Below are 144179 nucleotides of genomic sequence, written 5' to 3' on the forward strand. Positions count from 1 at the left end.
GTTATTGGACTTATTTCATTCATCGATCTATGCCTATAAAATAATATTAACCTGCGTTAACATCATTGCCCGGGATTTATTGGGTATCAAAATTCCAACATAGGCATATTAACATGAATCATTATGCAAAATCAACATATGAGCACGAGGAATCAAATACAAGCATACCTCAAATTTTACAATCCCCACCAGAAATAGTAGAAGAACTTCTGCGAAAAATTTGTTAATTCCACAACTCGAGACTAAATAGCATCCAGGAATATCCCAAAATCAAAAAGTGTCTTATTTGCATTCTCTATGGGACAAGCTTCATTCAAAAAAATTTTATATACAGTATGATCGCCCTCACAATACAATAAAGCATGTCTACAGGCAAATTGATTCCCACAAGCATTCTGCCAGCAGGTAGTTTCACATTCTATTGAAAAGAAGTACCAAAAGGCTCCAAGTACCTAAACGAGTGGCAAAAGCATAATGATAAAGAAATATTGACAATATGAACCATCTCTTCAAGCAGATTGACTCCCATAAGCTTTTTCCAGCAAGTAGTTTCACAACTTTTAGGAAAATAAGTTTAAAAAAAAAAAAGACACCAAATACCTATAAGAGGGGCAAAAAAATCAAGTGATCAAAGAGATCAATAAGAGGTACGTACTAAATGTACAACTGTTTCAATTTTACCATTGAGATTTTTAATTATAGAATTACTGATGCAGGGTGAATAAATCAATAATAAGAATAACAACAAAAGATGAGGGGAGGGAGAAACACAGAGACAGGGGGCAGAAGAAGAGGGGAAAGAACGAGAGCTGTAGCCAATTTTATTCAATCAATTCATTAACTGCCAATTGCAATGTAAAAATAGGTTTAACTACTGAAAATACTGAAAACCTAAAAAAACCTGAAAGATAGGGCCAAGCCCATTACACAAGTCCGTAAAATAAAATAATCCAAGTCCAACTAAGAAATAAAAATCCAACTAAAATAATGAAATGTCGTCCAACTAAAATAATGAATCTGGGATGTCCTCATCAATTACACTCCCAGTCAGCTATCTAGGAAGAACAGTGCAGCAAGAATGTCAATCACTATCTTGCCAGACAACAAGCTTCACACACCAACCCAATGTTTTCCCCTTCCTAAGATTCATTCGTAGATCCCATATTTTTCCACCCTCAAGATTCACCCTTAGACTCACACCCTGTCCCACCCCTAAGATTCTCCACATGATCCAATCTTGTCCCCTCTTGTCAGCCAAAATTAAAGCATCCACCCCCTGTTTGAAGCTAAATACACATAATTAATACAGCCATTACAAGCACATGTCATATTAGATAATATTTATACATGTGACAGAAGAACTAAAAGTTCGGGAGAGGGAAACGACCCTAAACTATCAAACTTAACCTTGTAAACCATTTCCCTCTGTGGTGATGTGGTAAACTTACATAATTCGCACAGGTTCACAACAAGTTTAGCTTATCCATGTACCACGTCCAAAACCTGAGGCGACCATCCATGCTTGGTCCATTCTCCATTTAGTGCTTGTTTGGCACCTACTTAAATTAAATTATAATTTAAGCTGATAAACATACTTTTTATCCACGCATCTCGAGGAAATCACAATCATTACCCATTTATTATCCAAACATTTTCGTTGGACACACAATCTAGAAGCACTTAAAGCACTACCAAATATACTTAGTAGCACCATACCCACCCTATTAAGGGCAGGCCTACATGTTGCTTGCTTGAAAAATCAATTGTGAAAAACAATCTTAATCCAAACAAAATAAAGGAATACAAAATCCCAAGGTCCCAAGTCAAATATGAAAATAGTATCTAGTCAAGCTTGAAGGTTGCCCAACATCAAAATGAAAATAGCATGGCATGTAATTCAGTAAAAAAGTGCATTTGAAACTTTATCACAAAACTTACATGACTTGCAAGCGTGTAAAGAAAAAGACTGAAGGCAACTCCAACCCATGCTATTTAGATGAGTATGCCAGAAGTCCTAGTGACTTCTTTATACAAAGGATAGACACAAAGAACCCTTGGTACATACTGGAAGAATACCACAAATTTTAACAAATTCTTCGTATCCAACGATCTCAAACCTTTCAATTTAGGAATGATAATCCAAATAACCACCTGGGAAAATTACAAAATTGATCAGTAAGGCAACATTCACAGTGTGAATTAATTTCAACTAATCAGATGTGCAGTACAAAATTTCTATAGTAATCTACAAGGTAAGCATCTTGCTCTTGGAAGAAACAGAACAGATGGAGTTACAGATGCAATAGCTTATAACCTTAATAAAAATTCTTACAGTAAAAAGATCCTCATCAGCTGAAGATCAATGACAAACACCATTTTCCTTGTTGAGGTATAAAATTTCGCTCATAAAAATATTCAATACTGAAGGTCCACGACCGGAAATATCCAATTATAAATCCACGTGTATGCAAGTGAGTTCTCACACTTAAAAAGGGTAAAAAACAAGTTTCATTCATTCCAACATCGCAAGACTTAAGTTCCATGCAGAATAAACTTTGTATAACCCTTCTTGCAATGGAAATTACGAATTCAGATACCACTATGCTGAAGGAAAAGCCTCTGTTACCTGTGGCAGCGAAAGCACTGCAAGAATATCAACTAGGAAGTAAGAGGACAGATATCTCTTTGCTATTTTCCAAGAATCTTTGACTAGAACACCTCTTCCAAATACTCGCGAAGAAAGGGCGATAAAACCAGTATGGAACTGAAAGATAATATGAATAAGGTAAATGATATCAGTGAAGGATCGCAAAACACATGCTATGTCCTCCAATTTCCGATCCAAATAAAGGCATTTATTATCATTTTCAATCACAGGAATGTAATAGAAGAAGGGATCCAAGGAGACAGCAATGACACGCGCCGGTACAAATATTTTATTCCACTTCTGAAGAAATGATCCTTGCAGATCAAGAATTTTCTTTCGAGATCCCACATCTTTGGCCCAAAACCTATTCAACGAGAATGATTTCAGTGCTTCTGTAAATCTTTTAGTTCTTTTAGAACCACTTTCGAACCCTCTGTGGAATTTGTCTACAACGAAGTACAACGTTGATATAAGTGTGGCTGGTTGTGCTCCATCTTAGGTAGGAGATTTTCCGCCTGAGCATTTTACCGATTTCCAATCTTGAAACCTGAAAATAAATTAAGAATCTGGACATAATAGTGCATCAGAAGTAAAGTGTTACGTCAAAGTGTTGCAGAGCAGCAGAACTAATAAGAACCAAATGCATAGAAAAATTTCAAAACCTGGTTGGAGGGCAATAATTTTCCATTAGATAGACAAGATACAGTAAATTTAGCAAAGGAGCTCATGCATAAAAATGCTTGTTCAAATCATTTTTTTTAAAAAAGAACCTCCTAGAATATCACAAAATTTCCACCAATTACCCAATAGTGATTGATCATTCTCCAAAATATTAAGAAACAATACCCGTGTCAAAGACAAGAGGGAAGGTCTGGGTTTCCAAAACGTTACAAGTGAGAAATTTCTTATGCATGAACCTTGTGAAACCCTTGCTGCCTCAAATTGACTCGATGAAATGCAAGTCGTAAGGGCCATGGAGAACTGACCTCACAAACTTCTCTTGCTGAAAATTCATCACTTCAGCTCACATGAGAAACAAGTGAAGAGATATCAACTACTGAACTATTGACAAAACAAGGAATTCATGAAAAATCTTCTTTTGATTGAGTTGGTCGAGATAAAGCCCAGGAGGGTAATCATTAAAACCGACTGATTATGTTGTCTCTATAACTGAATCATAACTTGTAAATGTAAATAAGCCACTTTTTCAGTCAGCAGTTAAACATGTAAGGGAAATTGTACTTATCAGATGCAAGTCAAGTAAGAAATTATGGCAAAAAGGGGATACCATAACAAAACTCTAAAAATAGACGGCATCTTAAACATAACTTCCGAAGGACCGGATTAAAACTGAGGCATATCCATTTCAACTCGTGTCTCTTATTTCAAGAACTGATGATATTAAATTACAACCAAACAAGACCAAAGTCTGAATTAAACAATTCTCAAAATGAGAATAAAATCTTAATGACAAAAATGAAGGAAATTACAATCAAGAAATGCCTTAAAATGATATTATTGTCAAGTTACAACCAAACAAAACCAGAAATTCCAAATTTCAAGTTGTTGAATGAAACTATAAATAGACTTCAACGAACACATTTCTCCATACCTTACAGAAAAAGTAACTAAAAAACAATTGAAAAGTTTTCCAAATTAATTAAAAATTGCAAATCCAACCATAAAACTACGATTCTTCAAAAATTCAAACTCCAGATCAACTTAAAATAAAATCACAACTCACCATTCTTTGAAAATGCGAGTAAGAAAAGTCGATTGCAGGTAAAAATAATAATAATAATAGTAATAATCCAAAACAAACAAGACTGTAAAAGTAAAGAACAAAAAAAAATGTTAAAACTTTCCAAAATAATTAAAACGATAAAAAATTTAACAATATAAAAAGTGTCGAGATCGATGGACCAATAATGCGGAATTGAGATTTAATGAATACAACTTGTTGTAATTGAAGTAATTAACAAGATCACGAAAAGCCACGAACAAGATTAAAGTAAAGAAATAAAAGAAATGGCAGAGGAATGATGTTATTTTATTCGATCAATGAAAGGAGAGAATTACAGCACTAATGGCTTTAAACAATACTGAAAGAGGAGCGCTGTATTTATAGTATAAAATCTAGCCCTAAAAGAGTCCCAAAAGAAGTAAGAAATCTAATGCAATTTAGACTCCTATTTGAGTCACACTTCTAACAATCTCCACTTTGACTCAAATTCCGGTGCAACGAACGAAGCTCCAAAATTTCTCCACCTTGAGAAATAATCCGTCTGCATCAGAATGAACTGACCAATCTCCTCAACACAATAACAAAACTCTCCACGATAACACGTTCCCCCGCCCGGCGTCCACAAGCGACACCCGAACCCAAATCCGGGTTCCCAAAATTTCTCTTGGAATTAACAATCACTGCACAGGGTCGAAGCACACCCTGTAGCAGAAATCACACCAAATGCACAATCAGAAGGTCCCTTGCCAATATTGTCACCTTCAATAATTTCTAAAGCATTACAGACATCTCCAAAACTGTACCTATGCTCCATGAGTCCATTGGCATTACAAGAACATAGTGTACCCGCTAAAATTGATGGCAAAGCGGAATCACCAACACTCCCTTGAGCAAAGTTCTTAATAAACCCAGAGCCAAATCCGAGAGGTACTGTACCAAATTGAATGTCCACCACGGTACTGAACTTGTCCAAATATCTCTGAACTGGTTCTGCACTCCCCTGCAAGATGTACAACTGGGATTTCCTCCGTCCCTCCAATACAACCCGAACACCTCTTCGAACCTTCAAGACTCCACCTCTACTTGAAAATTTGTACCCTTTTTCATCCAAAGTACTCAGTGATATGAGATTCTTTATCAAGTCTGGAACATGGCAAACCTGATCAAGTGTCCTCACTGTTCCATCCTGTAGCCTCAATCTGACCCGACCGATTCCTGCAACCTGACAAGATTGGTTATTTCTCACGACAACTCCACCTTGCTTCACCATCTCATATGTTTGAAATAAAGCCATATTCGGACACATATGATACGAACAAGCAGGATCCACTCCTCAAGTTTGGATTCCCCGTCAGATACAGCCAACATCACATCTCCATCATCACAAAAATTTTCAGCAATATTAGTCTCGTTCGAATTACTTGATTGCCCCACATGATTTGCATATAATTCACCTTTACCTTGCAACTTATCGCAATCTTTCTTGATGTGTCCTTTCCTCTTGCAGTAATAACAATACACATTACTGTACTTCACCTTTGATCTACCACTCCGTCGATCACCATGAGTAACAAGAGCATCCTGACTCCTAGATGCAGGATCTCCAACCAACAACTCCATCTTCTCTTTTGAGAACAGGGCGTCGTATACCTCCTCAATGGATAACGTGTCACGACTATACAGAATAGTATCACGAAATGAGGAAAAAGAATTGGGTAGCGAACACAACAAGACCAAGGCTAGATCCTCTTCATCATATTTTACTTCCAACGTCTCCAAATCTGCAACGATTTCCTTGAACACAGCAAGGTGGTCCTGCAGTGACCCTCCTTCCGCCATGCGATAAGAATACAACCTCTGCTTTAAAGTCAGTTTGCTCGTCAAACTCTTTGTCATGCACAACCGCTCCAACTTGAGCTACAAAACAGCTGCTGTCTTCTCCTTCAAAATATCTTGCAGAAAATTGTTGGATAAATGAAGTTGGATTTGCGCTAAAGCCTTCCGATCCTTCTGTTGTTTCTCCTCCATAGACAAGCTTGCTGGCATCCTATCAAAACCCAGCAAAGCATCATCAAGATCCATCTGCATCAACACAGCTCTTACCTTTACTTGTCACAACGAAAATCTTGTATTACAATCCAATAGCGGAATTTCATACTTCAACGAATTCATCTCTGAAAAATCTCAATCTAACCACGAAGAACTTACAAATTGCAACACCCAAAACTAAAAACTACCGAACGTGTAAATGGCAAAATAATTCAGAACCACAATTTTGCCCAAAACTGAAATTGGACACCACCACAAGGTCTGTCTCGTCGTCCAGAGAAAACTGCCTGAAGACACCATTGCTGAAAACCGCCGCACGTGCCGCCACTCTCCTCGCTGAAGTTCCACCGTCGGCGACTAGCCGGAAACGCGCCGACGACCTGTGACCCTTTCTGGACCGTCTCTGCCTGCTGAGTCCACTGGTGGTGTTCGTTTCTCCAAACTCTTTTTGGTTTAACTAGAAAACGCAAAAATAGATCCGGCAGAAAGTCAAAAAATTGAACAAATTTGTTTTCTGATTTTCTGGTAATTTTTAGACGATTTTCCGATCAGTTTCAAGCCAAAAATCCACCAATAACCCCGTTCTGATATCACTTGTTGAGACCGATTGACCAATAATGTAGGAATTGAGATTTAATGAATTCAACTTGTTGTAATTGAAGTAATTAACAAGATCACAAAAAGCCACGAACAAGATTAAAGTAAAGAAATCAAAGAACTGACAGAGGAACGATATTATTTTATTCAATCAATGAAAGGAGAGAATTACAGCAATAATGGCTTTAAACAATACTGAAAGAGGAGCCCTGTATTTATAGTATAAAATTTAGCCCTAAAAAAGTCCCAGAAAAGGTAAAAAAATCTAATGTAATTTAGACTCCTATTTAAGCCACACTTTCTAACAAAAAGACCATTAAAAAACTTTGGTTTCTTCCAAACCCCAAAAATATAAAAGATAAATCATAAATGCAATTATAACAGCATAACACAAATTCAAAGCAAACAAAATCGCAAAAAAACAAAGAACAATATAAACTCACTCCACAAATTCCAAACACTATCTGCATCTGTAGAACTACAAATGTAACGACAAACTATAGCAAAAAGGTTAAACTGAGAATCACATGATTCGCTATAAAGGTCTCTTTACAAAGTCAAAATGACTTTATACATCCGTGACGGAGAAATTTCGCGAAGATTTTTGGCTTTACAGAGCAATTTTTTCGAAGTTTTCTCTTTTTGCAATGAATATATGCCTACTTGTCACAAGCAAGTTTGTGTTTGGATATTTTGAACAGATAAATAATGAGTCCACTTACTACAGTTGGGTCCCGACTCCGGCCTTTGGACTTTGTCTCCGGTTTTTCGACACTCCGGAGCTTGCAATTCTCAACTAACAGCGCGCCACCTATACTTACTTTAAATTATGTAAAATTTTAATTTAGAAAAAATAAATAAATAAGTATATTTAATTATTAAAAACTAATAGTGCTTTATTTGTTAGAGCATTTTTTATAGTGCTTTAAATTAGATCTAAATTGTGATTTAGATTTTCAAATTGGTCAAAAATCTTTTCAATGAAAAGACGGAAACGAAATACAAATTGCATTTTTCGACGAAAAATATAAAAAAAATTGTAATTTACATCTTTTTTTTTTTCCATAAGCAAAATTCACCAACCTACTTGCACTCAATTTCTTTTTTAGATCCTCTCATTGAAGCAGAATTTGACTATAGAATGGGGATGCAAAAACGATTTTGGAGATGACATTTATACCCAATTTTACAATGTGCACTTACATTTTAAATTTAGATTGATATTATTATTTTATTTTTTACTTCCTCAAGCAAGTAGTACTAAAATCAAAAAGATTAAGGGTTCGTTTGATTTTCATTCTTTGATCGCAAAAATGAAAAATATAATCATTATTCATTACATCAAACCACTATATTTGACTTTTTATCTCTTCTGTAGGTTCCGTAACAACTATATTTTTTATTCATACTCCTTAAAAAAATGATAATCAAACGGGCTTTAAAAGATAATGTTAATTATTGCATTCTTTAACTATGTAACGTGTACCAAATGCACCAATAGTTAGGACATATTCAACTCTATTTAATTTTTTTTTTTTAAATGAGGGGGAGCTAAAAATATATAAAAAATAAAAATAAAAAGTTAATTTTATGCACCAACAGTTAGGACATATTCAACTCTATTTAATTTAGGGGAAAAAAATAGAGGGTGAGCTAAAAATACATAAAAAAATAAAAAATAAAAAAATAATTTTATTATTAAAAGAAGTTCATCATTACTTCTGCCAACTTATAATTTTAGGGGGCAAAAACATGAAACTCAAACAAAGACTTAGCCCCTGTTTGAGTCCACTTTTTAAAATTCATTTGTTCATGAACTTATTTGCGACAACACATTCTTTAAATTAAATATTTTGCACTTAAATTAAAAAAATTTCATACTTTCAAACTAAATATTCTCTAATAAAAAAGGTCATTTTTTTTATAAAATTTCTTCTCAAAAAAGGGCTCAGACATGAGCTTATTCTTAAGTATAGTTATCCATTCTCTTGTGCACTAGCCTATCAACATTTTATTATAAAATTTTCAATTTCACGACCCTTTAGGGAGAAGAAGGTCATGAAATAGTAGAAAAACGATAGTTCAGAAAATTTAATAAAAGTGGCAGTTGTTTCTTGTAACCACTATCAATTTAAAAACCATTTTTTTTTTTTTGTATAATCGAGATAGGATATTATTTTTTCAATTAACATAATTTGTATAGAAAGAACTTATCATAATAAATTAATAATGTAACTTGTTCTTTTTATATGCTATAGAGATTACAATATTCTTGATCTCTAATCCATGTATCAATCGTCAATTTGTGTCGGCAAAAAAAAATTCTACTTCTAATCCCTGATTTTACATTTTTTAATTAAATATTTTGTAAGTGTTTTAGACTAATTATAATGTATTTATGCCCTTGTTTAGTTCCCATTATTTAAAAAAAAATACTAAATAATCATTTTTAACCACGTATTCATACAATAAAATATTCTGCACATAAATTCAAAATTTTTCTCTATTTTTTAACCATATATTCTTTTAAAAATACTATTCAAAACTCTTCTTACTTTTAAATAATAGGCACTAAACAGGGGGCTAAATTCAATTATTTTTTCCTGGAAATTTAAGCTCCAAGTCTTGAAAAGAATCGGACTGGAATTGATGTAAACGTAGGGAGCGGGAGACTTTTGCCAGTAAAGTCAAGTGATTGAGACTGCAAAGCAAATAAGCCCTACTTGACTTACTATTGATGGAAGACTTTTCCCCCACTTGAACTGCCTTACACACTTCATATTTCTTTGCGAAACATGAATAAGAGGTGTTGATAATAAAAATTTAAAAGAAAAAAATTCCAAATAGCATATTAGTATTATAAAATAAAATACATTTTTGACATATAATTTCTTCCCTCGCATGTCGGGAAAAGACACGCGACAAAACATGTTCAATACAAGCATCAATATTTTGTAAATATCGAATCTTGACTTTCATTTTATTGCAATTTCAACTTCTACGTGATTAAAAAGACACAAAATTTAAAATTTTTCTTCAAATAAGCATTTATAAATTCAAAATGAACTCAGCTTCAAAAATATTTCAAGTGATTAATTTCTTACGGGAATATCAAATAATTTATAGTGTACATTTGCACCGCTATTTTCATATTGTTTTACAGAAATGAACATCTTTTAACTTTGGTCTCATTTATCTAGTTTCACTGATATCTTCATTCATATAGCCCCGGTTTTAGCCAAGTTGACAAAAAAATTATTTTTTTTCTTTAAAATCATTTTCAATCACACATTCTTTCAACAAAATAATTTTGCACATAAAAAAAAAAAAATTATTTTCTGAACACACATTTTTCAAAGATATCACTATTAAAAAAAAAATTCAAAAAATTGGCCTGAAACATAACCATATTATTGTATCAATGTACGAAAAATCATATTTACGTTATACATATTATGTTTAGACAATAACAGAGATTCATTCGATTCAAAAAATTTCCCTTCCTTTTCTTCTCACTAGTTAGCAAATAATCTTTAGTAATGGACCTTGTTACCCATCATAACTCATAGTAAAGACTTTTACCTATATAATATCTAGAATATCCCACTTAAGATTTACACAGTAAATAGCACTTAAATGAAATAGTGGAAGACTAGGTCTTCATGAATATGAAAAATATGGGTGGCAATGGGTTGAGTTGGTTTGAACATCCGATTTTTGTTCGATCTTATAGACGAGTTGAGCTGATGAGCCCGTCTGTAGCCATCTCGTTTTTGAAAAAATTAATAAAATAAGTCCAAAAACGAGTAGACTATATAAAAGAGTGAGATCGACTCATCTCATCTCAAATGAGCTCAAACCACCCATGGATGTAGTCAGATGGCTTGTTTGTATAAGTGTTATACCCTATATCCAATCAACCTTGGACAAAAATACCTTTAATATATAATTAATGTGATTTAATGACAGATTTATTATTTAATTAATAGACAATTAAATTAAATAATAAAATCCGTAAATTCAAATCTTCATAATTTGTTAATATCAAGGAGTTGTGATTGTAAGATACAAATTACATATGATTGAATCTTAAATTGTGCATGTTCGTAAGTAATAACGATATACGGATATCGTTATTACGGATAGACCATCACGTATGACATTTCTTACTTGTAAAATAAGTAGTTGATCTCAAAAGCTAAAATGTGGTGACACTTGAATGAACACGTGGATGTTTTGTTCTAAAACAAAACATTGGAGACTCACCTAGAGATTCCACATGGATAACTATCTGAGTATCAGTAGTTAATCTCTAACGTTCAATAGTGGGATTGGTCTTTTGACTTGAGATCATTAGAGTATCTTATATGAGGACAGTCATGCTTTAACGGTGTTGGATGTTGCTCTGCCAAGAGCCGCTAATACGACATCATTTGGTTATGTCAAGAATCGTATGAAGATTGTGAATGAGCCATAGAGGATTCGTCACTCTTAAATAGTAAAAGATTATGATCTGCATTTCATTCAATTAAGTCGATAACAAAATCCTTGGTCAAGATATACTCAGAAGTTGAAAATGAATTTTTGACTTCTATTGACTTAATAGTGGAGTGAAAGATATGATCGATAATCGAGATTAACACATTTCTATATTTCGTAATTGATCGGATCATATTGACGAATGGATTATAGTTTTACGGTAAACGAACGAATTTGATTTTATCATACCACTTGACATTTTTCATCACATATATTGCTCTGACGCATTGCTAGATGTCAATTTGAGACGACGAATTCGAATTAGTGATAAATTGAAATGGTGTTTTAATTTATCAATTTTGATTGGATTCAAATAATATTTCACATCGTTAGGTATCGTGATCGGGAACCTGACGGGTCGCACACAAAAGGAGAACTGGAAGATTGTGATTTATCAATTAATTAATTGGATTGCGTATGTATAGGCCCGAATTAATTAATTCACGAATCAGATTTAATTAAATGGGTTAATTAAATGTTGGACCTGATCAGGTCAAGTCCATTCGAGCTTATATAAATATGATTAGAGTTTTCAAAATTGTAGAGATTTTTCATTATTCTTACTAGCACAAGAAAAATCATAATACTAAAATCTTGTTCTCTATGTGGATCACCGTTGGAGGCTGGACAATTGGACAACTATAGGTAGCGAATCAAGATCGTTACAACAAAGAAAAAGCAAAGGGGTTTGCAGATCTAGAAAAATGTATGACTTTTATCAAAATTTAAATCTAAACACAAAGATGAATTCTGATGGGAATTAAAAATTGTTTTATTTTTCCGCTGCGCATGCTAAGTAGATTCCCAACAATTTGCCATCTGTAAAACATGCTTTCATGCTTTTAACCGAATTTAAGTTCTGAAACTTACTTGAAAATCTCAAAAATGAGGTTGAATTACTTGCCTATTGATTTCTTGACTCCAACACCGCCTTGTACCCATTTCTTAGTCAAAAACTCGATCACCAAGGAAGAAGTTTGTTGTTCACAATCCAAGAACCCAATTTAAGATGTTATCTTCCAAAAATCAAGCATTTTTCCTCATGTATTATTCTTCCACCTCTTAACCCGAATTTTTCTTATTTTTTTGCTTTTTTTCAAAATAATATGAATAATTGAAGTTTAAGGGAGTTATGGGTGGTGGAGAGATTAACTTTCAAATTCAATTTTCAACCCCTTCCTCCAAAATCCACTTCCATACAAACCGGATCGTGTCGTGTCAAACCCACATGAGCGACCCATTTTCTTCAAACATCTCCCACTCACACATGATGGGCTTGACCTGATTCTAATCAATTATATTAATCTCAGCATCTCCAAGTTCATACAGGTAAATGGATCGTGCGACCACTGAGTTAATTTAAGAGCACACAATACTATACACCTGTAAGGGATATATAGCAGCTCTGAAAGAGGAATTATATTTCTCGCTATACCCCAGACATATTTTGTAACACTAGTTCAAGTATTTCTGACCCCTCAATTTATTTTAGAACATACTCAACTTTCTTATTTATATTGTATTCACAATTGTGTCACAAAACTCAAATAATCAACACAATTGTCCAGCCGATGAATACAAGCTGAGGTGTTAGTTAAATAGTCTTCCTTTCCTACTTGAATCCCTTCATTTTAAATCAGCTGCTTTCCTAGACATGTCCCATTAAATCGAATCAACCATAGTTATTGACAACATGCTAAAATAGCAACACTGAAATAAAATTATGAGAAACAGTCAAAAGTTATAAGAGTATATATAAGTGAGGTCAAATGTGCCTCAGAGACTCACACAACGAAGAAGCAGGGATCAATTCTTTCATTTCTCATTGGTCATTAAAGCACACGTGGAACAAAACATGTGTTACGATATTTTCTCCCTTTCTTAGGGTGTATGTCAAATCTCACAAATCAAATACATCGTACAGATCATAGTTTAGATATTCCTCGATATCTAACCTGAGTTCTCCTCATATTTATTCCTCTATATAATCTCAAATCGAGAACTCGATCTGGCTGTAAAAATAGGTCTAATGGATAAAAAAAAATTCATACCAATTACTTGTTGTAATCTCATCTTGATATCACATCAAGGCGACTGGATCATGTACATAATATGATCACTATGTCTCATCTCAGCACACCTCAAAGTGTCTGAGGCGATTGTTCGCGTGAATGAACCAATCTCAACCTGTTTGACATACTTTATGTGTGCATATGCAATTGTAATCTAAAAATCACAATAAAAGATTACTCTTAACATGTGAACTCAAAACATTGTTCATCAATGGACATATATGAAAAAGTTTGCATAGTATACAATTCAAATTCTACGCAATCCCAGAGATTTAACATGTCATAAAAATATCTCTAGGGATGGGTTTTGTCAGTGGATCAGCTACCATTTGGTGCGTAGAAATATACTGCAAACTTACTTCCTTCTTGCCTATAATGTCTCTTACAAAATTATATTTTGTATCAATGTGTTTGGTTCTACTGTGATACTTGGGATCCTTAGTATATGCAATAGCAGCCTGACTATTGCAGTAGATCAATATAGGTCCTACATCACCACTAACGACTCTTAGATGCTGTAAGAATCTCCTTAACCAAACAGCTTCTTGTACTGCCGAAACACATGCTATGAATTCTGCTTCCATTGTGGACAAGAAAATACGTGTATGTTTCTTGCTACTCCAAGAGACAGCGCCATTATTAAGCAAGAATACATATCCCGAAGTTGATTTTTGATCATATAAGTCTCCACCCCAATCAGCATCTGTGTATCTTTTTAAGCACAAATCATTTCCTTGATAGCATAGTAAGTAATTAGCAGTACCTTTCGGTATCTCAATATCCTTTTAATAGCTTTCCAATGTTCTCTTCCAGGATTAGATTGATACCTGTTGACCAGACCTACGGCATAACAAACGTTGGGACGAGTACACATCATAGCATACATCAAGCTCCCAACCACACTGGAATATGGAACTCTAGATATTTCTTCTTTTTCCTCGAGAGTTTTAGGACACATGCGAAGGCTTAGAGTTTCACCTTTTAATACAGGAATGTGAATGGGATTGTAATTCTCCATTTTGAAACATTCAAGAATTTTCTTTATATATGGCTCTTGTGACAGAACAAGAAGCCTCTTTGAACGATCTCTATGGATTTTAATACCTAATATGTAATCGATTCACCTATGTCCTTCATTTCAAAATTTGAGGACAACAATTTCTTAATGATTTTAATATACTCCTTATCATTCCCAGCCAATAAGATATCATCTACGTAAAGAGATAAAATTTCAAATTTCTCGTTGAACCTTTTCAAATAAATACAGTTTTCTTCATCCATCATGACAAAGTTCTACGAGATAACCGCTCTGTCAAATCTCAAGTACCACTATCTAGAAGACTGCTTTAGGCCATAGATTGATCTATTCAATTTACAAACTTTATCCTCTTGACTTGTTTTAATGAAACCTAGTGGTTGTTGCATGTAGATTTCTTCATCCAATTCTCCATTGAGAAATGCAGTCATTACGTCCATTTGATGTAATTCTAAATCTAAACGTGCTACGATAACTAAGAGTAGGCGAATTGAAGTAAATCTCACTACTGGCGAAAAGGTCTATTCATAATCTATACCCTCCTGTCGAGTATAACCTTTTGCCACCAAGCGAGCCTTATATCTCTCTATAGTCCCATCAGCTCTTTGCTTTATGTTAAGAACCTGTTTGTTCCCAATGACTTTTCGACCAGATGGAAGATCAAACAAGTCCCAGACCTGATTTGATTTCATAGACTCCATCTCTTCTTCTATTGAATTCTTCCATTTTTCCTTTGCAAGACATGATAGAGCTTCTTGTACTGAACTTGGTACTTCACTATCTTCAGGAGATACTAGGAAAACTTGCCATTTAATCTCGAAATGATATTTAGGCATAATTTTTCTAGTACTCTTACGAAGTGAAAGCTCCAATGTGACCCTGTCACTTAGAGTTGGAGATAAATTACTCCCACTTGGATCGATAGGTGAAAGTGTTTCCTCTTGCACCTCAGTTGATCCATCAAGTACAACTCTATCATCTAATTCATATAAAGGTTCTCCCTTTTTAATTTCTCCCCTACTAGGAAAATCACTCTCAAGAAATGTTACATCGTGTGACTCTATCTCAGTTATAGTCCCATCTTGATTTTCACATATAAACACATATCCTTTAGACTGGTTTGAGTATCTTATAAAGATACACTTCTTACCTCGAGCACCCAATTTTCCAAAATTACTTGAGGAATCATGGATATAGGCAGCTGATCCCTAGGATCTAAGAGAATTTAAATCAGGGGATCTACCTGTCCAAAAATGATATGGTGTAGTAGGTATTGATTTAGAAGGAACTATATTCAGAATGTAGGTCTCAATTAACAAAGCGTCTCCCCAATAGGAAATAGGTAAGTTAGCCTACACCATCATGGACCTCACCATTTCTAGCAACGTTCTATTCCTCCTCTCAGCAATACCATTTTGTTGAGGTATATTGAGAATAGTTAATTGCCTAATGATTCCTTTATCATCACATAGGTTTTTGAACTCTTCGGATAGATATTAAACCCTCGATCAGTTCTCAAGGCTTTCATCTTTCTATCTATTTGATTTTCTACCACATTTAAATATCGTCTAAAGTATTTCAATGCCTTCGACGTATGAGAAATCAAATAGACATTACTATACCACGTAAAATCATCTATAAAAGTAATGAAATAAGAGGCTCCATGTCTTGCCCTCACATTCATCGGGCCACATATATCTGAATGGACTAATGGAAGTTCGACTCTTAAAGCTTTACCGAATGGTTTTCGTGTTGTTTTTCCGATTAGGCAATGTTCACAAGTAGGTAACGAAACCTTAGAGATTGAACCTAGCAAGCCTTATTTTTCAAACCTATTCATTCTCTCTTGTCCAATATATCCTAATCTAGGATGTCATACAGATATATCAACATTCAAATATTTAGAAGAATAAGATACATTCATAGAATAACAACAATCAACATAATAATTATAAGTGTTTAGATCACAATCCAACACTACAAAGCCACATTCTACATGTCCAAATCCATAAAATACATCACGATTGTTTATACGAACAGAATTACCACAAAAATTCAAACTGAAACCTAATCTTAAAAGAATAACAACGGAAATTAAGTTCCTTCGTATCCTCGGTGCAAACAGGACATCATAAAGGAGAATAGTACAACCACCATGCAAATGTAACTTGCATGTACCGATCCCTTTCACCTCCACTCTATCATCGTTGCCGACATATATTCACTTTGTACCAGCTGAAAATCGACGGAACTCCACAAACGCTTCTCAATCCCTGGTAACATGGTCTGTCGCTCCTGAGTCTACAATCCACATAAGATAAGATTCGGTTGGCATAACAGCGTTTGAAACATAAAAAGCTCTAAAAGAAGTATTTATAAGAGCTACCTTCTTTGGCTCAGGGCATTCCTGAGCACAGTGACCTAGCACCTAACAGTTGAAGTATTTCAGCTTGCTCTTATCTTTCTTCTTTCCAAACCATTTACCTTTTTTATTGCGCTTGTGTTTGTTCTTTTTAGGTCACTATCCAGTTTTTTTTCCCTTCTCTATCCCGCCTTTGAACCAGTTCTTCTTACTCTGAAAGCCTGAAGCTTTCCCAAAACTAGATTCAGCTATAAAAGCTTGTCCTAGAGATTTATCTGCACCAAGGCGCTCATCTTATAGTTCCATATGACAGGCAGCATCAGTAAATGTTTTGATACTATCATTATAAGTCAAATTGACTTTCAGATATTCCCAATTATCAGGAAGAAAGCGGATCAAAGCCTGAAATTGTTGCTCATCAGAGAGTATATGACCAGCTGATTTGAATTCTCTAATCATAGTAGACATGATCCTCACATGTTGTGTGATATTGTGATTAGGAAGTTTCTTGTAAGTGTCAAATTTAATAGTCAACTACGTCAGTCCAGTCACACTAGTACCACCGTATTTCTCTCTCAAATATGTCCAGATGTCATGAGCAGTCGGGAACTGTTCACACTCATGTATGAGATCATCCACCACAAAAATTACCAAAATTGCCACAGCAGAGGAATTTTTCTTTTTCCATATCTAGTAAGTTTCCCGATCCCTTCTTTGTTGAGCAGTTTTACCCACCCCTGGGTCTTCCATCACGTGGTTAATGCCCTCAAGGCAGTCTTTTTCCTCCAGCACGCCAAATGTTATTGTTATCGCCATTCAATTTGTCACCTTTATTTAGGTCAGCTATGATATTCTTAGTTGCCATGGTCTGTCAAAATATTAGAGACAATTATATAAATGTCCATTTATGCACACATCATTTTGCGCTCATGCAAATTAAGTTCTATGATAATTTCACATTAGACACGGAGTCGAAAGTTCACTAAGTTCTCAATTATCATCCATTATCCTAATTTTACATTATCACAAAATTAATTTCATAACGTAAAATCATAGGTTCTAAGTTAGAATAATTTAAACTCTTTTACCCTTAGAACTCCCACTAAAGTAAAAGATTAATCATGTACAAAATTAGTAAGACATTTTGAATAAATCTGACATATATAAAACATATACATTAATATCAAAATGTCAAATAGGTACATTCGATCATATTAAACATCTTCAAACAACTACTAAACATGAGAAATAAAATTTTACATTGTTCGATGATTTTGAACTAACCATACATATCTAAATTAATCACAAAATTCTCATTTTATGAATTTCATTTTCTCTTTAAGATCCTAACCAAATAACTGTAGCATAGAAGTGGTGAATTATCCAAAACTTCAATCGCAACAGCATGTCAATATTTAGAAAGAGTCCTCATTAGATAATACATACTTTCCACCTCACATATATGCTGTCCCAAATGTATCACTTCTCGACGCATCGCTTCGAGATATTTTATGTGTTGTATTAGGTCATGTCGCGGATCCATTTCATAGTTTCTATAAGCACGTAATTTTTCAACACGTTTCACAGCCCGTGCTCTACTAGCTGCTTCTCTAAGAATGCTAAAAACGTGAGTTGATCCAACCATATCTGATCAAGCTCAATAATTGAAAAAATAGTCACAATAGATCGCATAACCTAATCAAGATCCACCACTCATGAATCTATAGAAATGTGGTATATCAAATACTTTCGGAGTATTTTTCATTTTTAAAAAAATGAGAACTTAACAAAAATCACTTAATAACACTTAACAAAAATATTCTTGATTTTTTTTATTTAAATTTCAGGACTTAATCAAGTCCAAAAATATTGTATATATAAATATTTTTGATTATCTGAAAATTATTTTAATTGCATAAAAATATAAAGAATATTTGAGGGACCAATTTGTAATCTTTTAAATTGAATTTGGAATAATCAATTATATATATATAATCATTTTGGGATCAACACACAACTTTTCAAATTGGTACTGGAATAAACACCGTTAAAAAAAGTGTTGGGACTAAAAATTACATTTTGTAATATTTGAGGGACCAACGTGCAATTTTTCAAATTACATTTGGAATATTTAACATTCAAAAGTGTGGTGACCAACATGCAAAATTTCAAATTGCACTTGCAATATTTTAGGGACCAACATGCAATTTTTAAAAAAATGAAATTTGGAATTCCCACCCTCACTGCTACAGTTTCAGTTTTTTTTTTTTTTTTATCGGTTTACTGTTCATCATCTTACAAAATTGGCAATTTTCTATCAAAATTTTGGAAGGCCATAACTTCCTTAATTCAAAGTCAAATTTTATGTTCTTTATACCATTGGAAAGGTCTCGAGAAGATCTATCTAAGCATATAAATTAGGCAACGTGGAACTTAACGTACAAGAAATTATCACGCGATAAAGTTTCAATTTTCTCAACTAGGGTTTGATTTTACTCTCAAAATACAGAGCCAAATAGCACGAAATTTTCCAGAAATGATCTCCATAATATCATGAACATACAATATGAATTTCATGAATTTATGTGAAGTGTATCAAAATTTGTCATTAATGACATTCAATGTTTCAAAGAAAACAGGAATTCATGCATTTGATTCAATCTAAAACATTTACAGCATGTATTTAAGCAAGAAAACAACCTACTTAGGCTCTGATACCAATGTAAAACATGCTTTCATGCTTTTAACCGAATTTAAGTAGTGAAACTTACTTAAAAATCTCAAAAACGAGGTTGAATTACTTGCCTATTGATTTCTTGACTCCAACATCGCCTTTTACCCCGCTCCTTGGTCAAAAACTCGATCATCAAAAAAGAAGTTTATTGTTCACAATCCAAGAACCTAATTTGAGATGTTATCTTCAAAAAATCAAGCATTTTTCCTCATGTATCATTCTTCCACTCTCTTAACCCGAATTTTTCTTATTTTTTTCTTTTTCAGAATAATATGAATAATGGAAGTTGATGGGAGTTATGGGTGGTGGGGAGGTTAACTTTCAAATTCAATTTTCAACCCCTCCCTCCAAAATTCACTTCCACGCAAACTAGGTCGGGTCGGATCAATCCACATGGACGACTCGTTTTCTTCCAACATCCTGATATAAATGTGTTCATAAAGGCTAATTTTGATTTAGATTTTATTAATAATGTCAATCATCGTATTAGTGTTTAACACTAGCACACAGCTACATGCCTACATCTAATAACAACAATAATTATACATTGAGGTTTAGTAAGAATCTAACAATATAAGAAATATAGATCGTATTAACATTCACATTTCATAACTTCGAGGAAAAACTTCAAGCGATAATCCAAAAGATTCTCAGTCCTAATTCAACGTAAATGGACAAACTTAAACGCTGGATGTATAAAGAAATTTTTGATAATGAGAATAACAAAATGATAAATTCACCTATGTTAAGCAAGTAAAGAATGACAATAAAATTACTATTAGTGTACTTCTATATATTTATTATTTTTTAATAGTTTGAAAAGTTAAATTTTCTCACAAGCAGAGAATCAGCCATGGCTTTGACCGATCAATTAGCAATGTGAACATAAAAATATAACAGAAAGTGGAAATTATACCCACTCATAGTTTTTAACTTTCCAATTCAAAAATAAGATTTCAAAGAGCTTTTGTGGATGGCCTCATCTACCTCTCTCGCGCTTCATCTTGTATCGATCTGTAGTGCATTGTGGTAATGGTGGCAGTGCGTTCATGTTATGTTGTTAGGCTTTGTTGGTGGTGGTGGTGTTGGCGGTGATCACAAGTGATTTTTAAGATAGTTTTTCGAGGTGGTTTTGTGGTGGTGGTGGTCAAATGTGTGCATGACACTTACGATTTGGTGTCGAGTGTTTGGTGATGCCACGATCTGACAGCAATTGTGCCAGAGTTTGGTGTGTGGTAGTGGGTTTGTATTAATGTGGTGGTGGTTTTACATGATGTGGTGGTGATGTGGTTAGTAATCGAACAATGGTCTTGAGTGGATGGAATGGGATGGTGGATGTTTGTGACCAATAAATAATATGTTATCTAAAAAATATTATTGTGGCTCACAATTTATTAAGTTGTGATCGAAAAATTATTGTAACCATTTAATTTGATATTTTGTAACCGATAAATAAGTCGTGAATTATATAAGTTTTGATTTTGTAATTGATGATGACTTATAAAAATTTTGATTTGTGACCTCTTAAATTTTTGATCTGTGACATATAAGATTTTTTTTATTTGTGATTGAAAAAAAATAAATTGTAACCAACTAATTCAATAATTTGTTACCAAATTGTACATACTTGTGACCTTAATATATTTAATAAAATATTTTTAAATTAATTATTTTGTGAACATTATTTAATAAGATTTTTGAAATTTTAAATATTACTTCTTAGTTTTGAAATAGGTCATTATTAAACTTTTATATATGTATTTTTCTTAATAGGAATTTCCATTGGTTCCAAATAAAAGTCCGTGAGTATGGATCACTCAAATTCACATGGCACTTGCTTATTGGACAAATGCGCTTAGCGAGAATTGTCATTTGTACTTGTTTGGAATATTGTAGATCTTGGATTAAATTCAACGATTGAAAATCATCTCGTGGTTACTTTCTATTTTTGTCTTATCTCTCGCTTGAACATTGATTTTGAATTTTGAATTCACTTTATCTTGATCCTATAATAGAAAATGGCTTTTTTTGGTATCAAGTGGCTTTTTTGGGTATCATTTGGACTTGACAAAAAAAAGAATATTAGAGAGAGGACCAAGTGAGAGGGGCTTGTTTTTCCAATGAAAATTTTTGTTTATCTTCGATGAGTTTTTCTTAGTAAATTCATTGTCACTCCATTTGGATGACAATATTTTGATCATTTGTAACACAAATCTAAACTCAATATCAAATACTCCATTGATGGTGACGTTGAAGAACGTTTGGATCGATTTTATCACATTGAGAGATCTTATTCTTCATTGTGAATTGTAACAAATCATTATAATCTACATTTTATATCTACAAAATCTGGATAGCAATTGTAATTTCAATTCAAATTAGGTCATCACTTGTTTATTTCTTTCATAAAACATTTACATACATAGACAAACATATTTATGCATCATTCCTGGAGAGTAAATGAGTACAACTCAAGAATAAATTTACGTGTCGCTTCTAGGGCTGGGCAAATCTCCCGAACCGAACCGACTGAACTAAACCCGAACCAAACTGAACCGAACCCGACGGTTCTTGTCAAATTAAATACCCGAACGGGTATCTGAATTGAGAACTGACGGGTTCGATTCGATTTTCGATTCTAGACCAAGAATCGAAAAACCGAATAAGAACCGAATCTTTCTAATTTTTTTTTATATTGAGTAAATCAAATTATTTTAATTTTAATTTTTTCTAAACAAATTAACAATTTCTAGATTCAAATTTTTGGCCCAATAATTTGTTTCATTTTTAATTTTTTAATTTTTGGCCCAATTGCCCATTTTATTGTTTCATTTCTTAGCCCAACAAGATCCAATCCACTAAATAACCCTAAACACCTACACTAAAGTACATAACGTTGTCTCGACTCTTGCACTCACTCTCGTAGCCTCGCTAACATTCCAAAACCTATACAATCGTCGATCGACGCTGTAACATCCGATCGAAGCTATGAACTCCGTCGACCAAAATTTTGACCGTAGCGATCATTTGAACAAGGTAGCCTACTAGTTTCTGACATTCCAAAACCATTGAATGTACCATTGGTTGTATTTATATAATGTTGTTATAAATGTTAAAAAATTTAATTATAGTACAGAACCAAACGGAATCGAACCGAACCCGAACGGTTCCATAATTATATTTGGACTCGACGATTCGATTTACTAGATACCCAAAAATTTTGATTTGGTTCGGTTCTAAAGTACCCAAAAATTTTGATTTGGTTCGGTTCTCTTTAGAACCGAACCGAACCGACCCGCGCCCATCAAAGAGAACCGAACGGAACCGACCAGTGCCCACCCCTAGTCGCTTCAATCTTTGATTTGGCACCAAATACCAAAAAAAGAAAAAAAAAAAGTGGGGTTAACTATTTAAAGACTAGGGTTGCCCAATTTCCCCCAAGAGACCCCTGTTTTACCTCCAAAGTAAAACAATTTTTAACCACATATTCTCATTTTAACCATCATTCACACAATAAAATATTTGAAACATAAATTTAAAATTTTTTTTCCATATTTAACTACACATTCTTCAAAGATTTATCATTCCAAAATTCATTTTCTTCAAAATATTCATTAACATAGATGTCAAACATAGGCCTAAATAAGTTCAATATTGTCATATATGAGAAGACCTACTTAGCCCTGTTTGACAATCATTATTTAAAATTCTTTTTTCTACAAACTAATTTTCAATCATGTATTCATACAATAAAATATTTTGCATGCAAATTTAAATTTTTTTCTAACTTTTTAATTACACATTCTCCTAAAATTACTATTTTAAACATTATTTTTCAACATAATAATTGTCAAAGGGGGGCTTAATTTTCAAAAATTGTTTACAAAATGGGACTAACTATGTCTAGGGATGTCGATGGGCCGAGCTGAGCCGACTCGGCCCATGAAAGCACGAGCTCGACTCGGGCTGGCCACAAGCCGAGCTTGTGCTCGTTATGAAACAAGCTGAGCTGACCTCGGCTAGTCCAAAAAAGGGCGAGCTCGTGGGCCGAGTCGAGCCCAACTCGCGAGTAGACGTCGTTTTTCATTTTTTTTTTATTTGGAGAACAAATAGGTAATTTGAAAAATAAAAAAGTAATTCTTTTTTTAACTAAAAGAGATAGAAAAATAAATATGAAAACTTTATTTTTTCTATTTTTCTTTTTAAAATAGACAAAATATAAACCATCCTCCTTTATCCGGACTTGGGATCGATTAGTCAAATTTTCAGTAGTCGGAGTTAAAAATTGTACACGAACAATTTTTTGTAGCGTGTACAATTTTTTAAAGAAAATTAAAAGTAACGATAAGAAAAGAAAAGTTTCATCAATATAATTAAATCAAATATCACTTATTTGACGATATGCAATTTCGACATATTTATCTTGTAGTCGAAAATGAGCGTCCTGACAATCCTTAACGCACATTAACGTTTCTAAAATATCTTTTTTTCAGTCGGCTACTGACCTCGCTCAAAACTCTTTTATCTGCACTAAAAGCAGATTCCGAAGCAACAGTGCTAACCGGAGGTGTCAGCAGATCTTTTACAATCGCAGATATAACTTGCCAGCGTCGTTCATACATTCGCCAAAATTCAATTACTTCGTCTGAACTTTTTTTTAATTGTTTTATCTCTTGGCATATTCTAGTTGAAATAATCAATTAATTCAGCAAGCAATGCATTATGACTTGAGCCCGTAGATGTATGATGAGAATGAGATACAGATAGTGATGACATGGCAGTGACAGTGGTAGTAGATGAACACATTGCAGATGAATCAAATCTATACGAATTAATGCCTGAAAATAAATTAAATATTTCTGCATCTTCTTCTTCAATTTCAGTGGAAGGAGTAGGTGCAGATAGTACCCGACAAATATTGGTACTCATTCGATTCGCATATAATTCATACACTTCACATAATGTTTGCTCTAAATTTCTATATGTGATAGGTGTATCAAATGTTAAGGCATTTGAAATTTGATCAATTATATATTTAGTTCTCGATAAATTATATCGGGAGTCCATCACGCATGCTAAAGGAAATAACATAGGCAAATCTTCACAATATTTTCTAAATTTTAATTTCATAGCAATTATAATTTGACTAAAATTATGGTCAATTCTATATTTATGAAATGTTCTTGCAATTATATAAAAACGTTCAAATATCATACAGCTGATGGGATAGTAAACGCCCGATAAAATCTTAGTGGTTTCATAAAAAATATTAAAAAATTTTTAACTTTCAAGGCTAAATACTAATCACGTTCAGTCAACATACCCTCGTCATTACTTCTAACATGTCTATTGTTATAAAAGTCAGTTATTAAATATTCAAAACCTTCACATGATTTTAATAACAAGTAAGTAGAGTTCCACGTATGACCTACGTCGCTAACAAATGTTTTAGCATTTTGCACTCCTATTTCGGCACAATAATCCTCAAATGCTTGTTTTCTACTTGGAGAGATTGTGATATATATTAGTGCGTTCTTAATATTTTGAAGTTCATCCTTTATATATTTTAAACCATCTCGGACAATTAAATTCAAAATATGACATACACAACGAATATGAAACAAATACCCACCAAAATCAGGTTGTAGTACCCTATGCAATTTTTCAGCAACTACTTTATTAACACTAGCATTATCGAAAGTAAATGAACGAATTTTACCTTCGCAATAATATTCTCTAATAATACTAATAATAGCATTAAATATATTATTAGCGTTGTGAGGAAACTCAATAATTCTAAAAGCAATAATTTTTTTATGCATGCACCAAAGTGGGTCTATATAATGTGCAGTTGCAGCTATATATGCTCTTTTATTAATCTCTTCCTATATATCTGAAGTTAAAGATATAACACCCCAATATTTTTGCAAATCCATAATTAATTGTTGTTTTGTTGAAGTAAAATATTGTATTGTATCAGAATGAAGAGTGTTTCGATTTACCTCAACGTACCTTGGCTGCAGATATTCTTTCACATACAAGACGTAGTGTTGGTTGTCTATTAATGCCAAAGGCAACTCAACACCAGCAACAAACTTTACCATTCCGGTTCGAGCTTTCTCCTCCGAATACACCCATGTGGATAAGGTTGCAGTAGAACCACTTGCGTTTGGACTGCCAAATTGCAATTGTGTTTGACAGCCTGGAATAAGTCCGTGTTTGGCCGCCCATACTTTGTAATGACGGTTGAGATGGGTGGTACCAATTCTTCTTTGCCATGCCAATCTTTGTTGGTAGTATTTACATACTGCTCTGGATTCTTAGACTCCATTGACGATTTTTCCCGTTGAAATCAACTTAATGTGATCCCAACATTTTGCTTGTATTTTCCCCTTTCGGTTTCCTCTTACATCAGGAATGTTTAATTCAGTCTCTTCTTCCTGATCGTGTTCCTCTTCGAGAACGTCAACATCATCCAAATTAATTGGATAATTTGGATTGCCGCTTACATGATGATGAAAATCCAAATCTGAAATATTTTTAGGTAGGGGTACGTCATTTAGACCTTCAAATTGCTTCTGAAGTTGACTTTGTGGTGTCATAAGCGATTCGTTTCCTCCCACACCAAACAAGTTTTCAACAAATGAGCATGGATCCATTTGTTTAGTTATAATAAGTAATAACTAGTAGAAGAATAATTGTATAAATGTAGTGAGAAATGAAAATTGGATGAAATTTCAATAAATATAGTGAGAACTGAGAAATGAGAATTGGATATTGTATAAATTATTTAAAAAAATTGCAAGTTATCAACACAATAGAAGAAAATTGAGAGAAAGATAATTGAGAGTTGAGAGAATTGTAAAAAAAATTCGTGGCTAAATGCCACTATTTATAGAAGAAAAAAATAAATAAAAATAAACATAAGGACCAAAACGGTCACTGAAAAAATTCAGTGACCGTTAACGGTCAAAAAAGAGAAAAAATAAATAAATAAATGGGGGACTGAAACAGTCACTAACAAAAGTCAGTGACTGTTTCATAAAGTGACCGAAACGGTCAAATATCAAAAAATGTGATCGTTTCGGTCACATTTTCATACGAGCCCACGAGCCGCTCGTGGGGTCGCGGCTCATTTTTTGTGCGAGCCGAGCATGCTCGGGCTTGTGTTTTTATGAGCCCGAGCCGCCCATGAGATCCATTTTCGCAAGCTGCTCGGCCCATTTGCCACCCCTAACTATGTCAGTCTACTCAGAGCCCGTTTAAGCCTCATTTTCTTAAAATGCATTTTGGAATAGTATTTTTAATGAAGAATGTGTGAATAAAAAATAAAGAAAATTTTTAAATTTACGTGTATTATTATTTTATTAAAAAAATGCTTGGATGAAAATGAAAGGAAAAAACTGTGTTTTGAAAATATTGAGGACCAAATAAGGCTCATCTTCTCATTTCTTTATAAATTTTCAAATGAAAAATTCTAAACGAACAGGGTTGGTGATAAGCCCTGTTGACAGGGGCTGGGGTTGAGGATGAGCCAAGTGTCAATAGGGCCTGTAACTGGGCGCCATTTATTTAGAAGAGTTCTTTTCAAATTATCCAAATATGATAGACCATTAGCTTGTAGATGCTCACTATCCAAGAAAAGGCTTCGAATCGAAGAGAATAATTTCAAATATTATCGTACTCTAAAAATTATCATTTTAGAAGATGGAGACATTGAGATTGAGTTTATTCGAGTGTATCAACTTATTCATATAAAATATTAATTTATGATTTTTTTTCAAAGGCAACAGTAATTAAAATAACGATTTTTTAGTATTAATACAATATTATTTTAGAATATTTTAATATTTAAGTTTTATTTCTCCGGGAACAATCAATATCATATTATTTTATAATATTGAAATTCTTGACGGTATACTCTTTCGGGAGTGTAAACTCAATAGTTTTCCAAAATTTGTTTTCCAAGAACAAAAATAAAAACATTTTTCTAAAGATATTAATATTGTAAAATTTCTTTTTTTTTTTTTCAAAATAAATATGCAAGATTCTTCTAAAAATATTGTTCTATAATAATAGACAGTTCTTTGAGAATAATGATGCAATATTTTTCAAAAATAATGATATAACCAATGCTTTGAAAATCGACCCGAAAAAGGTGAAGGGTCAAAAGGTTCAACCGAAATCGAACCGGATGCAATAAATACATATAAAAATAATAAAATACTATGAAAACAATAATTTTTTAAAAAAAATTTCATATTAGTAATTTGTTAATTATATTTATTATTCTATAATTTGTTAACATTTTTGTTATGTCACTATCTCACATTGGAAGTTTATGAAACTATTGGAGAGAAGTTACATCTATAAAATGCAATATCATACATTGGAAGTTTGTGAAACCATTTGAGAGGGATACATCTATAAAAGGATCAGGTCATCTAATACTTCTCTATTATCCTTTGAATTGTTGTTTATGAGACCTATTCATGAACTTAAAATTTTTTAAACTTACTTAAAAAAAAAAAAAAGGAAGAAAGGAAAACCACGAAATAGCGATCGGTTCACATAGGCCAATTCGGTGGATTTTTAAGCGGTTTAGTCGTAAGTGGTTAATCGGACATGACTATCTCAATTTTGGGCCCGATTCACTATTTTATCGGTTGAACTAGCTTGGCCCGACCCATTTTGATAACATTGGATACAGCATTCTTCAACAAAATTGACATACAAATTTATTCTTCATAAAAAATAGTAGCTTAATATTCTTCTAAAGCACCCGTTTGAACCACATTATTGTAAAAATGAGAATGAAAATATTGTAGTTATGAGTCTCACACAAGAGATAAAAAGTCAAATATATAGCTTAATGTAATGGATAACGGTAACATTTTTCATTTTAATGAGAAAAAAAATAGGGCTCAAACAGCGCCAAAATATTAAAATTTATAATGCTAGAATCTTCGTGAATAAGTAATGTTGTATCAAAATATTTAGGACATGTTTTTGCCCATTTAATTTCAAAATGTGTATTATGGAATAGTGATTGATGTTGAAATATATGGATAAAAAATAATGAAAAGTTTTTTATTTATGTGTCATATTATTTTGCCCTCGTTTGATTCCCATTTTGGAGGAAATAATGCATTTTGACTAGTAGATTGATGGAGAATTTATGGTTAAAAATTAAGAAAAAATTTTGAATTTACATGGTAATATTTTTTATTGAAAAATATGTGGTTAAAAATGAACTTTGAAAAATGATTTTTTAGAAAAATAAGAATCAAACAAGAGCATAAAGAATGTGTAATTGAAAATGAGTTTTGCAAAAAAAATAATGTGGTAGAATGTTTGTCAAACAAAAGCCTAATAATAAAGTTAGCTTATTTAGGAGTAACAAGATATATTCTTTTATAATAACTAGTCGCATGCTCGTGCAATGCGCGAAATGGGTTTTTTCTTAAAGTAATATTAGTGTATCGCAAAATGGAAAATGCATAGACCTAATGGAATAGGAGATATCCATAATAAAATAATGTTAAACTTACACCATAAATTCTAAACAAGAATCAATACTTTATCATGAGAAGTGAAAAGATTTCCATAGATAAAAGTATCTCAAATTGATCCTATAGTTGTGTTTCCCACAAACAAAACAAGAAAGACATAAAGGGAGGAATTGACGCATATGGAACAACCAGGTGCCTTAAGGAACACCTGTGTGGGTTTTGCGTTCATATAAAACTAATTCAACTTGAACTCTAGCTCTTCAAAGAGCCTCGGCAAAACTCTTACTGGAAGCAAAATGTGTTGAAAGTACATTGTTATAGCCTATGAATCGCATATGAGCTCTTTTATAATTGTTCAAAGTAATCTTTTGAGTGAAAATATTACTTTCTTCTAAAAGACAGTGAATTTTGAGTACTTGATCTATTAAGTTGAGGGTGATGTATTCATTTTGCATAAATGGGACCATCAAGTGTCATGTGTGTGGCTGGAGAACATTTATTAACAAGAAGTTTATGGCACAAGCATAAGAACAATTACAAAGTTTGAGCATTTTACCAGCTGGATTTTACCTCCGGTGTGCCTTCGTTCACTTGATGCAATTTTCCAGCTGCATTTATGTACGCTAGAACTATCCTTTTGTTTGTTAAATTAAATGAGGGAAAGCGAACTTATGTGATTCCAGCACGTGCCTTGTAGAAAATAGTGGAATCAATGGAAAATTAATCACTACTTAGGAAGTTGAATGAAAGTATATACTATTTACCAACTTCCAAAATTAATGAAATAGTAAGACACCCTTGATGATGCTTAATAATGCAATGGGCTTTTGCCTTACACTCCCAAACCAGTGTCATCCCAAGCCAAGCATGCTACAACATAATCGAAAAACAATCAAACATTAATTTCATCTCAAGCTATCCAATGGAAACAAATCCAGCCGTTATAGCAAAACCAACAATACCAATCTATCCAATTAGCTTGGGGCCTATTAGATAGCGAACCAAAATCTATCATACATAGTGTACGCAACATGCCGTTGATCAGGTGACAGTTTTGATAATTCCTTATAAGCATAACCTCGAATGATCTTAATAAGAGTGACATACCACCTAATGCAAAGAAAATTATGCAAACATAAAGTGTAAACAGAACTAAAGGAAAAATTCAATACCTCCAAACCTTTCAGCTTCTTGATTGTAATCAAGCAGCTTCTACTCTATTTTCTTACTGTGAAATCAAACCCAAATGATGGAGATTCATGAGATATAAACTCTTCATTTAAGCTTGCTATTCTTCAACAGAATACCGAATATTGTTTTCCTTCTTCAATTCATCTATAGTAGAACCCTTGCTGCATGACCAACAAAATACTCTATGCCAAGTTCAAAGGGAAAAAAGCATCGACGATACTCAATGAACAAGAAGATCAATGTTCAGGTTCTTGCTTCAAATTTTTTGTTAGCTTAACCTTTTATTAGTGCATTTCTCATGTAAATATCTAAATCCTATAGCATTTGTATACTCCTTAAGAAAATGATGTATAGAATGGTTACAGTTAAAAACTTTGAAACCAAACTGTCAACGTTTAAAATTTTAATTGATCAACAATGAAAACAGTCCCTTGCTTTTGCCCTGTCAAGAACCAAAATTTCTTTCTTCGAAACATTTAATAAATTCATATTGTACTCAATGCCAGTGTCAAAATAAAAATGTGAGAAGCAACTTCACATTGTTCTACAATAGTGGAGAAAGACTAAAATTGATATAAATCTGAGATACTTAGAAATTATCGCACAATTGATTATTACCTTATTCAACTTCTCCTCAGCAAATTGAACTGTTCAATTCATGGATTGAGATGAGAAATATTCTTGGTGTCAACCAAAAAGAAAGCATTTGTTAGTTGAAAGGAAAATGAGGATCATAAATTAGTTTTAGCTCATTAGTATATTTCTGCAGCTGAAGTACATGATGTTATGGAAAAGAAAACCTTCATCTGCACGGGTTAACTTCTAATGTCACTATTTGGTTGTAAATAAAGATAGAATTTTCAAGTTTGAGCATGCTGTCAATCATGAATTACACTTCAAATAAATTGAGGTCTCAAATTCAATGGTGTCAAAAGCAATTTAAGATATATAAATATTATATACATTATTCGCAGCACCATTCTGAAATCAAATGAAATAAATATTAACCAATTCTTTTGCTATGTGATGATAATTTGTTACAAGTAGTAGACTTTGGAAAACTAAGAAATTGATATTATGGTAATTGTATATTTCAGTTAATGTGGCATATGTTGTTGTTTCTCTTCCAATTTATTTAAATATGCACCAATAAAGACACTGCAGCTAAATAATTCATGTCCCTATTGATTCAATCTAAGAAGCTCTTTCTGTATACAGAAATTATTGTCTTTTTAATTGAATTATCATTTATATAGTGAAACCCTTCGTAGTTGCTCTTTTCCCATTTTCTCTAATCTCGCGAAATAGCGTAGAGTACACCAATCACCATTAAAACTACAGCAATACATCAAATTCTAACTTGAAAACATATTTATTTAGTTCATTATAGATTTTCGTCTATAAGCATAAGATCATGAGCGTATTTGCGTAAATTAATTGGAAAATAAAATTATAAACTGCAAATGAAAACTACATAAAAAAAAAAAAAATTGATTAGTTATTTTTAAATTTTATAAATAATCATGAATTTCCTGCCTAGAAATCTAACAAGAGAATCAATTAATGTTACTGAAGAGAGCACACAACCAATTACTTGTATATACAAGCTAATTAAAGAAAAAAATACACAGAGACAATAAATCGAGAGCTTTACCTGATTAAAATAGCAATGGGTTTTATTTGTCTGCTGTTGAACCAAAAACAACACCCAAAAGAAGGTAACAGCTTCAACAACACAAACTCAACTGTAATTTGTAACAAAACAAAGAGAATATGACAATTTGTGGTAATTTGAATGATGCTACCGTTTTTTCTTTTTCTATTTTTCTGTGTCTTTGTTTATTCTTATACATATGGCTTCAATCTAAAAAACCATAATATCTCATACATTCAAAATTTTAAAATACTTTAATTCCCATGAGTATTACTACTATTGCACGTATTAATTAAATCAATAAAGACAGAAGCACCAGATTCTTGGTATAAAATATCAAATAAATTGATTATGTTACGGTACAACTGATGTTTAATGTACTTGCACACCCTCTAAATAATAAGACGAAAAATTCAAACAACATTCTTAGTTGCCAAAGTTGAATGAAGTTCATCACATCATCCAATATGAACATGCCATATGGTACAACATTAATTGGAAAACATATTGATGTACTTCACATGCTTACTTTGTTTCTAGGAAAATCAAGATTCGTTGATAGTGATTGAATGAGCACGCTTCTGTCCTGTAGTCAAAGAAATAACATTAATTTGTCTCATTCAAGGAATATGATAAACAAGGAAAAAAAAAAAGAGATCTTCACAATACTTTCCTTCCAATTTTAGAAGTTCTTGTTATATTAATAATAGATTATTGAGGAAAAAATAACTATGGAAATAGAAGGTAAATGGAACCAGACATAGTGAAGTCGTTTTAAGCTATTCACATCATAGAACAACTATCACTTGTCAAAGCAAGACAATCGATCACAAGAGGATAAAGAGTAATCTAGGTAATTTAGAATACTTATAACATCATAACATGCTTAAAGAATATCCGGCGTAATTTGATAATTAAGTCGATATAACTAATCAACAACAACAAGCTATTTCTCCAATGAGGGAAAAAGGTTCTTCTGAAGTCACAGTAACCACAAAATTCTTCAATTGAAATAAAGAAGTGAAAAACAAAAATTCTTCCTGAAGTTGTGAAATATGAAGAGGAAATACGAAGAAAAAACATAAGATAAATAAAAAATTGAAAAAAATTAAAGAACCTGTTGCTGAAAAGTGTGCCAAGTACAAAGCTGAAAATGCACAGAATCACAATCCATTTGAGTGAGACTTTGCCCCAGTTTTTGGTCTTCATTAAAATAAGCATATAACCACACACACAAAAAAATCCAAAAAAATAAAATAAAATAAGAAAACAAAGGAATTCAACCAGACACAAGTGTGCATAGAGAAATAAAACTCTAAAAATAGATACAATATTTATTTATCTATCAAGAACCAACAAAGAAGAATTCTACAAAGAGTTTATTACAGAGTCCCAAAAATCTTTAACCCAAAAAAAAAAAAAAAAACTGTAATATGCTCAAATAACCTAGAAGTTGTAGCACAAGGAAAAAGAAAAGAATAAATCAACTTACCACCCTCAAAACAAATCTCAAAATTTGTGTGTAAAACAGGTAGCCATCAATCCCAGTCAGAATACCAATGTTATCCCCTTCATCTTGGACCCGTCGATTCTACCTTCATCTTAACTCCAAACCACCTACATCTCATCTCTTTGCTGTTATTGTTTGGAAGTATCTTTGAAAGAAATGTTTATATGTAGAAAGCAGGGACAGGAAGCTTATTTGAGAAGCGTAATTGAGAAAACAGTAGGCCACTGAAATCTCACTCCTTCAGTCAACAATTGTGGCATGAGTAAAATATCTATATTACCCTTTTTTGTCCATACATGGAACAGTAAACTGACAGAGAAAATCATGAATGAATGGTAACTCTGAACCCTCTCTTTTTAGAGAGAGTAGATAATAAATTTTATGCTTTTTCATGGAGAACACAATACTTTTTTGAAATATTTTAGGCAGAGTTCGTGCTTATTCTTGAGCAATTTAATAATCTCATAATATAATTGACATAAAATTATGCTTATTCAGTGGCAACAATATATTATTATTTTAATAATTAAATTGTTTAAATTATTTGTTCTCTCAGGAGCAATAGTATATGTTTTTTTTTTATATATAATAAAATCGTGCCTTTTGGGATACTTAATATTTTACTAGAATATTAACATAACATAAAATCTTGATATGTATACATTTAGAGTTCTTTAAGAACAACAAAATATATTTCAAGAATATTAATAAGTATAACGTTGTGCTTAATCAAAAGCCCCAACATATTTATTATTTGTGATTTATTCAAAAAAATCAACGAAATTATATTTTTTGAGAATATTAAAACTTATAAAATTGTGCTCCTTAGAGCAATGACACCATTTAAATCAATTGAATATTCATGTGGAAACATTAATCACAATAAGGCTAAAAAGCTGACAGTTTGTAGTTAATTTCATCAACGATGACAATTACAAAAATGAATACAATTTCGTTTGATATAAATAGAATAAAAACGACTATTGATGTTCAAAAATTACATTCACGAGGATAAAAAATAGTGAGAAGGCCAAATGACGGATTTAAATATTAATAACATAGTTAACATGATAGATTTGATTCGACGTAAATAATTAGGAGAGGCGATAAAATGTCAACCTATGCTAAACTACCTTATGTCGGATTTAACTACAAATAGCTTTAATTATGTTAGATTTAACAACGAATAGATCTCGAAATTCAATTATATTTACTTTAGGAATACTCTAAATTAGAGGCAACCAAGTAGACTTTAAGGGATGTTTGACAAAAAATTTAGCAAATCGAGATAAAAAGTTAATAAAATGTGTGATTAAAAAGTTGTAAATTTTAATCAAGCAAACACTTGTTCATCAAACACAAATAAATGAAAATAAGGTAAACTTTTTGTTTACATTCGAAGTTTAGTACTTGCACAAAAGTCACAGGAGGTCATGAGTGCACAAATATATCTATCATAATATAAACCATATGATAATCCAAAAGCTCTATAAAATGTTATCAAAATGCTCGACAATCTTTTGGCGGAATTGTTCCCCCTGCTCATAAATTTGACAAACTCATTTGACAAATAATTGTAACATTTAATTTATGTCAATTCAATGCACAATATCTTATGAACCTCAAGTGATTATAATAAATTGTCACATGATTTTAGTGAAATAAATATTGAATGTTAGATTGACTTAAATTAAAGGTTACGGTCATATAAATATGTCAAATTTATGAATAGGAAGAATGGTCCGATCTTTCGAATATATAGATCATTTGAGTAATTACCCGCTAAAAACATGTCACAATCCTTTTAACTAGTTGATAATCAAAATGCACTATAAAGTAATGTTATCACATGCAACAATCCTTTAAACGCATTGCTATTTTCATTTATTATGTTACCATATTTTAACATGGTATTCTTTGCATCATCTTCTTTCTTACATTCACCCTTATCTCCTACATGCAACGTCCTTCTTTTTTGTCTGCTGTTGGCTCGTAAACCTTTAGGAGAGTTGCGAAATCTATCGAGCTTTTCTCAAGTAGCAAATGAGTGTACACAGAGAACCCATCAAGGAAAATGTGCATAACAAGAAAGAGACCGACAGTGAGAGGAAAAGGGAAATGACTCATTGGAAAGACCTAATACAGGGAAAGTGGTTGAGACAGGAAAATTAGGGCATGGGCAAAAAATGAAGATAATCGATGAGAAATAAGATTACAAGAAGGAAGCAACGGCAAAAGGAGGGTGGGGCATGGTGGGTTACGTGCCCCTCCAATTTTTTAGTTTTCTGATTTTAACTTTTATTTTTTTTAAAGTCACATAAACGATAAAAGAAGAGGTAAAATCAAATAAAATGCTCAAGGGACTCAAGAAATTGCACTAGGTGCATGAGCAAAGGAACAAGCAAGGTTATTGTTGTTTCTCTGGAGATCACATATGTGATGGTTGTTCAAAACCATGCGACCGCATGGCCTGGCAACTTCTAACTAACCATGCGACCGCAGGATTTACACCATGCGGTCGCATGGTATAAGTTCAGTGACTGTTGGAGTCGATTTGGGTGATTTTTTGGCAGCCTTTCACTTAATTTTGGTACCAATTCATGAAGCTATGTTGCATGATTATAAATAGGTGATTTTTTATCATCAAAATAGTATGAAAAACACTTATAAATTACATATTTATAAGATCAAACAAGAGAGAAGAGAGAAAAAATTAAACTAGCTTCTTCCATATTCCTTTTCCATTGTGTTCTTGAGTTCTTAGAGAATTAAACAAGTGCTTAGTGTTTGAATCTCTATAAAACTTGATCAATCATTTAAACCTTTTGCTGGATGACCCTTTAAGCACCATAATCTTTTCTAGTAGGAACAAAATTCGTTTGAGGATAAAGATCTCATATCGTGTTTGAGTCTTCCTACATTTGTCTTATATTCTTCATCTTCTAATTTTCTTTCACTCTACATTTGTAATTCGTTCTCTAACCCCTTGGTGGAGAAACTATTTCTATCAACATATGCAGTCTCTTGATCAATAGTCGATTGCTGTAATTTATAATTTTGAAGTTTTATTTTCTTAGACCAAAATTCAAAGTGATAGAGAAAAATGTGTTTGGATTATATTTATAATTTGTTTTCATTCTGTACGGTGTATATTCTGGAATTATTTTGATTTTATATATTGAATTGTGTCAAATTGATTTAAAATAGGGTTGAAATGATTTTTGAATTTAGTATATTGAATAGTTATGGAATGATTTTGTCCAATTTAGCTCACATTCATTGAATTGTATTTATTTGAATTGAGAATTAGCATTAAATATTAAAGGTATAATTTTCATTCCGATTACTTGGATTAATTGTTTGTATCAGTATCAATAAATTCACGTAAATTTGCATTTTCTTGTTTAAATTGATTGTTTGTATTAGTTATGAAATATTGTGTAAGTATGAAAATATATAGAAAACAGCTGTAATAAAATATCGAATGCTTTTTTTTTTTTGGCAGCTTTTTTGCAAGTTTGATTGTACATTCCAACACAAAATATTTGCTTTCGCCACTAGAAGGAAGTGAAAATGATTTGTTCAAAGTGCTAATTGTTATACTTTCGGTGCATGTGGATGACACGTGTAGGCCATGTGAATTTAAGAATGCCATGGACTGTAAGAATATGGTGTTATTACAATGTAAATGGAAGCCTAGCAAGGACACAACCTCTTTTGACTATAATTACATGCATTTAAAGTGTTTCAATTTTCAATGTAGTAAAATAATAAAATAATTTAGAGAAAAATTATTTAGCCCCCGTTTGTTTCTTATTTTTAAAAGAATAAGAATGAAAAATATAGTCGTTACGGGTCCTACACAAGAGATAAAAATTCAAATTCGGTGGCTTGATGTGATGGATAACGATCATATTTTTCATTTTAATGAGTAAAAAATGGGAACCAAACAGGGGCTTAAAATAAAAGATAGAGGAAAATAATAAATATTTTTTGGATTTGTAAAATTAAGTGTAAGTACAGAGAGCTTGTGAGAATACTTCAAAATTTTGACTCCCTAAATTTATAGATACTCTTCAAAGAGTAAAATTTATTCTTTAAAAATTGAGAATCTCTTGAAAACGTTCTTACATTGTTAATTTGAAGGGTCTCTTGAAAATACTCTAAAATATGTTAATTTAACAAAAAGAGACTTTCGACCGTTTGGCATAAATTTGAGAAGTCAAAATAAATTTTTGAGATTTAGAAGTTACTTTTCAACTTGTTTGGTTAATTTTATAAAAGTATTTATTTAGTTAAAAGAACTTTTAGGAGAATTTAACTCAACGTGATTTCACTAAATACTCTTTTGGAGAGAAATTCTTTTAAAAATTAGTTTTCAACACTGATTAAGGTAGCAAAAGTCATGCAGAATGGATCTTATTTTACTTATTTTATAGTATTTTTTAAGCACACTCAAACAAGCCCTTATTCAACTACCATGATCCGAGTAGCATTCTTAAGAGTATTTTCAAAAGACTCTCTATTTATAAAGAATATTTTATGCATAATAGATAATATCTTTAAATTTAAAGAGTAATTTTTTTTATACACTCCAATAAACTCTTTACTTTGATTTTTTATTTTGTTTTTTCTAATGAACATTTAATAATTTCTCCATATATTTTATTTAAATATAAATTTTTATATATCAATGACCAATCAATTCAAATATAATTTGAAAATATTAAATTATAGAGCATTATAATTTGTAATGTATTAAATACAATTAGAGTGTGTTTGATTGACATGTAAAATATCACCTAGAAAAGAAAATATTTTTCATTTTTTGTGGAAAATAAAAACCACATCTACCCAAAAAAAATATTTTCCTTAAAAACAAGGAAAATTAGGCATATTTTCAAAAGTTGGAAAATGTTTTCCATGGAAAAAAATAGCAATCAAACACTCCAAGTAAAAATTTGAATGGAAAACTGATAATTTTCATGGAAAATAAATGTAATCAAATACACCATATTGTAAATTAAGAATAGAGAGTAAGTTTGACTTTCTAAATTTGGAGAGCCAAGCTCTCTATTCTAAAATAGAGAGTTTCTTGGAGCCGTTTTTAAGTTATGACTCTAAAAAATAAGGAGTATATTGTGCTTAAGAGTTTTTGGCAATGCTCTAATGGTTTGTAATTAGTTTTGTAAAGGAGAAAAACGGAAGAAAAATCGAAAAGGAAAACTACTGTTGAAAGAGATTGCCACATAGCCACATTCATTTCGGTGACTAGACTTTCTACGGCCGGGCGCCTGTCTGTCTGACTCTATCTCTCTCTAACATTACGCCACTTCACAACAAAAATACATCTCCTTTCACTCCGCTCAACTCCTCATCTTAATCACCACACTTTCAGATTTCTCTCTAGGGTTCCAGATTCTAATAACTTCTTTCCTTTCTTTTACTTGATTCGAATATCGGATTCAGATCGCATTTTCTTTTTTCAACCTGAATATTTAATACTTATACGATTTTTTTCTTAATTTTTTTTTCTAATTATTGGATTATTTTGAAATAAAGTTACTCATATAATAATGGTGGCCGATCTGTGTTTCGAGATGTATCAAATGCTTTGAATGTAAGAGCCGATCAAAATTTTATTTCATTAATTGTTTTTATTTGATTTAATATGAGGTGTGTGAGAATGGAAAGAAATCAGATAAGTTCAATCGGCGTTATGCAAATGTTTGGTTGCTTTATTTTTTTTTTTTTTAATTTGTGATTAAATGACGGCAAAAAGATGAAGGTGCGAATCTAGCTCTTTGTGATTCCCATGTATAAGAAATTAATAAAGAGAAAAGTTTGAAATGATGTAAAATGGCTATTTCTTCAATGGATTAATAATCGTGGAAGACGTGAGTTTTTCTTACTATTATTATACTTCTTACCAAAAGCAAGGGCAAAAAGTTTTCAATTATGTAGGTGTAAAAGGAGGAGTTTGCCAGTGTATAGTTTTCTTAAATTGTGAATTAAAATATAGGAACTTTATCTGTAGGCCGTATTTGGTATGCTCAAACAGGAGAAAAATGAAGCTGATGATAATTGAAGATTAATGACATTTTTCACTTGGTCACGATGTTTGGTTATTCGTTGTAGTTCTTCTTAAATCGGCATTTAAGAATGATTGATCTTAGCTCATCATATGCATAGAGTGAGAGTTAACACGTTGATACTAATTTCTGCTTCATTTTTGTGAATTTCATTAGATTTTAAATTGAGATCAAGACAGCTGCTTTAGATGTTATGCAACAGATTTCTGAGGTTCGTGAGTCTTCAACCAGGGTATATCACTAGATACACTGAGTTAAGGCAGTTAAGCTATATCCAGAGAGGCTTGTATGCACCTCAGTGCTCAACTTATTTGTGGGATTGCAAGTCAAAAATAGCAAGAAAGATGATGGTGGATTCTGGTGCAACTGCTAAGGGAGGACCTGTTACTGATATTTTACCTGAGAAGGATGATGATGGAATATATGCTAGTGGAGGATGGAAGAGGTGATTAAATTTGCAGTAGTTTTGATCTGGTTATGTGTCTATGGTCGAAATTTGCAATTACATTATTAGTAGTGTTACTTACAAAAATCTTACATTATAGCATTCATTTTTATTTGTGGTGACTAAGGTTAGTTGACGTTATTTATGGATGGGATTGGTTGCAAGCTTTTGAGCGCCAGTCAATAGGTTTTCATTTTCAGTATGATCTATAAAAGAATCTGTTGGCATGAGTTCATTACACATGGATCATCTAATAATATATTTTTTCAGTTTCTTGATGAAATCTGGTTCTATTTCAATTTCTGTCCCTTAATTTCTTTCCTGGGAGGTCTGAGAGGATTTGTCTGAATAATTTTTATTAACAAACTGGAAAATACTTCTGGAATGCCCACATGGTGGTGGTTCGGAACAACATTAGTCATGAGCCTCTATGTATTATATTCTGGAAAAGGACGCATCGCTCGCTATTTATCTACACAGTATTGGGAGGAAGAGAACAAGGATGAAATACACTTGAGCAAACTGTACGTATGGACAAAATGAAGACGTAGAACCCACCTAAACAGTATAGAAAGATATGAAAAATAATAGTTATATACACATTTTCTGCTAAGGTTTTGAACGTGTTCCAAATAAATGCACTTGTAGCATTTATTATATCTTATTATTGCCTACAATCCTAGTATTGGTAAACTAGGGTTTGAGTTTGTGGTACTAGAGCTTGTGATGATGAAGCCCATTAAAGCTGCATGATCTGTGCCATATCTGGGTCTTGGGACAGTGCTGCTGATGTTCTTTACTAAACATTGAATTGCGAAAATGAACATCTTTTGGATATATAGTCACACAGGACTTGTCTGGGTATATTTTCTAAAATTAGATTTTATTTGAATTTCCAGGAAACTGGAACATTTAATTTCTCATATTTGTAATTATCATATCTTTTTTATGACTAGATGTTTCTTTTGAGTAATATCTTTTGTGAATTGCTGGAGGAAAGAGAAAGGGTTCAGACTATGTTATCAGGAAGTGAATATCATATCACATCCATCTTCTACCTCTCCTGCTGAATATGTATAACATACACAGTTTTAATACCATGTTAACTGGCTCATTATGTCATGCTATGCATAGTTGGAAGATATGGACATATTCTATGGTGTTTTTATTCTGCCGATTAGAAATATGTTTAATGTTATTGAAACTTTTCTCCCTTCTTTCCTGCTGATAGGAACATGTATATCATGTGCTTATATATCCTTGGAGGCACGCTTACTCTTGGATTCTTTCCTATTTGGCAGTGAAGATGGAAGATTGAGCTGTGGATATTCTAGTTTTAGAGGGAAGAGGGCTAGTATGGAGGATTTTTATGACATTAAGACTTCGAAGGTTGATGGACAAACAGTTTGTCTCTTTGGAATATTTGACGGTTAGATGTTCTCTAATTAGCTTTCACCTTGAAGCTTGAGTTGTGGATATTAAAAATGCATTACCTGCTAATGGTCAAATTCAAGTAATGACTGGCTGTCTAAAATATCTTCTTGTACAATTTACTGCATGCATGAAAGAAAGGTCATAGTTTTGACCTGGGTAAAACTTAAAGGTTCGAATAAATTACGTACTATTGCAAAGGAAAATCTGAGTACTTACTTATTTTCTAACATTGTAGACTCAAAAATCACGTCGAATAAATTTTCTGCTTCTAAATAGCTTGAAAATTTGATTTTCCTTCCCAATTGAATTGGACGTGAGTAATGATGTTTATATAAAGGTAGAAGTGGACACATGAAGTTGAACTTTATTAACCGTAGTCGATGAATACACTCTAGTCACATGGTTTACTTTATATGCATTTCAAATCTGAAACAATGACATGTCTCCATGCATTTTTTGCTAAGATTCACGCTCAATTTAATTCAAAAATACGTCATATATGCACTGACAATAGTCAATAATTCTTTGCTTGCATTACTCAAGATTTTTTTATAGAACACGACACTTTTCATGAACACACTTGCGTGGAAACACCACAACGAAATGATATTGCTGAGCGAAAATATCGCCTTATTTTAAACGTGGCTCGGTTCCTTAGTTTTCAAGCTTACCTTCCTTTTACCTTTTGGGGAGATTGCATTCTAACTACTACATAGCTCATCAATCTTACTTCGTCATCTTCTCTACAAAATATTTTCCCTTTTGAGCGCCTTCACCGAAATGCACCCACTATGATCCTTCACGTGTATTCGGTTGTCTTTGCTATGCTCATACCATTTTTTGCCACTGTGATTAGTTCAACCTCGAGCTCATCCTTGTGTTTTCTTAGGATATCCTTCCTTTCGTAGTGCATATCGGGTTTATAACTTAGAAAACAAGATCATCATGCCTAGGGACATCACTTTTCTCGAACGTTTTTTTCCGTTCTAACTATAACCCTAACCTCAAGCCTTGTCTTACCCCCTTCCCATCCTTGACCCTCCTATTCCATCATCAGGTCCCTCCCCTCCGAAACTCTTTCACACACCCTCTTCTACTAGTCCCCCCATACTATCCGCCGTCCTACTCTACTTGTTGACTATGTTTGTCGTACCTTAAGATCAACTTTATTCCTTACGCCTTCCAACGCCGCAGTCACATCTTTTAGTACGGCTCATCCCCTCTCTCATTTTGTTGCATATCATAATTTTTCCACTAATCACTTTGCTTTTCTATCTGCCTACTCACAATCCTTGACCTTACTCGTTACTCTGAAGTTGCCAAGCATTCCTATTGGTGTGATGCTAAGCAAGCTGAGATTCAGGTCCTTGAAACAAATCATACTTGGCTCCTTAGACTCCTTTCTCCTGATAAGAAACCCATTGGTTGTATGTGGGTCTTCAAAACTAAACTCATTGCAGATGGTTCCATTGTAAGGTACGAGGCTCGGTTAGTGGCTAAAGGTTATAATCCGGTTGAGGCCTTGATTATTATGACACTTTTGCTCCTGTAGCAAAACCTGTTATGGTTCATTGTGTATTGGCAATTGCAGCCCGTGTTGCTTGGACTCTCAAAAAATGGAGAAGTATCCGTGTCGCCACGACATGACATTGATATCGACGCAGGATATGGATTGGATCCTTCATTTTACACTCAAACACAACAGCAAAAGAGAGAAGATGGTAGCAGGTGTCTTGCTTCTCTGGCGGCAGAGAGAGAGAGTTGGGGAAGACGACGAGTTTTGGAGGGGTTAAACGGGCTCTTGAGAAGTCCAATAGATAGAGTTAATGAGAGTGTGTAAAATTGGGCTCTTGTGAGGTTCAGTGGATGTAGTTAATGAGTTAATTTTTGTATTTAATTTAATTCGAGTTTTTTATTTCTTATATTTTATCTTTGTGAACATTTTATGTTGTAATTAAAACGGTTTAATGATATATCTTTTCTAGGTATTAAATTTAAATTTATTTCTATAATTGTTTTTTAATAATAATAATAAGACATTGAAATTGATTTTTTCTTAATTTTTTGGAAAATAATTTATTTTAACTTTAAATTTAAATTGATTTCAAATTATGGCCCCGTTTGTTTCTCATTTTTGTAAAAATGAGAATGAAAAATATAGCCGTTATGAGCCCCACACAAGAGATAGAAATTCAAATTTGGTGCTTGATGTTATGGATAACGGTCATATTTTTCATTTTAATGAGGGAAGAATGGGAAACAAACGGGCGCTATAATCCAATTATTTAAATTGATTTTATCGAAGGAGTTGATGAACAAAATAAACTTCGATATCATTTTTTGACAACCAATATCAGTTAATTTGTTTACAAGTTAATTTAATATTGTGTTTATTTCATATTTGCTTTAATTAAAACATTTTTCTCTTTGTTATTTTTGCCACTGTTCTATCGTTTAAAAAAATTGTAAGAAGTATCTCCGTACCTGTGTCCAAAATTTGGATCCCTTATGGCCGTATTCTTGTATCTTAATTTTTATAATGAGGAGGATCTGACTCCTAGATATGTACTCGTATCCGATACTCGCACCAAAGTCCGAGCATCATGGATTGCAGCGGCCCCGTAATGGCATCTCCGTCAGCTTGATATCAACAATGCTTTCATGGAGATTTAGAGAAGGAGGTCTACATGATACTTATTCCTAGATATGGTCGAAAGAGGGAGACGTGTTTGTTGTCTGCTTAAATCTCTTTATGGTCCTAAACAAGCTTTCCATAATTGGTACTTCAAACTCTTTGTATTATTGTCGAATGATTTCACTTAATTTGTAGCTGATCACTCACTTTTTGCTCGGCCTATTGGCTCTTCTTTTACTGTTATCCTAGTCTATGTTGACAACATTTTGGTTGTAGGAAATGCTCTCTCTGCCATCACTATTCTCAAAACTTCCTTTGATTATAGGTTCAAAATCAAAGATTTAGGCACCATGAAGTACTTTCTTGGTCTTCAGATTGCCCGATCACCTCTTGGAATTTTTGTTAACCAAAGAAAATATACACTGAATATCCTTGCTGACTTGGCAATTTGGGTCACGACTAGTTACCTTTCCAATGGATCAGAATTTGAAATTTACTCTTGTTGATGACACTCTACTCTCTCATCTAGGTCCATAGCGACGATTAGTGGGTCGGCTCCTGTACCTTACTATTGTCCATAGCGATGATTAGTGGGTCAGCTCTTGTACCTTATTATTACTGTGGCCAAGCATCTCCTTCTTTGTTAATATGTTGAGCCAATTTATGCAAAACCCTTGGGATTCACGTCACCAAGCTGTCCTTCATGTTCTACGTTACCTAAAGGCTCTCTAAGGTATGGATTATTCTATTTTGCTCAGTGTAATCTCTAGCTTTCTGCATACTTAGATTCTGATTGGGCAAGTTGTCCTACTACTCATCGCTCCACGATTGGGTTTTTCATTACTATTTGCGCTAGTCCCATCTCATGGCGAGCGAAGAAATAGGCAGTTTTTTCTTATTCCTCTGTTGAAGCTCAATACCGTGCAATGGCTATGACCACATGCGAACTTATCTGGCTCAAATCTCTTCACGTGACCTTGTTGTTATCCATCCACAACGAATTTTATTCTACAGTGACAATGAGATTGCTCTCCATATTACACGTATCCCTATTTTTCATGAACGCACTAAACATATTGAAATTGATTACCATTTTGTGCGTTGGAAAAATTTTCCTGGGCTCATTTTATGCATGTCCCCTCCAAGTTCCGACTAGCAGACATTCTCACCAAGGCTCTTGGAAAGGATCTATTTCACAACTTCGCTTGCAGGTTGGGCATCATGAAGCTTCATGCTCCAACTTGAGGGGGGGAGTGTTAATTGTAATTAGGGATATTATTTCCTTTATCAAATATTTTGTATATATTCATACCTAGATTAGTTTCGTTTCCTCTTATAGCAAATCCTACATGTATTATAAATACCAATGTATAGTGAATCGTAAATCAATGAGAGTTACTTCATTCCAACAACAAAATGTAACAAACTTAGATTGTAGTTTTGGACACTTGTAACAATTTAGGACCTCGTACCTGGAAGTTGCCCGCGCGATGGACCAGGTAACATGAATATTACAAAACATTGTTCATCTTGTTTTATCTCATAAAACAGATATCACTGAAAAATAATCAAAATTAACTACTGAAGTGAAAGTTTTAATCTACATATGTTGGAGGATGAGATGGTCATTTTCAAGCTTAATGCTTCATCTAATGTCTTGCTTCCTCTATTAATATTGCCTGGCATGGACATTCGACTTAATTATGAATGGAAATTAAAGCATACCAAAAAATAAAATAAAAAATTCTGATAAGAACGATTTGTAATGACAGGTCATGGTGGTTCACGTGCAGCAGAGTATTTGAAGGAACATCTCTTTGAGAATCTCATGAAGCATCCAGAATTTATTACGAACACCAAATTGGCAATAAGTGAGTTGAAATGAATTTATTCTTATTTCTGTTTTTCAATTCTTACACACTAGTTCCTCTGGGACAGTCGTAGAATCATCTTCAGTCATCACGGCTCCCCATCCCCACTGGGGACTGCATTACAACTTCAATAAGGAGTAGTTTGGTTTTGCAGACAAGATAAAAAATTAAATCTGATTACTTTTGGGGCTACTTTGGGGATTGACTTCACGAGGGTGCCCTGATCCTGCCCCAGTTTCTCACAGAATAATTAACCCCTGTTTGTTGTCCGTTATTTCCAAAAAACAATGTTTTGAATAGTGATTTTTAGGAGAATGTGTGGTTGAAAAAAGGGAGAAGTTTTGGGTTAATGTGTAGAATATTTTATTGTGTGAATGTGTGGTCGAAAATGAGTATGTGGAAAAGAGAGTTTGAAAATAATAATTGTCAAACAAGGGCTTAATCTTTAATAGCGCAAACCAAGCTGCCTTGCTCTGGTGGGGACAGTATCGGGAGCTATATATTTACCTTGAGAAGGCTACAAAACGACCATCCTGCACTTGTAGTTGCCATACCTATTACGAACTTAGCCCTAGCTTATCTTTGCTTTCTATGCTGTGGAACAATTGTCCTGGCTTGCATGGTTTAAGCAATAAATGATCAACTGGCTTTCCATATTGGTCATACACAGGCTTTCGTTTTAATTAGTAATTAAACGCAATAACTTTTGTAAAACCACAGGTGAAACATATCAGCAGACTGACAGAGATTTTTTGGAGTCTGAAAAAGATACTTTCCGAGATGACGGTTCCACAGCTTCAACAGCAGTTCTTGTTGGTAATCACTTATATGTTGCTAACGTTGGAGATTCGCGGACTATAATATCAAAGGATGGCAAAGGTACTTTTCTCGTATTGTAATTTTGTTTTCCTTTTCCTTTTCTAGACAGTATAATTTCATATTGTATCTTGCCTTCCCAACCATTTACCACCCTGTAGATATTGTAAGAAAAGAAGCCTCCAACCATTCTTTGAGTGAAAATTATAATTCAAATTATTTTTAGCCACTATGGGATTGCAGGATTATGGGATCAACAGACTTTGTTTGGGAGACAATGTGTTTTATTATACTAATTTTAATTAGCAGATATGTACTGAAATCAATGATAACAATTCTTGTGTTGATGTCAGTTAGATCATAAAAATAAGATTTTTTGTCTGAAGATGTAATGACCGGTAAATTTTCCATCCAGATGCTAGACATCCCTGATCCTGTGGGAACTGCAATGGGTTTACAGAACATGGTCATTTTGTCTGTTCAATCAAGTTGTTTTCGTCCATATTCTATTTAAGCTGGCAAGGCTTGCGTTTGACATTGTTCACCTACGCTAACCTCTAGTAATTGGTCTTTCTGTTCCCGGCTACTATTGAAATATTTCAATAGTGTTAAAGGCTTTACATGATTTTTATTTTTTTTTTTTCAACGTAGTGTCTGTGTTCAGTTAAAATTATTTAAAACTGAGAACTTGATTCAGTACTTTCAGTATCAGTATTCTCTGATGAAGAACCCTAAACATTAATTAGGGGAATGTTTCTCTTAATTACATGTTTTCAAATCCAAGAACTAATGGATTGTATCTATCTGAGTCTGATTGGATAACAAACCAACTTCCTTTGTAAACATCGTCATCTTTTGAAAAATTTATACACTTAACTCATCATACAGATCTTGTATGTAATATCTTGCACTATATTCATTCTTTATCGGGTTGGTTCTTATATGTATGTTAATGTAGTAATTAATTGTGACAGTGTTCAATTGATAGTTATGACTATTTGAATTGCAAAAATTTGGAGGGCAGAAGCTTTTTTGATTTTAACATCTGAACTGCACTGCATTTTTTGTGCTTGGCAGCTATTCCACTTTCGGAGGATCACAAACCAAACAGAAGTGACGAGCGGAAGAGAATTGAAAATGCTGGAGGTGTTGTAATGTGGGCAGGTATGGCCCATCCTGTACATTAATTGTTGTGCTCATTAGATATCTTTGCAAATCTAGCAGCACTATTTCTGAGCTGACTTTACAGTAGATGCAAAGAGTTGGTATTATTGACGAAAAGGTGTTTGCTTATAAGTTAACTGTCAAATAAAATAAAAAAATGTATTTGCTCAAGCTTTCTTTGATTCACACATAATGCAGATGTGAATCTTTTTTTCTTGAGAAGAATAGGTTATTGGGTTGTTTGGAAAAAAGGTTAATAAAATTGTTTGAGAGGTTTAAGATATTGGACATTGACAGTGTTTGAGATATTGGGCACTGGTCATCCCAACTCTTCATTTTCCGAGTCAAGTAGATAATGAGCAAAGCGAAATAAAATCTTCATGAGGATGTTAATTTCTGTACTGCAAGAACTATTAACTCACATTTGGAAATTGTCTTGGATAATAATTGTGTGCTTCCAGGTAGCTGATTGACTTTCTACTTATTGCTTTTGTATCAGGCACTTGGAGGGTTGGAGGTGTCTTGGCCATGTCCCGTGCTTTTGGAAATCGCATGCTGAAGCAGTTTGTTGTGGCTGAACCAGAGATTCAGGTAGTCTTATTTATTACTATTTATGTATTTCCAGATGAATTTCCTCGGTTCTAGAGATGCCGAAGTCAAACTTCAAAGACTTGTATGGTGATGAAAATATTCAGTCAAGATTTCAATTTTTAGGGGTTTGTAAGCCTTTCTCCAAGGAAGGATTATTAATGAAGCTTGACCGGTAGATGCAAATTTTAAATGATATCAATTGATCAAATATCGCAGATGTAGTTTCCTTGATAACCAACTTTTCCCACCAATCCCCTCTTCTCCGAACCACCACCATGGGAAAGGGGGGAGGGGGGGAGGGGGTATGAATACAGTCAATTCTCTTGTAATTAATATGGTAGATTGAAAAGTTATACTTATCAATTATGAAATTTTTAATAGCCCTGATCATCAAAATCTTAATTTTCATATAATCTTGTCACACAAATTAATAATACTATTTCCTTCTTGGTGTATTTTGGTCCTTGTATACGATCATACATGTGATCTAATTTGTGTTTATCGTTGAGATACTTGTCTAGTCTTTGGTTTGCATATCTCTTCTGGTTCGCATAAAATCTTTTGTCCACTTTCTGTAGGCACATTGAAGTAATTTCTTATGACATAAAAATGAAGACCATGCATCTGGCCATGGTTTGTATATTTATTTAGACTAATAATATGAATCTCCTAAATAATTTCTGGCACTTTCTCTGCTTACGATAGTTGAAGACAAGGAGACCATTTCCCTATTATTGATGCTATATGCATGTTTTTGGAAAATTTTCATTGTATGGATTCCAAAATTTTAATTTGGACCTGGTTTATTAATTTAATTATTTGCTGTTATTATTTTTTGGGGGTATTAATTACAAGAGCATAGACTGTATTAGTATTTGTATTATTTTTTATTTTTAGGATGGCGGGAGCTCCTATTTTTATGTGAGGCTATGAGAAGTCTGTTATGTTGGTTGCACGTTCTCCTAGTAGATATTTATCAAATTATTTTACAGGATCAAGAGATTGATCAAGAGCTCGAACTGCTTGTGCTTGCAAGTGATGGACTTTGGGATGTTGTGCCCAATGAGGTAATCAGTATCATAAATGACCATTATTATTCCTTTCATCATATATCAGTCCTTTTTTTCTTGGTGCTGTTGGAACTGAACAATATAGTCAATGAGATTAATAATTTAAATTGTATAGTTACTTTATTCATTTCTGAAAAGGACAAAAACATATATTCTGGTATTAATAGTCATTGGTATAGTAGCTGATGCAAGTTTCCACATATTTATCAGGATGCTATCTCACTTGCACAAATAGAAGATGAACCCAAAGCAGCAGCACGGAAGTTGACAGAAACGGCTTTCACCCGTGGCAGTGCAGACAATATTACTTGTATTGTTGTAAGGTTTCATCATGAGACAACAGTACCTGAGGAAACCCATCAATCTTTTGAAGCAAACTATGAGGAAACCCAGCAAACTTCCAAATCAAACACGAAGGAAACCCTCCATACTTCGGAAAGTCAGCAAACTTTCAAAGCAAGCACAGGGGAAACCACAAAAATTCACGAGCCGAATCCTACCCTCCACACCTCCAAAGCAAACTCTGAGGAAACCCAGCAAACTTTCGAAGCAAACACTAAGGAAACCCAGCAAACCTCTGAAGAGAACTCTGGGGAAACCTCAAAAAATCAAGTGTCAAATCCCGATGAATCCCAACAAAGTTGATGAATGTGTTGCCATTGTATTTGCAGTTTATGTAGGTGCCATTATGCTGATGATCACATTGAAGGGATGATGTTTGTTCATTCATTTGATTGTTTCTTTGTAATTTGTCTTGTACGGTTAAATTTCAGTGCATCATACTGATAAAGACATCGTCTGGGTAAATTTTATGGGTGGTCTAATATAATGAGAAATGACTATCCTGCTCTTTTCAATTTCCCTTATTTTCATGGCTTGGCAGAAATTTTTCTTGCTTTACTATTCCACCTGCCAACGCCCTTCCTTTTCCCCTGTAACATAGGTGGCAAACGGGGTCGAGCCTTGTTTGCCTTGACAGCACAGCAGAATGGTGGTGTGAACGAAAACATCGGATTGCAATGATATGGAAATGTTTGGTATACAAAGTTGTTATTAAACTAGAAATTAAAGAAACAATCATAGTGAAACCAACCGCTTTTAAATTTACGATCAACAGTTGGTGTCATTGGCGATTGTTGTAATCTAAGCATTGTCAGGGTTAACAATCTATGCATAGTCAATGATCACTGATAATGTTTTTATCGATAATCTGATAGAGAGTGCATAATGATAGTAGATTGTATTGTTGTCAATAATTCTATTTGAATCATTGACAACTATTTCTATTAAAATCATTGACAATAAAATCATCTACGGACATCTATAGAATTTTTTATCGGTGGTCTTTGCTTCTTTTAATCATTTTCATAATTATTATGGAAAAAACTTCTAAGCACTAGAGCCACCTTTACTCCCATACAAGATTATAACAATGCTAAATGACCTTTGATCAAATTCCACGTAGGATAAGTATAGAATGGATTAATCACATTCATTTATGCAAATAAAATTGGCTTGGGGAAGATGGGCTCTTGGTCTGAATTACCAAAAGAAAGGGGACTTGACAAAAAGGAGTGTGTTATTCTCGTCCAAATGACAATCTTATCACATAGACTAAGTTAATAAATAGAATGTGTTATAAGCTCTTCGACTAACACTTTTTTTTCCATATCAATATTCACCCAATCTCTATCCAATTACATCTCTTATGTAAATCTAATTGTACAATGATTTAAGTAATAAAGCGTCTTAAAATAAAAACCTTTATGTCATCTTTGTTATTATACTGAGACATTCTCAAAATTATCTTTCAGGATAATGTATGACTAACCATTTTTATCAGCATATTATCTATCAAAAAAATTCTAGTGATGCAAATGACACAGTAATTTTAATACTTATGTTTCTGTTGAATTAGATGCACATTGCTTTCGAAAGATTGCTTGTTTCGATTCTCGGACAAGCATGGAGGACGATATTCATTGTTAGTCGAGTACTCATTGATGCTAAAAATGTTGACTGTTTGCTATTTTTTTAATATTTAACGTAAAAATCAAAGATTCAAAAATACTTTATCACGAATGGGGTGTGTGTGTGTGTGTGTATGCATAGGTGTATATATGTATAAGATACATGAAAAGTAACCATAGTTGAGTTCAAATGGTGAATCAACCATAGTTAGAACCCTAGTTAGGGTTAACCCCAAAAGTAGTTGTAAATAAAAGCAAGCCCATGCCCATCTGTCTTTTACAATTATAGAAAAATTTTGGGCATTTTCAGATTTTCTTCGGGGGGTTTTGACCAAATTTTTCTAGCTCTCCACAGAAATTCTCCCCATTTCAATTTGGTGGGAAAAAAGAAAAACCACAAATTCAACTCCAGGCCTTCAGATTTTTATTTTAATCGGTAATGATTTCTTTTATTCTTTACATTTTTTCTGAATTTTTAGGTTAATTAGGAATTTGGTACTGAATCTAGGGTTTCAATCTGGAGTGCTGAATATGAAGGTTCGGAAATGGAAGTTAATTTTTTTTTTTTTTTTTTTTTTTTTTTATGGGCTTCGGATCTATTGCAATCTCAAATTTTGAATTTTGAGTGTGATTTGGGATTTGTGAATTTTAAATATTTTTTGGTAATTTTTGCTAGCTGTTGTTTTTTGGGATTTACTTTACCATTAGAGCTGTTATATTGAGTTCATGACATCGTGCGTAGAGATTATCAGAATTTAAATCAGACAATGTGTTTCTCCAACTCAATTACCGTTGAGTCGATTTGCTGCGTTCTCTGCAATTTGCTTAAGTGCCATTGGACTGAATTGTCTTTATATTTCCTTCTCGTTGATATCGAATTGAGAAGGAACTTGCAATTCGAACTTGGATTAGAGTTTTATGCTTGTCTGAAAGAACATGTGCGTGATGACCCCAATAGCCAATCTTTTCTCATTTTTTATGTACTGCTCCAACCTCCGTGGTAGACATATATAACTTAATCCAGTTCTTGTAAATGATGGTGCATTAACATACACCTGTGCATTTTACTTGTAACCTTCACTTTATCAAAATTTGGCTTAACTTTTGTCAAATTGTCATACTCACTTCAGTTTATCTTTTCCTTTGAATCGGGTATTTGATATTTTGATGGATCTTTATTGTTGAGAGGTCCTTAGGGTTTAAGTTCAGGTATTTGTTCTTATGTTCTTGCTGGTTTTTGGGTGTGTGTACAGTTAACATGCCATATTAAGACTGTACCAAAAACGGGTGAACAGTTGGGAACCAAGTCATTTTAAAAATATGGAGTGCAATAGAGATGAGGCCCTCCGTGCAAAGACAATTGCTGTGGGCAAGTTAGAGAAGAAGGATTTTGCTGGCTCTAAAAAAATTGCCTTGAAAGCCCAAACATTGTATCCAGGACTTGAGGGTATCTCACAAATGTTGACAACACTTGATGTGTATATTGCTGCAGAGAATAAAATAAGTGGGGAAGTAGACTGGTATGGAGTGCTCGGTGTCAACCCTTCAGCTGATGATGAAACAATAAGGAAACAATACAGGAAGTTGGCTCTCACTCTTCACCCAGATAAAAATAAATCTGTTGGTGCTGATGGTGCTTTTAAACTTCTTTCAGAGGCCTGGAGCTTGTTATCTGATAAGGCTAAGAGGTTGGCATATAACCAAAGGAGGGGTTCTAGAGGATACCACCAGAAAGTTCAAATGCACGCTGGTGGACCATCAGCAGCATCCAGGGCAAACGGATTTCATAATATTGGAAGTAGGTCAACATCTATTACAAAGACCCAAAACAATAGTTCAAGGGTATCACCTACATCAGTTCCTACTCCGTCGTATCAAAGAACTGATACTTTCTGGACTATTTGTCACAGATGCAAGATGCATTACGAGTATCTTAAGATATATCTCAATCACACTCTTCTGTGTCCCAATTGTCACGAGGCCTTCATGGCTTCAGAGACAGCTCCACCATTCAACTTTTCTAAATCATCAAATCCTGCTTCTCGCCAGCGGAATCAGAATTTGAATAATCATGCAACTGCTAGAAATCATGTTGACACGGGAAGCAATGCTGCAGCTGGTCAAAAATCAGGACCTGGACAAGCAGGTCCTAATGTGTATGGGCATAGAAGCTACCAGCAGGCTCCTCATTTTGGCCATACAGATCCTTCTATATCGACAAAAGCAGCAAATTCTGTTCAGCAGGCACAGGCATTTCCTGAACCACCTGCTAGGTGGGAAGGAGAAACAAAAAAGCGAAAAATAGATGACTATTTTGGTGCAAAAACTACATATAACGTGGCCATGGCAAATGGAGGTTTTGCTAGTGCAGGTGCATCAGGATCAAGGATCTATGGTTTCTCTGGCACTAATAGTAAACCCAACAGCACCAGAGACCTGACCCCACTAGAAATGCGAAATGTGCTAATGGAGAAGTCTCGAAAAGAGATTCTGAAGAAGTTGAACGAATGGAGATTGGTGACGGCAACAAAGGCTACAGATAAAGTGAAAGAGAAGGCAAAAGAGGGCAAGAGAAACAAACACCGAAGCACCAGTGGGCATGATCAGAATGGCAATGGTGGGCTGTCTATTCGCATGGTAGCAGATCGAGCTAACAAGTGTCTTGTTAGCCATTCTGCTGACACTGCAGGTAAAGAGGATAATGTGGCAGCACCCATGAATGTTCCAGATCCCGATTTTCATGATTTTGATCAGGACAGAGCTGAAAGTTCATTTGGAGATAATGAGGTTTGGGCTGGTTATGATGATGATGATGGTATGCCGCGTTTCTATGCTCTGATTAGTAAGGTAATCTCAAGGAACCCATTTAAGGTCAAGATCAGCTGGCTTAACTCAAAAACCAGTAGCGAATTTGGATCTCTGGATTGGGTAGGTTCAGGTTTCTACAAAACGTGTGGTGAATTTAGAGTTGGCAGATATGAAATCTGCAAATCTATCAATTCTTTCTCCCAAAAGGTTAATTGGTCAAAAGGCCCACGGGGGACTATTCTAATATTGCCTACAAAGGGTGATGTTTGGGCACTCTACAGGAATTGGTCGCCTGATTGGAATGAGCAGACCCCGGATGAAGCCATACACAAATATGACATGGTGATGGTACTTGATGACTACAGTGAGGAACAGGGTGTATCTGTCGCTCCTCTTGTTAAGGTAGTTGGTTTCAAGACAGTATTTCGTCCAAATTTGGACCCCCAAAAGGTCAAGAGAATACCAAAAGAAGAGATGTTCCGATTTTCTCATAGGGTCCCGAACCACGTGCTTAGGGGTGATGAAGCTGAAAATGCTCCAAAAGGTTGCATAGAGCTGGACCCTGCAGCTACCCCATTGGAACTTCTTCTGGTGATTATGGAAACTAATGAGGTGCCAACGATGTCCCATGGTGAGAGTTCTAAGGAAGAGAAATTGCAGAGCTCTCCAGATACTAGGTTAGACGACATTGCTAATGTGACCACAGAGGCTCAGGAAGTAGACAGAAAACAGTCTGGAGACCGAGAAACTGGGGGAAATGGGCTTTGAAGGGTAGCCAGGGAAGCAGCGCTTTTTTGTACGATGCTGGTATTTTTTTAACAAATGTTCAGAGTGCTGGATAGACACCCAGTATATAGACCTTTTCAATTGCACAAGCCCCGAGTATAATTGAAGGAGAATAGCGTTTTGTTGTGGAATCGGAATTGGGTGCATACTTTTGTTCTTCGTTTTGAACTCGATAAATGTGGAGACTCTGAACACTTAAAAGGTAGATCAAGTCTAACCCCAGTTTTGACAGTTAAATTGAGTAAAATTATGAAGATGAAGAACTTCATTCTTCTTTACTGTCTAGGTAAAAGTGAATGCTTTCTGCCTATTGAACATCATGTATAAGACAGGAAGTGTATTCTTTGTCGTGTTACTTGATTCTAATGTTAAAAACATGGAATTCATTTTTGTCTTGAAAGACTAAAAACATTTGTAAGTCGAAAAGGTTCATTTATATTTTGCTGCGTCTTGGAATTGACATGCGCAAGTATTTATTTTTCTTTTGTTGTGATATACATATTTCTACCCTCGGAGATGCAAGTGGTGATCCGATGCACGGTTTTTTGTTTTGTTTCTTTGTTAAAATTAGCATAATTTTTCTTAGATGCAATGCGCCTCTTACATCAAAGCTAGATGGTGAGCTTATACAATGTGCACGGTGAGCCTTCTGGAATTATGAAAAGAGTCAACGAGACTAGGTATCTTATTCAGTATCCACTTGGATGGGACCACGTTGAACCATCTCAACTGAAAGTTTAAACTATTAGAATGAGACTTCATTTTTCTAAATTTATAGTTTGACACATCACAAGATCTGTGATGAGCAGCAAATTTTTATATACAACAAACTTATTGCTCGACCATACGGCAAAAATCACATATGATCAAGCTGGTGCATCTACAGGTGAAGACAATATTTTAACGGTGGTGCTAGTGGTACATAGGGGTGGACCTCCCGAATAAAATTTTTTTTATTCGGGTGAATTTCACACCCCATGTGAGAGAGGTGTACACGCTTTGGTACACTTCATTATGTACCACTAGATTAATTCATATTTTAAACACATAAACAGGATCTCCCACTTTAATGCTCTTCCTCTTCCCTTGAGTTAGGAATCAGTTCAGTACAAACCATGTTTTTTCCCAAAATATACCTGCAAAATTAAGTGCTTAAGTTTACACAATTAAGTAGATTTATATAAAAGTCGTCAAAAATGCCAGCTTTCTAGAGCTAAACTGATCTTCCCCTGCTGTTTCTTGTTTGGACGCAGAAGTGCGGAACTCTATCAGAACGGAAGTTCATAAGAGTCTCGGTAGGCTCAGAGCCTGCCACCGCGGTTTCTTGATTTATTATGGGTACCTAAGAATTATGAAAAATTTCAAGAACACGAAGAACGTTCCGGCATTTCAAAGAAAAAGATCAAGTTTTTGAATGCAGGAACTTAGAAACTCAATTTTCCAGTGCAGGAATTCATGGTTTATAGATTCCTTAGTAACAGAAAATCAGAATTTTGGCAAAATAATTTTAATCAGTCTGAAGCATTTGTATAAATACAGTTACTCTAAATGAAATTTTAATATGCAACGAACATATTCTCGAAGAATGATGACATGTTGATGATTTCGATATTTGACTAGTTCACCGCCTACTATATAATGAACAACTAAATTGACGGCTACTCAATACATCTAGAGCATGCTTAGTATCTAGTATTCGACAAGATTGAAAAGTAAAAAAAAAACATACACGAGTAAATGAATACCAGAATATCATGGAATTGTGAATCCTCCAAAAGAAAAACAGCATTGGCGCGCAACCTCTGAAAATGTTGCGAGGATATAAATGTTTGGAAAATTATTGGTGTACATTATGGACATTATAATGGTGTCTAAATGTTTACCTTAAAACGAGAGCATAGTTAGTTAAATTATTGATCTTGATCTCTGTTCATAAATCCTCGGAAAAGGGTTCGCATCTATTAACCTAACATTCGGGTCTTACCAGTAATCATGTCAACATATAATGGAAGAAATTCTGAAGTCTGCTTTGCAATAATATTATGAGACGATTTTCAGGGAGTTTAATTTCTTCTCTTTTCTATTTCTTCGTTTCATAAGAGTTCTTATTTGGTTCCCAATCGTCGAAAAATGCCTCATATGGCAGTTCAACTCGATTTACAGATTTTTTGTGCATATACGAGTGAAACGGGTCGAAGTCGATCACGTTTTAGTCGTCGGATCCGTGCATGCACAAAAATACAAGGGTCACTTTGAATCTAATAGTTTCTAAATTTTTTGAAAGCGATGAACAACGAAATTTGTTTGGACAACCCTTGTCTCGACTTAAATTTACCTCTATAAGTAGAGAATCTCAAATTTTTAGTAATAAAAGATCCAACTAGTAGTACTAATAATAACATTCATTTTGATGTACGAACAATTGGATTGGTCAAAATTAATAACCACTCGAATTAAAATTGACCACTTTTCAGGACAAATGAACTTCAAATTGGGTAAAATGGACCTTATTTAATTGACTCCAATTTTAAAGATGAATACTGCTATTTAGGTCAAATGAATTTCAAGATAGATCAAATAGAACTTGATGGAGTTTAATTGACTCTGATATAAAAGATGAATATATTAAATTAAAAATATATAAAAAGAGAAATCGATAATATGTATGTTATGCTATTATAATAATGTTAAGTTAGGCTCCTTTTTATTTTCTTTCTCGCCTCTGTTGGAAAATTTTCCAAGAGTATGCACCTCGATCAGCTAGAATTAAGAGAGAAGAAAATCATATATAACTTCTCGAGTGCAATGGCAATTTTATTCATGAACAATAATGAAGAACATCGCCTTCAAGTACTGGGTGAGCATCGCTCGACATAATTATTGCTTTTTTTTATTATTAAAAAATCGATAACCTTCCTCACTTATGAAAAGTAATTAAAAAGTGTTTTTTTTTTTTAAATTATAAGTTTTTTGAATCCTAACATTAAGTAACAAAATCATGTTAACTTTTCCAGCACAGTTCCTTTATAGTACAAGAGTGATTAATAAAATTTCAATTTTACCACTTCTCACTTGAGCTAGACTTGATTTCATTTACCAATAATTTTGACCATGCCAAGTAACAACTTTATCATAAAATAAAAGTGGGAAAATTTTTCCACCAGCTATATATATCGCATAAAGGCATTTCGTTCTATAGCTTGTATTTGTGTCATTTATTTCGGATTGGCGTGAAGAGAGATTCTTTGCATGGCATTAACATGGCTTGGTTCATTTATCAAGAGTCATGTCATCCAAAACATATCAAAATATTGACTAGCAAATGTGTTATCCAACGTTCACTACCAAACATGACAGTTTACAATCAAATACTATACCTAATAATCCAAAAGTTTATTGGAAAAGCCTCAGTAAAAGCGTCTGATACTATCCAATCTTCTCTACCAAATACGACAGTAACGTAGTTGAAGACCATAATTATGCTCTATTTGCCACTCTTTTTAGCACGCTTTCCTTGGCCCTTCTTTGGTGGCCCCCTGCCACGACGTTTCAACATTTCCAGCTTGTTTAAGCGCCTGTCCACAATCTACTAAATGAGGTTCGAAGAATAATTCAGACATGAAAACTCAACTTCAACCTAGTCAAAAGAGAGAGGAAAATTAAACAGAATCAAAACTTCAGTTTCACAGTCACTCTACACCCACCAATCCCCTCTTCTCCGAACCACCACCATGGGAAAGGGGGGAGGGGGGGAGGGGGTATGAATACAGTCAATTCTCTTGTAATTAATATGGTAGATTGAAAAGTTATACTTATCAATTATGAAATTTTTAATAGCCCTGATCATCAAAATCTTAATTTTCATATAATCTTGTCACACAAATTAATAATACTATTTCCTTCTTGGTGTATTTTGGTCCTTGTATACGATCATACATGTGATCTAATTTGTGTTTATCGTTGAGACACTTGTCTAGTCTTTGGTTTGCATATCTCTTCTGGTTCGCATAAAATCTTTTGTCCACTTTCTGTAGGCACATTGAAGTAATTTCTTATGACATAAAAATGAAGACCATGCATCTGGCCATGGTTTGTATATTTATTTAGACTAATAATATGAATCTCCTAAATAATTTCTGGCACTTTCTCTGCTTACGATAGTTGAAGACAAGGAGACCATTTCCCTATTATTGATGCTATATGCATGTTTTTGGAAAATTTTCATTGTATGGATTCCAAAATTTTAATTTGGACCTGGTTTATTAATTTAATTATTTGCTGTTATTATTTTTTGGGGGTATTAATTACAAGAGCATAGACTGTATTAGTATTTGTATTATTTTTTATTTTTAGGATGGCGGGAGCTCCTATTTTTATGTGAGGCTATGAGAAGTCTGTTATGTTGGTTGCACGTTCTCCTAGTAGATATTTATCAAATTATTTTACAGGATCAAGAGATTGATCAAGAGCTCGAACTGCTTGTGCTTGCAAGTGATGGACTTTGGGATGTTGTGCCCAATGAGGTAATCAGTATCATAAATGACCATTATTATTCCTTTCATCATATATCAGTCCTTTTTTTCTTGGTGCTGTTGGAACTGAACAATATAGTCAATGAGATTAATAATTTAAATTGTATAGTTACTTTATTCATTTCTGAAAAGGACAAAAACATATATTCTGGTATTAATAGTCATTGGTATAGTAGCTGATGCAAGTTTCCACATATTTATCAGGATGCTATCTCACTTGCACAAATAGAAGATGAACCCAAAGCAGCAGCACGGAAGTTGACAGAAACGGCTTTCACCCGTGGCAGTGCAGACAATATTACTTGTATTGTTGTAAGGTTTCATCATGAGACAACAGTACCTGAGGAAACCCATCAATCTTTTGAAGCAAACTATGAGGAAACCCAGCAAACTTCCAAATCAAACACGAAGGAAACCCTCCATACTTCGGAAAGTCAGCAAACTTTCAAAGCAAGCACAGGGGAAACCACAAAAATTCACGAGCCGAATCCTACCCTCCACACCTCCAAAGCAAACTCTGAGGAAACCCAGCAAACTTTCGAAGCAAACACTAAGGAAACCCAGCAAACCTCTGAAGAGAACTCTGGGGAAACCTCAAAAAATCAAGTGTCAAATCCCGATGAATCCCAACAAAGTTGATGAATGTGTTGCCATTGTATTTGCAGTTTATGTAGGTGCCATTATGCTGATGATCACATTGAAGGGATGATGTTTGTTCATTCATTTGATTGTTTCTTTGTAATTTGTCTTGTACGGTTAAATTTCAGTGCATCATACTGATAAAGACATCGTCTGGGTAAATTTTATGGGTGGTCTAATATAATGAGAAATGACTATCCTGCTCTTTTCAATTTCCCTTATTTTCATGGCTTGGCAGAAATTTTTCTTGCTTTACTATTCCACCTGCCAACGCCCTTCCTTTTCCCCTGTAACATAGGTGGCAAACGGGGTCGAGCCTTGTTTGCCTTGACAGCACAGCAGAATGGTGGTGTGAACGAAAACATCGGATTGCAATGATATGGAAATGTTTGGTATACAAAGTTGTTATTAAACTAGAAATTAAAGAAACAATCATAGTGAAACCAACCGCTTTTAAATTTACGATCAACAGTTGGTGTCATTGGCGATTGTTGTAATCTAAGCATTGTCAGGGTTAACAATCTATGCATAGTCAATGATCACTAATAATGTTTTTATCGATAATCTGATAGAGAGTGCATAATGATAGTAGATTGTATTGTTGTCAATAATTCTATTTGAATCATTGACAACTATTTCTATTAAAATCATTGACAATAAAATCATCTACGGACATCTATAGAATTTTTTATCGGTGGTCTTTGCTTCTTTTAATCATTTTCATAATTATTATGGAAAAAACTTCTAAGCACTAGAGCCACCTTTACTCCCATACAAGATTATAACAATGCTAAATGACCTTTGATCAAATTCCACGTAGGATAAGTATAGAATGGATTAATCACATTCATTTATGCAAATAAAATTGGCTTGGGGAAGATGGGCTCTTGGTCTGAATTACCAAAAGAAAGGGGACTTGACAAAAAGGAGTGTGTTATTCTCGTCCAAATGACAATCTTATCACATAGACTAAGTTAATAAATAGAATGTGTTATAAGCTCTTCGACTAACACTTTTTTTTCCATATCAATATTCACCCAATCTCTATCCAATTACATCTCTTATGTAAATCTAATTGTACAATGATTTAAGTAATAAAGCGTCTTAAAATAAAAACCTTTATGTCATCTTTGTTATTATACTGAGACATTCTCAAAATTATCTTTCAGGATAATGTATGACTAACCATTTTTATCAGCATATTATCTATCAAAAAAATTCTAGTGATGCAAATGACACAGTAATTTTAATACTTATGTTTCTGTTGAATTAGATGCACATTGCTTTCGAAAGATTGCTTGTTTCGATTCTCGGACAAGCATGGAGGACGATATTCATTGTTAGTCGAGTACTCATTGATGCTAAAAATGTTGACTGTTTGCTATTTTTTTAATATTTAACGTAAAAATCAAAGATTCAAAAATACTTTATCACGAATGGGGTGTGTGTGTGTGTGTGTATGCATAGGTGTATATATGTATAAGATACATGAAAAGTAACCATAGTTGAGTTCAAATGGTGAATCAACCATAGTTAGAACCCTAGTTAGGGTTAACCCCAAAAGTAGTTGTAAATAAAAGCAAGCCCATGCCCATCTGTCTTTTACAATTATAGAAAAATTTTGGGCATTTTCAGATTTTCTTCGGGGGGTTTTGACCAAATTTTTCTAGCTCTCCACAGAAATTCTCCCCATTTCAATTTGGTGGGAAAAAAGAAAAACCACAAATTCAACTCCAGGCCTTCAGATTTTTATTTTAATCGGTAATGATTTCTTTTATTCTTTACATTTTTTCTGAATTTTTAGGTTAATTAGGAATTTGGTACTGAATCTAGGGTTTCAATCTGGAGTGCTGAAGTGAAAGAAGGAATTTGAAAAAGGAATTTTTTTTTTTTTTTTTTTTTTTTTTTTTTTTTTTTTTTTTATGGGCTTCGGATCTATTGCAATCTCAAATTTTGAATTTTGAGTGTGATTTGGGATTTGTGAATTTTAAATATTTTTTGGTAATTTTTGCTAGCTGTTGTTTTTTGGGATTTACTTTACCATTAGAGCTGTTATATTGAGTTCATGACATCGTGCGTAGAGATTATCAGAATTTAAATCAGACAATGTGTTTCTCCAACTCAATTACCGTTGAGTCGATTTGCTGCGTTCTCTGCAATTTGCTTAAGTGCCATTGGACTGAATTGTCTTTATATTTCCTTCTCGTTGATATCGAATTGAGAAGGAACTTGCAATTCGAACTTGGATTAGAGTTTTATGCTTGTCTGAAAGAACATGTGCGTGATGACCCCAATAGCCAATCTTTTCTCATTTTTTATGTACTGCTCCAACCTCCGTGGTAGACATATATAACTTAATCCAGTTCTTGTAAATGATGGTGCATTAACATACACCTGTGCATTTTACTTGTAACCTTCACTTTATCAAAATTTGGCTTAACTTTTGTCAAATTGTCATACTCACTTCAGTTTATCTTTTCCTTTGAATCGGGTATTTGATATTTTGATGGATCTTTATTGTTGAGAGGTCCTTAGGGTTTAAGTTCAGGTATTTGTTCTTATGTTCTTGCTGGTTTTTGGGTGTGTGTACAGTTAACATGCCATATTAAGACTGTACCAAAAACGGGTGAACAGTTGGGAACCAAGTCATTTTAAAAATATGGAGTGCAATAGAGATGAGGCCCTCCGTGCAAAGACAATTGCTGTGGGCAAGTTAGAGAAGAAGGATTTTGCTGGCTCTAAAAAAATTGCCTTGAAAGCCCAAACATTGTATCCAGGACTTGAGGGTATCTCACAAATGTTGACAACACTTGATGTGTATATTGCTGCAGAGAATAAAATAAGTGGGGAAGTAGACTGGTATGGAGTGCTCGGTGTCAACCCTTCAGCTGATGATGAAACAATAAGGAAACAATACAGGAAGTTGGCTCTCACTCTTCACCCAGATAAAAATAAATCTGTTGGTGCTGATGGTGCTTTTAAACTTCTTTCAGAGGCCTGGAGCTTGTTATCTGATAAGGCTAAGAGGTTGGCATATAACCAAAGGAGGGGTTCTAGAGGATACCACCAGAAAGTTCAAATGCACGCTGGTGGACCATCAGCAGCATCCAGGGCAAACGGATTTCATAATATTGGAAGTAGGTCAACATCTATTACAAAGACCCAAAACAATAGTTCAAGGGTATCACCTACATCAGTTCCTACTCCGTCGTATCAAAGAACTGATACTTTCTGGACTATTTGTCACAGATGCAAGATGCATTACGAGTATCTTAAGATATATCTCAATCACACTCTTCTGTGTCCCAATTGTCACGAGGCCTTCATGGCTTCAGAGACAGCTCCACCATTCAACTTTTCTAAATCATCAAATCCTGCTTCTCGCCAGCGGAATCAGAATTTGAATAATCATGCAACTGCTAGAAATCATGTTGACACGGGAAGCAATGCTGCAGCTGGTCAAAAATCAGGACCTGGACAAGCAGGTCCTAATGTGTATGGGCATAGAAGCTACCAGCAGGCTCCTCATTTTGGCCATACAGATCCTTCTATATCGACAAAAGCAGCAAATTCTGTTCAGCAGGCACAGGCATTTCCTGAACCACCTGCTAGGTGGGAAGGAGAAACAAAAAAGCGAAAAATAGATGACTATTTTGGTGCAAAAACTACATATAACGTGGCCATGGCAAATGGAGGTTTTGCTAGTGCAGGTGCATCAGGATCAAGGATCTATGGTTTCTCTGGCACTAATAGTAAACCCAACAGCACCAGAGACCTGACCCCACTAGAAATGCGAAATGTGCTAATGGAGAAGTCTCGAAAAGAGATTCTGAAGAAGTTGAACGAATGGAGATTGGTGACGGCAACAAAGGCTACAGATAAAGTGAAAGAGAAGGCAAAAGAGGGCAAGAGAAACAAACACCGAAGCACCAGTGGGCATGATCAGAATGGCAATGGTGGGCTGTCTATTCGCATGGTAGCAGATCGAGCTAACAAGTGTCTTGTTAGCCATTCTGCTGACACTGCAGGTAAAGAGGATAATGTGGCAGCACCCATGAATGTTCCAGATCCCGATTTTCATGATTTTGATCAGGACAGAGCTGAAAGTTCATTTGGAGATAATGAGGTTTGGGCTGGTTATGATGATGATGATGGTATGCCGCGTTTCTATGCTCTGATTAGTAAGGTAATCTCAAGGAACCCATTTAAGGTCAAGATCAGCTGGCTTAACTCAAAAACCAGTAGCGAATTTGGATCTCTGGATTGGGTAGGTTCAGGTTTCTACAAAACGTGTGGTGAATTTAGAGTTGGCAGATATGAAATCTGCAAATCTATCAATTCTTTCTCCCAAAAGGTTAATTGGTCAAAAGGCCCACGGGGGACTATTCTAATATTGCCTACAAAGGGTGATGTTTGGGCACTCTACAGGAATTGGTCGCCTGATTGGAATGAGCAGACCCCGGATGAAGCCATACACAAATATGACATGGTGATGGTACTTGATGACTACAGTGAGGAACAGGGTGTATCTGTCGCTCCTCTTGTTAAGGTAGTTGGTTTCAAGACAGTATTTCGTCCAAATTTGGACCCCCAAAAGGTCAAGAGAATACCAAAAGAAGAGATGTTCCGATTTTCTCATAGGGTCCCGAACCACGTGCTTAGGGGTGATGAAGCTGAAAATGCTCCAAAAGGTTGCATAGAGCTGGACCCTGCAGCTACCCCATTGGAACTTCTTCTGGTGATTATGGAAACTAATGAGGTGCCAACGATGTCCCATGGTGAGAGTTCTAAGGAAGAGAAATTGCAGAGCTCTCCAGATACTAGGTTAGACGACATTGCTAATGTGACCACAGAGGCTCAGGAAGTAGACAGAAAACAGTCTGGAGACCGAGAAACTGGGGGAAATGGGCTTTGAAGGGTAGCCAGGGAAGCAGCGCTTTTTTGTACGATGCTGGTATTTTTTTAACAAATGTTCAGAGTGCTGGATAGACACCCAGTATATAGACCTTTTCAATTGCACAAGCCCCGAGTATAATTGAAGGAGAATAGCGTTTTGTTGTGGAATCGGAATTGGGTGCATACTTTTGTTCTTCGTTTTGAACTCGATAAATGTGGAGACTCTGAACACTTAAAAGGTAGATCAAGTCTAACCCCAGTTTTGACAGTTAAATTGAGTAAAATTATGAAGATGAAGAACTTCATTCTTCTTTACTGTCTAGGTAAAAGTGAATGCTTTCTGCCTATTGAACATCATGTATAAGACAGGAAGTGTATTCTTTGTCGTGTTACTTGATTCTAATGTTAAAAACATGGAATTCATTTTTGTCTTGAAAGACTAAAAACATTTGTAAGTCGAAAAGGTTCATTTATATTTTGCTGCGTCTTGGAATTGACATGCGCAAGTATTTATTTTTCTTTTGTTGTGATATACATATTTCTACCCTCGGAGATGCAAGTGGTGATCCGATGCACGGTTTTTTGTTTTGTTTCTTTGTTAAAATTAGCATAATTTTTCTTAGATGCAATGCGCCTCTTACATCAAAGCTAGATGGTGAGCTTATACAATGTGCACGGTGAGCCTTCTGGAATTATGAAAAGAGTCAACGAGACTAGGTATCTTATTCAGTATCCACTTGGATGGGACCACGTTGAACCATCTCAACTGAAAGTTTAAACTATTAGAATGAGACTTCATTTTTCTAAATTTATAGTTTGACACATCACAAGATCTGTGATGAGCAGCAAATTTTTATATACAACAAACTTATTGCTCGACCATACGGCAAAAATCACATATGATCAAGCTGGTGCATCTACAGGTGAAGACAATATTTTAACGGTGGTGCTAGTGGTACATAGGGGTGGACCTCCCGAATAAAATTTTTTTTATTCGGGTGAATTTCACACCCCATGTGAGAGAGGTGTACACGCTTTGGTACACTTCATTATGTACCACTAGATTAATTCATATTTTAAACACATAAACAGGATCTCCCACTTTAATGCTCTTCCTCTTCCCTTGAGTTAGGAATCAGTTCAGTACAAACCATGTTTTTTCCCAAAATATACCTGCAAAATTAAGTGCTTAAGTTTACACAATTAAGTAGATTTATATAAAAGTCGTCAAAAATGCCAGCTTTCTAGAGCTAAACTGATCTTCCCCTGCTGTTTCTTGTTTGGACGCAGAAGTGCGGAACTCTATCAGAACGGAAGTTCATAAGAGTCTCGGTAGGCTCAGAGCCTGCCACCGCGGTTTCTTGATTTATTATGGGTACCTAAGAATTATGAAAAATTTCAAGAACACGAAGAACGTTCCGGCATTTCAAAGAAAAAGATCAAGTTTTTGAATGCAGGAACTTAGAAACTCAATTTTCCAGTGCAGGAATTCATGGTTTATAGATTCCTTAGTAACAGAAAATCAGAATTTTGGCAAAATAATTTTAATCAGTCTGAAGCATTTGTATAAATACAGTTACTCTAAATGAAATTTTAATATGCAACGAACATATTCTCGAAGAATGATGACATGTTGATGATTTCGATATTTGACTAGTTCACCGCCTACTATATAATGAACAACTAAATTGACGGCTACTCAATACATCTAGAGCATGCTTAGTATCTAGTATTCGACAAGATTGAAAAGTAAAAAAAAAACATACACGAGTAAATGAATACCAGAATATCATGGAATTGTGAATCCTCCAAAAGAAAAACAGCATTGGCGCGCAACCTCTGAAAATGTTGCGAGGATATAAATGTTTGGAAAATTATTGGTGTACATTATGGACATTATAATGGTGTCTAAATGTTTACCTTAAAACGAGAGCATAGTTAGTTAAATTATTGATCTTGATCTCTGTTCATAAATCCTCGGAAAAGGGTTCGCATCTATTAACCTAACATTCGGGTCTTACCAGTAATCATGTCAACATATAATGGAAGAAATTCTGAAGTCTGCTTTGCAATAATATTATGAGACGATTTTCAGGGAGTTTAATTTCTTCTCTTTTCTATTTCTTCGTTTCATAAGAGTTCTTATTTGGTTCCCAATCGTCGAAAAATGCCTCATATGGCAGTTCAACTCGATTTACAGATTTTTTGTGCATATACGAGTGAAACGGGTCGAAGTCGATCACGTTTTAGTCGTCGGATCCGTGCATGCACAAAAATACAAGGGTCACTTTGAATCTAATAGTTTCTAAATTTTTTGAAAGCGATGAACAACGAAATTTGTTTGGACAACCCTTGTCTCGACTTAAATTTACCTCTATAAGTAGAGAATCTCAAATTTTTAGTAATAAAAGATCCAACTAGTAGTACTAATAATAACATTCATTTTGATGTACGAACAATTGGATTGGTCAAAATTAATAACCACTCGAATTAAAATTGACCACTTTTCAGGACAAATGAACTTCAAATTGGGTAAAATGGACCTTATTTAATTGACTCCAATTTTAAAGATGAATACTGCTATTTAGGTCAAATGAATTTCAAGATAGATCAAATAGAACTTGATGGAGTTTAATTGACTCTGATATAAAAGATGAATATATTAAATTAAAAATATATAAAAAGAGAAATCGATAATATGTATGTTATGCTATTATAATAATGTTAAGTTAGGCTCCTTTTTATTTTCTTTCTCGCCTCTGTTGGAAAATTTTCCAAGAGTATGCACCTCGATCAGCTAGAATTAAGAGAGAAGAAAATCATATATAACTTCTCGAGTGCAATGGCAATTTTATTCATGAACAATAATGAAGAACATCGCCTTCAAGTACTGGGTGAGCATCGCTCGACATAATTATTGCTTTTTTTTATTATTAAAAAATCGATAACCTTCCTCACTTATGAAAAGTAATTAAAAAGTGTTTTTTTTTTTTAAATTATAAGTTTTTTGAATCCTAACATTAAGTAACAAAATCATGTTAACTTTTCCAGCACAGTTCCTTTATAGTACAAGAGTGATTAATAAAATTTCAATTTTACCACTTCTCACTTGAGCTAGACTTGATTTCATTTACCAATAATTTTGACCATGCCAAGTAACAACTTTATCATAAAATAAAAGTGGGAAAATTTTTCCACCAGCTATATATATCGCATAAAGGCATTTCGTTCTATAGCTTGTATTTGTGTCATTTATTTCGGATTGGCGTGAAGAGAGATTCTTTGCATGGCATTAACATGGCTTGGTTCATTTATCAAGAGTCATGTCATCCAAAACATATCAAAATATTGACTAGCAAATGTGTTATCCAACGTTCACTACCAAACATGACAGTTTACAATCAAATACTATACCTAAAAATCCAAAAGTTCATTAGAAAAGCCTCAGATACTATCCAATCTTCTCTATCAAATATGAAAGTAATGTAGTTGAAGACCATAATTATGCTCTATTTGCCACTCTTTTTAGCACGCTTTCCTTGGCCCTTCTTTGGTGGCCCCCTGCCACGACGTTTCAACATTTCCAGCTTGTTTAAGCGCCTGTCCACAATCTACTAAATGAGGTTCGAAGAATAATTCAGACATGAAAACTCAACTTCAACCTAGTCAAAAGAGAGAGGAAAATTAAACAGAATCAAAACTTCAGTTTCACAGTCACTCTACATCATTAGCCTACGTCTTCCCTTTAAATATCTTGGAAATAGTCCATCTATTGAACTACACATGCAACTAATTGTAACAATATCCTTCCAAATCCAGGCACAGTGATTTTGACCTGATTTTCCTTTTCCACCTTTTGTCTCAGGGATATAAGAAAGATGAAATTTTCGGCAGGTGAGGGTTGATACGATTCTCGAACTTTTATGAAACTTTGAATTGGTTTCTTTTTCTTTTTATTGCATAACCAATATCTAATCTGCCTCCAAAAGTTTCTTCTAAACGATAGTCCATAAATGTCTTCAAACATCTTGGAGGTTTATAAAATATATAGGACAATGCTACATGCACATAATTTTTTCATCTAATCCTTTACCTACTCCTCACAATAAGGGTGGGAACCACATTTGGGAATTTTTATATACACGAATGGCCCGCGTGCCTTGTGAGAGGGGGGACAACTTTCGGTACCCCCAATTCGATATAAATAGAATTATTCAAATATATATTTCATGGAAGGTACACCAACCAATCTTTCTAAAATACTGTCTAGTTTACAGATAATCATTACAATATTGAACATCCACAAAAAATTCTGTAAGATTCGTTCTACTCTCTACCTTCCTATCCTAGATTGAAAATACCCAAAGGTAACAGCTAGTACATCAGAGCAGCATCTAATGCTTCAAAACACAATTAAAATTCATATAATACTTTAAAACCTTAACGTCCTTTACCATGAAAACAAACACATTAAGGAGCATGCACAAAAAATAGCCATACAGAGTGAGGTGATTTATTACTCTTGTTCTTGACGGGCCATGACGAGGGGGTCATCTTTCTTAATGTCATCAGGGTACCAAGAGGCCACCTTCTCACCAATAAGCTTCTTGCGCAGAATCTTGTGCGGAGATCTCTGCCCAGTTGGGTTGAGCACATGACCGAATATCCGAACCCTTGCCAATTCCATACTCTTTATGGCTGCATCAGCCAGTACATTCTTCATGCTCCTTAGGTTGCCGCTCATCTCTATGACCTTACTTCCTACCTCAATTTGTGAAAGAAACTGAGTTAATAATGGAACAGAACGTACATTAATAATTTGGATGGGGATAACTATCAAACAGTTGAAGTGCATTATGAGAAACTAGACTCTTAAATAAACTAATCGAAAGCACAAGGAGAACATGATTAAGGTTAAATTGTTAAAATAGAGAAAACAGGTACATAAATCCTGTTACAGAAAGAGAACAAAATAGACGCAGAAATGAAGACTTTATCAAAGAAAAACTACTTGTTTTTATTCATAACGTGACTGCCTTTATATAGGCATTACAACCAACAAACTTGATAGAAAAATAGCAACAACCAACCAATATCTATTGTTACTTGGGCATAAAGAACAGGCAAATGATAACCAAACAGAGTAAATTCCTAAATAATAGGACAACTCATTTATTATGCTAATAAAATAAAACTTCAACACCCTCCCGTAAACCGATGTCTGCAGAGATCAGTTTAGTTTAGGAACACCAATTTGTAATGTCCTCCATTAAGTAGCTCCAGCTTCTTTTGAAGAGCAGACTCCAAGCATTAATCTAAACTTTTCAAATACAGCTTTCTTGAGAGGTTTTGTTAGTATATTGGCCACTGGATTTTCATTTTTACAAAACACCAAATCAATCACACTATCATTGCTGAGATTGCGCAAAAAATAGTATCTGACATCAATGTGTTTGCTCCTTCCATGAAGAACTGGATTCTTTGATATCTTAATTGCTGAAACATTATCACAATAGATTGTTGTTGCTTCTTGCTACTGATGTTGAAGTGTTTCAAGCAATCTTCTCAACCAAACAGCTTGACAAGAGGATAAAGCTGCTGCAACATATTCTGCTTCTCTAGATGATAAAGTCACTATTTGTTGCTTCTTTGATGACCAAGTTACAACTCCAGAACTCATCATGAAAACAAAGCGTGATGTTCTCTTTCTGTCTTCAAGGTCTCCAGCATAGTCACTATCAGAAAAACCAAACAAATTCTCCTTTGTTCCTGCCTTATACATAATGCCAAAATCTACTGTGCTTTGAGATAACAAAAAATCCTCTTAGCAGCCAAAAATGATTCTCACTTGGATTCTCAATGTACCGACTGATTAAACTAACACCATGCATGATGTCAGGTCTTGTTGAGGTTATATGCATCAAACTACCCACTATCTGCTTGTAAAGAGTAGCAATTTATCATTTTTAATCCATCATCTCTCATCAATTTTATGCCACACTCTGTTGGAATATAAGCTGGGTTGCAATCCTGCATTCTAAACCTATTTAAAACTTCAACAACATATTTTTTTTGTGAAATAAATGTACCAGCGGATGACTACACTATTTCTATCCCAAGGAAGTAGTGCATCAAACCCAAATCCGTCATTTCAAATTCAGTCATCATACTTTTCTTAAAAAGCTCAATCATATATTCATCATTGCCGGTATAAATCGGATCATCCACATATAGACAAACAACAAGTAATTTACCATTACTTCCTAGCTTTGTAAAAAGTGTGTGCTCATGAGGACATTTGCAAAAGCCTTCTCTAGCAAAGTAAGCATCAATACGACTATACCAAGCTCTTGGTACTTCTTTTAGTCCATATAATGCTTTCTTCAATTTGTATACCTTTTTCTCACTGCCTTGTTTCACATATCCAAGAGGTTGGTCAATGTACACTTCTTCTTGCAATTCACCATGTGAGAATGCTGACTTCACATCTAGTTGATAGACCTTCCATAAATTTTTGGCAGCCATGGATAGAACTACTCGAATGGTGTCTAACCTTGCAATTGGAGCGAACACTTCTTTGTAATCAACGCCAAATTCTTGTTTGTATCCTTTTGAGACAAGCCGAGCTTTGTACTTGTCGATTTCACCATTCTTTTTAAGTTTTGTTTTATAAATCCATTTCATGCCAATGGACTTTTGTCCTCTTGGAAGTTCTGACAGCTCCCAAGTGTTGTTCTTTTTAATTGATTTGATTTCCTCATTAATGGCTTTTTGCCATTTTGGTTCTTTGACGGCATCTTGGAATGTGAGAGGATCACAATCAGAAAACAAAACAAAGTGACTAAGTGATTCTTTAGATTGACTAATGTCAGCTACCTCATATCAACCATCCATGCTAGTCTTTTTCAAGCCCGAAGAGAACGTGAAACTACTGCTGCATTGATAAGTTCATCAGCTTCTGCTACTACTGGTGAAGTTTCAACATTTGCACGAGCTTCATTTTGTGGATTTTTGGAGTCAGAAACTGCAGTAATCTGATTATGTAGAAGTCGTTGCCTTTTTTCTTCATTTTCTCCGTCAAAATCTACTTGTATTCGTTGTTTGTCATAGTTTTCGTCCCATTTCCAGAACCTTTCTTCATCAAAAATAATATCACGACTAATTACAATTTTCTTGGTTATTGGATTGTACAATTTGTATGCTTTTGACTTCTCACTAATGCCAAGAAAAATGCATTTCTCTCCTTTGTCATCAAGCTTTCTCCTTTTTTTGATCTAGAATGTGGGCATATGCTATACAACCAAAGATTCTAAAGTGGTCAAGACTTGGTTTGCGTCCATTCCAAGCTTCTTCAGGCATCACATTTTGAACAGTAAGAGTGGGACTTCAATTCAAAATGTGAATGCTCCATATGACTGCCTCAGACCAGAATCTTCTTAGGATACGTCTTTTTGCCAGAATAGTTCGCACCATATTTAAGATTGTACGATTCTTTCTTTCTGAAACACCATTCTGCTATGGTGAATAAGCTACTGTAAGTTGCTTTTGTATTCCTTGGGTCTCACAAAAATTCACAAACTCTTGTGAATTGTATTCCCCGCCACGATCACTGCGAAGAATTTTAATAGGTTTGCCTGATTCTTTTTCGACCAGTAACTTAAAGCTTTTAAAAGCTGAAAAAGCTTCTGACTTCTCCTATAAAAAAGAAACCCAAGTTTTTCGATTATAATCATCAATAAACGTTATAAAATAACGCTTATTACCATTTGATGTTGGATTGATGGGCCAGCATATATCAGAGTGAATTAGCTCTAGCACCTTCTTTGCACGCCATGATTTTCCTTGCGGAAAATGATCTCGATGTTGTTTGCCAACAACACAATCTTCACATATATTATTAGGATGGGTAATCCAAGGAATTCCCGTTACCATATTCTTGTGAGATAGTCTTTAAACCATTGAAATTCAGATGGCTATAGCGATAATACCAAAGCCACGTTGGATCATTTGATGCTACTGAAAGACAAGTCTATATGATCTGAATTTGTAGTGGAAATAGCCTATTTTGAGACATCTTAACCTGAGCAATTAAGCCCCTTTTTGGATCATAGATTTCACAAACGCCTTCCTTGATTGTAGCCGTGTATCCTTTTTATTGTAGCTGCCCCACACTTAACAGATTGTTTCTCAAATTAGGAATATAAAAAACATTTGAAATAGTTTCAATATTATCATTTTTTGTCTTGATTTGAATATCATCCTTTCCCATAATAGTGACTTGTGAATGATCACCAAAGCTTACAGTTGTACGAAAATCTTCATTTAAATGAGAAAAGAAAGACTTGTTACCACACATATGATTGCCACATCCAGTGTCAACATACCATATGTCGAGTTCCAACTTGTTGTCATTGACCTAAATAGCTATCAATAAGGTTTCTTCTTCTTTCTTTTCTACAAAATTTGATTTCTCCCATTTTTCTGTCATGAGGCAATTTGGTATAACATTCAAAACGGTAGTGGCCAAAGTTGTGATATCTGTAACACTCGATTCTGGATTTATCAACTTGCTGATTATGTTTCTCCCTTTGGCTTGAAAATTTGATTCATCTCGATGCCTCCAGCTACCATTTCCTCGACTTCCTCCTCTACCTTGACCTCGACCTCTTCCCCTTGAACTTGAGGACCCAACATAAGTGGAGGCTTTTAAAGCTTGCTCTTCTGTAGTGGTGCTTTAAGTAATCTTTTGTTCATGAACTACCAAAGAACTTTGAAATTCATCGAGTGACAGAGAATCTGTATCTTTAGATTCTTCAATTGAACAAACAACATAATTATACCTTGGAGCCAAAGAGCGTAGAATCTTCTCAACAATGACTACATCTTCCATCTTTTTACCATGGAAATGCATTTTGTTTGCTATCTCGATAGTTTTAGAACAGTAAGTAGTCACAGACTCATTATCTTTCATCTGTAGAGTTTCAAAATCTCTTCTTAAAGCTTGAAGCTGGGCACGCTTCACTCTCGACGAACCTTGATACTTCTTCTTCATTGAATCCCAAATTTGCTTGGAAGTTTCTTTGCTAAGAATTGTTTCCAAGATTGGACGATCAATTGCCTGAAACAAGCAGTTTTTTGCCTTCAAATCTTTCAACTTCAGTCCTTCCAACTCTGCCTTCTGTGCTTCTGGGACAACCATCCCAACTGCTTGTTCTGGTATCCCCGAATCAACCACCTACTAGTACTCCTTGGATCTTAAAATTTTTTCCATCAACATGCTCCAGTGGTCATAATACCATCAAAACGTGGAATTACAGGTTGCACGAAACTTTCAGAGGCCATAATCTTCCAGTTGTTGCTGTGAATACAACGCACTGATTTGTTATTTTGGAAATAAGGCTGCTACCCCCTTTTTTTGGAACCTTAGACTCTCTACCTTATTGGTTTAAGACTTTTAACATCAATTTCTCTCTTCTTGTGGCTCTGATACCACTGTTAAAATAGAGAAAATAGGTACATAAATCCTATTATAAAAAGAGAACGAAATGGATGCAGAAATGAAGACTTTATCAAAGAAAAACTACTTGTTTTTATTCATAATGTGACTGCCTTTATATAGGCATTACAACCAACAAACTTGACAGAAAAAATAGCAACAACTAACCAATATCTAGTATTACTTGGGCCTAAAGAACAGGTATATGATAACCAAATAGAGTAAATTCCTAAATAATATGACAACTCATTTGTTATGCTAATAAAATAAAACTTCAACATAAATCATTCAAAACAATCAAATCGAGCGTGAAATCAACAGAAAAATCCCAATAAATTCAAAACATCTTTTTACCCAAATAAATCTACATTACCTTCCTTCCAAGTTTGTTGATGAAGAATATACTTATCCTTGTAGAAATCACTGCAACACAAGACTAAATTGTGCCAAGAGGGTAATGAACCCAGCTACTTTTTCCCTCTACTTCACACTAAATTGTTCCCAAAATTTAGTGCAAGAGCAAGGAAAACCGCAAAGCCAATTACTGGGTCTTTGTTATAGCTGGATATGTAGTTATGGATTACACAACGAAGATTATGGGCTTCTACCGGGCTTTAGTTATACCAAATCGTGTACTTTAGCTTCTCGTTTCTCAAATCAAGTTTTATTCTAAGGATCATAACTAAGTTAATCTATTATTAATATTTGAGTGTATATCTAACTTCTAATAAAAAAGGTGGGAGATTCCACTATTCATGCAATAGTAAATGAATCCAATTTTACTATGCATAATGTTATTTTTTATTTTTTATTTTGTTTATGTCAAACAAATGTTCTTCCACACATCATCCCACTAGTATTAAAAAATAATTATATCAAACAAATGTTCTTCCACACATCATATTACTAGCATTTAAAAAATAATAATAAATTTAGTAAATATAAACTGTCATAAGTATTAAAAAAAAAACTCACCTCACAGTGCGCAGAGATGGCAAACCATGTGCAGAGTAAAAAAGAAAGAAAAAACTCTCCGCATAGTGCAGAGAGATGACAAACCATGTACGAAAAGTTGACAACTCTCCGTACAGTGTGAAGTAAAAAAAATCTCTCCATACAGCGCGGAGAAATGGCAAACACCATGGCAAAACCCTCCGCGCAGTGCGGAGAGATGTCATTCTGTGCGAACTCTCCGCACTGTGCGGAGAGTTGGCAAACTCTTCATACAATGCGAAGTGACTGTCACGTGCGTTGCACGAATTTTGTATTTATTGTGTTTTTATTAGTGTATGAATTTTAACTTTTTGGAAAGTTTTTGGAGCAATATCTAGAAATATTTCCATAATATAAGAAAATAATTGTAAATTATTTTTACAATTGCATAACAGTATTGTGTCATCTAGAAAAAATATACTTATATATTTCATACTTGAATGAGAAATATATGAGATTATACAAATTATTTTGCTTGTATTCTTTGATAGTGTTGATATGATTGAGTTGAATGTGAAAATTATATTTCTAAATTTTGTGTAATTCAATATTGAAAAATTGAAGATTGAGCACTATATTCATATATATTTATATTTTGTGCTTCATATATATTTAATATTTATTTTATACTTATGTTGAAAAAATAAAAATATGGAAATTTTTTTTTGAAATTCGGTTTGGTAAGTGAATGTGCGGTGTTCTGCATTCTCAATATTTGTAAGTATAAAAATCGGTATATAAAAATGCAATAAGCTGCAAATACGGTAAACAACATATACGGTAAGTTGCAAATGCGGTAAGTTGTTTGCAAATACGATGGACTGTAAATACGGTAAGTTGTAAATACGGTAGGCAACATAGATGCTAAGGTACAAATACGGTAAGTTGTTTGCAAATACGGTAGGCTACAAATACGGTAAGTTGCAAATATGGTAGGCAGCATATACGGTAAACTGTATATACGGTAAGCTATCTGCAAATACAGTGTAATACCTCGAACTTCACATTCTACATTTGGTCAATATGATTCATGCATTCCATGCTAATTACATTGTCATTTGTATCAATTTCCTGATTGCCTTCTCTTAAAACGATGCATTTGATCGTCAAGACTTTAAAATCTTTACATGGTGATAACCTTCGACTCTTCGATCTAGGTGGTGAATTTTATATTGAGCTATGATAGAAAGTTAGATTAACTAAATGTTGGAGATTGGCTTGGTAAGTAATGTAATATTTGAAAGGCCGAAAAATTGTATCAACGAAAGTTCAAGCTTTCCATTCAGCTAATCGAGGTCACCTTAAACCCTAGATAGGTAATTCACATATTTGGGACATGAGGGATGAAGTGACATTATCACAACGTAATAATATATGTCTCATATGACATTATAAATATTGAGGTGCGAATTGTTGAAATCGGTTGAGAATCGGGTAAGAAATTAAATGAACAGTTGAGGAATTGGATCTATAAAATACTTTGGGATCTTAATGCAAGTGAAATAGATTGTAAGCACATCAAAATAAACCAATGACACTTGATTTATACCTGCAAGGATAGATGTAAAATCAGAATTTAATCAAAGGAGACAACACCTACTTAACATGTGATGATTTGCCACTTTAACCTCTAATTCCTTCAACCTTAAGCCTCCAACATGTCCTATAAGTCCTTAGAATTTTACACAAGATATTTATAACTCTTCTAAGTCACATATGGCTCCATGTGGTGCAAGGGAGAAGTCAAAGTTGGCTGCAAGAATCCACCTCCTACTTGGACAGCTCATGCTAGGGGACTTTTTTCTTTAATATATAATTGCTTCAACATTAAGGCATAAATTTCGTGTCTAATCCCCAAGGACTTAATATAGGATAAATATATATCTTAAATATCATAAATGGACACAAAAATAATGGTAGAAAAGTCAAGTATTGCAGCCAAGATGACAGCTCCTGCTTAGTGACTCACCTTGATTGCTTGAGGTGGCTGCAGCTCATGATATTCTTAATCCTTAAGTAATATGCATGACTTTAACCATTTAAAGACCACTCATTTACCTCCTAGATAATATGTTAACTCCCTTAACTCGTCCCTAAGTGATTCCAAGAGAAAAGAGGGTGAAACAGTCAAAGGGAAATAGAAATAAGAAGCTGGAATTTCTGAACAGCTTTGTTACTCCACAGTTTTGAGGTTTGTTTCTATTATTTCTTAAGGGGTTTATGATTTCTTGAACATCTGAACTCGTTTGTGATTAAGTTGGAGTGTTGTTAATGATGTTATGATGCCTAAATAGGGGTAATTAATTGCAAGAATTTGAAAGAAAGTAATCTGGACAGAAATGAGGAATTGCTGGATTGAGTGATTTATACCTTGATTTTGGGATGATACTTAGTGTTTAACTTATATATATCAATATGAACGTTTTTATATGTAAGTAGGGAGTGTAGAAATGATTTTAATGGCCCAGAATTCTGTTGGTATCATAATAATAAAATGGAAACCGAAAACAGTCAAAGAGAAAAACTGCCTGATTTTGTGTAGTGGAAAATGGACTGTTTTTGAAGCTCCAAACACTTCATTTGTCACAATGTTATGATCTGATTATCTTCACATATATGTTATAGGTGTGTGGTAAAAGTTTGGGAGCCGTTAAATGTAGGTAAGGACATGAAAAAGAATTTGAAAAATGAGTGGACGGTGATGGAAACCTAGAAAACAGATTTTGTCCATTTGGGTATTTAATGTGATTTCAAACATTTAGATGTCCCCTAATGAACTCTTGGGCCTAAAAAATATATCCTAAGGAATATTAGGTTTTCGAAAACAATTGGATGACGTTGACGTTCATAATTGGACTCGAGAAATAGCGAGACTTATGGGATTAGTTTGTAATGCCATCGGTAACTTGAAATAATGATTTTGTCTAAATTGTTTTGGCGTGAATGAACGTATTTTGGGATTGTGTGTGTTAAGATTAGTAAATGGAGGATTGTATTTAATATTAGATGATAATATAGGCGACTTTTCGAAGTTGAGCGAAAAAGGGAATTGATACACACTCCATAGGAGCTTACACACATAAAGGCGAAAGGTAAGTGAAAATCCATTTGCAACTACGATGCAAGAACCTAGTATATGTGACATAGTAATGTTGAAATATCTACATAACTTTGATAAGAGGCTTATAGCACATCATATGATGGTTACGATCTTTGAGTATGAGGTTGCGTAACCTATTGACACCGATTTTTATTAAATACGTCATTTATGAGTATTTTCATATGCATGCACGACATGTAACATGGTTGAAAATCCTGCATGCAAAATATGATTTCAAAGTGAGTTACATTATAAATGTTTTATCGACCACTACTAGGGCACCGAGGCATGCGAGGCATGCTTATGTGATATGTTTGGCATTGCGGGTGTTACTTCCTGGGTGATTGCAAAGGTAAATAGGGGATGGGCCTTTGGTGATCACGGGAGGGCGGACCACTCGACTGTGCCCTTGTGATATCATGATTATTGGCGCTGCCGGGTGGGAGACTTCTTGGGTGATCATAGGGGTAGTCAAGGGATGGGCCTCTAGTGGTCACGAGAGGATGGTCCACTTGTCGGTGTCGATTTCATACTGGCCATTTGATTATTGATATTGATATTATGCAGAGCTCTATCCGGTGCATAGTAGGTGGGTCAAGAGCCCAATGAAATGAAAGATTTCAAGTGAAATGATTTCTAATCGACTTTGACGAATATTGAAATATGATACTTTTTATCGTGATATTTAAAGTAAATGGCATGGTGTCATATGTCGTTAATACTCATGTTCAGGACATGTATGATTTTGCTTACTAAGCATTGGCTTATGTAGTTCTTACATTGTAGGTGAACATGGAACTACATAGAGAGCATGGCTAGTTGTGGAGCTCCTACAGGATTCCAGAGTTCGATGTACATGGATGACGACCTGTAGGGTTATTTTGTAGGCTGCCATCTGTAGGGTTATATTTTGGAATCCTATATAGTGTACTTTTGAAATGGCCTGTAGACATGTTTATAAGCTCAGAATATATATATGTTGGATTAAGGCGATATGATTTTGGGTTTCGATATGTTATATGATCGTGTCACAGGTGATTAGAAGTTAACAAACTCGAAAAAAAAAATATGTAAAATTCTATATCTAGGTTGTGTATAGATATCAATGTTAATTTGGGGGCGTGACATAAGGTAAGCTGCATATATGGATTTATAATTTGTTATAAATGTATAAATTTATTTAATATTGAATTTCTTAAGTATTTAATGTTGTAATTAAATATTGTTTCCTTTTTTATAATTGTATTTCTAAGAATTTAAAAAAAAAAAAAAAAACTTGGTTATAAAATTGCTAATTTTTAAATGTATTTTTTTGTTGAAGATAAAAATAATTTTTTATATTATTAGTAAAAAAAATTATTGTAATTTTATTAGCGTAATAAGAAGATTTATTATGCATTTTTATTTTTTGCATTTTATGAAGAATTTTGTTTTTGGTTATTGACAAATATTCTTCCACACACGCATCATGCCAACAGCATTAAAAAAATAATAATCGTTTTAGTATATATAAACTTCATGAGATAAAAAAAATAAAAAAATAAAAAAATCTCCGCACATGAGTTAAAAAAAAAAGACTCCGTAAAGTGCAGAGAGTGGCAAACTATTTCTCCGCACGGTGTGAAGAGAAAAATAAAAACTCTCGGGACTTTATCTGCAAGTTTCAAGATGTCTTTTCTCAAACAACTTTTGAGCAATGCATTGAACACTTTAATTCCTAGCTTACAACCTGTAAGTATAATTTCAATGAAAATTGTATCCGCTCCTAATGTCCAAGAGCTGTTATCAAGCAAGTGTAAAATATTGAATTTTTTTGGTACCCTAGAGCCTCTATTTGTGAAAGCAATGTCATGGTACTATTAATATCTCCTTCTTTGCACAACTCGCATATTGTTTCATTGTATGAATCACGAGAAAGCTCATTTCTAATACCATAATTATGATTTGCAAGCACAAAAATTGAGTTGTGACTAGAATTTAAGAAGACATAATTGATTTTGAGCCATGTTTTTTGACTCTGTTTCATTGTATATACGAAAAATTTACAATCTTGAATTTTGACTTATAATTAAGGAATTTGAAAATAACTCTCTGCACTGTGCGGAGAGTTTTTTTCTCTGTACTGTGCGGAGAGTTTTTTTTTACTCTACACATAATTCAACTCTTTTCGCACTGTGCAGAGAGCATTTTTTTTCTCTCCGTACTTTTTTTTACTCCGCACATGGTTCGACTCTCTACGCACTGTGTAGAGAGTTTTTTCTCTCTCCACACTGTGCGGAGAGTTTTGTCATGGTGCGGACCAACTTTCCGCACAGTGTGGAGAGGGATTTTTTTGCTATCCTTACTGTGCGGAGAGTTGGTTTGTCATCTCTTCACACTGTGCGGAGAGTTTTTTTTTTTTACTCCGCACATAGTTCAACTCTCTCCACACTGTGCGGATAATTTTTTTCTCTCCATACCTTTTTTTTGTTTTTTATTTTTACTCCGCACTTGGTTCAACTCTCTCCGCATTGTACGGGGAGTTTTTTTTTTTAATTTTACAATATTGAATTTCACAAAATTTAGAAACATAATATTCACATTCAATTCAATCATATCAACACTATCAAAGAATACAAGCAAAATAGTTTGTATATTTCTTATTCAAGCATGAAATAAACAAGCATATTTTTTCTAGATAACATACTGTTATGCAATTGTAAAAATAATTTACAATTATTTTCTTATATCATGGAAATATTTTTAGATATTGCTTCAAAAACTTTCCAAAAAAACTAAAATTCATATACTAATAAAATACAAAATTCGTGCAACGCACGTGATAGCGACTAGTTTCTATTAAACTCATCTCGCAGAGAGAGTGATTATCCTTACTGTTTAGAATTTCTTCCCATTTTACTTTTTCCGGTCACATTATTCATTTTTTGGACCTACACTAACAACTAATTTAATTTGAATTTATATTCACATCACAATATCACAGCTTTTTCAAACTTAGTCGATGAGAAAAAAGTGTATATTTTATTTTGTCTCTTTAGTCACATAGCATTGATTACATTGAGCCGTTGTCGAGGATGAAATACACACCAAATCGATTCATTTATGAAATGTACACAACAGAACGGATTACACAACAAATGTCGCAAAGTCTAGAATGACATTTCATTAATCAAATGAAAAGTTGTATTAGAGGTCACAATATACGTCAAATCGTTACTCGTAGTAATCTAACTTGTTCATGATAAGAGAAGAGCGAGAAACAATGTCATTTGACTATAATCCCATTTTATTTTTGTACACGGACGGTCGCATAGATGAGTATGAAGAGCGAATAATTACTTTGTTGAAATTTAAGAGAACAGTTTTCTTATGTAGGCCTGGACACTCAGATACAGAATGACCAGCTTGGAAAAGTGGGTCACAACCTGAGCCGGTCTGAACAGGCCGACCCGGCTTAATACCAATAAGGACGATCAAAGAAGTTCTATCCATATCTTTCCAATGTTCATCAAGATGTCACTTTTTTAATTCTGAAAAGAATGCACGCTCATATTTGAAAACGCTTCAATCTAATCAAAAGAAAAAAGACATGAAACCAAAACAAAGTTCCAGTATCATTAGCCTTCGAGTTTCCTTCAAAGTTCTTGGAAATAGGGTCCCATCTACCAATATGCAACTAATTGTAAAGATTTCCTTCCAAACGCAACACAGTAAATTCAACGTATGTTTCCAGAGATATAGGGACGAAACTTCGAGAAAACCATCTCCATCATAAAAAATTTGTATAAAAAGAAATCATTTACTAGTACGTGAAAGACATGAGGAACAGGAAACTTAGAACAAACTGTCACGAGCTCGTAGTTTTTAAACACCGCATCTCAGAAAAATCCACGCACGTCAAAATCGCGCACAGAAGTCAAAGAAGATTTCACGCTGGCTCATAAAAGTTGATAAATATTAAGATTAATATACAGTACTATTCTTGTTTAGGCATGTGTCCAGTACCAGAATCTTTCCATTAAAACTCCAGACAAAAATACGAAGAAAAGGATAAGTAGTTATATATCCTGATGAAGCAATTAATAATGCGTTGTCCAGTCGGAGGATATCATATCATAATCAAAACTACATATTCATTCTTCTACACATGGATCAAGGCAGAGAACTCTCTGGCAGTTTTGCCTGTCTGCAGTTTGGGCTATTGACGATGATAGGGAGGCATTGGGGCAGAGTGCGGTAGACCACCCTGGCTATGAGACGGTGGCATCATCCCAGGAGGCATACTTCCAGCATGGTTGTAAGGGTAGTTGTGCATATGCATTGGCATCGATTGATGAACTGCTGTACCAGGCGGATTCCAGCCTGCAGAAGGCTGAGGCACAGGGTGACCATCAGGGGATGGAGCATACTGGGCTCCGTTGTATGGATGAGAACCTGGACCTCCGACTGAATATGGTTGCTGCCCTAATAAGGAGGGTTGAGAGTTCAATACAGGAGTATTGGGGACTGTATAATCTCTGCTTCTATCATTATTTACCTGAAATCAACACAATAAGCTCTGCATTTTAGATGTTAGCCATAACATTTATGTAAAATATATGTTAGTTAATACTTTTATGACATGAATGGTAAGGTAGATTAAATAACATTGGACAATACTTATTAAATAAATAAATAAAAAGGGCAGACTAATCATATAAATTAAAAATATATATAAACGAGTTGTGGATAAGTGGATAGTACTTGTGAATTCTACAAAATGAAACGTGTGGATAAAAAGTGATTTGACCAATTATAAATAGTATAAAAACATAGACTAAAATTGTATTATCGAATACGACCTAATACTACATACCAAACATGCACTTATTGGAACAAGACCACGGTTATCTTTACAAGATGATCAAGGAAAAGAACGTAATTCGCCCAATAAATTACTGAAGTTCCATGAAAGAAACTAGAAAATACATACTGCCCCCAGGATAAAACTAACTGTTGACAAAATCTGCAGTCGGGGGGTGCAGGATGCCATTGGTCAGACAACAGAGGTGCAAAGCTATGATTTTGCCCCGTAGGCTGCATTCTCATACTTGACTATAGTTTGAAAACTTAAATAGTTTACTTTAAAGCACGCTTAACTAATCTTAAAAGTACATTTATGAGTAAATAAGTTCTATCCATAATTGTTTTTTATTAGTCAAAGTTAGAAATAAACAAGTGCGCATTTGGTTTGCCGTTTTGAAACTATTTTCAGTTTTCAATTTTCTAAAACACTCAAAACGTGTTTGGTATATTATTTTCAAAAATGCGTTTTTGAAAACAATAAAAATTTTACAACACCAAACTCAAAATGACTTTTTGACGTTTTCTTTAAATAAGTTTAATAAAATCTCACAAAACCTACCAAAATACAAATACCTCTCTCTCTCTCTCTCTCTCTCTCTCTCTCTCTCTCCCCCCCCCCCCAAAATGTTTTAAAAATATTTCTAAAATTTTTAAACTAAACACATTTTCTAGTTTTTTTGTTTTGAAAAAACAGTTTTTCAAAATGACAAACCAAATGTGTTTTCTACAATCTTAGAATAATTCCAAGAAATATAAAATAGAAAATGAATTCAAAACTGAAAAAGTAACCCAAACCAAACGCACCCTAAGAATTTCAAGATTGAGGTTGAAAAGCAGCGCGAGAAAAATATAAAGATTGTTAGATATGACAGGGATAGAGAACATTAAAGTAGGCATGGATCTAGTGGACAATGTATGGGGACTTTTGCCATGTATTTACAAGAATGTGGAATAGTTGCTCAAAATACTATGCCTGGCAAACCAGATCAAAATAGAGTGGCCAAAAGGCGTAACGAAAAAAAAAGGGAGAAAGAAAAAAAAAAAAAAAAAAAGATGTGAGAGAAGAAATAGGATTTAAAAGAAACAGATGGTGATGTCCCTATTAAAATTGCAAAGTTCTACAGCACGTTACAAATTTAACAAAAAAGAGTTATCGCCTGTTTGTTATCTTAAAGTTTCACCAAAGACTTCCAACCAAAAATGCAAGCAGCCATGTGATTAGAAGATACCGAAGAAGCCCTTCAAAATTCCAAATAATTGCCAAAATGTGCCAGATGGGCCCATGCGCACAGGTGCAGGATATATATGGAGGTTTGACCAAAAACTTTTTCCCACTCATGCTTAATAGGGAACATCATGAATGCAAGTCTTCAATGAGATGTTGAAATGGACGCCAGTGAAAACTTTCATGGATTGAAGTCAGAATTTCAGGACATCTATCTAGTGCTTCTGAAAATATATTTACAAGTACATATTACCTTTATACTGAGATCAGTGTGCCGAGAATATGAAATATGAAGCTTGCAAAATCCTCCGTCATATATGCAGTGTCCTTCCAAAGATTCCTTTGCAACAACAGCCGTCTGAACATCTGCAAGCTGATTATATTAGTGCCACATTTGACTCAAAACTTTGCAGATGACTTTACACCCGATTCTAAATTTTTGCAAGTAGCTCACGCACGTAACATAATAATATTTAAACTAAACAGATGCAATTACACAATGGATTATTGCTATCAAATAATGATAAACTACTATATACTTGACTTAACAAGGGCCACAACAGACTTGACTTAACAAGGGCCACCTCCCAGTAAGTTTTAACTAACAGCTTGGACTTATTTGGTAGTTGTGTGTTGTATTAAAGAAAATATAATCATGTAAGAGATAGTCACCAAACAGAGCATCAATTAGGCTAATCAAGTATCTACTTTCTCGTCAAAATTAGAATTTTAAATAGGGTGTTAAAAAAGACTACTATCGAGCCTTTTGGGATATCAATCAAACATTGATTCTAAATTGAGAGTAAGAATAAGCTGCCACATTCATCTTACCAGGATACTGTATCAAAGCCTGAAGACCCCCATTCTTGTCAAACATGGCAATCTTCAGGACAGGCCCAAAAGCTGAAAAGACCTGTAGAGATAAACCCGTTTATCTGAGGAAGGAATCAATAACTAAAAGCCATAGTCAACAGAAAAATTCTAGAAGCTTTCTCAAGTGGGAATGTGATTACCGTCTGTAAAACATCCAATGTGACTGCATACTGCATGTTTTCAACAGAAGCAAGAAGAACATTACTCTCTGGCTCTACCTTCTTTCCATCTGCGCCTAACGTGAACTGCATTGGGGACAAGTGATTGCCATCAAATCATAATAACCAGAGAAACTCAATTTTTCAAAGATATCTAAGTGGTGGCTGGCTAGCAGCTTCCAGAAAGTGATTATATAATATACAAGTTTCCAAGTGATGATGTTATATTAGCATTCAAGATGTCATCGTTTGGTCAAGATATGCTTGTATTAGAGAGCAGAAAACATCACATGCAAGAATCACGATCTTAATATCTTAAACATGTAATTTAGGAGTCCAGATTTCTCAAACTTCACTGTGATGGCCAACCACCTGTGAGCAATTTAGCAAAATTTATACATCGGTTTCTCTATGGTTTACCTGACCACTTGCATCTATGGCTGAAGGAGCAACAGGAAGCAAAGGATTGGTATAGTCCCTAGATAAACAGAAACAATCAACATGAATCATGAATGATATAATACATTTAAACCTTACAAAAGGAAACAAAATCACCTATATACGATATATCATGAACAGTCGGAAACCAGTGAGAAAAAACAATAAAAATAATTGAAAACCAATATGTGCCTGTCTATATTCAGATCTATGTAACATAGTTAAGATTAGAAATCATTACCTGCTACGATGACTCTGGAATTTCACAGTAAGATCTGTGTGTGCAGAATATGTGATCTTCAGGGTACATGGTCCAAGCTCTGGAATCAGATACCTAGTGCATCCAGGATAAGAAAATCAACACCATCAACACAAAGGAACCTAAAAGTTTGAAAATGGCTCACAAATGTTAAGTGAAAAGGAAATGTAAACTAATCTCAAGTTTGAGGAACATGGACGGCAGGATTTATAAACTAAGTTCAGCCCAAAGACATTCTGCATTACTAAAATGCCCCGTTTCTGTCCTGTACAAATGAGAAATATAGCAGAAGACACGGTTTCCACTCAAGGCCATTGAGCACATAAACTGAGTATGGTTAGCCAGATAAATCCTATGCACACAATGACAGCTTATTAGCCGTTCTCTTTCATCTAAAGATCATCCCTCATATCCCTATTTCTTCTGCTATTTTATATTTCATAACACACATCCCAATTAAAATCAAAATTCTGTTGGCATCATTCATCTAGGTCACGACCCTAATGCTAGGATGATATAGATTACAGTCAACCTCAAACAGACTGAGTATGAAAGGAAAAGGTGACTTGTAATAACTGAAGAAAGGAGAGGTAAGATGGGGTAAGGAGCATGCATGTACCCCTTCAGCAGATTCTTAAAAACTCCTGAAAGATGTCCGGCCCCAATGTATGTGCACCACATCTAGAAACATATGATCCATAACAGTTTGGTATTCATCCCAAGCCGAAATATAAAACCCACATCACCTGGGAATGCTTCTTCCATCAAGGGCATCCTTTGCAGCAGAAGCTGTCTCTGAATCAGAAAACTGCACCAAAGCCTGCAAAACAGAGGAAACAGTAGGAAGATCAAATTTGATAGGATTTAGAGTCCTTAACGCAGCAAGAAACCAAACAAAAAAAATCATAAAGGTTTTCCTAGAATACAAACCTGAAATCCAGCAGTCTTTTCAAACGTAGTAATCTTATGGACGAATCCAAATGCAGAAAACACCTGCATAACAAAGTAATTTAATAACTTCATGTAATAAAACAAGAATAACTCAGCCTATATATTTTCATAGCCAGTCCCAAGCACGGATTAATGAAGGGGATTGCAGTATGTTGAAAAACAATATAAAACTACACCAGCACTTATGATTTAAGACATGATTTATTATAAGGAATATCCACATATGTGGGTACAAGAAGAAACAGAAGATATATCCATCACCCCACTTTTGAAGTAATTCCATACTACAATATAACATGATTAAATTGCAATTCTCCATTTTTTACAACCGACGGGTCAAATGTGTTGAATTCCATTGAAGACGTGGAATCAGACATCATTGACAAACAATGTCATCTAACAGTTGGCATCCATAATCAGAAAAATGGACATAAAGCATAGCTTGATAACATGCAACGGGTAAAATCTATACTTCTTCCCTCCTTTGTTTGAAAATTTTTCTATTTCTAAATATCTAATGAATAAGACATTATCCCAAAATAGAATATCTTTCATGCTACTTGCCCAAATTCCTTTTCTTAGATACAGATTGAATTCTTAAAATATTCCAAAAAGAGTTAATGTTGAGCACTTCAAAATTCCATATTAAGCACATATGACGGAAATGAGTCTAATTACGCTTAAATCCATACAAAGAGTATCACTGTTAAGAAAAAAGAAAAGAAAAAGGAAAAGAATGACGTCTGTGACATGACAGAATCTGAAAAGATAGTGTCCTATTTTTTCTCTTCAGTGAAGAGGTTACTTTCGGTGACGCAAGGAGTTGATTGATTTGTTTAATATTCAATGCAACCGAAGCATCCAGACCAGTCAATCTGAAGTACGAATTGAAGAAGTCTGAAAGTTAACTTCTGAGCTATGACAATTAAACTCTGGTGAACAAATAACACAAGATGAAGAGAGAAAAGTATAAAAATCAAGAAAGTTAACATAAGATTCGTCTCTTAAAACTTTAGTTAGCATAACTTGGTCTCAATGCCTAAGAAACTATAAATTTCTGGAAAAAAATTTCCCCTAAACATCTCAATGAACGTAAAGTAAACTAATATTGTCCTTTACCATAAATTAGATTGTATTAAAAACAAGACACGATTTTCCAAAAAGGAGGAATATTCCAGTTCAAAATTATACAGGAGAGGTAATGTGGCCTAAATATGCAATCAAAATGACATCTGGATGACAGTTTGTTAACATCTTTTTATTCATAAAAACTAAAAACATTGCAATATAAACATTAAATTACAAGTATGAACATGATTGGAAAAGTCATGAATACATTATACATCAAATACCAAGTGGTTAAGTGAATAATAAGAAATTTACTACGCCGATCTTGAGTAGCAATCGTATTTCTTTGCTAAGTATTCAATTCATTCAACTTGTCTATATGCCTTCAAAATGTTAAAAAATGTTTCATTAAAATTTTCAAGTTTATCCCTACTAAAAATATGTTCTCCAGACAATGTTCTAACTGGTTAAGAAAGCACAGTTCCCCCAGAGCCAAGTAAAATATTATACGTATAGGAAGGGAACAAAAACAATCATAGCCAAAGCAATGCTTCTATGACTATGCAACGCAAAATCCACAAAATCAGTGCCAATATAAAGGACAAAGGTACCAAAAAGAGAAATTATTTGAGGTAGAAACATGAGGAAGAAGGGAAGAAAGAGCCAGTTTTAAGCAAAGGAGAAGGGAGACAAACACACGTGTGCTCTTTCTCCCAATGCAATAAGCTGCCATCGAAGATATATCCTTGACATGTGCCTGCTGATTAATTCACATTCTTGTCAAACAAAAGCCTAACAAAATATGACATACTCAATCTAGCGACTAAAAACCATAGAGAACATCTTGTTGAGAATTGCTCCTCCTAACAATCAGTTTACGAGGAAGTTTCCTAATTACTTACCAAGTGTAGGACATCAATGCTGACTAGGCGTGCATCATTACCCTCAATAGTTATCAATAGTACGTTTCCGGCAACATCTGCAGTAGTTTTGTTGTTCACTATTTCTTGCCTGTTGGAATATTGTAGGTAGACAGTTTTCCCTCGTACCTGAGCTGGCTCCGAGGATGAAGCATAATATGATATCATTGCAATAGCTTGATTTAATTCCGCCTATCGAACATAAAGAGAATCAAAAAAAATAAAAAAAAATAGAGGAAGTGGTCAAAGATTATGCGCTCGTTTGAACCCCATTTTTTTGCCAAAATGCATTTTAGAATAGTGTTTTGTTGAAGAATGTGTGGTCAAAAAGTAAGGAAAAGTTTTCGAATTACATTTAAAATTATTTTATAGGAGAATGTGTGGTTGAAAATGAGTTTCGAAATATGAATTTTTGAAAAAATCGGGGCCAAACATAGTCTATATCATAAAAAAAACAACAGAAAGGAGAAAAGATTATGTATCTTACAAATTCAATAAAAGCTTGATTTTGATTTGCTCCGACATTACACTTTGTGTTAACAACTTTACCAAATGGTTTCCCTAGTTCAATGAGCTCCTCTTCTGTACATTCCCATGGTAAGTTCCTCAAGTGGAGAACCTTTGAGGGGGGTTGCGTGTAGCGGAACTGTGGCTGGCTTGACACAGATGCCATTATGCACTATAATCCAAAATGCAAAAATAAATAAATAAATAAATAAATAAATAATTATCATTCATAAAATCCATGATATATAATCATTTAAATCATTCCTTGAAATCAAATTTGATGTTAAAAGTATGCAACCACAAAGATACATGCGAATTCAAGAAAATGGGAGGAAAATCATAAAAAGACAAGGATATGCTTCATGGTCCAATCAGGTAATAATCTAATCGGATCGACCAACTAGTTTGCTTCTTAGCAAGTAATGTCCAAACTCTAATATGCAACAAAATATACAGAAAAAGAATCTTTTTAGAATACATGAATTTGGATCTTCTCCCTTTAACTAACATACAACATAGCATCACAATAAATATCCTCACGAAATGTCACACGCCAGGCCCATGCTATGTCCACAACGTCCTTAGAGTTATAGGCTTCAATGGTAACGTTGGGCTTATTTGTCCACTTGGCCAACAATATAACCACAACTAAATCCACAACTGTATCTCACAAGCTAGTAACTTCAACTCTCACGATTGAGACACAATTAATAATGGGGATCATCATGCTGTTTCAGCCAGTACGGAATTAGAATTTGAAAACAACAAAAAAATCGAATTGACTCTGTAAAAAAAGCGGATCTAAGAAAACAACCTAGAAGAAAGGTTGAATATATTTGTTACTCATTTCAAACTCAAACAAACAGTTAAATAAAAACGACTGGCTCAATTTTCTGTTAAGGCATTTTTCAAGAGTTCATTAACCCATAGTAGAGTAATGGTTAGTGAGTTGAGAAGAAAGTGAGCCCGTCATCATACAAAACAGAAGTTGCGAAGCTGAAGTTCAATTAGCTGACCATGTCTCGCACTCAGGCCTTGTCAGAGAATGACAATGGCTGAATGTGCATCCCTTATTCACTTGGTACTTGCTTCAGTACCTTCGCATGTGAATATATTTTTTCAAAATCCAATTTTCAGGCTCCAGATCTATGCCATCAACAAAGCGGTAAAATAATCCCTGATATACTAGCATACTTTCTGACATGACTTTCACAGCACATAGCAAGAAATAATAATCAACATATTATCAAAATTAACAGAACTGGTTGCGCAAGGAAAACTTGGAACAGACAAAGTTTGTCATGAATCATTCAGAGCTCTAGAAAAAGAAAATGGGTACTAAATTCAGGGGCCCAATTTAACGATAAGAACTATATTATCATAGAAAAGCAGTGAATTAAAGGAAACAAAATGTAAATCACATATATTACACCAAGATTGCTTCTTTCCAGGTAGACAAAAATTAAATAGTTTTTACAATGGCATCTACCAGCAACCAAAACTGAATCCAATCTGTTCACCCACAATTCCAAATTTTGCTGTTAAATCAAATAGACACATAAGTTAGCCAAACTGTATATCACTTATATTTAACCGAGTTTCATACTTTCTAGATAAATAGAAATTAAGTCAATTTTACGATAGCATTTACCAGAAGAAAAAACTAAATCAAATCTGTTTTCAAATTGATCTATAAAACCTAAATACACACATAAACAAGATGTAAATCATGAATATTCAGCGAAGTTTATTATTTTGTAGATATATAGAAGTTAAGTTGTTTTCATAATGGCATCTACCAGCAGCAAAAGAAGAACCGAATCAAATCTGTTCACTCAGATTTCAAACCCAAATATTAAATCAAACAAAATCACTAATATAAAACCGAATTGGCATTTTTAGATAGATAGAAATTAATCAATACCAGAAGCAAAAAACTAAACCCAATCTGTTCACCAAAAATTTCAGATTTAGCCTTTAAACCCAATAAAATCACTAATATTAAGTGAGATTTCTATCTTCTAGGTAGATAAAATTTAAATAACTTTCACAATAACATCTATCAGTAGCAAAAACTGAATATAATCCGTTCACCGACGATTTCGAATTCAGCCATCGAACCAAATACACACGCTTTCGCGTATCTATCGATATACATCAGAAAATCGAATTGAAATTAGAACTAGAAGGTAATTCAGAGATTGAGAGGGGGTACCTGAGCGAAGAAGGGAGTTAGGGTTCGAAGAGGACGAACAGCTAAGAGACTCGAAGAGGATTTTTTTAAAATTTATTTTCTTTTTATTTCTCTTTTATGACTATTGGTTGACGGATGTGGCTAGGTTAGAGCCCGGTTACAAAACAGAAAATCACAAGCGCAAGGGCTTGGCTCAAACTTTGTCCTTTCATTTCATTTTTTCCTTTTTTATTACTGAAATTTTGTTATAGGTGAGAAAATAAATAGTCCCTTTGGATCCCATTATCCCAAAATATTTATTATTTTCTCTTATTTTCAATTATATAATCTTATATAAAATAATGTTACACTTAAATCGAAATTTTTTCCTTCTTTATTAACCACACATTCTCAAAAAAACTATTTCATAATTTATAATTTCAAATAATGGGGTTTAAAAAAAATATATGCCTCTGTTTGATTCTAATTTTTTTTTTAAATTAATTTTAATCACACATTATTTTATAAAAAAATTTTATATGTGAACTTCAAAAAGATTTTTTATTTTTTAACCACACATTCTCTCAAAAATCACAATTCAAAAATACATTTTTCCCTAAAAATAGTGTCAAACAAGGGTTAAATGATAAAATAAATATGACATAAAATCATAATCTCAAGAATAATGTTTTGTAATACAAGCAGTCTTTAATGCAAGTTTACATGAAAATAGGCACTATGTCATTAAATGATAAATTATCACTGTGGCCCCTGTTTGACAACCACTAAAAAGAATTTTTGGAAAAAAAATAAGTTTTGAAATAGTGATTTTTTGAAAAATGTATGTTTAAAAACTAAAAAGAAAAATAGTTTACGTGTAAAATATTTTATTGAGAAAATGTGTTGTTGAAAATGAATTTGAGAAAAAAATATTTTATTTTAATAATTGTCAAATAGGGGCATAATGTCACGTAATCTGATACTGTATATCAGCGGTGTTGCATAGCATTAATCTCGATTCACTAAGATGTGATATTTTACGTGATTTTCATATTTTTGCCTGCATTAAGCCCCTGTTTGTTTCTCATTCTTTTTCCATTAAAATGAAAAAAGTAACCGTTATCCATCACATCAAATTATCAAATTTGAATTTTTATCTCTTGTATAGAGCCCATAACGACTATATTTTTCATTCTCATTTTTACAAAAAAGGAAACCAACACCCCCTAAGTATTGACTCCATTAATAATTTCTATCTACAATTTGAGTCTTCACAATGCGATACAGTGTTATTTTCTTTAAACATATTTTGTTTGTGTTATTCTTGATTATTGCGTGTGATAGAGTATCATGTGAATTACTTAGCAACATTTATAATGAAATCCATAATTGCTTTAATTGACTGGATTTTTGTACTTATGAGCCTATTCAATAATATGAACAAATCAGCATATAATACATGATCTTGTGATGATGTCTTTTAAAGCACAATTCGTTATTTCATTTGTTGTTGATACTTGAAAGGTTATAGTTGGTGGTGAAGAATGGTGTGGGTAACATATGAGAATGGGAGTGATAGCGGAGTTTTTTTTATGGCTTTCCCAATTGTTTCTGCTAGCGAACATTGAAGAAAAATTATGCGAAAATCTCCTTGATTAATCAAGAAACGGAAGGTAAGATGTGTGTTGGGCAGGGCGATGGTTGTGTTCCTTTTTCGTATTTCCTTTATGTTTTCTTCTTCTTCTTCTTCTTTTTTAAGTTATTTTGCCAAAAATGAATTTTAACGATCAAATTGACGATTTGCGTTGGAAAAGGACCCATGTCACATACATTTAAAAATTTGGAACTCCAAGTGCTAGAAATCAAATGTTCGGGAGTTATCATCACAATCTTCAAAGGTTCAATACCCTTGTGCAATTTATCCTTTATCTTTATTTTTTCTTTTCTTATTATTTATTTCTTCTATTAAACTGGGTAAACTAGTTATTTTATTCAACATTAGATCTATAAATGATCAAATTGATGGTTATATCACAAAAGATCTATGCGCACACACTTGTAACCTTTCGAACTCCGAATACTATAAATCAAAGATTGGAGACTTATACTCACGACCTTCAAATGTTCAAGGTCTCAAGTACAAGCCTACACGATGACTAATGGGCTATTTATGGTAAAATAAACTAAATGTTTGAATATGAGATTTGATAATTAATCTTCTCATCTTATTTGATGCCAGATGAATCTCTAATAAATATAAATAACATTTCTCTAAATAAATTTGAATAATGTCATTTGTACATAGAAATATGGCCACCCCTTTTGACAGATCTCAATTGGTAGATTTTGATTGGTAAAAAAAACTTTCAAAAATTGTTTTATTTTTAAATGAACCAACTTTATGTCATGTGTTTTTCTGTCAAGTAACGTGTAAAATTTTTTTTTGTACAAGTGGCATGATTTAATAAATTTAACAATCCAATGGAGGGGTAATGCAAAGTGAAAGTTGTGTTGGATAAATTAGTAGCTCGCTGGCGCGCTACCACTCGAGCCGTCTACAAGTGGGCTAATGACTATTCTTGTACATCTTCAATTCTTCGTCTTCATATTAACAGTTCTTGAGCAATTTATGTTTGAATGAACCTCTGGGCACCCAGTCTCCGAATACTATAAATCAAAGATTGGAGACTTATACTCACGACCTTCAAATGTTCAAGGTCTCAAGTACAAGCCTACACGATGACTAATGGGCTATTTATGGTAAAATAAACTAAATGTTTGAATATGAGATTTGATAATTAATCTTCTCATCTTATTTGATGCCAGATGAATCTCTAATAAATATAAATAACATTTCTCTAAATAAATTTGAATAATGTCATTTGTACATAGAAATATGGCCACCCCTTTGACAGATCTCAATTGGTAGATTTTGATTGGTAGAAAAAACTTTCAAAAATTGTTTTATTTTTAAACGAACCAACTTCATGTCATGTGTTTTTCTGTCAAGTAAAGTGTAAAATTTTTTCGTACAAGTGGCACGATTTAATAAATTTAACAATCCAATGGAGGGGTAATGCAAAGTGAAAGTTGTGTTGGATAAATTAGTAGCTCGCTGGCGCGCTACCACTCGAGCCGTCTACAAGTGGGCTAATGACTATTCTTGTACATCTTCAATTCTTCGTCTTCATATTAACAGTTCTTGAGCAATTTATGTTTGAATGAACCTCTGGGCACCCAGTGGAAAAATGTCCAAGCCAGCGTTTTCTTGGCCATGGAAGCACCAACGCTGGAAAAAGAATCCAATACCTGATTCAACTTTGTACAAGAATTCCTCCGCTTCCAATCCGAACATTATTTCTGCAAACCAAACCATAACTCACTATTGCCAAACTGGTCAACTCGAAGAAGCTCGAAACATGTTCAACACAATGCTTCAGCGAACTGTCGTTTCTTGGAATGCCATGGTCACTGGATATTCTAAATGGAATAGATATCCCGAAGCAATGAACTTGATTTCATTGATGCATCACTCTAATGTTAGGCTGAATGAAACCACAATTTCATCGTCGTTAAGTGTTTGTGCACGCTCGTGGTCATTGACAAATGGGAAAGAGATTCATGGGCTGGTTTTGAAATCTGGACACGAGGAATTTTTGCTGGTGGGGGGTGCTTTGTTGTACTTGTATGCTAGTTGTTATGAAATCACGGAAGCAAAGCGGGTTTTTGATGAGTTGTGTGAGAAGAATGAGTTGGTGTGGAGTTTGATGCTCGTTGGTTTTGTTCAGTGCAGTTTTCTGAGTGAAGCTTTGAAGGTTTTTGAAGAAATGCCAAGGCGTGGTGTGGTTGAATGGACTACATTGATTTCAGGGTATGCAAAGAGCGAAGATGGGTGTCAAAAGGCTTTGGAGTTGTTTAAGATGATGAGAAAGAGTGGTGAGGCGGTTCCTAATGAGTTTACTTTGGATTCCGTAGTGAGGGCTTGTGGTAGATTGATGGACTTGTGGGAAGGAAAAGTAGTTCATGGACTCTTGATAAAATTGGGATTTGAGTTCGAATGTTCGATAACTGGTGCATTGATTGGCTTTTATATTGGGTGTGAAGTTGTTGATGATGCCAAGCGGGTTTATGATGGAAAATTGAATCCATGTTTGAGCAACACTAATCTATTGGTTGGGGGTCTTATTGAGATAGGTAGGATGGAAGAAGCTGAATTAATTTTTAGCAGAATGGTTGAAAGGAATCCCGAAACATATAATCTGATGATCAAAGCGTATGCAATGTGTGGTCGAATTGAGGATTCAAAAAAGTTGTTTACGGAAATGCCAGTGAGGATCTTAGCCACTATAAATACTATGATCTCAGTGTATGCCAGGAATGGTGAGATTGACAAAGCTTTGGAGCTTTTCGAAGAGACAAAGGGAGAAAGGAACCCTGTCACTTGGAATTCCATGATATCAGGATACATTCAAAATGATAGACATGAAAATGCGTTAAAACTATATTTGACTATGCGCAGACAATCCATAAGCCAAACTAGGTCAACATTTTCTGCTCTATTTCATGCCTGTGCGTTCCTAGGGTCTCTTCAACAAGGACAACTACTTCATGCACATCTTGCAAAAACTCCATTTGAAACCAATGTGTACGTTGGCACGGCTCTTACAGACATGTATTCAAAATGTGGAAGCATTGAAGATGCTCGGGCATCATTTAGCTGCGTTTCTTCTCCCAACGTGGCAGCGTGGACTGCACTGATTAATGGGCATGCACATCACGGGCTTGGATCTGATGCAGTCTCACTCTTTAATCTTATGTTAGAACGAGGGATAGATCCAAATGCAGCTACCTTTGTCTCTGTCTTATCTGCCTGTACTCGCGCAGGTTTAGTAGACGAGGGAATGAGCTTCTTCCGGTTGATGAAAGAGCAATATGGTATAATCCCAACCTTGGAGCACTTTACTTGTGTAGTGGATCTCCTTGGTCGATCAGGCAATCTGCTGGAAGCTGAGAAGCTCATCGAAGAGATGCCAATTGAACCAGATAAAATTCTCCTTATTGCATTTCTCAATGCTTGTTGGTTCTGGATGGACATGGAAGTAGGTGAGCGAGTGGCTGAGAAGATATTCAGTTTGGATCCTAAACCAACGTCTGCCTGTGTCATCATGTCGAACATGTATTCAGGGTCCGGGAAATGGAGGGAGAAGATAAAGGTACGCGATGAATTGAGAGATTTAGAAGTTAAGAAGGTTCCTGGATGTAGCTGGATTCAGCTAAATCACCGAGTGCACGTGTTTTCTGCAGATGATAGAACCCATCCATGTTGTAATACAATATATGCGACTATGGAGCGCCTAATGACTAATGTAAATTATAGTGTTCAACTTGATTTTATTTCTTCATAACTAACAGAATGCAGCACATAAAGTGTGTGCAACTCTATTGTACTGAGAATCTTTTCACAAGCTCTGTGAGTAGCATAAAAATTTGTAGCATTTTGTGTTCTGCAACTCAGATTGTATAAAATTAACTGTTGAGCATCATATTGTTTTTTCATTTGTTTAAAAATCATATAATATGTACATTTATGTTCATTTTGGCTCCCTTTTTTTTTTTTTTTTTTTTTTTTTGTCATTGTCATTTCTTACTTTTTTTTTAATCATGTAGTTGTGCAATGTATGGTAGACCTTCTAAACAGCTACGTGACAAACTTGAAAACATGAAGCCACAACAGCAAATATTCGTCTAATACCGACCATGCACCAAATATTCTATCTAGTCTCGTCTAATATTGTGTACTGACCATGCACGAGGTGTATCAACGTAAGATCAATCCCCGTTATGTCATCGAGGTATAAACTATGTTTTCTAAATCAACCAATTTCCAAAAAATAAAATAAAATAAATAAATAAATAATGCAAAATGGAACTACTAGCCATATATACCAGCAGATTGGAGTTTTCAGGTTCTGTAGTAATGGATTATACATGTTGATTGATTTTTAAGGATGTTATGGGTAACTATGATACAAAATGGCTGTTATAGAACAATTAATATCCTGCAATGCGAAGACAGCTAATCCAAATGGGGAGTAAGATATGCATTAACATGACAAGCCATAACATTTGAATATGTACCAGCGAAGATAGTCCACTCGTGCTGAATGCCTGAGCTTCATGGGAGTCTTCATGCTTTCTTGAAATATTTAAATTACCGGCTATTTCTCCCATTCTGCCTGATCACCAAACTCTCCTTCAGATTCAGAGATCAAGCCGCAAAGGATTTCGAAAGAAGGATATTAAGACATTTAATTAACAATCCACGTGACACTAACGAAGAGATTTTAGATACTTAAAAGGATGAGAGTTGTATGAATTCTACATTATATCTCCAAGGTACCAATAGAATTCAAGTAGTCTTCAGGTCAGAAATGATATGTTTGGTAAGGTGAACTCAATAGAATTTGACAATAAAAAAGCTTATAAATAAGTGAATAAGTAGAAATTTTATGGGTAAGACTCAGAAATAAGTAAAGTTACTGAATTGGCTTAGTTAAAGATTTATTACAAAATAAGTTAAATTTGTTACTTTAAAGCAAGAAAAAGTAACCTTACCAATACATGTTTGGAAACAAAAATTACTAAAAGAAAACTTTTACTTACTTCTAAACTCCGAAACATGATCTTGGTTAATTGAAAATTATAGAGAACATGATAACTAAAATTCATAACAATTAACAAGAAGATTTGAGTTGTGCACAATTTCAAGAGTCATATTTTGCTAGAGTAAGATTGTTATTTCCGGTGCAGAATCTATGAGACAAAAAATTTACCACATCATCTAGTGCAAGCCTGAGAAGAGCAGGTTGCCTCCTTTTATCTCCTTGTACGCCATCAACATCAGTAATTCCATTTATGAACTCCTCTTGGGTTAACAGGTGCTGTGAATGGAGGGAAATGATGGGCTTGGATACTCTCATCACTTCGTGACATCTTTTGGTGGAAATTCTGACTGTTTCTATAATTTCTTTATCTGTTGGCATTTTCTGAAGTTCAAACAACTCCAGCTTGGCCCAATTGATTTCTGTTCTGACCTATATCAGAAAAATATTCAGTCTAACATTGCTTTGTTGGTCAAAAGAATTTTGAAATGACTCAATAAACCAATTTACTTAACCATACACCAGTATTTGCTAAGGATCTTATTATTTAGATCTCACAGTGTTGAATTGTATCGAGGATACATGTAGCCAACCCAAGTTTAATGGGAGTCAAGTTTAGTCTGTTTTCGTTGATCACTTGATTGTCGAAGTTAATAAGTTACTAACTTCGATCTCTCTGTTTAACGACGTGCATGTGTACAAGTACGAGTCTCTCTGACCATCTCTCTCTCTCTCTCTCTCTCTCTCTCTCTCTGTACTTCTGTGTGTAAGCGAGTGTTTGTATATAAATCATTCACATGTCTACGATCTAGAACAAGGAAGAACCAACGAGCAATTTGTTTTCATTCTATACCATCAGAACTATAACAAGTAAGAGAAAAATAGGAATTGAGTGTGAGCAGAAAATTTTGAAGTTGAATCAACAAATAACTATAATGCATATGAGGTAAACTCACCGACACAAGACCAAAGTACACTTTAGTGAAGCTTGAGAGTGTCATGCAATGGCATGTCTGATCCAAAATAGGCCATACGTTGAGAGCCAGAACTTCCTTTTTGGTTCAAAACAATCAATAGCTATTATAAGACCCTTAATTCTGGCTTGACAGAGGTCTTGGAATTTTGGTCAGTCTGCAAATTCTTGAAAATATTTGTTCATTACAAACAGAAGAAGACAGAGATTGTGCTGCAACCAATTAGAAATGTGACACAATCAGCTGCTGTAAATTGTAATCCTAACCAGTGAGCAAGGGGCTGAATTCAGATTTAGATGTAGAAATAGAGCCATATAGCCAGCCATAAGCAATATGTGATAACATACACAACTATAGCCCGTCGAACAAACTAAGACAAACTGAACACTCGTGTATTTTCCAAACTTCCATCATAAAAAGTCGTCTGAGTTCTAGAGTCGCTATGATTATCATATGACTTGCATCTTAAATATATCCATAAAATAATTGAGGGTGAAAGAGAGATCCACACTGGATTTTCCTATGACTAAATTTCCGATTGGTTAGATTGATTTCAAAATAATAAACAGAAAGAGAAATTCATATACATCAAGTTGAAACTCCTCTTGTATCCTACACCCACGCAAAAAAATAAATAAATAAATAAATAATAATAATGAGAAGGATGGTTTCACATGAAGAGGAGCTGATAATGGAGAACATCAATTACCTCGATCAACTTGTCCTCTGCTAATTCTGTCGGTTCTCTTTGCAAATCATTTCGTAAGTTCTCCTTAACTTGAAGGATTGCCTAAATACAAGTTAACAGAAAACAAACTAGCCACCGCCCTATCAAACATTTGATTCAAAATTTATCCATTTTGGTACTTTATGTCATTGGTTTGTTATCTTTCAATTCATTCGGACAGGATGCAAAATAATGGTATACTCACCTTCATAGGCTGCATCAGCTTAAACAGCCAAGCATGCTTGGAAGAAACAAGAACCGGTAGAATCTTCATTTTTCTTCCAATTGAGGCTAACCAAGTCGGTGGAAGCTGAATATTCTCTAACAAGCTGATTAATATTTTCATCTTCGTCATTTTTGCATTTTTTCCCTTTCCGGGATTGTGCAATCACTTCACCTTCCGCATTCGTACTCATATCAATCCTCGTCACAAGGCTAAATATTTTTGTCTTCTTCCTCAGACACCTAACCACAGTATTGGCATTTCCATTCCCTCCTTTAGTCCTTCATCCTCAGCTTCTCCCCTTTTCCTCCTCTATTTTCTTCTCTTTACCATCTGATCTTTAACTTCCTTATGAGATGGACTACGTTTGAATATGTGTTCTAGTTTGGCAGCGGCTTCACTGTAATCTAAATTTAAAGTACTTGAAAAATTTTCATCAGTCAAAAGACTCAAAACAGCATGAACTCGTTCTGAAAGCTTTTTTACAGTTCTTAACCTCTTTTCATTTTAGCTGTCTCTATAGGTAAAGAAAAGAAACAGATTCTCGAGGTGCAACCAAGGCAGTATTTTTTGTTTTTTCTGTTCTGATTCTTTTGAGCGATAATATTACCAGCCTTCTCAGTGGAGATAAATGCGTCAAAAATTTTGCACTCAATCCCAATGGACTCCTTGCAGCAGACGTAGAAACAGTCACTACTCCCATGCTAAGCTGTGTGATTCAAAAGTCGAGTTACAAATAAACGAAGTTAACAACACTCCAATCCTAAAACTATATATATATATATAGTATAGTATAATAGACACTCGGAAAGAACCGCCAACAAAACATCATTTGAAACAGTGATGCATATATAGATCACTGAAGGATTAGCAGATAAAGAATCGATACTAAACAACAAAATAAGCCTCGATGCCAATAAATTTGGAATCGATTACATGAATTATTTTTTGCCAGTTACAATAGTTTTTAAGACCAAATGCACGCCTGCAGGCGGCAGTCACCAATTATTAGCACAATAAGAGACAATCCCACATGAATACCACATTCAATAATCCCAAAAAGTTTATCTTCAGTCGACTAAATTTACGAATTATAATCTTTATTCACCAGTTTATTTCTATACAGCCAATCCCCATCACCCACGCCACGCCACCCCACCCCACCCCACCGCACCCCACTCCACGCACCCAACACAAACTCATACTCTCTCACCCTCCATTGATATATCTATCTCACGTCATTTGAGTAAGATAAACTTCTAAGAGGTTAACATTTCCATTTCGGAAATCAAAACCTCTAATGGAAACATTTAGCAAACTTTTCACCACTTATTCAAACATTTCAAATACAGATTGCTATTTGCATGCTTAAACTAATAATTAGGTTAATTACGAGTTTCAGTTACAGAAAAAAGAAAAAAAGGATTTCCATGCATTACATTTCGAGACAATTAAATAAAATAAAATAAAATCATTGCTAAAAATCGTACCTTTACTGGTGAAAATAAGATTCAATCCGAGTTAAATGATTAAAAATCAGAGTTTTCCTCCAGTGATTAAAAAATCTGATGGCAAGATACTTACAATAATCTCAAATCTCAACTGAACAGACTGAGGTTTCTTGAAATTTTCATATACCCCAATAATTTCGGTGTCCACCGGCTTTTCCCCCACGTAAATTAACGGCTAGGATCGGTGGTCAAGATGATCAAAGCAAATAAATTGCCCACGAGGATTTACAAATTTTGTAATGACGTGGCCAGTGCCACAACAGAGAATTGTAGGAATGAAGTTTATTACGTGGCAAGTTGAGACTGGAAAATGAGATATTTTCAAGAGAACAATGCAATTATGCTATAAGTACAAAAAAAATTTGACAGATAACACACAGTAAAAATTAATTAGAAGATGGAAAAAGAAAATTATCTAATCATTCGTGATCACGTCAATATCGATAGGAATTCTATCAAGAATTCCCTATGCTCGTAGCTTTTTTGATGCTATGTATTGACAATTTTCATGGAAATGTACAAAATTTTCACTTGGCAATTTACATTGGATATAGGGCAAAAAATAATAATAATAATAAATAAATAAATAAATAAAATCATAAAATTTCTGATATTTTAGTACCTGTAAAATTTTCAGTGTATTATTCAATGATAAAATCCTTCTTAAGGGCGTTCATGGATATGGCTCTTGACATGTGGATGATTGTCTCAAATTCTGTGGGACCCTTTCTCGAATTTGTTCTTTTTGATGGCCAATAATTGGCAAAAACAAACTTTTGAATATTGAATTTTTGGATGATGTGTAGTTAGGATATAGGTAAAAATTATGAATTTAAGTACAAAATATTTTATTGTATGAATGTATAATTGAAAGAGAGTATGTAGAATAAAAAGTTTTTGAAATAATGATTGGTTTGTGAATTATTTACGTTTGCCTCATTCCAACAAATTGAAACTTGTTCGACTTGTTTGGGCTAAAAACTTCAAAAAAAATGTTGTAATGACTAACTAAAACTTTGTACAAGAAATTAGCAATACTTTTAAGAATCAATTTGGGTTTTGGATGAGAAAAGAAAAAAACAAAGGTAAAGAGTTAAATTGAGGTCGAATCAGCTGATTTTAAAGGTAAATTTTTCGATTTTGGAAGTGAATCTTCCAGTTTATTAGTTATTCACGCTTTTGACGACATTTTCTTTTTTATTTTGACATGTGGAAAGAAACTCTAGAATTTTAAATTTATTCAAGGAAAATGAGATATATACATTACAAACTTGAAGAAAAGAAGAAAAGGAATTAATAAAAATATTAGTATATACAAAATGTTGAATGAACAATCTATAAATATGAAATTAAAAATGTACACTGTAGTTAATATAAATTTGTTTTGGACATTCTCATTTCCTGCTTCTCACATAATTCCTACAAAATTTTGCATATTACTATGATGCAGTTACTCACCAGATTTTCTTGTATCAACGTCTTTCGTGTGTTGCTAGGTATACTCGGACACCGATCACGGTATATTTTTCTAGACGACTATTGTCTCAAATGGTATCAAGCTACTTGGTACTTGTACATTGCAGGGGAGTTCTATGGTTTAGTGTTTTTTCTTATTTTTTCTATTGTTTAACTTGTTTGGGTTTAAACTTTAAATTAAACCACCTAAAACTTGATGCATTTATTGAATAAAACATAATTATGACTTACTAAAATCTTTAAAAACTAATTAGAAACGTAAAAACATAGTTAAGATATAAATCAACACCACGTAATTCATTTTTCGCAATTACTAAAAATTAGTTTATCCTGATTACAAATTGACAATTAACGAGTGCCATAACAAATACGTTTGATCTATTCCATTACAGTAACGGCAACAATGACGATTTAAAGGAATATACCACTAGGCACAAATTCTATAACTCCCATAAGAAAACCGTTTAGAAAAACTAAAAGCAAATTACATAGAAAAGCTTTTTCAAATTATATAGAGATCATTTGAGAAAATATGAAATCGTAGAGGAAATTTTGAGTTGTTTATGAATCAAATGGTGTAATAAACATATTTCACAAACTATATATAAGACAATTTGCAATTAACTGAACTATGCTATCTTGTTTTGACCTGTGTTCTCGTGAAAAGTTTATGCTTTAATTTCACGAGATTAAAATGTAAGGAAAAGGAAAGTTTATCGGACTACAATGTAATTTTCTTATAATATTTCATTCGATCTAAGTCCATTAGTTAGGCTTGTGCAGGCGGAACTCATTTCTATTGAGTTCGTGCTGGATTTGACCAAAGACGACTCTCTTTCAATACTTGCTGATTCAAACTCGACACAAAAATGTTTGTGTCCCCACAAATATTCTCAAGGTTCCAATGATCGATTTTTTTGTGAATATCAACTAATGATAGTGTATCTCTACGAAAAGTAGACTGAATTATGCAAGTATAATTTATATATTTTGGATTTTAATAAATGTACATTGAGATTAGCCCCCTCACAAGAGAGGGCCCCCCTATTCTTTTAGGAGGCGTGGACTCCTCTCTTGTAAGAGGGCTGTAAAGCCGGGTTTTGTGAGGGAGCCCATTATTTTTTTTAGTGGGCTTGGGCCCTCTCTTGTAATTGTGCACCGGGGTGTATTTTACACTCCTATCAACACAAGCGTTAAATGCGTGTGGGGTCCCATTATTCTTGTCTACCTTTGTATACATTGAAATTCATATGTTCAGATGAATGAAGGGGACCTGTTTTTGATGTAATATGACTCCATGCCTTTTACAATTCACACCCCATTATACACGGCAATCAATTAGACTTGAATTAGTCATAAATTAGTGGACATGGAGTCAACATTTACATATTGCAAGCTGTGTATCTACTTTTAAACATTGATCTAACTATTCGCTCGAAAAAGATAGAAGATCAAGCGTCGAAATGTAAAATTAAGGTCGAACCATTAATAATATAAATTAAAATAATGAGATTGAACCAACTTATTCACCTCAACTCTAGTTAGTTATAGATATTGAAGTGCCTCCTTTTTTAATTGAAATGATCTGTCAGATCCGATTTTGACAACATTACTTACAAATTTTCTACACTATATTTCATCATTTTCTTATTACCTTAAAGAACCTTGACTTTCGTTGGAAACTTCTATTTCTAAATAATAATAATAATAATAATAAAGAAGAAGAAGAGAAAATTGCAGTATTAGTCTTAGAACTTAGTCTGCTTCAATAACACGCTAATCTTTAATCTTTAAAAGGAAACAAGTTGGTCCTCACTATATTCACATGTTCAGTTTTTAATGATAAAAATAGTATAAAATCTATGTCAAATGATTCTTGCATGTCAAACTTTATGAACTTAATCTTGCCTTTTAACATGGAATAGTGTCAAAATCATCGAAATGAGATATGCTATTACGAGAGTCGTGTAATAATTTTTCCAATGAACAACAATTCTCCACCTTATTATGTTTCAAGGAGTGGTCGATACCTCTGGATTTACATTCATGCTAGGAAAATAGAATCGAAGCATTTACATTCATGCTAGGAAAATAGAATCGAAGCGCTTCCTCTCAAAATTTCTGAAAATGTTTTGTGGGCGGAAGAGCATTGTTGGAGCTTTTCCAGAACTCAATTTTTTCCAATTTTGCAATATTTGCTATCAACTTACTATCTTTTACACACCGAAGACCCATATACTAATAAAAAATAGATTGAAGATCAACATTAATTTTGGTTTCTTAACGAAAGAAACCTTTATTCTAGACAATAATTGTTACTATTTCACGATGAACAAGTTTTTGCCAATAACCAGACCCGTAAAAATACCAATTGTCACTGTAATCATGAGTAAAAATAATCAGAGATCGACAAACTTCAATAATAATATCAAGGACTAATACGATGTGTGCATAGATTGATTCAAGAGTAGTGAAAAGACATTAATGTAACATATCCAAACTGAAATTAGAGTAATGTAACAAAACTTGACGTGTTCAAAATTTTTGTTGAGCTTAAACGTAAATTTTGTTTAATCATTAAGTTACTCAATTTTAGAAGTACAAGAGTTACTAATTTTTAGCAACGAGTTAAGAGTCACCTTTTCAAAAAATGACATCACACATCAGATGTGCTCTCAATTGCTGTTTCCAGCTCGAATCTAAGAGCCTGTTTGTCTCCCCTATGGAAGAAATTATAAAGTTTTGAATGGTATTTTTTAAAGCATGGTATTTTTTAAAGCATGTATGGTTAAATTTTAAAGAAATTTTATTGGTTTGTGTGCAAGATATTATATTGTGTGAATCTGTGATGAAGAATATTATTGTAACAAATAATTTAGCCCCCATTTGGTACAAATTAAAATTTAGATTTTGCTCCCTGGGGCATAACCCAGTGGTGCAAAGGACAGGAGTGGGATAGTCTCAGTCTTATTGGCAGTTGCAGTGTGAGGGTTCGATTCCTGAGATATAAAAGTGGACTCTTTGTGGGGATTAGTGTACGGGCAAGCTCCTGTTCCTTGACCTGTTGGACACATCCCGCGATTTACCTCCCTCGCGATACTTTAAGGACTGGGCAGTGGGAGCCCTTAAGGTTGGGGTTCAATCTTTTTTTAAAATCTAGATTTTAATATAAGTCGAAGTCAACAATTTATTTCAACCACATATTATGAGCCCACAACTTTTCAATCACATATTTCATCAACTTCTATCAAAATCTACTAAAAATCTGATTTTAATTCTCATCAAGCAGAGACTTAATTTGTTAAAAGATGACAAACAGCTAGTTATAAGCAACGCGGAAGAACTCTCTGAAGAGTCTTGGTCTTCTCACGTGGGATTCATCACCGACTTTCTGTGTATGTATACATGTATGCAGTATTTGGCTAAGCCAATAATTAGTAAATTTACAAGTTTTAAAATAAATATTTTTTTCAAGGTTACAAGTAAATTATTTATTTAAAAATAAGATAACAATTACTTCTAAATTAAGTAACGGTTTCTTTTACTAAGTTTAGTTATACCTTAAGATATATACATCCCTCTTCATTAGAAGTGTCCAAGTGGGTGTATAAAGTCCAGATTATAATTGTTCTATCACGTTCGAGATTGGGCTAAATAAAAATTCCTGTTATAAAAGTTTGACAAAACCAAAGTTGGACACGACGATCGTTAGTTGTTCTTTGGCGGGGTGTTTACAATAGTTAGTTGTCCTTTGACCTCTTTCTACAATTACTCGGTCAAACTTTGATTATTCCTCCTCTTTTCTCGTCTGTCCTCCATTTCTCTGACCAGAAGAAAAGTATAAAAACCCTGTCCTAAACCACTAAATATTCATTTTCTTTTATCTGATTTTTCACTTAAACTTGCATGGTTCTAAAAAAATGTCAATAGTTTCATTTTTTTAATATTTTACAATCTCCTAGGTTGCTAGCATAATCCCATGTTTGCATCCCTGTGTTAGTCTTGTCCATTCCTTTTTGCGGCTTGCAAATGGAGAATTCAGCAGATTTGGAGTTGAAGAGTCTGATGAATGAGCTAACACAAGGAAGAGAACTGGCTGAGCAGCTACGGATTAGTCTCAATACGTTGTCTTCTTCAGATGAAAGTTGCGAATTCTTGATTCAGAGAATCAAAAATTCGTATGAGAAAGCCTTATCCATGCTCAACAATGACGATGATCTTGATCGAGAATTCAAGGAATATCAGAACACAACTAGGAAGAGGTCAATATTTTATCATGCAATGCGCATTGTAATGCACAATTACGAATTGCTACATTTGAATCTTAATTTTTACCTCGCAATATTGCAGAAAGGCTATGACTACGTCCACGAAGAAAGTTCAGTTATGCCCAGGGATAGGACTGGAAGAACAGCTTGATGATGGCTATAGTTGGAAAAAATACGGGCAAAAAGACATCCTTCGGGCCAAATATCCGAGGTAGGAAAAGATCGAAAATTTCCTATTATTAGGTAACCATATGTAAGATTGCTATTAGTTTGTTTCACTCCTTCTAAATTAGTATTCATATTTAAAACGCTTTGCATGATATAGGATTTCATAGAGAGACCCTTTTTTGAGATAATTAAGAAGCGTGAGATTCTTTGTAGTAAGAAAATTCAAGCCCTATTTTTTTCATGAAAATGAGTTTTTTAATAGTGAATTTTTGTGGTTAAAAGGTAAAAAAAAATTTTGAATTACGTGCAAAATATTTTACTTTGAAATGTGCGATTAAAAATGAATTTGAAAAAAATGAGTTTTCAAATAATGGAGATCAAACATGGGCTTCTAAAGTAATGTATTTTTCTTAAATTTCTTGGTTCTCATATATATTTGATTTTGTCACTTGCAGAGGCTATTATCGATGCTCACATGGACGTGGTAAAGGTTGTACAGCTACGAAGAAAGTTCAAAGATCCAATAACGATCCATCAGTTGTCGAAATCACTTACATAGGAGAGCACACATGCAACCATGTTTCTAGCTCGAATCCAACTCCAACATTACCTGAAAATGACATCTTCCCGGATACTAACCAGTCATTTCAAGCCTTCAACAGCCTTCCATCATCAAGCATTATTCCCGAAACTTACATCTTCCATAATGCTATGATGGATAACGATGTTTTGGGTACATTCACGTCTCCTACAACTTCTGTATCAACCTATTTTGCGATTTCACCTACCCTTACGAGCGATTATGGAGGAAACAATGCACAAGCTTCACAATCTGAAGCCATCGCTCCGTTCACTTCATCAGCCACATCTTCGGGTATAAACTCTCCCGTCGTTGGTTTAGACTTTCCATTTGCTCCAACAGAAATTGACTCGAACTTTCCCTTTGGCAGTCTTGGATTCTTTCCTTAACTCCATGTACTAATCACTAAGTTAGATTAGCTAGACGAAGTGAGCAGAATGCCACGTTATCCAAGAACTAGAAAATATATACGTTGACTCAACCGTCAATATCACTAGCATATGAGAAGCTAGTTAGATTATACCTATGTAACAATTTTGTTATTGTTCTTACTCTTTTTTCGCCCTCTAAATTTGAGTTTATAGAGAATGTATTTTGTAACAAGTTCACGATTGATATAACACATATTTCATAGATAATATAATATACATAAAATGGTTTGTGAATCCTTTAATTTAACGAAATGTTTTAATACGATATTGGAGCATGCATATATTATGATTTCAAGTCGTAAATTCTATATTAAAAATGAACTCGAGTTACACACTGCCTCCAATCAAATTTTAGTTTAATCCTTAACATACTAACATGTGATTGATTTTACTTCGGAGGAGGACATTGCATAAAGTAGCACCTTGTTTACCACGACATATTTCAATTATCAAAGACAAATTGAAAGAAGTAATTGACCAAAGTCGCACAACAATTGGGGTAGTTAACAATTGTAGACTTGTAGTCCTATATGGGAACTTTCATTTAAACCTTAAAGGGAATGGGGTGGACATATGTACAAAATACACCCTCCACAATTTTACATATTTTATAAATTTATATTTTACGTATTATGTTTCTCTTAATTATTACAAAAACATCATTTGCTAGTAAAATTACAAATATATCATTATAAATAGTCTAAAAGACAAAAATGCCCTTAATTACATACTATTTTCTAATTGTTTATTTTTCATTAGATGTACTTAGTTTTCATCTTGTTAACTCTAAAATCAAATTACTAAAATTAAGCCCTTGTTTGGTAAGGACTAAAATTAGATTTTTTAATAGGTTTTAGTAAGAATTGATGAAATGTATGGTTGAAAAGTTGTGGATCCCATGAAATATGTGGTTAAAATCAGTTGTTGATTTTGACTTAAATTATAATTTTGATTTTAATCCCCTACCAAATATGGACTTTATTTTAGTAAGTTAATAAAATATTAAAGAATATCGAAAATATTTCATGACTCATCCAACACTGTAAAAATAAATAAAAAATCTTAGTTGTTATATTCTAATTTTTTTCCAAAGAATAAAAATTTTAAAAATCAATTAAAATTTTTTTTTTATAGTAGCTCTTATTTTGTAGCTAAAAATCAAATTCTTGTGTTGGGGTAAATTTGCATTTTTTAATTTTTTTTTAAGAAGGCATCGTGGAGGTTTATTTTACAGCACTACATAAATAAAATTAATAGGCATGTATTTTTTTTTTAAAATGAAAATGCAATTTTTTGTATAAATGATGCATTAGCATAGTTCTAACACTGTTTCAAAATTTTCTCTCTCTTTGTAGAATTAGAAAACGAATTATAAATACCTTATATAGCTCCAAAAAGAAAAATTAAATAAAAATCTTTTGCTTTATCACAAGAGTTTTCCACATCACAAAGTGTTAACTAATTAGGCAAACAATTATTTATCACATTCACAGGCTTATTATCACTTCTTGGAATATTTTGGTCAGGTCGAATGTTGTAGTATCGAAAATAATTGCGAAATGATTGAGAATATTTTTTGGGTTCAATATTTTGGGAATAATCACGAATGCAATGGATTTTGGGAATTAAATTGACCGCAGTTGAGTAAATTTTGGGAGAGGTAGCTCATAATAATTTAGTGTACATATGAATTTTATTCCTTTTGCTTATTTAGCTCCTGTTTGACGTAGATAAAAATAAGAGTTTTAGGAAATTTCGACGGAGTGTACGATTGGGAAGTTGTATAAGTCACATAAAAATGTGTTGTTAAAGTAAAATATTGAATTTGAATTAGATCGAAATCCAAATTTATAAATGAACCAAACAAGGGCTTATTGGATAGAAATTTTAAATGGGCTTTTCATGAAAAAAATTTAGAGTTCATATTGAGTCCTATTTTGTGGGAGAGTGGATTTTGTAATAGTAGTTTTTTTTTTTTTTTAAGAATGTGTCGTAAAAAAATAAGGAAAAGTTTAGGGTTTTACGCAGCATAAAATTAGTTTGTTGAGAGAATATTTTGTTCAAAATATAATTTTAAAAAAAAAAAGAGTTTTTAAAAAAAGTATGCTCAAACAATGGTTTATATGTTTGGACCATTAGTAGGGCTTTGTCAACTATTGTTGTGGATTAATGAAGGATTATACAAAACATTCATGTGTTACTACATTGAACATTACTGCTTTTGTTGCAACCCTTTGCATGAAGTTTGATTGAAGTTTCATGTAAATTTATCCAACCAGACGATTCATGTAATTTTGTGTTCATGTTTCAATAATAACCTCTTTGTTACAACTATTGCATGAACTTACTATGATTTAAATTTTTTTTAATCATTATGTTAAGTTCCCATTTACATTGTTGTTATTGGGCTGAAATTTTTTTGTTTATTCACACATGCGATGTAATCGATGGATGTCAATATGTGTTAGTCATAATTGATCATTACAGTATGTGGTATTCTTCACGTAATGATAAATGTAAATATTTTAAATAATTATTAATTTACGCAATAATGATTGAAATTTTTGGAGTAGTATTTATCATTTAAAATACGAGTTACAACAAATACTAACGTGTTCAATTGTTTGTTAAGCTTGTGCAAATATGGAAGGTAGAAGAATAATTTTATTTAGCTATAAGAAGATGATCCTCCATATTGCCAGGGACACAATACAAAATTCTTTCATTCTTACTTGAGCCCTTTAAGTGTCAAAGTAATCAAAACAAAACCAGCTTCACATACTAAATTGAACTATAAAGTTCAATGTTGAAACCATTCAAAAATTCACAAATTAAACAGTATCAAAGCATCCAATTTAGCATTAATCCATTAGCAAAGCATCACATTTTGCAAAAGATAAACAAAAAATCAACTTAAAATTTGAAGTTAAGAGTACGACAAGTTTTTCTCCCATGAGAGGAAAAATCACCACAAAAAAACATTTAAGATTCACATTATGGCAGTACTCGAAAATTTATCATCAGACTTTATGTAATGCACATTATGTAGGAAAATTAAAAGGTCAGTATGCAAAAACCAGTATGAATTATGCTACAATCCCAAAATTGGGATTTAAAACAAACGATAGTATCAACTACTAAAACTAATAGAGTAGAGTAATGCTATTTGTAGTCGCTCACTATATTAGTCGCTCTGTGTGGCATACATATAACGATTAGTGATTTTATGCATTAATTTGATAGTTTTTTTATTGCTTTATGTATCAAATCACTAACCGCCACATGTATGTCTTCAAACTAATATTGTGTTATAATTGCAGTGATCAACATGGAAATAGTATTGCACTTAATTTGCCAATGGTGCAAATTCATCACATCAACCACATTCAGATTTGCCTTTCGGCCGCTCGTCAGAGCTATTTTGTTTGTAAATGGTGCCATATATTTTTTAATGATCTTACTTTCCTTTTTAGGATTATTTTATTTTTATTTTTAATAATTTAATTAAGAATAACAAAATGACAAATCTACCCTTTTTGATTTTTGAATTTGATGGTCAAAGGAATTAACTAACGGAGAATTGGATGTAATCTATCAATTTGGATGAATGATGTTAATTTATAATAGATAGGGACAAATATGTTAAAAAAAGGTTGGGAATGAAAGTGCAAAATAATAGAAATGTTGAGGGCGCTTAGTGCAATTTAGCCATATATAAATTAATCAAGACTACACTTGATGAAGCGTGTCTAAAGAAAGATGTCAATAAATACATATTAGTTTAATCTTTAGATGAGTAAGTAGACAAAACACACAACTTCATATCTCACAACCACCCATGTTGACCCCAAAAAGTGTTGCCAACAGATGCCGGATCCACCCGCGCACACGTGAGCGAAAGTCCTACACGCTAAGACGCGTGGACGGTCTAGAACGAAAGAATTAGGGGCGTGGGAGTAGCTCAACGACGCGGGACGAGAACGATCGGAATCCGACGGAATGTTCGTAATCCGATTATACAATAATTACCAATCGGTGCTCATGAACGTGAATGTAAATATGTATGAACTCGTATTGTGTTGTAAGATAATATGAAAGAGAGTAAAGTGTGGCTTCTTGTATTGATTCTTGCATTAGTTCTTCAATGTTATACAAGGAAAGTATTTATAGTGTTACATGTGAAATGACAGCCCTTAGATGAGGTGGCACATGGCCTCATCTCTTTAATTCAAACATCCAATCCTAGGCATCATCTTTGACTTGCTAGTTTGCTATACATTTATTGCTTATGCAGAACCCCCATGCTAATGACAAGACTTGACATGTATACTTATGAAAATGTTCCATCAATCATTCTAACAAGATTTTTACGTAGAAGATCTCTTGGAAGAAGTGATTATGGAAGATGTTCCTTTATGGTTTGGGGGCTTCTGCTTCAGCTTCGGATTCGGGGCTTCTGCCACTCATCTAGTACTTCTGCTTTAGGGCATCGGCTATCTTAATAGGCCTCAACATATGGACCTTGGCATGAAGGGCCCCGAATATACAGATCACATCGGCTAGAGCGCCACGTGGTTTAGATTGAGTGGGCCATAGGCCCACGTAGGTTGGTCAAGTATGACAACACGTAACAATAGTCCCCCAAGTCCAAGTATAATCATTTATGTAATGCGTGGACTTCAATGAAGTAAAGCCAGTGGGTTGGGTAAAAATTGAAAGAATTTTTGAACCATAAATAATAGTCCCCCAAGTCCAAGTATAATCATTTATGTAATGCGTGGACTTCAATGAAGTAAAGCCAGTGGGTTGGGTAAAAATTGAAAGAATTTTTGAACCATAAATAATAGTCCCCCAAGTCCAAGTATAGATATTTATATCGTGGTTGGAGTTTGAAATGTGTTGTTGCGGGTGAAAGATGAAGGAGCAGAGGTGGTGGCACGAACTGAATGTGCGAGGCTCGCGAGACTTGGAAGATGGAGATGAGCCGAGGTGGTTGGGAAATCGAACCTGCAAGGCTTGATGGCTAAATGTTGAAGATGAAGCCGAGGTAGTTGGGAAATCGAACATGCGAGGCTTGATGGCTGAACGTTGAAGATGAAGCCGAGGTAGTTGGGAAACCGAACCTGAGAGGCTTGATGGCTGAACGTTGAAGATGAAGCCGAAGTGGTTGGAAAACCGAACCTGAGAGGTTTGATGGCTGAACGTTGAAGATGAAGCCGAGATGGTTGGAAAACCGAACCTACGAGGCTTGATGGCTGAACGTTGAAGATGAAGCCGAGTTTCATTGATAATTATTGTTCCTTGGCAGTTGTGCCAATGATTTGATGTTTTGCGCATGTTTTCGAGGAAAGGTGGTTGAACCGTTGCAACTTTCAAGGCGCCTGCTGCCGTCGAATTAAAATCGTAATTTTAGAACAGCTGGGGCCTCTAGAAGCAGACACGTTGGCTGAGGTGCGTGGGAGACACGCTTAAATCTGAGGCGTACGTTTGAAAAACCGTTTGAATTCTACGCCTCGGATTTGATTTAAAATGAAGGATTCAGATTGAATGAGCTTTGATCTGACAGTGGGGGTTCGTCCTGACCCTTTATAAAAGGCGAGAGAACTTCCTTTTTCCGGATTTTCTAGCACTTGCAATCTGATTTCTTCTCTTAGAACTTAAACATTCCGGCGTTGAGACAAGTTCGTTCACTGCTTTTTCGACACTGTTTGTGTAGTTTTTCAGTAGGTATTTTTCACAGAAAATCCTCATTTTACTGCGTTCTTAGTTATTTTCTGAGATGGAGTCGACTTCGGGTAGGGAGTTGGTCACTGTCGCGTCGTTTAGTCGGGGGTCTAGTTACAGGGAGACTCCGAGGTTGAGCAGATTGCTATAACCGAGGAGGAAGTAGATTACAATGTAGAGTGGGGGGCGTCTAGAGTCCCTTCGAATATGATGTTGAAGAGGTTGGGGGAGATAAGGGAGAGGTACTGTGTACCTCATTATGTGGAGATGTTAGTGCCCGAGGCCCAAGAGCGAGCCTATTATCCGAGGCCTGGGTGCGTGGCAGTGAGCGAATACTTGTTCAAGGCAGGTATGCGTCTTCCTCTACACCCCTTCTTCAGGGCTGTGCTAAGGAATTTCATGTTGTCGCCGACCCAGGTTCTGCCAAATGGGAGGAACCAGTTGATCGGCTCGTACTTCCTATGGAAGGAAGTGTCGCTTGGGGAGGACATGCCTCTCCACGTCTTCATGACCCTATTCCAGCCTAGGGTAATGGGTAAGGAGTCGAAGGGGTGGTATTACTTGACTCTCTGGGGGGCCCATGCACCTTTTGTGGTGGGGCTGCCTTCTTCCATAAAGGGGTGGAAGGAGTCGTGGTTCTGGGTGAGGGGCAGGTGGCAGGCGGTGGAGGGAGACAAAGCCCTATCTTGCACAGTACCAACCCAGTACTACGAAGCTCGTGAGTCTCCCAGCCTAAGTAGTTTGCATTCCGTTTTCAACTTTAATTTTTCTCTAACTGTTGAGGCCTCATTTGCAAATAGCAGTACGAGATTCGAGCTGAGAAGGGAGGAGTTTGAAGTGATAGAGGACATTTACAAGAGACCTCTGAAGTTTCGCCACTTCGATCACCACATCGACAGAAGTCGTTATTTCCTCGACTTCAAATTGATGGCCTCCAAGGGTATGAAGCTCCTAAACTTGTATATTTTTGTGTTTTTGTTTTGGTATTGACGCGCTGTGTTCTGCAGATAAGTTTAAGAGGAAGGAGTACCCAGCTCGTGACATGGCGTCTATACTGAGGGCAACTTCTACTGTGAAGGCGAGGCCCCTGAAGCCGGGGTCAAGTGGCGCCAAGGAGGTCCGAGGTAGAGTTGAACGCCTCTCCATGGACAGCACCTCAAGGCCTTCCGAAAAGGGGACCTCCCAGAGGCTAGAAAAGCCCAAGGAACCTTGGGAGAAGGAGAAAGTCCCTGAAGAGGCAAAGAAGAGGAAGCTGGTGCATGTCTCCAGGTCGTCTGGAAAGTTTGGGACTTCTATGTCCCATTAAGGCAAAGAAACCGGGCCACCAAAGCTACTGGAAGCGCCTCGAAAGCGGTTAAGATTGAAATGGTAAGGTGTGTCGAGGCTGAAGAGGCGAGGGAGGAGGTTGCAAGGAGAGAAGCTGAGGTGGCCAAGGAGGAGGCTGCCAGACAAAGGCCTGCTCGAGTGCAAAGGAAGTCTACGAGCTTCCTTGCTGGAAAGGAGGAGCCTTTGGCCCCAGCTTTGGTGGAGGCCCTGCCACCTGAGATCCGAGGCGCTACTGAGAGTTTTTATAAATTCTGGACGGATCGGTGGCAGCTGCACGCCTCCTCCTGTGATGCCACGGACCTGACAAGGGCTCTTGTGAGCCAAAGTGTTAGGACTTTTGGCCTTACACTGGAATGCAGGGAGGCCCTCACTGACTTCCAGACGAGGACCACCACCTCAGAGAGGAAGACCGCCTCCCTTGCAGAGGAGCTGAAGGCAGCTAGGGCCGAGGCTGAGGTATGTAGGGCCGAAAAGCTTGAAGAATCGGCCAAGTTGGAGTCTGCCTTAGCCCAGATAGAGGCATTGAAGAGGGAGGTACATGAGTCCTGGTGTAAGGTTGCCTCCTTGACTAAGAAGGTGGAGGTTTCCAAAGATCACCAGAAGATGACAGCCGAAGCCTTGGAGAAGGCTAACAGGGAGCTGGCAGGGGCCCAAGATTCATACAAGTATATCGAGGGCCAAATTAAGTGGTACGTCGATGACGTAACCCATGCTAGGGAGGAAGCCCAGAATGCAAGGAAGGATGTAGTGAAAGACTACATCGCCAACTTCCACAATACCGAGGAGTACCAGAGCTTCAACACTTATTGGAGGAACTTTGCTTATGCTGAAGTGATGGAGCAGGCTGAGGAGTTGTATCCCAATCAGGATCTGTCGCAACTCAGGTCGAAGTTTATGGACAAAGTGCCTCAAACCCCAGCTGATGAAGTGGTGGGAGATGAGGTAGCAGAGGCAGAAGAAGCAATGTCTGATGCTCAAGTTGCGGAAGTCCCAGCTACTGAAGCACCTCCATCATCTCAGGCTTAGGATAGTTTTCTTTTCAGTTATTCACGATGTACTGGCTTCAGGCCCCGCTTTTGTAATCTTAGTTGAAAATCAATATAATCTCCTTTTTATTCAAGTGTGTTGGCCTCGTTAAATAATTGAACATAATGTTGATTGAAGAACTAAATAACTTTAACTGGGTATCCTAACTCCAATCACTTAAACGAATAAATTGTATGCAAGCCTCACGAGTTATGACCAATATGGGACTCAAGCAAATGAATTGTACTTGAGCTTAATAATTGTAACCTGAAGGGATCCTGAGAGTGGACCGTGTTGCAACTGAACTGGGAGTTTTACTCTGATACAAGTGCATCCGCCTCGGAGTTCAAGTGAGGTGGCCCAGAGATGGGACCCTGGCCTCTACTCCAAGGTGACGACACTTTCCAATATGGTGGATGGTATAGCCATGTTGAGACTTCTCCCCTTGGCGTTCAGCCTCGCCAAAGGGAGGCATGTGCATGCGCCTCGGAGTTCAAACGAGGTGGCCCAGAGATGGGACGCTGACCTCTCCTTCGAGGTGACGACGCTTCCCAACATGGTGGATGGTGCAGTCATATTGAGGCTTCTTCCCTTGGCGTTCAGCCTCGCCAAATGGAGGCATGTGCATGCGCCTCGGAGTTCAAATGAGGTGGCCCAGAGATGGGACCCCGACCTCTCCTCCGAGGTGACGACGCTTCCCAACATGGTGGATGGTGCAGCCATGTTGAGGCTTCTCCCCTTGGCGTTCAGTCTCGCCAAAGGGAGGCAGGTGAATGCGCCTCGGAGTTCAAAAGAGGTGGTCTAGAGATGGGAGCCCGGCCTCTCCTCCGAGGTAACGACGCTTCCCAACATGGTGGATGGTGTAGCCATGTTGAGGCTTCTTCCCTTGACGTTCAACCTCATCAAAGGGAAGCATGTTCATGCGCCTCGGAGTTCAAGCGAGTTGGCCCAAAGATGGGACGCTTGCCTCTCCTCGGAGGTGAGGAAGTAATGCGACACGTTAATTTAATCATAGAATTTTATTGAACCATAGAAATGTTACAAGAGCTGGGAAAGATCGTCCAGCGAGGTAGTACATTCATTGGTAATAGATTATGAGGTGCTCAATGTTCCATGGACGGGGTTGGGCCTTGCCGTCCATGTCTTCAATCCAGTAAGTCCCAGGTCGAATTTCTTCTCTGATTTTATATGGCCCTTCCCAGTTCGGACCTAGGGAACCAGAACTAGGTTCTTTTGAGGAGAGAAAGACTCTCCTAAGGACCAAGTTGTCGACTCTAAATGACCTCTTCTTTACCTTTAAGTTGAAGTACTTCATCATCTTTCTTTGGTATATGGCGGCTTCAACCGGGAGTCATCTCTTCTCTCTTTGACGAAGTCGAGGTTGCACCTCCGAAGCTCATCGTTTGTTACTTCACTAAAATGCAGATGTCTTGGACACAGAAGTCCGACCTCAACGGGGCTCATCGCTTCAGTACCATATGCCATGAGGAAAGGTGTTTCCTCGATTGACGTCCTCATGGTGGCTCGGATTGCCCAAAGAACTTGTGGTAGCTCGTCCACCCAGGCCCCTTTTGACACATCAAGCTTTCTTTTCAGAACGTGTTTGATTGTTTTGTTGACAGCCTCAACTTGGCCATTTGCTTGTGGGTGATAAGGCGTGGAGAAATGCTTCTTAATGCCGAGTTCTTCGCATAGTGCTCTGACCTTCTTGTTATCAAATTGTCTACTATTGTCTGAGACGATTGAATAGGGAATCCCGAACCGACATATAATATTCTTCCACAAGAACTTGGAAGTGTTGGTTTCTGTGATTTTTGTCGGTGGTTCAGCCTCAACCCATTTCGTAAAGTAATCAATGGCCACAATTGCAAAGCTTGCACCTCCTCTACTTTTCGGTAAAGGACATATTAGGTTCATACCCCATTTCGAGAAAGGCTAAGGGCTGGAGACCGCAGTCAAATTCGGCGAAAGTTGCCTTTGTACCGAAGAGAATCGTTGACATTTGTCACACTTTCGTACAAACTCGAGGGCGTCCCTTTTCAGGGTAGGCAAGTAGTACCCTTGCCTCAATATCTTTTGTGCCAAAGATAGACCTCTGGAGTGATTGCCGCACACGCCCTCATGGACTTCTCTTAATATGTAAGTAGCCTCTTCTCCCTTAACACATCATAAGAGTGGGGAGGAGAAGCTCCTCTTATAGAGAACATCATTAACGAAGTGGAAATGGGCTGACCTCCTCCTTAACTTGTAGGCCTCATGCTTGTCAGTGGAAAGTACCTGGTCTTTGAGGTATGCTACGATTGGTTGCATCCAGGTAGGAGTTCCAGTGACCCACATTACATTAGGGGCCTCAGTGGATGGCAGGAGGAGGTGCTCTATAGGTACTACTGTGAGTAGTTCTGAATCCTTACTACTAGTGAGCTTGGAGAGTGAATCCGCATGAGAATTTTCCATGCGAGGGATCTGGGTTAGTTCAAACTTTTCAAAGGATGGGATGAGGTTCATCACCATTTTCAAGTAAGAGGCCATCGTTTTGTCCTTGGCTGAGAAGTTACCATTTACTTGGCTAACAACCAGCTGGGAATCACTGCTGATGAGGAGCCTCTTTACTTGCATTTCCTTGGCCAGCCTAAGGCCTGCCAAGTAGTGCCTCGTATTCAGCTACATTGTTGGTGGCCTTGAACTCAAACCTCACCACTGAGTTTAGCTTGTGACCTTCAGGGCTAATGAGGACAACTCCAGCACCCGAGCCGGCGTCCCCGGCCGACCCATCAACGAATAAGTTCCATATAGGGGGCTCGGAGGGATTCATGATTTCATCTACCTCGGGTAAGTTAGCGAATTCTGCCACAAAGTCAGCCAAGGCCTGACCCTTGATGGTTGCCCTAGCCTTGAACACGAGATCAAATTCACTTAGCTCCACTGCCCACTTCAATAATCTTCTTGAGGCATCAGGCTTTTGGAGCACTTGCCTTAGGGAAAAGTTCGTCAGCACGTGGATGGTGTGAGCTTGGAAGTAGGGTCTCAATTTCCTGGAGGCCATGATCAAGGCCAAAGCGAGCTTCTCCATATCGGGGTAACGGGTTTCCGGCAATAGGAGTGCTTTACTTGTATAGTGAACTGGAAGTTGGGTGGTCCCCTCTTCTCGAGTCAGAACCAAACTGATGGCATCATTGGAGACGACCAGTTATAGCTATAGGATCTCACTGGGCTTCGGTTTGGAGAGAAGGGGGGCCAGCCCCAAGTGCCTTTTCAGGCCTTGGAAGGCCTCTTCACATTCCTCGTTCCATTGGAACTTCTTCCCAACTTTTAGCACTTTAAAAAATGAGAGGCATTTGTCTGTAACTTTGGAGATGAAGCGGCTAAGTGCGGCCACTCGCCTGGTCAAACTTTGCACCTCCTTTGGCTTTTAGGGGGACCTCATCTTGTGTAGGGTCTCAATCTTCTCAGGGTTGGCTTCAATTCCACGTTGATTGACCATATATCCTAAGAATTTGCCGGAGGCCACTCCAAAGGCGCACTTGAGGGGGTTGAGTCTCATCCTATATCTTCTCAAGATTTGGAAGGTGCTGTTGAGGTGCGTTATGTGATCCTCAGCCTCCAAACTTTTCACCAACATGTCGTCCATGTATACCTCCATTGTCTTGTCGATGAGGTCCATAAACATTTTGTTGACAAGCCTTTGGTAAGTCGCTCTGATGTTTTTCAACCCGAAGGGCATCATCCCATAACAATAAAGGTCTCGGTCTGTAATGAAAGAGGTGTGCTCTTCATCGGTCAGGTGCATGGGTATTTGGTTGTAGCCGAAGTATGCGCCCATAAAGCTCAACAACTAGTGTCCAGCCGTGGAGTCTACTAGTTGATCAATCCTTGGGAGAGGAAAGCATCTTTTGGGCAAGCTCTATTGAGGTTGGTGAAGTTGATACACACCCTCCACCTACCGTTGTGTTTCTTCACTAATACCGGGTTGGAGACCCACCTCGGATAGGTAGCCTCCCTGATGAAGCCGTTTTGGATGAGCTTCTGAACGTTTCTTTCAGAGCCTCGTATCTTTCAGGATTGAGGGCTCTCTTTTTTTGTCTATGTGGGACAACCTTAGGATTGACCTTCAGGTGGTGGCAACTGACCTTGGGGTCTATACCTACCATGTCCTCAAGTTTCCAAGCAAAGACATCAAAGTTCTTACTTAGGAAATCTTTAATCTTTTCCTTCAAAATGTTGGATAAGCCCTTGCCTACTTTCCGCATCTTGGATGGGTCTCGGGGGTCTATCGAGAAGCTCTCAAGTTCCTCAACTGGGGATGTTTGAGGTTCGTGTTTAAAAAACCTATCGTTCGACCCAACTAACACCTAGAGGGGGGTGAATAGGTGTTCTTGCGGAATTAAAAACTTTTTGAATAATTCATGCAACAAGTCACACAAATTATAATTTGTTCAGATTAATTCACGTGCTTTATCTACCTATGTTGGATTACCATTGACAAGTAAATAAATTAAAGCGGTAAAAACACAATAAACATGTTGACGGAGAAACCCAACTGGGTAAAAACTCCGGGCACAAGCCAGTAGAGATTCACTATTGTAGAAACCAACTTACAGCACGCCAGACATCATTGACACTCTCAATTTTCTGACCTCCTTGCTGTATGAACTCAAGACCCTCCTGGATTTTGCAGATCCGTGCTAAATCCCAGCCTATAATTTCTACCTCCCGTGAATCGCCACGCACTCCAGCTCTTCAAGCAAATCCTTCCCAGATCTTCAAACTGATGATCTTCTGGAAGTTTAATTGGAGTTGTGAGACAGGTGTTTTGGTGTTTATGGATTTGATATTTTTACTCAACAAGCCAAAGATTGGTATGAGAACAATGAAGGATTTCTTTGGCTTTTGATCCTTGGAGAGAATGATTTGGATTTTTGGTTGCCAAGGAATTGAAAGAATATTCAAAGTATTTTCAATGTGAATTTTCGGGTTAATGAACACGAATTGGACGTTTGGTATATATAGAGGTCGATATATGGTAATATGGAGCATCAAACATTCGCGAGCGTTTAAAATTAGAATTGGCTAGGTAACACGGTCGCTCGAGCGAGGTACTGGCGAGCCTCGAGCGACGTACATTTCGCTCGAGCGATGGCTCAGCGTGAGTCCAGCGAAGTTGGTTCTGCAATTGTGGCTCGAGCGAGGTCAGGGCGAGACTCTAGCGAAATCAAAGCGCCGCTCGCATCTTCGAGGCATCCCACACAACCCTAGACCTAGCCTATAAACTTTAGTTAATTTCAACTCTAGTCCCTGAACTATTGGACATTGACAATTTGGTCCTTGGTCACAGATTTGCCAATTACATATTTTCCTAACAGTGTTCAATTATGAGGGGATCGATCTCATCAATGACCAAGACCTTCGGATTGGGTGGTGCATCAATCATATCGATATCTTCTGGTTCAGTGGGAGCATAATCTGGGACGTCAGCCATAACTATATAGGCTATGATTACATGGAGATCCCGGGGCTCTACCTTTTTTATGGAGCTTAGATAACACTCTCTCGATCCTCTTTGGTCACTTCTCACCGTTGCCACCCCATTTTCCTTTGGAAATTTCATGCATAGGTGGTGGATGGAGGTGACTGTTCCCAATTCCTTTAGGGCTGTCCTACCCAATACTCCATGGTAAGCCGATCGACTGTCGACAATGAGGAACTCCATGAAGTTTATCGTAGTATGGGGAGACTCTCCCATCTCCACTACAAGTGTTATCTTTCCCCTTGGAGTGATGCTATCTCCGGTTAATCCGTACAGAGGAGTTGTGGTGGGTGTCAACTGATGATCCAATATCATCTTGTCAAAGGCGGATCTGAATAGAATGTTGACAGAGCTACCGTTGTCAACTAACATTCGCTTGAGCCCATTTCTGGCTATGACGGCTCTCACAACAAGTGCATCACAGTGGGGGTAGTGAACTCCTTCGGCGTCCTCCTAGTTGAAGACAATGGGTGGAACTTGGTTCCTCCGGGAGCTGCTGTCCACAATGTAGCTTGTCAAAGGGGGGTGTTTAGCTTCCCAGGCGTAATTCCTTTTGGCGTTTCGTGTCTCACCGCCAACATATGGGCCTCCAAATATGGTGTCTATCTCGTGGATAGGGGATTCATCCTGGGCTTGTCAGTTTCTTCGGTGCCTGTGTCCTTGCCTAGGCCTCTCCGTATCACGCTTCCTTTGTCGTGGGGAAACATCCCTTTGACGGGGACCAGCCTCCTCGCACCCACGTCGATTGTCGTGCTTGGACGGGGGCCTATTCGCCTGGGGCGATTCATTTCTGTCCCTAGGGGGTTCTAACCGGGAGCGGTGCGCATAGTCTCGACAATTCGCTATGCCGTGTCCATAAGATCGGTGGTATACACAATATCCCGGTGGGTTCTGATTTGACCTATTTCTAGATGCCGAACCCTGGCCTCGGCCTCTCCCCCTACGAGATCCTTGTGGGGTTTCCGTCTGCTGGGTGTCAGTAATTGGGTTGATATCCTCATATGCCAAGGTAGGAACCGCATTCAAAGTGGTGGTGGCAAGTGCTTGGCCAGAACTCTCATTTCCAGCCTAGTTTATTTGGTAGTCCATCAGGTGGGAGGTCGGCCCTCTAGCACGCTGCCTTTGAGGAGGTGGGAGGCCTCTACTTGCCATGTTCCTATGCTCAATCAGTTTTTCATTGATGATTTCCAGCCTCATCATCTCGAGTAGGACATCATAGGTGGTGGGATCTTGATTTTACATGTCCATCCGGAATAGGGTATTCATGTTCAAACCTCCTCTTAATGCAGATAGTGCCTCACGATCGGTAACTTGCACACAATACGTCATCTCATCGGTGAAGCGTGATAGGAAGCTCTTTAGGGACTCCCCATGTGCTTGTCTCATGTCTTGGAGACGTTGGATGGGGGCCTCTCCCTTTTTGCTTACCACGAACCTCTTCAAGAATGTTGTCTTAAACTCGGGCCAGTTTCTTATGCTCCCAGGTGGTAACCTGCTATACCAAATTTCAGCCGCTCCACTAAGTGTCAAATGGAAAGCTCTGCACTTCACAGCTGGGGTGGCGCCCCTTAGGCTCATGTGAGTTTTATAAGCAATTAGGTGCTTCTCTGGGTCGCCTCTTCCGTCGTACTTTGGTATCTTTGGCATTACATAGTGGTTTGGAACCTGGGCACTCCTTAGTTCCCACGAGAATGACAAATTCTCATCGTCGTTGTCCAAGTCAAAGGACCTCTGCTGCTCATCTGAATCATATTCCTTGGCCTATTGCCGTGGTTGTTGGTGAGAGGTTCCAGGACGGTTCCTAGCCTCTTCCTCTCTCCTCTGGTGAGCAACACGGGGGACATTTTCATGCCTTTCCTCCGGCTGCTGGGTCATCGGAGGTGGAGGCAGTGGCCTTGTCCAAGGCTGGTGTGTCTGCTGTTGCCTAAGCCTCGGTTCAGCAGGGCTAATTCTGTCAAATACACTGCCTGCCCTCCTATGTCTTGACTCTTGCTCATACGGAGGTGAGAAGTTATCATGGTTCAATGGGACCTCGGTGGGTCGGCCAGAAGCGTAGTTGGAGGAAACATCAACTTCCACTTCCCTTTCAAATGGGCTTCTACCTCGGCTATAGTCCGGCGAGGCAGTTCTATGACTTTCAATTTCGTCTTCTTGCTGGTAGTGCCCCTGAGGGGCGTATGGAGGAATGGGGAAGCTTCCCTGGCCTTGCATTTGGACCATGAGCTCCCTCATAGCCAAGTTTTGGCTAGCAATATCTCTTATGTTGGCCGTCATGGCAGCCATTTCTCTTGACAGTCGTGCCGTCGCCCGCAATCCACCTCTTCTTTGGTGGTGATGGAGTCTTTGCCGAGCTGCTGGGGCAGCATGTGGAGGAGGTACATTTGCATTTTCTCTTACCCTCTTGGGGGTGTGTCTTCGTTTGAACTCATTTTCTTTTCGTCTGACTCTTCAGATTTTGCTAAGTTGTGAGGCTTTCTCTTGTTCTTTTTTAAGAACAAATCCTTTTTCAAGGGGGATGCTCAAGTGCTCTTCAATAAGCTTTCACCATAAGGTTGTTTGTGGTTATGGTATGGTTTCCCACAGACGGCGCCAATCTGTTGACCCCAAAAAGTGTTGCCAACAAATGTCGAACCCACCCGCGCACACGTGAGCGAAGGTCCTACATGGTAAGACACGTGGACGGTCTAGAATGAAAGAATCAGGGGCGTGGGAGTAGCTCAACGACGCGGGACGAGAATGTTTGGAATCCGACAGGATGTTCGTAATCCGATTGTACAATAATTCAAGTCTTCATTAAATATTGTTGTATTCCCCCAGGGAAAATATACTCCACTTCAAATATGATAATTATATTTAAGTTAAAAAGCAAAATCTAGTTTAATAGAACAGAAATTATTGAGGACTGATTGTACCACTATAATCAAAATTGAGCGACTCATTTGCTCTTTTTTATTGACTTGTCATCAGGAGTCTCAGGACAATTGATTGAGGACTAATAGTGTAATTCTTTCATTTCTCATATATAAGGATAATGGCAAATATGATCCCACATCAAGAATTTTTTAATTATTCTCTAGTCTTCCGAAACGTTTTTAACTTGTGAACTAGTTTAGAAAGACAATGAGAATGTTGAAAATCGAAACCCCTACCCCTACCCCAAACCCAACCCCACCGCACTTTCACAAATAACACCTATCTAACAATTATGTAAGGGTTTTGCTATTTGTACATTGAAATTAACATTTCGGTATACAGTTCTCTTACAATAGTAAGACCCAGACCTAATAAAAAAAATCACAGACCCCCCATTGTGAAAGATCTGTATCCATTTTGTAATAATAGTAGTGGGCCTTGTCTCTAGTATAGGTTAGAAAGACAATGAGAACTTCTATACGAAATAAAGAATCATGCAAAAACTTCTTGAAACTTAATTACACTTGTAGACTAGGGAATGCTATAATTAAATTTTCCCAATAAATATATAGGTGTTAGACAATATTGTATATAAGAGTACCCAAGATAAGAAAAATCTGTCCCACTATGTATCAGCTAGCATGTACCATCTGAGCTACCCATTACTAGGTGGTTCCTTGGAAATTTAATTACCCGTCAGAATTTGAATCGAAAGCTCGAAGCAGAAGATAAAGTCGGATTTATTGCACGAAAAATGTTAGGAATTGTAAATTTGTATTTTAAAAATCGGTCTGTGTTGTAAAATGAAAGATTATTATGGTTTAGAGGTGAATGACAATTACACTTCTACAGCCTTAAAAATAATTACTATTGTATCCCTAATTCTACCCTATAAATACAGGACTTTGATTCTTAATAAAACACACAAGTCTATTGACTTCTCTCTGTTCTCCTCTCTTTTCTCCACTCTTAAAACACGTTATCAGTACGATAACTTAATTTTTCAAAATTTAGTGAAGGTAATAATTCTTATAGGCATGAATATTTATCACATGTACCAAAATTAATTTGGTAGCATGTGAAATATTTCAATATATATATGCATCATAACGAGGTTACTTCTTTTTCTCCATGTTTCATCGGCATGCATATTAATTCTATTTCACATTTGTATGTGTAATATGAACACATATTAATTCGCGTTTCTTTTATTCATGCACGATCATTTTTTCACATATTATTCAATATTCATTTTGTCTTTGGAATCTGTTACATATTGGTTCTATATTTAATTTCCATATATGTGAAATTCACATGCATGTTTAGTATCTTTTGCATGTTGGTAAAAGATTTAGCCAATTTTGTTAACTTCTATGTATGGAGATTGTTTTTCTTAATGAATGTTTGGTAATTAATTTTTCTATATAAATTCATATCATGTCTATATGGTAATTAAATATTTTTAGATATTATTCTATAAACTTCAAATTAAGAATTTATAATCTTGTTGTTCCAAAAGATATATATATATATATATATTATAAAAGGTGTATTGATGTTTCTGAAGAAACACAATGTTATTAATATTTTAAAAAAGAATATTAATTGCTCCAAAAGAATATGATATTATAATTTCAATATTTCTGAAGAATATTGATCGATTATATGTAAAATCACGAATTAAATTACTGTATTTATTTATGTGTCTATTTTTCTGCATATATATTTAGATATTGATGTTCTGGTCAGATTTTATTGCTCTGGAAGAGTATAATGATATAAGATCTAACATAAAATTATGTTTTTACTCTTGAAAAGTAAATCCTTACATAATTATTACTGTAAACAATAATATGTTATTGCTCTGGAAGAGTATGACATTAAAATTTTTCATATTTTAGAAGAATATTGATATATTGTTCTTGAAGAAGTAATAGTAAAATATAATGTGATCTCAAAATATAACATTATAGTTTTCATTAATCTTCTAGTTAGATCTTATTTGCTATCGAAAAATATAATTACATATAATCTAACGTAAATTATATTTTTACACTCGAAGAGTAAATTATTGTATAATTTATTATAATTATATTTAATTGCTCCTGAAGAGTTTGAATTATAATTTTCAATATTCCAGAAGAATATTGACATATTGCTTTTGAATGGGCAATAATAATAATAATAATAATAATAATAATAATAATAATAATAATAATAATAATAATAATAATAATAATGAATATAACATGCTTTTAAAGTAGCACATGTTTCGAAAATATATTATTTTGAATTCATGTTTATCCTTGAAGGAAAACATATAACTAATATCGTTAGAACATTGATTAGTTTTACTACTTGAATGATATATAATTATATAATATTTAATCATATTATTCGAGATTAAATAATTGAATTATATATTATATTGAACTCGAAGTTCAATTTGATTTTATTATTTGGAATGACCAGTTGGACCATCACTGAATCAATAATTATGCAAAATTAAATTTTTTTTATTGGATATTAAATGAAGAATCAGAAGACTTTTCAATCCAATTAATTTCTATATATTATTTATTCTCTTTTATCGACAATTGATCATTAAATATCGCTAGCTAAAATTGGGATTGAATTCCCTATATTTTTGAAAATTATTTATGGTGTTATATGGGGCCCCGTCACCCACCATGTTAACCATCTAAATATTATTTGTATCTAATAGATTTGATACAAATATTAGATGATTGCATGGTGTTCGCAACCTGAAGTTTTGCGAAATTATTGTTCAAGTTATGAGCATAATTTTCAAATTATATAATCAAGACTATGTCTTGTTAATGTTAGTGGGTATAAATATCAATATTTTAATAAGTGTTAGTTGAGATGTCGATAAATGGTTTAATACTATTGTTTGTTAAATGCCTCAAATTAATTTAATTGAGAATAAAAGTATTAAATCCTCGCTAAATATCATTCGAACCAGAAGTTTAAAAGATAATTTATTTAAATGCATTTATTGATCAAAGAAATCAACAATATCTCACGCACCAATTTTTAATGCTCCAACAGGAATTGATGTATTAGGGGACAATTTGTTAGCATTATATTTGATATATCTATGGCACGTCTGAAGCGTGATGGTGATCGATTCTAATACAAAAATCTTCAAATAAAAATGGAGCAATTAGCAAAGATTGTTTCATAAAGGAGGCATATAGTCTTAATAAGTATTTCGACATAACAAATTATAAAGCACCAGAAGAGGTTCAGGTACCTGATATGTTGAAAATTGAGATATCTAAATAAATTATATCACTATGGGAAAAGAAATAGAATTGAACGAGTAAAGAAAAAGTCGTAGACAACAATTTTGTACATGATATACAGTATCATATATGAATCGCAAGGAATCAAAATAATTGCGTTGAAATATATCGATCAAAATAATGTTTGACCAAATAAAAGGAGATGCAATCTTAAATTAAATTTACTAGATAAACACTAAATTTTTTGACCTGTAGTCCGAAAATCTAAAGGTATATGCTTATGCGAAAAGGAAATGAGAAAAATGAAGTCATATTGTGTAATGCACAACTCTCAACATAGTGAATTTTGCAAAGATCGTCATGGATGAAATCACGAGTCTATATCATGTTATCTTGACGATATGAAATTCGAAATACGTGATAGTCAACTGATTTGACATGATTATTAATGTTATCTTTGAAAATTTTAATATGCCTGAAGTATAACTCAAATGATACATGCTCGAAATCATGTTCTTAGATCATTAAATTGATTAATACAATTTGGACGCATGTGATATAATCGTCTTAGTGAATATATGTTAAATGAATGCTATGAAAATAACGATATCCGCCCATATATTTTCATAAAGAAAACAAATATTGAATTTGCAATTATGATTAATGATTTAAATTTAATTAAAACTCCAGAAGAGCTCAACAAAGCTATTGGTTATTTGAAAAATGAATTTGAGATGAAAGATTTGAGAAAAATCAAATTTTGTCTTGGATTGCAAATGGAACATTTCCCAGAAAGATTATTTGTTCATCGATCTATGTATACAAAAAAAAGTTTTAAAACGCTTTTATATGGATAATGCACATCCACTTGCATCACCATAGTTGTTCGATCATTCGATGTGAAAAATAGTCCATTTCGTCCACTTGAAGATGAAGAAAAGATTCTTGGTCCTGAAGTACTATACCTTAGTGCAATAGGAGCATTAATTTATCTTGTAAATTGCATTATATCACTTTTTCTGTAAGTTTCTTTGCAAGATATAGCTCTACACCAATTCAAAGACATTGAAATGATGTTAAACATATTTTTCGTTACCTAAAGGGTACTATTGATTTGGTATTATTTTATTCTCAAAAGTCGGGATCTGCTTTAGTGGATATGCAGATGCAGGTTATCTATCTGACCCACATAAAATTAAATCACAAATAGGTTATGTGTTTACACGTGGAAGAACGGCTATATCATGAAAATCTGTGAAGCAATCCTTGACAGCTTTATCCTTAAATCATTTTGAAATTATTGCAATCCATGAAACAGGCCGAGAATGTGTATGGTTGGGAAACATGACCCAGCATATCCAAGCATCATGCGAATTAATTTCAATAAAGGATAGTCTAACAATTTTGTATGAAGATAATGCAACTTGTATTGCACAACTCAGAGGAGGCTATATCAAAGATGATAGAACGAAGCATATTTCTCCAAAATTCCTTCATACACATTAGCTTCAAAAGAATGGCGATGTCAATATCCAACAAATTCGCTCAAGTGACAATGTGATCGATTTATTCACAAAAGCGCTGTCAACATCTACATTTAAGAAATTAGTTTATGAGATAGGAATGCGTTGACTCAAATATTTTCAGTGATCAATATTAGAAGGAGTAGCTGTACTCCTTTTTCTTAGCTTAGATTTTATCCCACTGGATTTTTCTAGTAAGATTTTAATAAGGCAACGTTTATTTTTAGTACTCCAAAATAACTGTACTCTTTTTTCTTCGTTTGATTTTTTTCCATTGAGTTTTTATCAAACAAGGTTTTAACGAAGCAGATATTTTGTAATGTGTCATTCAAGGGGGAGTGTTGTAAAAGGAAATATTATTAGAGTTTAGAGGTGAATGACAATTATACCCCTGCAGCCCTAGAAATAATTACTATTGTATCTCTAATTCTGCTCTATAAATACAAGACTTTGATTCTTAATAAAACTCACAAGTCTATTGACTTCTCTCTGTTCTCTTCTCTTTTCTTCACTTTTATAACAGTCTGCATATTATTTAGCAATTGTAAAGGGGTTAAAGAGTTGAAGTGATGTTAAACTGATAGTTTAAAATTTTCCCATTTTGGCCCCCATTATTTGCCATTTTAATTTATGGACCAGTAGTTTCTTGAAAAATATGCGGTTAATAAAGAAGAAAAAAATTTGAATTTATGTCTATTATTATTTTATTGGAGAATGTGTGGTTGGTAAGAAGAGAGAGAAATATAAATTAAAATTTAATGGGGGCCAAACGGGGATAAATGAAAACAAAAATTTATAGGGTGAATCAGCTGCTTGTGGATGAACGACCAATTTTGAGAGTGAATTGACTCATCCTAAAGTTCATTTAGGGTATGTTTGATTCACTTTCAATTCCATGGAAAATGGAATTTTCCACTTTTGTTGGTGTTTGATAGGCATTTATTTATTGGCAATTGGAATTCCATTTTTTGCTTCACATGATGACCATTTCTTGCTTTTCATTGAATTTGTTTTCCCACCTATATGGTGGGAAATGGAATTCCAAGTATTTTTATTTTTTTTCGTTTTTTTTTTTTAGTAATGGAGACAAATTCTAAGAATTATTGTAAACAAATATTTTTCTTTAATTGACAATTTTCATGTAAACTAAAATCAAATGATACCCAAAAGATAGATAATTTTCTTGAATTTTTTCTTTTTCTTTTTTGGCAATAAAAATAAATTTCATCCTCAATATCAGTAAAATTTATCTTTTTTATTGACAATTTTCATGTAAAACAAAGTCAAACAAATACCAAAAAATACTTTTATTTCAACATTTTTCACGTGAAAAATTATACCAATCAAATACAATAATTTAAAATTTTAGGAAAACAATTTCTAGATAATTTAATTCCCTGGAATTCGTTTTCTTTCCACCCAAATTTCATCTTTGCAATCAAATGGATCTTTTGCGAATTCTAAATTTCAGCATTTTTCTTGTGCAAAACTAGACGAATCCCTTGTTTGATCCCCATTTTAGGAGAAATAATGTATTTTGAATAGTAGATTGATGAAAAATGTGTAATTAAAACTTAAAGAAAAGTTTTGAATTTGCATGTAATATTATTTTATTGAAAAATGTGTGGTTTAAAATGAGTTATGAAAAAATGAATTTTTAGAAAGACGAAAATCAAACAAGGACTAAATTTCGGATCATTTTTCAAGTTGAACCGATCTATCCAATCAAGTTAAGTCTTATAACATTTCTACACACTAAGTATAAATGAAACAAAAACATTTAGAACATGTTTGAAAAGTGTTTATAAATAATTTAAATTACAACTAGATAGAACTAAGTAATGAATAAATAACTAGTACTATGAACATCTCAAAATATGTGAATAAAAATTTAAAAGTAATTTGAGTAATTATAATATACAATAGTCAAACACACGTCGCTTCTTCCTCGAGTCTTGTCATGATCGCGCACTCGATGAAAGAGCTTTACAAGCGGCATTGCCCTTCTTCACTCACGCGATATTGCTAGATCGGGCTTTCGCCCATTGTCCAAGATTCCCCACTGCTGCCCCCCGCGGGAGTCCGGGCCGTGTCTCAGTCCCAGTGTGGCTGATTGTCCGAAAAGACCAGCTAAGCATCATGGGCTTGGTTAGCCTTTACCTAACCAACTACCTAATACTACGCAGGCTCATCAAACAGCGCTTTTTAGCTTTCTTCAGGATTTGGAAGTAAGAAAATTTTATCGAGTTTTGGTAACTTTTGAGACGAGAAAAGGGGGAGAGGAAATTACTACAAATGTCAACTTTCACATATGACATATCCACTTGCAAAAATGTCCATTTTGAAATAATTTAGATCAAAATACCCTTGTTAACAATTTATGATTCCACATAAAGACAAAATTGGACATTTTTGCAATTAAAAATTTTATTGGCCAATAAAATTTTGACACAACCTACCCTATTTATTTCAAAAGTGCACATGTCAAATTATAATAAATGCTATTTTTCTCATTGCACAAAAATGTCGAGTACTACATTTTAAGTGTAGAGAAATGTCATGTTCGGAATGAAATGTCATTCTAGACATCTAATATGTCAAGAACAACATTTGAAATATCGAGAACATTTAATGTTGTGATTTGACATTTATACTTTTAAAATATAAACGAGGTTCAAATATCGAGAACGACATATGAAATGTCGAGAACATCATTTTAATGTAACTTCTCATGGAAGCTATTTCTCAAAATCCACGACAAATGGAAAAAAGTTTATTACTTCATTTTTTTCATTAAGGACATGATAGACAGTTTAGTACTAAACTTAAAAAGTGAACATTTTTGAATTGACAGCCATGAAATTGAACATTTTTTAAAATACTTAATAAATAACATCACCTAGTTTTTTATATATTGTTTACATAATTTCTTTTATTTAAGAGAATATTTTTTTGGCATGAACACTTGCGTTTGAAGTCTAAAGTAGAGCTCAATAAATTATAGCATGTTTAGGAAGTATTTACAAAAGGTTTAAATTGTTATTAGATAAAAACAAGTATTGAGTAAGTGAATATATCGAGTATATAAATAAAAAGTATCTTGAATATTTATAATAGTTTGACTAGTATGTGCAAGCATTTGAATAAAGTAACATCAATCACACTATAAGTGCATAAAATTTTGACAGACAACACATGGCGTAAAATTATTAAAAGAAAGAGAGGGGGGGAAGGCCAATCATGCACCGCCACATCAACGTCGGTATGAATTCTATCAATATTTTACTTGTGGCTTTTTCCAACATTTTCATCTGATCCTTAATATTCTCAATTTATATATATGAGCATGTCGCCAAAAATAGAGTTGCTTTATGGCTAGCTAGAATTACATGTAAATCGTGATTGGGAAGACAAAAAGATTTTCAATCTTGATTATAAATTGTCCTACAATGTCACATAGGACGATTACCGCAGTGAGTGATTATGAATAACATTACTTATTTTTTTTAGTTATTATTTATTTTAATATCTAGTCAATTTGCTCCCCCCCCCCCCCCCCCCCGCGGGGAAAAACCAACACTATATTCATTGTATATAACCCATAAAATTCGGTTTAAATTTTTTCTTTCAGGTTTGCTCATTAATATTTTTATCACACCTAGTTAAATTGGAAAATTTTTTGTCTATCCGTTGAATTTGCTGCTTCACTTCATTTCTGTGAATACTTTTGTTGATAATTTCTGTGATTAGAGTTTGATGATATTTGTGAGCATTTTTATTTATTTGAATTTTTACCCTAATTCGATCCATTACTCTTTGCCTTTTTCAATTTAATATATAGACTGATTTGTGTAACATCAAGTTTATACTGCAATGTAAATATTCTAGTATTTTAACAGCATAACAACATTATGTAATTGACAACAATAAACTAAAATAAATTGAAAGTAGAATAATGCAATTAAAAAAATGCTAATGTTGAATGCAAATACAAGTCATGGCTGATTTTAAACATGATTAGTGATAGCAACGGCGGTCGATGCTTTCCCACCTTCGCTTTTATTTCTACCGAGTGAGTGAGTCAATGTGTGTGAGAAAGTGAGCAAGAGAAAGAAAGAGGGTCTGGCATGGAGATGTTAAAGCTCCTTCATTATATTGTTGAATAATGTTTAATTCAACGTACCAAACATATGATAATATTAGTGAACTTAACAGAATGTTTTCTGAATTTGCTGAGCGAGTTCCTCTGCACTAAGTTGGCATTCAATTCCAATCTACAAAGAAGACATATATTCGATCATTAGCTTCAATTCAATATTAATTAAAACTGCATTCAATTATATCAACAAAACCAAGAAATGACTAAATAGATTTGTGGAAAATAATAATGGAAACAAGGAAAGAAAACGTGCCCTAGTTTTCAGTGAAAATTGTTCTTTCCAAGAGTATATATGTCACTATGTTAGAATTAATGGACATTTAGAACAAGTTTGGTAACATAACGTCACTTTTTAAATTTTCTTTTCTGCCCTAAAATCTTTTGCATCTTCGGAAATTCTTAACAGACAAATGTCCCAAGTTTAACAACCACTCTTAGATTTGTTGCTTATTTATAGAAATTGTGCATAAATGATACTTTCATCGTAAAAAGATATATTCAACTATTATGTAACAGACGCATTGAAGAGGACTCTAAATGTATAAAAGCTTCAATTAAAAAATAATTATATGATTTTCACATGGGGTGTTGTGTTGGACGCTAAACTAAATTTAAGCTTTAGATGAACTAGTTCAACACGCTTGGATGAGCATTCATCTTTAGATAATCCAAATGGATGGTATTTGCATAAAATTTGATTTCTTGAACTAAAAATAACAAAACGAAGATTATAAGTTGTATTTCTGCTTATTTTAATTACCTTAATAGTGAAAGAATTTCTCATTTTGTCCCCAACTGTGCTAACGTTCACATGGAGGATTTCCAGGGACAGTTCTTCAAGTGCAGAAATTATCTTCACTGTTTGGCCTTGAATTTTTGGAGAAACAGTCTTGAGCAATACATTTGGACAAGAAAATTTGACTTCCACTTCAGCAATAGCAGATTTGGAATTTGCAACAAGTTCATTAACACTGTCATTCATGGAGGAATTTGAAGAAGAATTGGAAGGTGAATGTAGCCAGGTTTTGTAGGGACTGTTTGGCTGTGGGGTTCTTGGGCTAATGGGTGGGTATAATCTGGGACTCAATGGGGGCTTTCTTGGACTAAGGGGTGAAGGTCTTGGACTTGAAACCAAACGAGGACTTAAAACTTCTGTATAAGCTTTTCTTTGTTTCTTGGCTTCTAGGGATTGTAGAACTTGTTGTAACTCAGTGATGTAATCGACAACTCCACCGATTATGGATGCTTGATCAGCCTATTCGAAAACAGAGGCATGTATGTTAGTAATACAATCTCTTTTTGTTTCCCTAGGTAGATTTAACCGTGTTAGACAATTATAAAAGACTAGCTAATTCTAATTCATACTATGTTCTGGAACATGTCCTCAAAATGGTAGCGACTTCTAACATTTCAACATGAATAATTTAAAGTTCTCAAATATTTGGCCTTGCTCTTTCAACAAAAGAAAGTTGCTTAGTTTAGGAGTATTACTTTTGATTGCCCAAGAAAGCATACTGCCGAAATAAACGTGCTTAAAAGCTAAGCCAAACATCCTAGTTTTGTAGCTTTCTTATTCCCCAATGGAATACTTGTATAGTACAAACCTACTACACTTTATTGTATGTTTGGTAGGTAGTATTACGGGAGTCAAGCTTAAATCCTAAAGGAAAACTAGAAGAAAGCAAAGATGAAAGGACACTTACTCTTTTGACATAAAAGGAAGGCATCAAAGAGCGCAAGACAGTCAAATGTTCATTCATCTGCTTCCTTCTGTTCCTCTCCACTGTTATATGAGAAATTCTTTGCTGTCCATCAATTTCCACTTCCATCGAAGCTGTTGCAATTACCTTCTGTTTCTTGCTTTTTGGTGAAACCTCAAATTCAGTTTCAGATTCTTGAAAAACACTTGAAGAATTAAATTTTTGAGAAACCAACATTCCCACTTCATCTACTGGCTTAAAGTCTGAAACCCCGTCTAAAGCCTCAAGAATACTGAAAATATCGTCTGGAGACGGCGTGAAGCCCCCGCCGAGGTTGGCTTCAGTACCAAACTCAGTATCCTCAAAAAGGTCAGATAAATTCTTGCCATCCATTTGAAAACAGCTTACAGAAATGTCGACTGATTTATAGAAGGTTCGAAACACACTCAAAGATAAGCTAAGAAAGAAAGTGTGCGTATTTTCCTAGAAAGTAAGTAAAGACCTGTTTGAAAAAAACGTAAGATTTAGAACTAAAAGTTCCAAAGTAATTTAACTTTTAAATAAAACTGGAACAAGTTTAACTTTTAAGCTTAACAAAACATGCGTTAGTTGGTAGTTTTGACTCCGCGCCACTGCATGGTTGGTCGTTTTCTCGGGAAGCCGCCGATTTTGTCGCTGGCCGGAAGATCAAGAAAAAAAAGGCTAAAATATATAACTATAACAAGAAATGTATGTATTGTATGAACTGATTGAAAGGGACCAAACTATCAACATCAAAATCTATTCTCGAATAGGGTTTTTGCATGGATTTGAGGGAAAGAAATCACGAGAGTGACATAGGAGTGGACAGGGAAAGGGAAAAGGAAAAGAATGTGGATTCTTCGGAGGGTTATTTCCAGAAGGAGAGAGAGAGACACACACAGTGATGGTCTGTGCAAGAGAAATGGATATATAAATGAGACCGAGTAGATACTCAAATTTAAGAATATTTATGTTTTTGTACTTCGGTATAAAAGTTAAAAAGCTGGAAAAAATTCTGAGTAGAACTTTTACTTCCACTGTGTTCAATAATCATTAATCAATTATCTCCATGATTCATAAACGTATTATATAAGATTAGACAGAATGGAAGAAGAAAAATAATTTAAAATAGTTAATACTCTGTTGTCTTGTATTGCTATCGAATACGTTACTCGAAAAGTTTAAAAATAGTGAAGATGGAAAGAATTTACATCACCCTAATTATGTTTTTAGAATGTCTATGCACGTGCATGAAAGATGTGGTAAAGAAAAAAATTTATAAACAAATATCGATAAAACTCGGATTCAATATTTTGCTCACTCTAATTTCAAATTAAATAATTACTTCATTAAAAGTTCAACGAAAAGAGAGAACTTTAATACATTTATTGATATATACAGATGACACAAAAACACTTATATTTTGTTCTAACTCCTATGTCTCATCCTACACCATGCGTCGCAGTCTCAATTTCCCGTGTTCATCTCCTCCCCCAACTACTACTTGAAAGACTCTTAGGTTGCTACTAAGCCATTTGAGAGAATTTTGAAATATTCGTAAGTAGCTCCTCAATTAGAGGACTCTAAGGTAGGGAAGAGGAGACAAGTTCGTTGAGAGAAAAGAACATAAGGTAGGGGTAAGAAAGAAAATGATATGAGTAAAATAAAAACCATTAATATGGTTAGATATGGCATTTGGTCGGTAAATATGATTTTTTAGGTGGAAAAACTTGTATCAATTAGCTATTTTTTATTTTGATTATTACAAGATGACTATTTTGAAGGGGAAAAAACACTTAATCAATTTCAGTATTTCACCAATTAATTGATTGAGGCTATCTTTTGTAAGTTCATGTGTTTCATAGCAGTCCACTGCATGTAAATGTTATATTTATTTCTTATTGACACGATTTCTTTAAAATTTTTGCAAAATGATAAATCATTTGATAATACTAATCTTAGAACTTGATTGTTCGTAGGAACTTTTTAAGCTCTATTTTCATTTCTAGTATTGAAATTCCGTGTAAACATCGATCTTATTAAGTGGACCGACCTAATCTCTAAGCTCGTGTTGAGCCCTATTCTTTTCATAAAAATACATTTTTGAATAATATATTGATGTGAAATGTGTGGTTAAAAAATAATGAACAATTTTAAATTTACGCGTAATATTATTTTATTGAAGAATTTGTGATTGAAATGATATCAAATTACTGTTTAAAAATGTATTTTTTCCCCAAAAAACGAGGCTCAAACAGGGGCTAGGATATTAATTATTATCATCTATTGAACATATGTGAGATTTTTCCTTAACAATATTAGAGTGTGATATATACTGGTTATGCAAAATTTTATTACCAATGGCGGGTCTATTGTGGAAAACTTTACCATGATTTTTGGCAACAGTTGCTTTATCTTTGCTGTAAATATCTTCATTTTATTTAACTTACCTAAAAATAATTGGCAGTTATCCAAGAGAAGTTTTAACTATGATGATTATTAAGCTTTTGCAATGGGAAAAAGATGACAATTTGAATGTAAATGCAATTCTAGTACCCAATATTGTACGGCAACAAACAAAATTTTGGTTCTTTTTTTCATTAAAAATGTTGTCGGATCCTGTAGAAGAACCACGGATCTAGAGCTGCTCCAGACATGGATTTATGGTGGCCTACATAATAGCAGACTATATCACCCACGGCCATGTCATAAATCAATCCGCCAAATAAGGAATCCAAGATAAGCCTCTGAATGATTTGATTAGTTGCTCAAGCTTCTATGCTTTTTGGTTTTTCTTCTCTCTATTTTTTTTATTTTTTTTTATATAAAAGATTTTCTAGGGTGTTATTTAAAGGTTGAACCCCAACCTTGAGGGTCCCCACCGTCCCGCCTCTAGAGCTTTGTGAGGGATGTAAATCGCGGGATGTGCTCAGCAGGCCAGAGAACAAGAGGTGTCTGTACACTGTGCCTACAAGGAGTCAAATTCCATGTCTCAGGAATCGAAACCCCACACTGCGACTACCAGCAAGGTATGAGATAACCTCACTCATATCCTTTACACCACTGGGCTATGCTCCGGGGGGCTTTCTACGGTGTTACTCGTTTTCATAGTGTATTATTACAAATATTAGAATTAATTCACCTAAACACGATAGTTACGAACTTTTCTTGTTTTATTATCACTTATTTATGAGGATATTGTTTGTGCTGGTCTCCATCTAATGGACACGAACAATTGAACCTAAAAAAATTTAGCGATCATTATGAAATTTTACTAAAAGTTTAATATGAAAATTCTCAAAGTTAAGCAACCATTGGTGTATTTAACTAATTAACCTAAGCAAGTTGTGCACCTACATTGAAACACTCAAAGAACTATAAACCAAATAAATGTAATGTCGACCTTAATTCCCAACCTTAAATGGCCTCAAAGATTTTTGAAATTTTGTCTCTGTGGACTACATTGATAACTCATAATGATCAATAAACATGAAATGTGACTACAAAAAGAAGAATTTTTGTTATCCCTCCCTGCAAAATAGCAGTATATTTTTCAGTCTTTTCTAGACCCTAATTAAAAGCATAATTATGTATACTTAATGCTGTTCATGAATAAATTAAAGATGAACTTTAAAGAATATAACTAAAGTTTCATGTAGGAATTCAAGAAGGTGGTATATTTGATATGAAATGAGAGGATATTTTAGTGCCCATTTGCTGGCCGTGAACCCTTTTGCAGTTTGTAATAAATGCCAAATCAGCCTGCTAGACTTCATAGGTTAATCAAAATACTCAGAACTAAAAGAAGATGCCCTAAATTTGTCTAGCATGTTTGGCTAAGCATTAAGAAAGAAGTTAAAATTCCCTTTTAAGTAGTCTCTTTTGTCGTTTGAGCATGTTTGAGTAAGCTTCTTTTTTTTTTTCTAATTATATGTATTGTGTGAGCTTAAATTTTTTATTGAAATAGCATCTTTTGACACGTATCTAGTTCAAACACAGCGTTGCTCGTATAGCTCTCCTCTCTAGTTGCACGTTCAACAACTACAACCTTAATATTGCCTCATCTCAGAGGCTACTTTTGACATTGACATTGTTTCGGACAACCCTCGTCGCCTCGAACGAGTTGCAAAAGCGTTAAGCATAGTATATAGAAATTGGGTTTAGCTCCTACATTAATTTGGTGTGTCAAATACACTCTTTAAGAGTTACAGTTGGTTAATGTTAGTAACAAGAAAACCCTTGAAATTTCAAATACACAAATTCTATATTTGGTTCTCAGTAAAATATTACGAAACTTTCAAAAACCACATTTGACAAAACAAATATCTTAAAATTCAGACACGCTCGCTCTAGATGGAATGTTTTATTAAGGATGAAATTAAAACGTAATACAGATGGCTTGGTCTGAACTCCAGCTATAGAGGCAATAGGAGGACAATGTAAAAGCTAAATAATTACACTTAATGCGAGCTAACCATACTCCTCGTGATCAAACATTTTCTGACCTAGCCTCTAGATATGTACTAGAGAGTAGAGAGGATCATCAACTACTTGTTCTAATATCAAGAGTACCCACAAAACCCTAATAAGTTGTAATTACAGAACTAAGGCCGTGAAGGGTAACATCAATGGTGGGTGAATTTAAATGTTAATTCTGCTATGATTTTTAGCTGAGATCGATCTATAAATATATAACGGCTACCTTACATACAATAAAGATGCAGAATCGGCATAGATCTGACGAACATGACAGCAGCAAAAGTATGCTGCCCTCTTTTAAATTGAAAACGACAAAATCGGAATCCTTCGAAAAAAGAAGAACACACACATATATGATTCATATATTTATGTAGTAGTATAAAGAGAAAGAAAGAGAGAGAGAGAGATATGATAACTATGGGGCACTGAGCAAAATCTGCAAGTTGTCTGCAAGAGGGAGGATTCAAGAAGGAGTCTTCAATGCGCAGACACGCCATCTCCGTGCCCTCACATACATACATACATAAATACATATACATATACACACACACACGTTTAATACATTGTGCGTGTACATCCCAACATGCAGTGAGTGCAGACGCAGAGAGTGCGTTGTTTGTGGGGTGCTGGTGGCAGTATTTGTTTAATTTGCATGGGAGTGCGTTCTGTACCAAAGATACCATAATATTTTGGCTTTTGCATCTACATTTACCACTATATATTACTCTCTCTATCCGTCTGTCTCAATGGTAGTGTGGACCTAGGATTTTTATAAAGGGAAAACACTGTGACGCAAAATATACGGGTATTATGCATAGGTTTAATCTCCTTGTACAGGAAAATAGGTGCCAGAGAAAGATTGACTGGGATAAAACTATTTTTTGTTCCAAATCCAATTAATTAATGCAATCTTTCTCCCTTCTATGTTCCATGTACTACATATAGCTTGCTTCTTAAGCATATATTAAGTAATTACTGAGGCTCATTATTGAACACATAAAGATCACCCCTATTGTCACCTAGACAAATAAGTTCAGCACCCTAACGCTAGATTATACTATATTTAAACAGCCCTGCTACTGAGCCAGGCTCAGTAACATGTTCAAAAACAAGGGCTGAGGTGGCCCCGATTTCACTTTTTTTTGAGATTTAAGGGCCGAGTTGTTGCCACCTCGACTTCCTGTTTTTGAGCCTGGTTTTGCACCTGGCTGAGAAGTATTTTTCATATTTAATTGTGTTACTCGCTTCGAGACAGACTAACTTTTATTTTTCATTTGTTTCGAATTAGGAAAATACTATGTGTATATCTCGTGGTGTATATAATGGATTACTCCCCTCTTACATGGAGAGAGGCCACGAATATTTTATTGTGGGGTTGTAATGCTTTGTATACATCATTATTTACACATAGCATTATTGTTCGAATTATAGGTCACTTTCTTTGTTTACAGTATATATAATTTTTTAGAATTCTAATATATCTCTATTTAATGTACTTTGTTATCCACAATTATAAAACTCCTCATGTTTATACTGTTATTTAACATAGGGCTATATTAAAAAATATGTAAGAAAAATTTATATTTTCAACTGCATTAAATACATTTCCTTCATTCGTGTAAAAAAATTAAAAAAAAAAAGTCTATATTTATGAGACAGATGAAGTATATTTTTTAGTGTCCTTCATCGATCATATATTGTATTTACTAGATATATTCATGTATATGGAAGTCATGTGTGTAAACCAGCAGTTTATTGAGATTCATGCAAGAGTCTCTTACATTATAAGTTGACATGTAGTTGGTTACTTTTGACAGAGAAGACTTTGAGACCTTGGGTGTTTTGAATAAAATAAAAAATTATTTTGGGATAGAAGACTTTGATGATTGAGTTCTTGGTGAAGAATGATATCTGAATAGAAGTAAGATGTGGAAATCGATACGTCAGATCGAGTTTCAAATGAAACGAGCCATGATCATGATAGGAAATATCAAGGCTTACACGTTCATTGGAATAAAAACTATATTTCTAGAGACGTTTTCTGATTTCAAATGAGGACTGAAATTAACGTGTTTTTAAATTATTAGAAAAATGTATACTTGTCGAGATATTCAGTTTACAAAATATTTTAATATTTTTAATTTCATCAATCTTTCAATAACAAGAAAATTTACACTTCTTTTTCCCGAAACTACAAAAAACTGAAAAATGATGTCCATTGCACGTTAACTGCGTATATGCTAGACATTATGTTCAAATCAGACTATTCTATCGAATACTCTTAGAGAGTTATTAATTCATAGTATTCCTAAACGTTCTAATACTTAAAGTATACAAATGCGTCACCTAAGTTTAAAATTTATCATTATCACGATCCAACCATTTCATTTCATATTTCCTCAGCAATCATCGTCTTGACTTACCTTGTTTCTATCACTATATTCAAATATGTTTGGCTCCCATTTTCTCGAAGAAATTATTTGAACAACGTATAATTAAAAAAATAATAATAATAATAATAATAATCAAGAAAACACGCCTCTAAGCAGGCCAAAGGAAAAAAGAAAATATGAATGGAGTAAATAACAGTAGAGGACCTTCCATGTCCATTAATTTCTCTCCTGAATATCTTTAAAGACAAGCACGAAATATAGGAGTGTAACATTTATTACAACAAAAAATTGCCCTTTTTTAAACCCACCTGCCCACCCCTACGGGTTTCCGTTTACCTGCATACGGGTAAATATTCAGTTTTGGAGCTGGATTTCCGGGCGTCTTCATCGTGTCATCCGACTAGAATCCATGGGACCCACTATCTTCATTGCTACGTAGATTGCCATGACCCTCATTTTCCTCCTCTTCTAGATAAAATCAAGTTAATGCGACCTTCGAAAAGAAACTAAGTTCTTGAGTTCACTGAGTTCCCAGTTCTACAATCGATTGTCCAACAATACCAAAAAGACTTTGACGTATTACTTAGTAGAGAAGTGCTCAATTCGATGATAGAGAGCATTGATTGAGTACTTTAGGTATAATATGTTATTAGACCATGCTCGCAAGGCCATTTAGACAAAATTTTCCATGGTTACACGT

At 34.7% G+C, this 144179-nt stretch overlaps 11 protein-coding genes, 2 long non-coding RNA genes and 2 pseudogenes across 21 annotated transcripts in view; 9 read left to right on the plus strand and 6 right to left on the minus strand.

The window, feature by feature from the left end:
* LOC111404189 (pentatricopeptide repeat-containing protein At3g49170, chloroplastic-like) overlaps positions 1 to 912 on the plus strand; it is a 9011-nt gene extending 8099 nt beyond the window's left edge. The window contains exons 3-4 of the mRNA XM_023032958.1: positions 335 to 405; positions 717 to 912. Coding sequence (XP_022888726.1) covers positions 335 to 405; positions 717 to 912 — 267 coding nt within the window. The remainder of the gene's footprint in view (positions 1 to 334; positions 406 to 716) is intronic.
* Positions 913 to 25709: 24797 nt separating this feature from the next.
* On the minus strand, positions 25710 to 33911 carry LOC111393638. Of its 3 annotated transcripts, none has more exons than XR_002702461.1 (4): positions 33630 to 33911; positions 32667 to 32723; positions 29863 to 32228; positions 25710 to 26309 (listed from the first exon to the last, which is right to left on the minus strand). It is a non-coding gene; the product is annotated as an uncharacterized LOC111393638 (long non-coding RNA). The 3 variants fall into 3 exon arrangements; XR_002702463.1 differs by lacking the exon at positions 25710 to 26309 and having other exon boundaries at positions 29984 to 30162; positions 30465 to 32228; positions 33630 to 33910; XR_002702462.1 differs by lacking the exon at positions 25710 to 26309 and having other exon boundaries at positions 29984 to 32170; positions 33630 to 33893.
* A 5007-nt stretch (positions 33912 to 38918) lies between these two features.
* Positions 38919 to 50631, plus strand: LOC111393650 (probable protein phosphatase 2C member 13, mitochondrial). Of its 3 annotated transcripts, none has more exons than XM_023019314.1 (9): positions 38919 to 39267; positions 39896 to 40184; positions 41416 to 41613; positions 46026 to 46124; positions 46845 to 47003; positions 48018 to 48104; positions 48604 to 48695; positions 49688 to 49762; positions 49976 to 50631. In XM_023019314.1, the coding sequence occupies exons 2-9, from the start codon at positions 40148 to 40150 to the stop codon at positions 50408 to 50410; spliced, it is 1182 nt and encodes a 393-aa protein (XP_022875082.1). In that variant the 5' UTR covers positions 38919 to 39267; positions 39896 to 40147; the 3' UTR covers positions 50411 to 50631. The 3 variants fall into 3 exon arrangements, with proteins under 3 accessions (XP_022875082.1, XP_022875066.1, XP_022875073.1); XM_023019298.1 differs by having other exon boundaries at positions 38921 to 39267; positions 41486 to 41613; XM_023019305.1 differs by having other exon boundaries at positions 38974 to 38992; positions 41486 to 41613.
* A 1260-nt stretch (positions 50632 to 51891) lies between these two features.
* On the plus strand, positions 51892 to 55811 carry LOC111393667. The gene is made up of 2 exons (XM_023019324.1): positions 51892 to 52171; positions 52989 to 55811. Exon 2 carries the CDS (start codon positions 53056 to 53058, stop codon positions 55309 to 55311), a length of 2256 nt encoding a protein of 751 aa, XP_022875092.1. The 5' UTR covers positions 51892 to 52171; positions 52989 to 53055; the 3' UTR covers positions 55312 to 55811.
* A 3818-nt stretch (positions 55812 to 59629) lies between these two features.
* On the plus strand, positions 59630 to 60721 carry LOC111393677 (probable protein phosphatase 2C 76). Its single transcript, XM_023019335.1, has 2 exons — positions 59630 to 59852; positions 60066 to 60721. The coding sequence occupies exons 1-2, from the start codon at positions 59715 to 59717 to the stop codon at positions 60498 to 60500; spliced, it is 573 nt and encodes a 190-aa protein (XP_022875103.1). The 5' UTR covers positions 59630 to 59714; the 3' UTR covers positions 60501 to 60721.
* A 1260-nt stretch (positions 60722 to 61981) lies between these two features.
* Positions 61982 to 65915, plus strand: LOC111393683. The gene is made up of 2 exons (XM_023019348.1): positions 61982 to 62261; positions 63093 to 65915. Exon 2 carries the CDS (start codon positions 63160 to 63162, stop codon positions 65413 to 65415), a length of 2256 nt encoding a protein of 751 aa, XP_022875116.1. The 5' UTR covers positions 61982 to 62261; positions 63093 to 63159; the 3' UTR covers positions 65416 to 65915.
* Positions 65916 to 68742: 2827 nt separating this feature from the next.
* Positions 68743 to 70652, minus strand: LOC111374751. The gene is made up of 2 exons (XM_022997777.1): positions 69917 to 70652; positions 68743 to 68996 (listed from the first exon to the last, which is right to left on the minus strand). Exons 1-2 carry the CDS (start codon positions 70249 to 70251, stop codon positions 68906 to 68908), a joined length of 426 nt encoding a protein of 141 aa, XP_022853545.1. The 5' UTR covers positions 70252 to 70652; the 3' UTR covers positions 68743 to 68905.
* A 2858-nt stretch (positions 70653 to 73510) lies between these two features.
* Positions 73511 to 74448, minus strand: LOC111404194 (annotated as a pseudogene).
* A 3549-nt stretch (positions 74449 to 77997) lies between these two features.
* LOC111375504 lies at positions 77998 to 79811 on the plus strand. The gene is made up of 3 exons (XR_002699360.1): positions 77998 to 78076; positions 78904 to 78977; positions 79772 to 79811. It is a non-coding gene; the product is annotated as an uncharacterized LOC111375504 (long non-coding RNA).
* Positions 79812 to 82901: 3090 nt separating this feature from the next.
* Positions 82902 to 92587, minus strand: LOC111393691 (polypyrimidine tract-binding protein homolog 2). 5 transcript variants are annotated; one of them, XM_023019387.1, is made up of 12 exons: positions 90210 to 90266; positions 89852 to 89914; positions 89705 to 89781; positions 89502 to 89559; positions 87714 to 87776; positions 87530 to 87603; positions 86766 to 86858; positions 86507 to 86564; positions 86069 to 86173; positions 85887 to 85968; positions 85309 to 85421; positions 82902 to 83522 (listed from the first exon to the last, which is right to left on the minus strand). In XM_023019387.1, the coding sequence occupies exons 3-12, from the start codon at positions 89716 to 89718 to the stop codon at positions 83184 to 83186; spliced, it is 999 nt and encodes a 332-aa protein (XP_022875155.1). In that variant the 5' UTR covers positions 89719 to 89781; positions 89852 to 89914; positions 90210 to 90266; the 3' UTR covers positions 82902 to 83183. The 5 variants fall into 5 exon arrangements, with proteins under 5 accessions (XP_022875155.1, XP_022875139.1, XP_022875125.1 ...); XM_023019371.1 differs by having other exon boundaries at positions 89502 to 89562; XM_023019357.1 differs by lacking the exon at positions 89502 to 89559 and adding an exon at positions 92445 to 92587 and having other exon boundaries at positions 89705 to 89914; positions 90210 to 90401.
* A 3036-nt stretch (positions 92588 to 95623) lies between these two features.
* On the plus strand, positions 95624 to 97807 carry LOC111404203 (pentatricopeptide repeat-containing protein At2g13600-like). The gene has a single exon (XM_023032976.1). It carries the CDS (start codon positions 95624 to 95626, stop codon positions 97805 to 97807), a length of 2184 nt encoding a protein of 727 aa, XP_022888744.1.
* A 505-nt stretch (positions 97808 to 98312) lies between these two features.
* Positions 98313 to 101697, minus strand: LOC111393719 (annotated as a pseudogene).
* Positions 101698 to 107867: 6170 nt separating this feature from the next.
* On the plus strand, positions 107868 to 109579 carry LOC111393726 (probable WRKY transcription factor 30). Its single transcript, XM_023019410.1, has 3 exons — positions 107868 to 108237; positions 108326 to 108454; positions 108867 to 109579. Exons 1-3 carry the CDS (start codon positions 108005 to 108007, stop codon positions 109378 to 109380), a joined length of 876 nt encoding a protein of 291 aa, XP_022875178.1. The 5' UTR covers positions 107868 to 108004; the 3' UTR covers positions 109381 to 109579.
* Positions 109580 to 116511: 6932 nt separating this feature from the next.
* LOC111404209 lies at positions 116512 to 117498 on the plus strand. The gene has a single exon (XM_023032990.1). It carries the CDS (start codon positions 116512 to 116514, stop codon positions 117496 to 117498), a length of 987 nt encoding a protein of 328 aa, XP_022888758.1.
* Positions 117499 to 134688: 17190 nt separating this feature from the next.
* LOC111393733 (transcription factor SPEECHLESS-like) lies at positions 134689 to 137509 on the minus strand. Its single transcript, XM_023019423.1, has 3 exons — positions 136590 to 137509; positions 135647 to 136141; positions 134689 to 135001 (listed from the first exon to the last, which is right to left on the minus strand). The coding sequence occupies exons 1-3, from the start codon at positions 136977 to 136979 to the stop codon at positions 134936 to 134938; spliced, it is 951 nt and encodes a 316-aa protein (XP_022875191.1). The 5' UTR covers positions 136980 to 137509; the 3' UTR covers positions 134689 to 134935.
* Between the last annotated feature and the right edge of the window lie 6670 nt (positions 137510 to 144179).

The sequence above is a fragment of the Olea europaea genome, chromosome 1 (genome assembly GCF_002742605.1).
Source record: "Olea europaea var. sylvestris chromosome 1, O_europaea_v1, whole genome shotgun sequence".
Taxonomy (NCBI): domain Eukaryota; kingdom Viridiplantae; phylum Streptophyta; class Magnoliopsida; order Lamiales; family Oleaceae; genus Olea; species Olea europaea.

Excerpts from the sequence above, each read along its gene's own strand:
- LOC111374751 (XM_022997777.1), bottom strand. The coding sequence starts at position 70,251 with ATGCACTTCAACTGTTTGATAGTTATCCCCATCCAAATTATTAATGTA. Across the intron at positions 68,997-69,916 it reads ATGGCCCGTCAAGAACAAGA|GCGCTTAAACAAGCTGGAAA; the intron begins GTAATAAATCAC and ends GATTGTGGACAG.
- LOC111393667 (XM_023019324.1), top strand. The coding sequence starts at position 53,056 with ATGGAGTGCAATAGAGATGAGGCCCTCCGTGCAAAGACAATTGCTGTG.
- LOC111393650 (XM_023019298.1), top strand. The coding sequence starts at position 39,928 with ATGTTATGCAACAGATTTCTGAGGTTCGTGAGTCTTCAACCAGGGTAT. Across the intron at positions 41,614-46,025 it reads TCTCTTTGGAATATTTGACG|GTCATGGTGGTTCACGTGCA; the intron begins GTTAGATGTTCT and ends TTGTAATGACAG. Across the intron at positions 47,004-48,017 it reads AATATCAAAGGATGGCAAAG|CTATTCCACTTTCGGAGGAT; the intron begins GTACTTTTCTCG and ends TGTGCTTGGCAG.
- LOC111404203 (XM_023032976.1), top strand. The coding sequence starts at position 95,624 with ATGAACCTCTGGGCACCCAGTGGAAAAATGTCCAAGCCAGCGTTTTCT.
- LOC111393733 (XM_023019423.1), bottom strand. The coding sequence starts at position 136,979 with ATGGATGGCAAGAATTTATCTGACCTTTTTGAGGATACTGAGTTTGGT. Across the intron at positions 136,142-136,589 it reads CTTCCTTTTATGTCAAAAGA|GCTGATCAAGCATCCATAAT; the intron begins GTAAGTGTCCTT and ends GTTTTCGAATAG. Across the intron at positions 135,002-135,646 it reads GAAATTCTTTCACTATTAAG|ATTGGAATTGAATGCCAACT; the intron begins GTAATTAAAATA and ends TCTTCTTTGTAG.
- LOC111393683 (XM_023019348.1), top strand. The coding sequence starts at position 63,160 with ATGGAGTGCAATAGAGATGAGGCCCTCCGTGCAAAGACAATTGCTGTG.
- LOC111393691 (XM_023019357.1), bottom strand. The coding sequence starts at position 90,395 with ATGGCATCTGTGTCAAGCCAGCCACAGTTCCGCTACACGCAACCCCCC. Across the intron at positions 87,777-89,704 it reads GCATTGATGTCCTACACTTG|GTGTTTTCTGCATTTGGATT; the intron begins GTAAGTAATTAG and ends TTTGTTATGCAG. Across the intron at positions 86,174-86,506 it reads CCATAGATGCAAGTGGTCAG|TTCACGTTAGGCGCAGATGG; the intron begins GTAAACCATAGA and ends TCCCCAATGCAG.
- LOC111404209 (XM_023032990.1), top strand. The coding sequence starts at position 116,512 with ATGGTAAGGTGTGTCGAGGCTGAAGAGGCGAGGGAGGAGGTTGCAAGG.
- LOC111393677 (XM_023019335.1), top strand. The coding sequence starts at position 59,715 with ATGAGAAGTCTGTTATGTTGGTTGCACGTTCTCCTAGTAGATATTTAT. Across the intron at positions 59,853-60,065 it reads GGGATGTTGTGCCCAATGAG|GATGCTATCTCACTTGCACA; the intron begins GTAATCAGTATC and ends CATATTTATCAG.
- LOC111393726 (XM_023019410.1), top strand. The coding sequence starts at position 108,005 with ATGGAGAATTCAGCAGATTTGGAGTTGAAGAGTCTGATGAATGAGCTA. Across the intron at positions 108,238-108,325 it reads CAGAACACAACTAGGAAGAG|AAAGGCTATGACTACGTCCA; the intron begins GTCAATATTTTA and ends GCAATATTGCAG. Across the intron at positions 108,455-108,866 it reads CTTCGGGCCAAATATCCGAG|AGGCTATTATCGATGCTCAC; the intron begins GTAGGAAAAGAT and ends TGTCACTTGCAG.